Here is a 138147-nt window from a genome sequence, read left to right as displayed (position 1 = left end):
TTTAAAGATGCCTTTGTTCATAGTTCACATGAGATTGTAAAGTTCTAATCAAGAAAATGTCCTTTTTTAAATATCCAAGTATTTTTATTTTGATGTGGGTTGTTTGGGAGAATGAGAAGCTATTTAGAGACGATTTACATCTCTTCGATCCCTTTTTGGAGCAGCCACATAACATCTGATACCACTGTAGGGATGAGTTGGCTTCACTTGGTGACTGGGTGAGCTTGACACAGCAGCACTGAGGGGAGGAAAGGAAGGAAGGCGTCCAGGCCGGGGATCTGGGGAGGTGGTGTAGACGGAAAGGGAGAGGTGAGCTGGACCTGGATCGTGAAGGATACTGGATGTCTGCAAACTTACAGTTTCTGAGTTTCCGTTATACAATCATTTATTTATGTTTAACCCTCAGTAGACAAAGTCTATGTTTGCAGGAAATTAACTACCTGCAACTCACACTGGGTAATCTTATCATTTTTAAATAAAATCTTTATTGACGAACAATTTTTGTAACATACAATTTGCCCATTTATACAGCTCACTTGTTTTTAGTGTAGCGCATTCTGGAGCCGACACCATTTCCACATTTAGAACGTCTGACAACTTGATGGGCACGTGTAATAACCGTGATCATAAGTCACCTCCAGTTACCGTCTTCTCCACACCGCTGCTGACCCCTTCTCTCCAGCCACCCCCTCCATTGTCCTGTGTGTATGTGTCTGCGTGTGTGTGCACGTGTTTTACAAGTTCATGGCCAGCCTGTGCTGTGTAGCATCTCAAATCTAAAAGCCTTGACAATGATATGTCAGGCTGAGTTGAGTGATGAAGGCAGAGACATTGGTGAGATTCTTTGGAATGGGCTGAGAGACAGGCGCAGGTGTGTTGGAGCCATCTAAGATAGAGCTGAGCCAACTGCTAACTAGAGACAGAAATGAGAAGTCAGCCTAGAAGATTCAGGTTTCTGACTGGATTGGCCTAGGTGGTTGATCAACCAAAAACTGAAATGATATAGGAGAGAATTGAGGACATACTGAGTTTGGAATGCCTGGGGAACATTCAAGGAGCTGGGCACAAAAATACTGTTGAACATTCAAGAAAAGAGAATCCCGAGGAGACTGAAAAAGGAAAGGGGATGCTCAGAAACAGAAGTAGGAAGTCGTCCTGAAGAAAAGCGGTGTTCTTGTAGTCTTGCCGCTAATGAGAGGAGGTATGTTATGTCAGAGAAGGCTACTTCGACCTCAGACCCACAACCCACAAGGATTTTTGGCGCCTTTTTCTCTTGTAAAGGTAATGTTAGCAAGAGAACAATGTTGAGGTCCTTTTGTCATTTTAGAAGTGCAACTTACCTTTCCAGTAAATGATTAGGCAAGTCTACATCAAAAGTGTTCATAACTTCAGATCCAACCTATGTCCCCTGACCCCTGTTGGGATCTGCCTTTAAGAGTAAACAGTTTGAAAGCTGAAGAGATGGCTCAGAGGTTATCTTCCAAAGGTCCTGAGTTCAATTCCCAGCAACCACATGGTGGCTCACAACCATCTGTAATGGGGTCTGGTGCCCTCTTCTGGCCTGGAGGCATACACACAGAATATAGTATACATAATAAATAAATAAATAAATATTTTTTTAAAAAAAAGAATTTGAAAGCCTTTGTGGTGGTATGCCTGAAATCCCGGCACTTAGAAGAAGCAGGAAGATCACAATTCAGAACCATCCTGAGCTATATAGCAAGACCCTGGCTATAATTCAGTAAAGTAGAATAATCTCAAACAAAGGCTTGTCTAAACAATGTGTATTGAGCTAGACGTAAGTAGCTAAGCTAAGTAGGGCTAATGAGAAGGCTGAGCAGGTGGAGGAGCTTGCTGCAAAGCCAGATGACCTGCGTTGAGTCCCGAGTACCTGCATGGTAGAAGAGGAGAACCAACTCCTTTGCTTCCGTGAGTTTCACACTTTCAGATTCCACTCCTAACTGGGACCAGGTAGTGTGTGTCTTTCCGTTTCAGATTTGCTTCATTTACTGCAACAGCACATAAACACCACAAATCACAGGACTTCTTTTCAGAGGCTGTTTAATACTGTGTTTTCCTATCCATTGTCGGATGTTGCAAGGCTTTTTCTGGTATGCAAATGCTCCTTCACCCTAGCTAGGGCACGTACCAAAGAAACAGTTCTGCCCAGTCTACCTTAGTGGATCAGGAGCGTGAGAGTACTCCATCACAGAAGCGCCCGTCACGGTTGGGTGAAGACTCATGGGAGCTGCATCCCGGAACTCCCCCCCACAGCTGCAGGCTGCTCACTGGGCTGGAGACGTTAACTGCTTCTGTGGTGAGCAACTTGTGCATCTATGAGGCTTTGTGAGCCTGGGAAGTTGCATGTGCTTCTGTCTTCACCGCAGAGAAGACTTCAGTGGGGAGGAAATGCCCCCAGAATGCCCCAGCAGCTCATTCCTCTGGTCTTAAGTTCTTGTCTTTCACCAAGTTGTCTGAGCTTAGGAGGGGATGCTTATAGACGTGTGATTACTTCTTTCTAGTAATAGCCCTTTGTGCCGCAGTAATAGCCACTGGCTGGCTTGATTTCTCCATATCTGGCAACCATAGGGTGTTCTGTCTTCAGTATGCAATCCACAATTGTGGCAAATAGCCTTTATGGTTTGTGAAGCCTCCCCCGCCAGCAACTCAAAGGGAGACAAACCATCCTTGATACCAGGGATTTCTATTCAATGACCTTATAGCTCCTGGGACTGCCTTTATCATCTCCTTAACTGCTATTTTCACAGTCCTTACAGCTGCTCTTTTTAAATCTTTTAAGTCAGAATCTCAGAAGTTAGTATTATGTAATGAAACCATTCTACAGAAGGTGGCAGGATGTTCATCTAAAGGCCCTTCCATCACCCATGACAAGTCCGTGAGAGTGTCTGAGATGGTTGAGGGGCTGTTTAAGGATCAGTCTACGCGCATGAAACCATCCCATCACCTGTCTCCGTTGTCTCGTCACAGGAGCAGTGTGGGGTGCGTGGACGGCGACTTTACCCTCCAGCCCCTCCATGTCATTTGATGTGAACCGCCCAGCTCACCACGGAGCTCCTGCACATCCCCACTTCCCACCCCGTGCTGGTCTCTCTGTGTTTTTTGTTTGTTTGTTTACTTTTTTTTTGTTTTTCAAGACAGTGTTTCTCCGTGTACCCTTGTCTGTCCTGAAACTCGCTCTGTAGACCAGGCTAGCCTAAGACTCACAGAGATCCGCCTGCCTCTGCCTCCCGAGTGTTGGGATTAAAGGCGTGCGCCACCACTGTGCTTCTGACCCAGCTCAGGGCCAAGGAAAAGCGAAGGTGATCTTTAGCCTGCTGTGCCTGCCCCTGGAGCCAGATCCCTGGTTCTTATAGGCTCCAGGCCAACACCATGACCTTTAATTTTCCATCAGCCATACCCAGCTGCTAAAGGAGCCCCAAGCTGGGCAAGCAGCCTTCCCTCCCCACGTTCTTGCACAGGAGAAACGTAAATGCATTCTCTGGGGCATGGCTGCCCATCCTTGGGTCAGCTTAAACTTTTCACCTTCGCTATTTTAGCACTTAGACTCTGCAAGGAATTCCAACTCAGTACTTAACATGTCACATTTGCCTTCAAGTGACCTGGACAGACTCTTTGCCCTTCTCTCCTATCCCAGGAGCTTTGGTGCTGCACAAAATAAACTTATGTACCAGTCTAAGTCATTTAGGTTCACCAAGGCTTCTCCTGCCTCATAAAGATTGTGCTCTGCCATAAGGGGAGCTCCAGAGATGCAGCTTCCGTCTTCACCCATGCTGTCACGGGCTTGGAGTCCCCAGTTACCTGCTGACTCAGCCTCTCTCGAGCTCGCCTGTGAACATTGTGGCATCCAGACATCTTCTCTCATGCCCAACTGTCTTACTACTCCTATTTCTAGACCGTCTTCCATTTGCTGATAATTATAGAGGCCTCAACCAGTGACAATGAAGTGTGCCTGGGGGCTCCTTTGAGCCTTTCCGCTCACACTGCTTCAGGCTGTGTGCTGTGCTACGACCCACCCCATCTGTCCCATGCGCCCCATAAGCCGTCTTGTGCAAGGCTTTTTATTCTTTAGTTTCCCCCAGCTAAAGGAGCTTAAAAGCAGAATATTTCCTGATGATCATCCTCCCTCTCTGATAAAAGTTGACTGAGGTATCTTCTACCTCACTGCTCCCTCTTGACTGCCTGGTTCCTTCCCTGGGTTCCAGGTTTCCCGGTCTGGAAGCACTCTTCAGATCCAGAGTGTACTGGTTCCCTGGCATCCTGCCAGCGGTAGGAAAGGACAAGAGCACTTCCTCTCCATTCTCCCTCTTCCCACCTTCCTTGCCAAATCAGAGGCCAAGGCAAAAAGGAAAGCAGTCGCTGCTTGCCTGTTGTGATTCCTCCCTTCCACCAGCAAGCTTGTTTGGGTAAACAGCATATCTTCTTCAACTGCACATCTTACTGGCCACGGCAAAGGCCACACAGCAGCCATCATGGCTCGCTCAGAATCCTGTCCTGTGTGTTCAGCCCTGGGCAATGTATTCTCTAATTCCTCAGCTGTTTGGGAGATAGTTGTAAAACAGACTCCTTTCAACACGGATGCATACAGCGCATACCATGTAGGGAAGGCAGCCACCTTGGCATGATCTCAAAGGAAGGTTCACTCTCAGGCAACTCAGCTTTGACGGCATGTTCTATCACCCATTGCGGGAGTACGCAACCACTTGGAGAGCTAGGAGACACACCATGCCATACCACAGGGGTAAGGACTGTATGGGTTACTCCACAGACATCTGCCCTCAGATCAGCCTCAATCACTGGTTATAGGAGCCAAGCAAACCTTTCCCCCAGCTCATCTTTGGTTCTGTCCATCCCTGTCCAGGTACCAATTGTATTGCATGATTTTTTCTGAGGGGAGACCTGAAGAAATTCCTATTTGCCCAGACAGGGTACCAATAGCAAACCAAAGAAACTATTCCACCCAAATCTAGCTGCATCACCAGCAATGCTGCCCCCTACACACACACACACACACACACACACACACACACACACACCAGTGATGATTCACAAAAGCTGCATCCTGGAGCTCCCTCCACATCTTGTTGCAACAAGCCTTGCTCTGTCTGCAGTCTCCTCAGGGGCCTTGTAAGTCTTGTAACTTTCTGAGCTTCTTCCAGGAGAAAATATTTCTCCAAAGGAGTAGACACTTAGGTTGGCTCTACCTTGGCTATTGTGTATTACAATGTAGAGACATGACAAGAGTTCACTACCTTTAGATGCACAAAAGATTTGGGAGGATTTTCATTACTGAGATTGAATTAGGACTATAGTTGTTTTTTGGTTTTGTTTTGTTTTTTAACTCTTACTCTTTGGGGACCCACCACCCAGTTCCAAAACAAACACACAGAGACTTATTCTTACTTATGAATGCCTGGCCTTGGCTTATTTCTAGCCAGCTTTTAAAAATCATACCATCTACCTTTGGCTTCTGGACTTTTACCTTTCTCTATTCTATACCTTTCTTTCCTTCTTATCCGTGGCTGGTTGTGTGGCTGGGTGGCTAACCCCTGGCGTCTTCTCCTTTTCTCACCTTCCTCTTGCCCTTCTTCTGTAGCCTAGAATTCCCCTCCTGTTGTTTGTTCTCTTCCCATCAGCCCCATCTATTTCTCCTGCCTAGCTATTGACCGTTCAGCTCTTTATTAGATCAATTAGGTGTTTTAGGCAGGCAAAGTAACACAGCTTTACAGAGTTAAACAAATGCAATATGTCTTTGCATCATTAAACAAATATTCCACAGCATAAATGAATGTAACACATCTTACACTAATATTCCACAGCATAGGAACTCATGCATGCTAGGCAAGACCTTTATCAAGACCATTATTGCTGTCTGATATCTTTTTATTGTGAGACAGGACCTCACAAAGTTGCTCAGGCTAACCTTGAACTCACCACACAGCACAGGCTAGCCTTGAACTTCTTTAAGTAACTGTAATTATAGGTCTACATCACTAGGCCTGATTTCTAACTTTGATTTCTCTTTATTTTTGAGGCTGGATGTTACTGTTCACCTCAGTCTGACCTGTGATGCTCCATATAGCACAGGCAGGCCTTGAACTCATGTTCCCCTTGCTTCTGCCTCCTAAAGACTAGAGTTATCTGGTGGCATATGCCACCACTGATCTTTTTTGAGGACTATATCTCCTTTTCTTTCCACAATGCCTGTACAGTTTACATAAACAGCAATACTGAATACACTCTCTTCCCCACACCCTATTTAACACTTGCCTTTCATCTTTGATAAGGAGTTGTATCTCGTTTTAATTTGCATTTTCTTCATCATAGTTATTTTGAGCATTTTTTTTATATAAAACCTCCTCTCCCCATGTTGTAGGGTGCTGCTTGTTTATCCCAGTCGCCCAGAACCAAAATAACCACATAGAAACTGTATTAATCAAATCACTACTTGGCCCATTAGCTCTAGCTTCTTATTGGCTGGCTATCTCTTACATCTTAATTAACCCATTTCTATTAATCTGTGTATCGCCACATGGCTGTGGCTTACTGGCTAACGTTCCAGCGTCTGTCTTCAGTGGGCTACATGGCTTCTCTCTGACTCCACCTCTCTTTCTCCCAGCATTCAGTTTAGTTTTTCCCACCTACCTCTATTCTCTACACAGGCCCAAGACAGTTTCTTTATTCATTAACCAATCATATATATATATATATATATATATATATATAGCATACAGAGGGGAATCCCGCATCGCCCCCATTTCTTCTGGTGAGCTCAGAGTTGGACCCAAGGCTTTGTTTGTTCATATTAGGCTAAGAGTCCACCATTAGGGTGCATCCCCATACTTCTTCTATTCCATATTGAGGTATAGCTATTCAGACCTTTTGCACACTTTATAATCAGGTTGTTTTCTTCCCATTTAGCTGAGTTCCTTATGTACTTTGGATTTTCACTTATCGAATATCTGGTTTGCAGATATATCCTTCCACTCCAGAGGTTGACTCTTCAGTGCTCCTTGACAGTCAGCTCTGTTGTTTGCTTTGTTATGCAGAAGCTTTTAGTTAGAAGCAATCCCATGCCTCATTTTTGTTTTGATGCTGGGGGAACTGAATATTAAAAAAAAAACTATTGCCTATGAGCAAGAGAGATGGCTCAGTTCTCAGCAGCCACACTGGAAAGCTTACAATGGCCTACACACACACACACCACACACACACACACAAACTATTGCTTACACCAATAGAAAGAAGCTTTTTTGCCCCATTTTCATCAAGAAGTTTCATATCTTACGTTTAAGACTTTAGCAGACTGTATGTTGATTATTGTGAATGAAATGAAGCTGAGGCCCAATTTCATTCTTCCACATGTGAATAGTCAGTTTCTCGGCACTGTTTATGGAAGAGATTGCCCTGTCCTCATCGTGTGTTCCTGATGACTTTAATGAAGGTTGATGACTATACATGTACAGACATATTTCGGAGCTCTCTGGTTATAAGGTCTATTTTTGTGGTAGTGCCACACTGCTTTGATTATTATAGCTTTGTTGTGTAATTTGTGATGCTCCAGCTATATTGGTTTTGCTCAAGATTACTTTGGCTTTTTGGGATATTTTATAGCCATATGCAAATTTTAGCACTATCTTTTCTACTTCTTGGAAATTTGATAGAAATTGCACTGAATCTGATCTCCCTTTCAAGAACTATGTAAAAATCAGATTGGAGCAATCAATCACTCTGGAGCACTGGAGTCTCTTCCAGGGGACCTAAGTTCAATTCCTAGCACCAAAAAAGAATAAGGGAGGGAGGGAGGGAGGGAGGAGAGAGGAGGAGAGGGGAAGGGAAGAAGGGATGGCTGGTGCAAGGCCATCCTGGACGATATGGTGGAAACTTTTCTCACAGTAAACAGGAGGAGGTTGGAAAAGAAGAAGAGGCAGGAGAAGGCAAGAGCAGGCCAGGGCTACAGGGTTGTCTTCCTTCTCCATCTCGTGAGGTTGTATGGTGTGTGCATTGTGTGTGGAGGCCCCAGGTTGAAGTGACCATCCGCAATCACTTCTCCACCTTATTCACTGAGGCAGGGTCTGTCAATCAAACCCAAAGCTGTAGATGTGGCTACTGGCTGGCCAGATTGTTTTATGGATCCCATCTCTGCCTTCTGAGGTTGGGATTACAATATAAGTTAAACACCAACAAAATATGGAACAGCAGGGGCAGGTAAAGCTGGAAAATGCAGGCTTTTGAATTTGAATATGATGAGTCCCACACAAGGACTAGAGAGAGCCATCTAGGCAAACATTTAAGAGCTTTTAAACAGGCAAACACATCACATGTAGGATTGTTTACGATGCCTCAGCTTCTAGCAGGAAAGTGGGGGACTGGTTATCACTAGTTAAAAACAGTCTTCTTTCCGTTTGAACACGGAAACACGTTTGAGATGTGATTAAACCTGCCTTGGTCAGGCTCTGTGACTCAGGTCTGTAATCCTAGCACTTCAAATCCTGAGGCAGGAGGATTGCTATGAATTCAAGATCATCCTGGACTTCAGAGGAGGACCCTATCTCAAAAGCAAATGATCCTGGAGCCCAGAAAACCATGATCTTCCTTGTGCCCGTTCTATGCTAGTTCGTGCTGCAGGGCTAGAAAGGAATTTGACACAGCTTACCAATGCCTTGAAGGAGCTCTTCTGAAGCTGAGATTATATACAGTCTTCCTGATGATATTTATGTTGGCTTTATATTGCAGGTTCTGATAACAATGACTCACTCCAGCACAGCTCTGTGCAACTTGTGTGTCTATCATTGCACAAACTGCTTTTAATGCCCACACGTTACTGTTCCTCTATATAACAAGGTTTGCCTGTCTTTTTTAAATGTATTTTAATAGCAAACTTACAGGAACAGCACAGAAGACAGACAACATTAAAAACATGTACTTGCATGTAGGACAACTCAGAAAAGTATAGTGAATGATGGAATCTACTGTATGATAAAAATGCTACAAACACCATTTAGTTGCCATCAATAAGAAATTTACTTATTTAAAAAAAAATCCAAATGCTGGCATTGTCCAGAAATTTTTAACAGGTTTATTTATAATTGTTATAAAGTTGAACTGTTGAAATGTGTTCACTGAAACATTTTGCTTGCATTAATGCTTTACATCTTGCATTTATATTAAAAATTCACACAAACAGCTGGGCGGCAGTGGCACACGCCTTTAATCCCAGCACTCGGGAGGCAGAGGCAGGCGGCAGTGGCACACGCCTTTAATCCCAGCACTCGGGAGGCAGAGGCAGGCGGATCTCTGTGAGTTCGACACCAGCCTGGTCTACAAGAGCTAGTTCCAGGACAGGCTCCAAAGCTACAGAGAAACCCTGTCTCAAAAAACCAAAAAAAAAAAAAAAAAAAAAAATTCACACACAAATGAAAATGGAAAAGCTGCCCATATCTGATTTCTGTCCCCTATTTTTCTACTCACAATCATATACTTAGGGACCTTTTGACCCCATGGGGAAAAAAAAAACATCTAACATTCAGAACTGCTGATAACAGGAAGAAGAGGAAAAAAATTTTTTGAGAATGAAAAGTTTCCCCTCATAGTGGAATCTTAAGCACGTTCTCCGCGTATGCGGCATGCTAGCTGGATATCTTTTGGCATAATTGTTACACATTTGGCATGGATAGCACACAGGTTGGTATCTTCAAAAAGGCCAACCAGATAGGCCTCACTTGCCTCCTGCAAAGCAGCAATAGCTGCACTCCGGAAGCGCAGGTCTGTTTTGAAGGGTTTGCCTGTCTTCTTTCACTGCTGGTCTCCCCCGACCCCCAGCAAGAGCTCAATGAAAATAATTGCAATTGAAATGCACCATCATTTAAATGCCGCATGCTTCCTTATAAGTGTCTTCTAAAGCAAGTGATGCAGCTCTGCAAACTATACAAATGATCTCCCTTGTTCTTAACTCAGATTTCCCTGGTAAGATTCAAATGGCAAAAAAAAGTCTCCTTTAACAAATCCTAAGTCAAAATAAAGTCTCTTTGTGCAGTGTCATACTTGGAGTAAGTTATATAAGACACACACTCAAGAAAATAGAATCAAATTAAGCCAAAATAAATCGGAAGGAATTAATGCAGACAGTAGTGGTGCCCAGTCAGTAAGAAGGGTGAGCTGGATGGCTCGGCAGACAAAGGCGCTTGCTCACAAAACAATGGTCTGAGTTCCATCCCAGGACCCATGGTGACAGGAGAGATCAACTCCCTCAAGTTGTCCCCTACCCTCCACAGTATGTTGTGCATGCACACACACAGTATAGCACATCCACAGACACGAGCACACACAGTACAGCACACATACAGACACGAGCATACACAGTACAGCACACATACAGACACGAGCACACACAGTACAGCACACATACAGACATGAGCACACACAGTACAGCACACATATAGTACAGCACACATACAGACACGAGCACACACACAGTAAAGTATACACACAGACATGAGCATACAAAGTACAGCACACACACAGACAAGAGCGCACACACAGTAAAGCACATACACACAGACACGAGCACACACAGAGACACAAGCACACACATATTAAGTGAATATAAATTATAAAAATAACACTATATTAATTATGAAGTCTTAAAAGTAACATAACTAACATCATATGGGAGGGTTTTGCACAACTGATACAAATACAGCTGAAACCCTGGAAGAACAAATGACTTAAATACAAATTAGCAATTTGATTCAGAAAATCTACATAGATTACTAAGCTTGGAGGAAACTGAGAAATATTGCAGTCTTTGTTAGGTAATCTCAACAGGAGCTGTTTCTTTAGAGAGCAGTCTTCAGGTCCTAAATTTCAGTGGGAGAAAGCTATGGAGACATTTTCTGCATATCCTGTCGACACTACGCACAGATTCACTAGGAAGGATCCCTGGGTGGAGGGTGAGGATCTGAGTCATCCCATGAGGCTGAAGTCTGGAGTCCTTGGCATGTGCTTAACTTACCTGAAGGCGATGCATCCTTGTCTGAAAATATCTCATTTTTATATTCCAATTTATTTCATTTTAATTGCCACCATAATTACATCTTTATTCATTCATGATTAACTCTCCAATCCAAGTAAAATATAAAGGTATATATACATTCTTTGACTTAATTATCAGTACTAAAATATTTATAATATGAAAATATAGGAAAGGAAATGAGTAGCATTTCTAAGGGCCAGGACTGTATTTGTATTCTTAATATTTAAGTATCTTCTACATATCAATCAGAAGCATGCTAACAGCTAAATAAGAAATACTAGACCAGAAAATATCAAAATTATCAGAACAAGAAATAGAAATAATCAAAAATACAGTGAGCAGTAGAACAGTTTATGTACTAGTTACTAAAGAAATGTAAAGCAAACATATATTCATTATTGATAAAGATAAAATTATAAAATCTAAGGTTTACAAGAGTTTAGTAAAATTGCCTTCAAATTCATATTATACAAATGTAGACAGCTACACTCTGTCTGAATGCCCTTTGGCAACAGAATGTGGGCCTTAAAACTGTTATGATCAACATGGTAGTCTCACTATAAAAATTTAGTGAACAATTAGAAATGCACTCATGAGCCATACCAAATGTTCGAAGTGCTGGACTGGGATGTGCTGAGGTTGGCAGCGTTGCTGCACACATGGAGGGGCACTTTAATGCTCATTGCCAGTTCTTCTCACGTCTCAACTGGCAGAAAAACAACTTTGAAGAATCATCTCCTGTAATTTAGTGGGGCAACAAAAGAAGCCTGGGTCTAGTTACGATATTTTTGCTCTTTTAGGTAACATCTTTTCTTTCTTTTGTAGGTGTTTGTAGGTCACCTCAAGCAACTTTGTAATTTCAAAGCAGTGTCAGGCCCCATACAGATGTAAGATTCCTGTCATTTATTCTGCCAGAAGTTCCTTTCTGTGTGCACAGGCGGGTCTTTTGCTCGCCTGGAGTGTCCTTTGCTTTGTGAATCTGCTCTTTTCCTTTGTCAGGTCCTCTAGTTCGTGAGCACCGCTATCTCTTCTCTCTCCATTGTGGAGTTCCTCATGTAAATCCTCACTACCAATTTAACCTCCCAGCATCAACTCTTTTCCAATGTCAGTGAGGATGGAATTCTCTGGTATTGTTAAAGTATGTTTTATTTGTAACATTGTATTCTATTTTGGGGTTTCATTTTATAATTGTCATTTGTTACATTGGTATGCATATATGTGTGTGTGCATGTGTGTGCTGCCATGGTGCATAGGGGTGTCAGAGAACAACTTGTGGGAGTCATTTCTTTCCTTCTACCATTTGGGTCCCAGCACCCAGCTCAGCTGTCAGGCTTGGAGGAAGTTGCCTTTTCTTGTTAGGCCATCTTGCATCCTCTAACATTTCTGTAGAAAAATTCCAATTAGTAAATGTTTATAGCACTAACTTACAGATGGACTTTTATTTATTTATCTATTGAGACAGGGTTTCTCTGTGTAGCCCTGGCTGTCCTGAAACTCTCTCTGTAGATCAGGCTGGCCTCAAACTCAGAGATCCACCTGTCTCTGCCTCCTGAATTCTGGGATTAAAGGCGTCACCACCACCACCCAACTCGTTTCTTAATTATTTATTTTTATTCTATGGACATTGGTATTTTGCCTACATGTATGTCTGTGTGAGGATGTACATTGGTATTTTGCCTATAAGTATGTCTGTGTGAGGGTATCGGATCCCCTGGAACTAAAGTTGCTGACAGTTGTGAGCTGCCATGTGGTTGCTAGGAATTGAACGTGGGTTCTCTGGAAGAGCAGCCGGGGCTCTTAACTGCTAAGCCATCCCTCCAGCCCCAAGTTATCGTTATTTTTAACTGCGTGTATATATGTGTGTCTGTGTAGGGGTAGGTGCATGTGTACGGTGTCTGAGAGGCTGGAAGAGGATAGAGTGGTGGTGAGCCATGATGGGTGCCGGGAACTGAACTCTGGTCCTTTGCAGGAGCAGCGTGAGTTCTTAGCTGCTGAGCCGCGTCTCCAGGCCACCCTCTCTTTAGGAATATATATGTGCTTTGAGCGCATTTCCTTCTATAAATACTCCCTTTCTCTCCCTTCCCCTTTTATTAGTTTCCTTGTTCTGATAACAGATTTGTTTCTACTTTCATGTCTACATACATGATTTTATGTGTCTGTATAACATCTAGGAACCATAAATGAGAGAAAACATCCAGTATTTGTCTTTCCGAGCAGACGGCGTCACATGACCATCTTCAGCTGCATCCTTCTTCCTGATGTAACTTAGTTCTTACTATTGGTCAAATATCTAGGTTGACACTATAGCTTAATAGCGAACAGGGATACACAGGTATCTCTGGGATATGTTGACTTGCAATGCTTTGGGAAAATACCCAGGAATGGAACAGCTGTGTCATGTGGAAGATCCACATTAGTGTTCTGAGGATGGCTGGACTAGTTTACATTACCAGTGTGTGTAATGGCTCCTTCTGTCTGCACCCTCACCGACATGTGCTGTTGTTTTCTTGATGACCACCATGCTCACTGCAGTGAGAGGGGATCTCACAGTGGTTCTTCCAGGAGATCTCGTCATGACTGGTAATAAATGCTTAGTATTCGTCCCTGAGAGCCGCCTGCCTCTGCCTCCCAAGTGCTGGGATTAAAGGCCTGTGCCACCACCGCCTAGTGTATAACCTGTTGTCTACCCAGAGGGCTGGGAGCAGAGCTGTTTCATAGTCTAGTGAACTTTGCACTATCTATGTAGCAGAGATCACACTGGATTCTCCACCCACACCCTGATCAGAGCTCATTTTCCTCAGTTAATCTGCAGGACCTATCTTGATGGAAGGTGTCACACATACTTTTATAGAGTTTCAATGAAGTCATTCCGATATTTATTTACATTACTTTGTTCCTCAAAGAGATTTATGTATGCTTTTATTATGCACACGAGATTGAGTTAATTGAGAAAAGGTTTTACCAAACTGCACTGTGTTTATGCCTAAAATAAACTACTTGGGGTCAGACTCCAGAGGCTGAAACACAGACTACTTAGTCATCTTGAAACAAGCTGTCTTCTCGCCTCGAGCCAGCACTGCTGCCAGTGGGGTCTGCAAAGACTGCTGAAAAAGATGGGAGGAGAGAGAACGCAGCGTGGTCCTCTGACGCCCACATGAGCACTGAGGCATGTACACACTCACTCACACACCCTCACACACAGATACACACACATGCACACATACACACACTCACATACAACATACACTCACAAACATATACACACTCACTCCTACACACTCACACACAACATACACTCACACACTCACACACATACACATATGCACACACATACACACACTCACACACACATACACATATGCACATACTCATACATACACACACTCATACACTCACACACACACTCACACATATACACATACGCACAAACTCATACACACATACACACACTAACATACACTCTCTTTCACACACACACACAAACACACACACACACACACCAGCAATAATCTATGTTAAAAAAGAAACTCCTAGCTTAGGTCTGGAGCTTGAAGTATCTTCCCCATTTCAGAGCCCCATGGAGTCCCATTCCTCCATGTGTTGGTGGCTTTTCTTCTTGCACCTTACAGATATGCATCTGTAGGACGTGCATGGCATCTAATGAAACTCACTAAGGTTGTAAGTAGCAAGGTGTATGTGTTGTGGCACATGGCCATTGTCCCAGATACTCAGAAAACTAAGACAAGATGACTGCTTGAGCCTGGGAGCTCAAGATGAGACACACAGTGAGACCGTGTCTCACAATAAGTAAGTAAATTAAAACAGGTCTGGTGTGTGGCTCAGTAGTGGTCACCCCGGACTACTTCTCCAGCTGTAATGATTGTTCTGTCTCTTTAAGAGACAAGCCATGCCCACTCCCTCCCGCATCTGCTGAGGCAGGCAGGTCTTCCTGCTTGCAGCCTGAGTCTCTCTCTTTTCCGACTACCTCTCGGAGAGGCAGCTTAGGTTTCTCTCTCTCTCTCTCCAGCCACCTTCAGAGACCTGCCTCATGTTCTCAAGCGCCGTCCCTGCCTGGGACTGGCTGCTCTCGGGACCCCCTGCCCGCGGCCTGACACCACTTGGGGACCTGCCGCATTCCTGCTGCCTGCCTCCCCCGGGGATCCTGCAGTATTTTTTAATAATCCATTACACCAGCTCCAGTAGAAGGAGCTACTTCACAGGCTCCATGTTAGTTTTTTTTTTTTGTTTTTGTGGGGATTTTTGTCCTTTATTCAGCTTTTCCATAGAGTTTGTCAGCAGAGACTGCCTCCCTCAGTCTGCTCCCTGCCCGCCTGCATGTGCACCAGTCTGCATGTGCACCAGGCACCATACACTGCACTTTTGCTTGACCACATTTGTCTACAAGTTACTGTGAATTAATGAAGCAGGCAGTAAATGATAATTCCCGGTCAGAAACCTACCCTCTGCCTACTCCTACCTAACATCCTACACCACACTTCTCAAAGAACAGTCCCTGCCTTTGGCTCTCATATTTTTCTGGAGCTCACCTATCCACAGAGCCATGGAGTCAGAGAAGAGAGGAAACCCTGATAGAACTCGGGCTGCCTCAGAGCACAGACGACCAGGAAAATGATGATTATAAGGTGTTATTTATAAAAGGGGTGGTGGGGACCGGTCCCATGAGAGGCAAGAGGTGTAGGCGGGTCCCATGGTTGGGGACTGAGGCCTTGGCAGGAGGTAGAGTAGGCATGCAGAGAGAGCTGGGGTACAGAGTTTATTTAGTGGGTTATGAAGGAGGAAGGGAAGGGGAAGGGGAGAAGAGAGAAAGGCAGAAGCTTCCTCTTCGGAAGTAGGGCAGGCAGAAAGAGACATAAATAGATAAATGGGGGGAGGGCAGAAAGGAGGTGGGATATCCACTTGTCTCAGCTGAAGGGGGGGGGTAGGAGTGGGTGGAGCTTGTCTCTTAAACCAGGGTACCCAGGTGACAGCCCAGGCCAGCAGATTACAACATCAGGTTCTAGCTTGCACAGCCCCCTTTTCCAAGGCAGGGGAAAGAGAGACCTTATTTACTTACTCCTTTCCCAGTGGCCAATTCCTACACAAAGCCTGTGACTCTTGAAGGGAGACCCAGGTAGGTTGCTGATCTAGTTCAATGTCCCCCCCCCCCCCATTTCAAAGATTTTGTTGACAGACTTATGTCGATGTGCTGTTTTCATTGTGGTTGTTTTAGTGTGTGACCGGGACTGGCTGAAGGTAGTTTCCTTGTACAAACTTAAGAATCTAGAAGAAATGTCTAAACATTCAGGAACTCACAACTGAATTTATAACTAGCCTCAGTGATCTATTATTCCAACTGAGGCTGAAACAATGGATTCTCCCGAGTCAGCTATAACCAGGAGAGACTTAAGTCAAAGAGGACAAACGACCAGGAAGGTAGGAAAGGGCAGAAAGTCTTCGTGAGCGTTTCAGTGGAAAACTAACTGTTCTGTTTTCTTTGTCCAAGCCATAGTCATACATATTCAAGCTTATAAGAAAACAGAACGGCTGCCAAGGTTAAACAACCAGCTGTTATGAGATAATAACGGCTTCATTTATATACTGATAGAATTTGTATCTCGTATCCTGAAGGCTTGGTCCCTAGGCAATGATGCTACTGTGAGGTGGTGTAATCTTGGAAAGAGTAGGGGCCGAATGGGAGTAGGTTAGGCCATCAAAGGTGCGCCCTTGAGGGGGATTTGGACCCCAGGTTCTTTCCTGTTTCTCTGCTTCTCATATGACGTGTGATATACACACATGTCTACACACACAACCAACACGATGTAACACATTGTCATAGGCCCAAAGCATGAATGTGGACTGAAACTGAGCAAAACAAACTTCCTTCATACAAATCGGCTGTCTTAGGATTTAGCTATAGAGCAGAAAGCTAACACACACACACACACACACACAGAGAGAGAGAGAGAGAGAGAGAGAGAGAGAATGACAGCAACTGTATTTTTAGACAAACAGGTGAGAGATATTTGGAAACAGCTGCAAGGTTTTCCTCAGATTCTTTGCACAGTTGGTTCATCCTTGTGCACGCACACACACGTGTGTGTATGTGTGTTATGCTTCCTTTTGAATTATAACATGAATTTAAAAAACATCAGGCATAGGGGATGGAAGCCCTGGTGGTGCACACCTTTAATCCCAGAATTTGGGAGGCAGAGGCAGGCAGATCTCTGTGGGTTTAAGGCTGCCAGGTCGACATAGTGGGACCCTGCCTCAAAAATAAAACCAAAAAGCCAATCAAAGATGAAGCAGCAAACACACAGAAAAAAAAAAAAAAACATGCAGTGGACCTTCAAAATAAGAGTCCTGCTTATATCTGCAAACGAGCAATAGGATTATCTAGATAAGCACACTATCATAGAGCCACTGAAGCATCAGGTAAGGTAGGGAAGAGAGTCCACTGCTGTTTGTGCAACAGAGGCGTCTCCCAGCACTAAGTTACAGTCTGTCATCCTGGAACTAACGTGAAAGGCTTGTGGAACACACAATCATTTTTACTGATTTTATGCTTTCAAGCTGAAGTATGTATTTTCAATCTGAGACCCTAATTTGCGGAATTTCTCAGTATGAGTGTTCTTACGCTAAGCAGAAATGTAAACCAAACTTATTTCTATTTAGAAATGCTAGGAAATAATGGATCAGAGAGTCAGGCCATTACAGAGTTGCTAAATATATTCTTGTGTTTAATCACAACATATTTGAGGCTGAATTATATAGGCACCTGTAAAAACAACTCAACAACCATGTTCTAGGAACTAGTGAATTGTAATAACACACACACATCCTGGGTAAAAAAGCCTATTTAGAGAAGTTAGCTGTAGAACATTTCTTTCTAAAAAATACTCTCAGACAGACTAATTAGCCTGAACCCAGAAGACCAAAGCTTGAAATAAAGACCAAAGCCTAAAAGTAGTAGAGCTGAGAATTGTAATAAAAATGAAGTCCCGCTGGTACTGTGTGTCCTTCCAGGGGAGGCTCATACACACTGTGTGCAGGAGGATGAGAGGCCCATCACCATTACTTCAGTAATCAGTATATTGTGGGGTCTCTGCAAACACCAGGGCTGGCAGAGGAGCAGTTCGCATGAAGCAGGAAGGAAATCTGATTCAACACGACTTAGTTACCAGTGTCAGTTCCAGAGTCTGACTCTGGGCAGTTTATTTTTTAGGCATGTCAGTACAATTTCAGTTACAACTTTCCTGGTAACAGTTATCTCAATTCCATGTGCACAATAAAGCTTAAGGCATGACTACATTTCGTTCAATTCTGCAAATTACTGGTTACCTCTTCCATAAAAGAAGGGGTTCTATAACTTAAGGGTCTGGTCTAGGGATGGATCTGGTCTGGTCTAGGTGGTTGTAGAGGTCACCGAGATACAAAGTACAAGTGTTGACTGAGGATGCTCAAGACAGAGGTCTACAGAGGAGGAGTCTGGGGGATTCAGGTGTGGCACGGATCACCAGGCTATAACTATATCCACTCCCAGGCTTCCGGGTGGAAAACAGGTATCCATCTCTTCTGTGGAGGAGACAGCCCTGTGTGTTTAGCATCAGGTTTCCTTAGTGCTGTGAGCATAATGACCTTGTGCCCTCTACTGGTGCGTCTAATGCCAGACACCTCCAGAGAGGCCTCAGCAACCCGGCCTGACAGAAGTCCTTGCTCTTGGCGGGCAGGTGGTGGTGCATCCCTTTAATGCCAGCACTCAGGAGGCAGAGGCAGGGGGATCTCTTGAGTTTGAGCTGTTTGTGGAGGTCTGAAAATGTGAGCCTATTTCCACGTTGACCACAGGTCAGAGAGTTGGAACTTACCTCTAGTGCCTTCAAGGTTATTGATGTGCTTCTACCTTTAACAAAGATCCCACTCAGGTGTAGACCAGCGAGTTCTGCGCTCTCAAAATTACTGTCAACAGGTGTGGCTAATAATCAGACCTTGTATTTCAGGAATAGAGAAGTAGGTGTGTTTCTACCTCAGAAGTCTAAGGATCCAGTTCCTTAATGATGTTCCAAATGAAGGAACATTTGATTCCACCTAGGAAGGGGTTTGCCTACAGAATGTTTTGGTCTAGGGTATGAGCGTGACTCGTTTTGTTCTAGAAACCCTGTCTAGAAAAACAAAACAAAAAACCAGAATGCTTAACTATGAATGTAGCCCGTGACCTTCAATTAGTATGTTCATTTCTTTGTATGCTGTTAATGTAGTCTTTTGTCTTACTCCTACATTTTGGGGTCAGGGGTATTTTAAGCAGTTGGAAATTAAATGCAGGTGAATTTCAGTACTAACTGGAATTCCCTCCCGATACTATCCTGTACGTTTCTCTGTTTTATTATTTCCATTCACGTCTTCATATTCTTTACTATATTTCTAAATCCCCATGCCCTTACCCTGGTGAGAGGTATTTTTGTCGAGATTGGCCCCTGACAGTTATTACACAGAGAAACCCTGTCTGGAAAAGCAAAATCATCCTTGCTCTTGGGTGGGCTTTTACCTTCTAGTGAGACGCGCAGAGCTATAAACAGTAAGTAGCACAGATGACTTATGTAGCATGTCAGAAGTGACAGCTGCTAAGGATGAACAGACATGCTAAGAGGGTCGGAGCGCTGTGGTAGGTCTTACTGTAAACAGTATACTTGATCATAAGCTCTGATGCCATCTGGAGAGCGAGCTTTGGACAGAAAAGCTGACGCAGGAGCCCTTCATCAGAACATGCCTGGTGGGTGTAAGCAGGACAAGGGACTGAAGTGGAAATCCGGAATCTATGAGTGGATGGTGACACCTAGACCGCGTTTACACAGTCACTGCAGATGCAAATAATCCGGAGAAGTAATACAATGCTCTTAACCTCTGAACTCTCTCTCCAGCCCCTGGATTATTAATCAAATCCAAATTTTTTCCCTCCTTTTTAAAACACTTATCACTCTGAGCAACAACGATTAAACAACTTGTTAAGCTTCGTTTAGGTCTGAAGACGGGACTCTTAAAAAAGCACGAATATTTTACATAGAGAGCCATCAGTGAACATCTAGGTCTTTTTCACAATTTGGACAAAATGCGGGTCACTTAGATTTGTTGTTGTTGCTAATCAAAGGATACAAACTCCCAGAGCTCTGCCTGCCTCTGCCGTGACTAAAGTCACGGGGTCTGCGGCTGCGCAAAAGCCAAAGCCCAGCATGCCCCGCGGCGGGGCGGCCCTGGAACCTGGAGAAGCTCAGTGTGGCCCGGGAGGAGCGGAGCTGGAGCTTGGTGGTCAGGTGCGCTCAGGAGGGCGCCGGAGACCCAGAGACCCGTCTGTCTGTCTGTCTGTCTGCCCGGCTGTCCCTCCTCGGGCTCCCTCGGGGCTGGCTGGGCGGCAGAGGGCGAACCCGCCCTTCCTTCTCTGGGGTGCTTGCTTCTCGGGCCTGCCTGAGCCCTGCGCATTTATGTTTTATCTTCTTTATCTAAAGAATAGGAGATTCCGTGAGGATCCCGTGGGTCCGAAGAGCAGAGAAGGTGATTTGCCGGAAGTTACTGTGCAACCTAAAACGTGGTTAAATTGAAGAACATTCTCGCAATCTTGGGAAAAACAAAACAGGAGCAGGAAAAGCCCAGGCCCAGGGGACAATGAGTCTACGGTTTTTCGTTTTTTTACCTTGTGTGTGGGGGGAACTCTGCCCTCGTGTATGTGAGCGCCACGTGCTGGGAATTGAAGCCCCCCTCCTCCCCCAGCCTGACGGGTCCAAGTTTCATTTTCAGGAGAGGAAGCAGACCAGCTGGAGGTTAGGTGATTCGGCCAAAGTGAAGTAAGTAGCTCCAGAGCGAATGGGTTCTTGTCTTGCCAGCTAGCCTACTTTTTCCCGTGGAAATACCGAGGAAACGTTGCTTTCCTAGCCCTAGTTTCTGATTTCTAATCCTCAACAGTGCCCCTTTGGGAAAGTACTGACCCCGATTCTTTTCCCGTAGAGTTTGTTTTCAAAACTAAGATAAAGGATGCGAAGGGTTAAGACAGATGTGTCTATTACTGATATACACACATCAATCAGAGCTCAGAATCTATCTACAAACATTGCCGTGTTGTGTGCGCTGTATGGATGTGTTACCAATTAGGGGCCATTGGCCACATTGCATTGTGTGTGGTGCGGGCAGGGAGGTGAATTTCCCTTCTTCACCGTGTATCAAGAGCTGGGTTAGGTACGCCAGAAAATGTCTTTGCTCTCGGAGAGCTAGTTTGTCATTCATTCATTCATGCAATAAATGCGGAAGTAATGGAGCAGCTGGTTTTAGCTCAGCAGGAGGAACTTGCTAATTACTAGAGCTGTTTTAGTAGAAGAGACTGTCTTGGGAGCTGCTAACTCACCATCACCCAAAGTGGCTTTCATTTGCATGAGTCGCTTTCTAAATTTTGCTTTGAACTACTTCCGTATTAGGTAACACGCAGAAGGTAAATTTAGTCGACAGAAGGTAAATTTAGTCGACATTTAGACATGTATGGTTTAGCTGTTGAAATAAAATACACCTCTAAGCAATCTTGTTGAGAAAATACATGTGTTCAATCGAGGAAGGCAAATTCTGAACAGGTCTCATTTTGTTTGGAGGGTTATTTTTTGAGTAGACAGGATTTTTAAGGAGCTTTGAAGAAAAAGCTGACCCTTATTATTCTAAAGATTTATTATTTGGAGGCTAGAGAAATGGCTCAGCAGTTAAGAGCACTGGCCGCTTTTCCAACGAACCTTTCTTCAATCCCAAGCACCCACGTGGCAGTTCACAGCCATCTGTAACTCCAGTTCCAGGAGGTCTGACACCCTCGTCTGGCCTCTGCGGCCACTAGGCACACCTATTGTACATAATCATCCATACAGGCAAAATACCCATACACATAAAACAAGTCTTTTTAAAAGATCATTTTCCATTTTGCATATGGTGTGAGTCTGTGGCAGGTGTGAGCACGTGAAGGCTGGCGCCCAAAAAAGCCAGTGGCATCAATCAGATCCTCTCAGAAACGGAGTCATAATGGGTTTGTAGCCACTGCTGTGACTTTGGTGAATCAAACTTAGGTCCTCTACAAGATTGCTTTCAACTGATGAGCCACCTCTTCAGTCCTGAGCAAGCTATCTTTAGAACATTCAGATTTATGTAAGTTATAAATAATGCAGAGTGTGCCCAGTGTAGTGGTTTGGATGAGAATGGCATGCTTGAACATCCGAGACCTCAAAGCCTGCTCCTGGTGAGCACTTCCTCCAACAAAGCTGCAGGGTACTGTAACAAGGCCACACCTTGCTATGAGCTTATAGGAACCAATTTTATTCAAACCACCACAGTTTGTTTTTCCATTCAAACTGTTCTGGTCATCTTTGTCCATTTCATTGGCCTCCTCTGCCATAAAGCCCGTCAGTGAGGTTTATTTTTGAACATGTCCTTCGGGGCAATACAGAATCCTGGCTCCTCTTAAACATTTCCTGCCTTTGTCCTGCAATCAGCTATTTCTCCAAAGAACCTAGTTTCTTTTATTGTAGAATTCTATAACAACCAGTTTGGTTGCTAGATATGTATATTTCAGAGGAGATGGGATTTGCATGCAGGATAGAATTCAGAATTGCTTATAAAAAGTTCAGAACTCTGTACACTGTCCCCTCCCACCACAAACTGCTGTGTGCTCAGATATCACCTGGCCTAGAAAATGCTAATGCCAAAGATGTTCTGGTGTTAATACTGTGAGTAAAAACTCCTTTTGTCTGAGTTTGCATCTTCTATTTGAATCCTGATATTGGCAGGCTAACTCTTTGGTTTACAAATCGGAAAAAATGGTGACCCGAGTCATCTTCTCTCTAGGTTAGTGCTTTGGAGCAATTGCCTCTAAATATTACATGAACTCTTAAAAGCAGACATGGTGATTCACACCTGTGATCTCTGTACTTGGAAGATCAGTGAGTTTGAGGCCAACCTAGGCTGTGGGGGACCCTAGGATGAGAGAAGCCAAATGTGCAGCCAGACACTTCCTTTTCTGACTTTGATATTTAGTCATCAAACATTTCTTCATTTCCTCCGATTGTGCCGCAGGCAGTCTGGGCTCACCCAGCGGCACGCCAATGGATACAAGTGGAGGAAAGGAAGAGATAAAGTGGACAACCACCATTATTATCAGCTCCTCTCTTAAGGTAAGTGCCTCATTGAAGACGGTATCCACAGTTGGGGAAGAGGAAGTAAATATGCTAAATGTAAGTTACGTATGTCTGCCATCACATTCAGAACGCTGCTTCCTAAATGTGTGAAAGTTGGGAATGTTCTAGTGTCCTTCTTAGGTAGGGTCTCATTAGCTCAGGCCTCAAACTTGCTGTGGAGCTGAAGACACGGGAGTTCTAATCCTGCCTTGGCCTCCCTTCGACTGTGTGCTGTGCAGTGGTTACCGGTGTGTGCTGCCGTCCCAGCCCAGTGCTCTTTTATATTTCCTTAGTGCATCTTTTTAAAAATGTCTGTTTGTTTGTTTGTTTGTTTGTTTGTTTATCTTTACTTTGTGCTTACTTCGTTTATTTTTCTGAGACAGGGTCTCCTGTAATGACACTAACTTCCAGCTGCTGTCGCTGAGATGTCAGCTCCTGATGTTCTGGTCCTCCTGCCGCTACACCCAAAGTGCTGGGCGTACAGGGTGTGCTGCCGTGTCTTGTAGTGTGTTCTGATTCTGAGTTTACCAATACACTAAATACTCACTAGATCAGAGCCCCACGTCTGGTCATCTCATCACATTCAGAGATGTTCAGTGTTTCAAATGCGGTTTTTGACGTTATTTGCCAAAAAGATCCTAGGGAACGGATCTTTGTGGTTCTTTGCTAAAAGAGTTGGTTACTTTTCTTATTAATTTCTTAAAATTTCACTTGCAAACATTTTATTTTTGACTCATTATATACTAAATATTGGGCCACGGTTTTCTCTTTTGTATTTTTTTTTTTTTTTTTTTTTTTGGTTTTTCGAGACAGGGTTTCTCTGCAGCTTTTTTAGAGCCTGTCCTGGAACTAGCTCTTGTAGACCAGGCTGGCCTCGAACTCACAGAGATCTGCCTGCCTCTGCCTCCTGAGTGCTGGGATTAAAGTGTGCACCATCACTGCCTGGCTGATATATTCCCTTTTTAATTTTAAAGATATGATGAGCATCTTAGGCAGTTTGGCTCTTACATACCTACTGCATCCTTCCATATTTTTTTTCAGTCTTTGCTAAAATTTTCAACATATTTCATCTCCTTAAAGCTAGAAAGCAGACCTATTTTAAGATAAGTATCTGTTAGCCCAACTGTCTAGATCCCCTGTGGACCCATTTTTATTAGCTGCTGTTTATGGTAGTTCTCTTTCATGTAAACTTAACTTATATATGCCTGGCTGGTGTGTGTGTCTGTGTATTATAATTTATATTTTTTAAATTGTACAAGTAATTTGAAGTCTTTAATATATTTAGTATGCTCTTCTACAAAGGCCTTAATTCTATAATAAAATTAAATTGATGCTGTTTGTCAGGTAAAACAGAAAACTTCATTTTAGATGAATAATGCATTAATAGAAGTCCTGAATATTACGTAAGACTTTTAAAAATCACCTTACCTAACTGGCCAATGCGGAGCACCTGTGCAAAGCTCCTGATTTATTCCAGCACTGGAAACAAATTTTACGTTTATAATTCAGATTTAACGGAGAGCTGTTTATTTGCTAAGTCTGGCCAACCACGCCGTGTATTAGTAGTTAACCTTCCATGTCTCTAGGAGGGCACAGATTACAGGAGAACTGGGAAGGCCGGCACTCGGTCTCCTTCTGTAATGGGCTTTGGGAAGCCCTGATTGAGAGATGCGTGACCCCGCTCCAGGGACTGCAGTGGTTTGCAGCTGGCTGTGTCCCTGGGAGATCTGCTCTGCTTTTGTCAGCAGCTCTCGTCTGCCCGTCTCGGATTGGCAGGTGCCCTTGGGGAAGAAACGGCCTAGATGCTGGGGTCATATCTTTGAATTTCTGTATAGATCTTGGCCTTATAATTTCTTGCTCTCCTGCTAGCTTTTTGATGCATTTGTACAGATTTGTTTTCAAACTGTCATTTTCAAGTTTCTTCAGCAGGAGAGTTGACCTAAATTACTGAATCTGCTATTGCTGGAAGCAGTACACAATTTAAAAAGCACAAAAGAAAGGGCCATGGTTGAACTCCAGGACAAAGACTCAGTAACATAAAATACTCTATTTAGGAAATACTCTATTTAGGAAAGAAAGTAGCATATATTTTAGACTATGCACTTAAATTATATTTTTCTAAAGGAAAATGTAAAATCAGTTTAGGTAAGGTGCGTGCGCACGTGCATGTGTGTCATGTATGTATACATGTATGTGGGTGCAAATGCTTGTACACACCTTGCAGAGGCCAGAGGAGGATGCCGTGTGTCCTGCTCTACCTTCCTTATCCTCCTAATTCTCTCACTGACTCTGGGCCTAGGCTGGCGGCCAGCAAGTCCAGTACTGGGGTTATAGACATGTAATTTCTAGGGACTTGAACTTGGCGTGGCCAGGACGTGCTCTTGCCCATTGAGTTATCCCCCAGCACGTGGGTAATTTTTTTGATGTAAGGGCTAACAGACTTGAGTTCTAGCCAATTAGGATATATATTAACCACTTAGGTTTTAGCCCTTTGCCTGATATGATCTAGTATTTTAGGTAGATTAGTAAGAAAGGTAATTATTTTTAATGGTAATACTTAAATCATCATACAGTAATGCTGCCTCTCTGTTTCTGGATCACTACAGGAAATGTAAACAGTGAATCAGGAAGCTGGTTGTCACCTAGAGGGTATTCTGTGTGTGTGTGTGTGTGTGTGTGTGTGTGTGTGTGAGAGAGAGAGAGAGAGAGAGAGAGAGACACTAACGCACATAAGAACCCACAGCCACACACTAGTGCACATAAGAACCCACAGCCACACACTAGTGCACATAAGAACCCACTGCCACACACTAGTGCACATAAGAACCCACAGCCACACACTAACGCACATAAGAACCCACAGCTAGACACTAGTGCACATAAGAACCCACAGCCACACACTAACGCATATAAGAACCCACTGCCACACACTAACACACATAAGAACCCACAACCAGATAGTTTCTTAAAAAGAAGTTTCCCCAAAGCTAGTAAGAGTCGGAGACAGCCCCTGTTCCCACTGTTAGGAGTCCACAAGTGGACCAAGCTACACAACTGTTCCATACATGCAGACACCCTAGGTCAGTCCCATGCAGGCTCCCTGGTTGTCAGTTCAGTCTCTGAGCCCTGGTGAGCCCAGTTAGTTGGTTCTGTGGATTTTCTTGTGGTGTCCTTGACCTCTCTGGCTCCTTTCCTGGACAGAGACAGAAGAGGGGTTGAGAGGAAGGGGGAGGTGGGGGAGGTGGACTGGGAGTGGAGGATGGGGTCATGCTGCGGCTGGGATGTAAAATAAATAGATGAATAAAAAACATTTGTCCTTGTTGGGCAGTGGTGGCACATGCCTTTGGTTTGGTTTGGTTTTTTAAATTATTTATTTATTTTCATTTTATGTATATTGGTGTTTTGCCTGCATGCATGTTTGTGTAAGGGTGTTGAATCCCCTGGAACTGGAGTTACAGTTGTGAGCTGCCATGTGGGTGCTGGGACTTGAACCTGAGTCCTCTGGAAGAGCAGCCAGTGCTCCTAACTGCTGAACCATCTCTTCAGCCCCTAGTTTTTGGTTTTTTTTAAGACAGAGTTTCTCTGTGTAACACTCCTTGCTCTCCAGTAACTCACTTTATAGACCACCTGCCTCTGCCTCAAGTGCTGGGATCAAAGGTGTGTACCATCACCCAGCTGGCACAAGCCTTTAATCCCAGCCCTTGAGGGGGGGGGGCAGAGGCAGGCAGCTTTCTGTGGTCAGCCTGGTCTACAGAGTTCCAGGACAGCCACAGCTGTCCTGTTTCTTTCCATACTGTTCCAAAGAAACACTGTCTTGAAAAACAGAAGAAAAAAAAAGAGAGTTTTCTCTGGTTCTCTTAGTTTTTAGCTCTGTAAGACAGCTCCCTGGTTTTATCTCTATCAGGAAGGTCTCACTCCTCTTTGTGTCTGGTGATAAGTCTTTAAGTGGAACAGTGACAAAAACCATTAAACACTTTTAATTTAGTCTTAGTTGTAATAAAAATCATTTAAGGCATGTCTTACGTTTGTGTTTCTGAAAATTCTTTCAAGAGTTATGAAATTGCAACTGCCCTAGAAAATCGAAGCCACAAGGTTCGGTACTCAGATACATTGGAAAGAGGATCGATTGTCTTCTCTCTGTCTGGTATGGTATATTTGCTAGTTGCCTTTACTTCCTTTTAAATATGTGGATGTAAATGTTAATTTTTGAAATTCAGTAGCAATATAAAAGCTTATGTTATCTTTTAGAAGAGTATACGGGCTGCATTTTGCTTTTGCTGCAAAATCACACATATGGCCAACTGTAGGACTTGTTCCGTTGGTTGAGTGGGATCTGGGAGAGGATGGAAAAGTACTTGCTGTGGAACTGAGGCGAAAATGGAAAAGTCCCCTTGTCTCCATGTATATACGTTGTTAACAGAGGCCAGCAGGAGACCTTGGCCAAATTTACATACCCAAACCAATATATGATGTTTTCCCATTAGTTTTATTTGCTGGAAAAAAAATCATTGGAGAACTTTATGGGAACAAATCAGCGTTCTGAAATTCTAAAATTGTGGGTGAGTCATTGGCAGAGTGCAGGACTAAATTAGGCTGAGAAGGTGCAGCTCCAGCTGTGCTTGGGAAGGAAGAGACATGACAAGGGAGGGGGAGGAAGGGAGCTTCTCTGTCTGTGTCTGGCCGCAGTGCAGGCTGTCCAAGGCCAGCCTGGACCACACAGTGAGACCATCTCAAAATAAGAAAAAGAAGATTCTATTAGGAGGTTTACCGCTCTAGCACAGATTTTGGATGGCAGGTACTTTCTGAGTCATCTAGAAAGACCTTCATGCTGAAAATTACCTGGGACCAAAATCATTCCTCTTGGCTGAATAGAAAACACTCCAGAGAGAAAGAAGTCAAGTATTCTCGGTGACGATGTTTTAGTTACCATCTGTATGTTTAGCCCTCTGACAAGCCCCACAGAGAACTACTCTCTCCAAGTCCTGGAGGACAGTGAGGACCAGAGAGGTCACGTGGAGTACACACACGCATTCAGTCACTGTGATCACAGCTGCTGTCTAGAGACTCTTACCTACACTCACGCCACAGCTAGCCCAGGTGAATTGGCCCCGTTCCGGACACCAGGTATCTGCTCGCTGGAGCTGTTTTCATTTACCTGATTCCTGAGCTTCTGGGAAGCTTTCCAACAAAAGTTTTGAAGATTTGCTTTAAACTACCTATCTCGTTGATTTTTAGCTTTTGAAAGTCAACACAGGATCTTCCGAGTTACAGAAGGGTCAGCACATGCAGTGCTTGCACAGTAGTAGGGTGGGGAGGGCATGGCTCCTTCCTGGATGCCTGTCCCTGGCTGTTTATTTGTGTCCTTTGGAATAGCCTTTCTAATAAGACAATAAATGTTTCCAAAAGTACTTTAGCATGAAATATATTTTGAGACAAGTTCTAGCCAGGCAGTGGTAGTGCACGCCTTTATTCCCAGCACTCAGGAGGCAGAGGCAAGTGAATCTCTGTGAGTTCAAGGCCAGCCTGGTCTACAGATTGAGTTTTAGGACAGGCTCCAAAGCTACACAGAGAAACAGTATCTCAAAAAACCGAGAGAGAGACAGAGAAAAGTTCTTATTATATAGTCCTGGCTGTTTCTATAGCGCAGGATGGTTTTGAACTCACAGTTCTCCTGTTTCAACGTTACATATGCTGAGATTTTAGATGTGCACCACCACACCTGGATTGAAGGGTTAACTTTTAAAATAGACTTAATCTTTTAATTAAAATTAGGCATCACTTTTATGTGCCCAGTGCCTTAGGTAGAAAAAAATTACTGGGCAGTGTTTTCCCTTTAAATACTTGGAACAGTCGCTCTGCTATAAAGAGCATGTCAGAGAAAGACCCAAACCACCTTGTTATATAAGGATTATAACAACAAATTTATATGAATATGTAAGTGAGGTTGGGGGTCCCTGATCTTATTGAGCTTATGAAATTCACTTTATGTGACATTATATTCACCTTTTCTAGGAGTTGCATTCTTATTGATGGATGCTAAAGAATGTATATCAACTGAGGAAATATTTCTAACCAAAATTGAGAAGTTTATTAACATTCACCAGAATAGTTTTTTGGTTCTGTTTGCCCCACTGCATGGGCCTGAAGAATGGGATCTCATGTTCAGGATTCACCAGAGGTATGGACGCAAAGCACAGTCCAGGTTTTTTCCGTTCTTGTTTTGTTTACACTCCTTTGTTTACTTCAGTTCTTAATGCTTGTAGGCAGTTGAGTTTTGTTTTGCTAGAAGACAAACTTTATAACCTGCCATTTGTAACCAAACAGGCAGACAGCTGTTCCTTAGGTTGGGGTGACTAGAGTTGATTTGGTGACAGACCTGTTCTACAAAAGCAAGCCAAAGTGAGCTCTGAATTCTGGTCACACAGCCACCTCAGATCCTGTAAGGACAATGCAGGGCGTGACTGGATGAGCACGGGACAGAGTGGAGCGCAGTCCCTCCGCGTCCTGCTGTCGGGACAGCAAACATGACTCCCCCCCCCCTTTCAGGTTCTTGGGCAGTAACTTACGAATACTTCCTGTACACAACACAGTAAATGCCGCTGACCTCATGTGCACCATAGCTAAGGTAAGTCACCTGGGGGAACGGTACTCATACACAAATACACGTTGGCCAGAGATTTTAAGGTTTTGTTTTTAAATAAATTTTTGAGATAATTACTCCATTTCTTCCTTCCCTTGCTTCCTTAAAGCCCTCCCATGCACCCCAATTCTCTTTCAAGTTTATGGCCTTTTTCTTTAGTTGTTACATGGATGTGTTCATAAATAAATATAACCTGTGCAGTCCCCTTAATGTTACTGTATGTGTAGGGTTCCAGGCTGACCACTTGGTACTAGAGAACCAGTGTGGGCTCCCTGGAGCTGTATCTCCTGATGTCAGCACCCGAGCTGCCGCAGTGCTTCGTCTAGACTTGGCTTCTCATGACCTCTCCCCTTCCGTGCTAGCACATCTACTGGTGTCTCTTGTCATGTTTAGGCGTCCATACTGATGAGACTTCGTGGGTATAGCTTCTGACATTTCTAGGAGACACAGTCTCACAGCAAACTCCCCACTGTCTCTTTAAAACTCTTTGGTACCCTTTCTGCAACGACCGAGCCTCAGGTGCAGAAGCCGTCCCTGTGTCACTCGGAACTTGGCCCTCATCGGTTGTTTCCTGTGAGCTCTTGCAAAGAGAAGCTTCCTGGACGAGGGGCAAGGACCAGACTTACCTGTCGATAGGACAAACATTTAAAGTGTAGTTAGGGACTGTGCTGGTTTAGAGAAGTGGTGGTTGTGGGTTCTCCAAGTTCAGACTTCACTAGTCCCAGGGATTGGCTAGGCTCCTAGCAGCATGCATGACTCCCTCTTGTTGACCAGGTCTTGGGTTCCTGCTAAGATATGAGTGCCACTACTGCACCTTACGTTGTCGTGGCTCACAGGCAGCATGGCTGGGGAGGACTGCTGGTTGCTTCCCTCATTTGGAAGCTTGCATGGCATCTTCTGGTACCGTGAAAGCTAGTTCCTCGAAAGCTGTCAGGTCCACTCTAGCTCTGGGCCTCAGTGCCCTGTGTCTGAAGTGTGTAGAGCCTTCAGCAATAGGGACTCACCTTCCACATGTGGAGCAGCCACGGGCAACAGCCACAGCCTGTAACGTTTGGGAGTCTCTTGGACAACCCTGCCCAGCAACTCAAAAGAGGACTTCTCAGGCCGAGTGATGGGGTTTCTGTTAGATCTTGGAAGCATTGGCAGCCCAAGTGAGAGGATCTAAGGCATGCCACCACTCCAGTAGAATGATTTTTTAAATATATGATCCTACAGAAACTGTTTCCATAACTGCTGTTGCGTGTTCATCCCCTTCCAGACTACCTCCAAGGCAGCCTTAGACAGCATCTGCTACAGGATGGTGACAACCAAAGCTTACATCATAGAGCAAAGCCCTGTTTGGAGAACACTCCAAAAGATAAAGCTGAGGACTGACTCAATTAATCCAAATTCAGAGTTTTGATTATAAGTGTTCATTTAGAAAAATATCAAAATAATTAAACTTATTAAATTATAATGTCCAAATGTCTATTTAAGACCATTTATATTTAAAATAATGTGTATTCAATTAAACATGATTTTATTTTGGAAGTTTGGTTGAGTGATTCCTTTAATGTTTTGGAGTGTAGTTGTGTTGGACAGTGCTACTCGGGCATATATAGGCCCTTGCTATAAATAAACATGGAAAAGCAAAGAGAAAGTAATTGGTACAGTATGTGGATGAATAAAGCATTTTGACTACATTTTTTGATGTCATAAAACAAATTAGTTTGTATTGACTCTTCTAAAGAAGTACTTTTAAAAAGTATTATGTGTATGGATGTTTTGCCTCTGTGTGTGTGTGTGTGTGTGTGTATGTGTGTGTATCACATGGGTGCCTGGAAAAGCCTCAAGTGCTCCTAATCACCGCGCCATCTCTCCAGGCTGTGGAAGGTGAAGGCTATGTACTTCTCATCTGTATATCAGAAACTGACAAGCCCCCAACTGTATTTTTTTAGAAGTAAGTTCCTGTGTTCCTGCAAATAATTTTTTGACATTGTAAAACATACTGGAAACATCATATTATTGATTTTTATTTATAAAGCAGAATTTTTACTTTATTCCAATGTTTTCTTCAGAGGTAGACTTTGTTTTGATTTCAATGAGTTCTTCTACTCGAGCTAGAACACTTTCAATCAAGTCAAACGTGAAAAGAGCTGAATGCAGCACCTGAACACCAAGAAAAGAGCGTTACTGTGGTCATTACTAGTCTTTTTGGGAGAGGGTCTTGTGAAGGAGCCCAGACTGGCCCTCTTCCTGTGTCAGCAGGGTTCCAGGCCCACGTACCCACACGAGCAGAAATCTGTGTTATTAACGCGGTTTCTAAAGCAAAGCATAGAACAGACCTCAGACTGGGAGTTACCTTAAGTTGCATTTCAGGAGGCATAGCAGGGATTTCTTCTCCACCTACAGTCACAGAGCAGACGCCTTTGCACGTCGAGGCTGCAAAGGGAAGAAAGAACATTACATGCAGCCACCACAACAGCCCTCGGGAGCCTCGGCACTGGGCAAGTGCTTTACTGCCGAGCTGATCCCCAGCTCCAACTTCCACATTTTATTACATCTATCTATGAATTTTGTGTGTGTATGTGTGGCATGGTACATGTGTGCGTTGGGGTCACAGGACAACTTGGAGGAGTTGGTTCTCTTCTTCCACCGCTTGGGCCCCCAAGATTTAACTGAGGCTTAGGGCGTGGCAGACGGCAAGCATCTGTTGGGCCATCTCTTCACCTTCAGATTTAATAACACTCACGAGCTACTTTAATCATTGATAATTTTAAATTGTGTCAATGAGGAAACACCTCACAGAATATTTGTTACCAACAAATAAAATTAAATACTGGAATTGTGCGATGTGAACGGATTCTTTAGAAAACAGCTTTACAGGCTAAGAATCATTTTAATTGCACAAATAAAGCTTCCATGGCCTCTCACTTTTACATAAAATGAACATGTACTAAAATGTGATAGTTTGGGGGCTGAGAGCACTTAGCACGCTAACAGAAGCAGGGTGTTTCCCAGCACCCGCATGGAGGTTCAGAAGCACCTGCTCCATTTCCAAGTGATCCAACCCCCTCTTCTGACTTCCATGGGCTCATGCACACTTATGATACACATAAATGTACACACACATAAAATATTTTTTAAAATATGATCACTTCAGAATTTGAATTTCAGACTTAGTGGAAAATAAAACATGCTACTAACCTTGGCTGTTTCGTTGGCTGTTTTTAATTTCTGCTTCATAATGTGCTTTTGACATATTAAGTCCTATATGAAGTGGCTTTAAGAAATTATTTTCAATCTTTCCAAGTTCTGTCCATAATCCAGTCTGTTCAGAAGATTTAATGAACAAATTAGTTACTTGTTCAGCATACAGAGGATGCCTTCTGTTAATGCACATGCACTGCTGGGAGGGACGGTGGCTGCATCCCAGGGCTGCTCTTTAAGCCACTATTGCATCAGCGATGGTGCCGGTCTGAAGTGCCCGCTACAACTGCTCACCACTGCGCCGCCTACACAGCCAGTGGTTGTGAGCTCTGTACGAGCGCTCCCTGGTGGCGTCCTGCAGCCCCCACATCCTACTTTCGGCCTCACTGGACTTAGAGTCAGTGTGCTTGGCCACGGGTCACGTTCTAGGGATCTGTTTTCTTTCCTACTGATGGAGACTTTTAAAACCGAAATAATTTGACCAAGGTAGATGGTTACTCTAGCATTGTTTTGTCATATGTCTGAGAAGTTTTCATGTCAAGATCATTTGCAACTGTGGTACAAAAAAGGGCGACAGTAATGAAGTTTTAACTTTAAAGAAAGGACAGAGATAAATACAAGAAAATGGTGGTATGAGACTCCAGGTACTCTTTACACCAGAAAATAGTTTCCAAAGGGAATTCAGTTATCCGTAACCATAACAATGAGATGAACACTTATAGTGAGCTTATGGGAAGCCTGTGTAACAACTGGTGCTGATGACACCACACGTCTTTCCCTGAAGTCTGGAGCATTCATGCATGGCTGGCAGGAATGTTAATCTGTCCAGTCACTATAGAAATTGGTATCAAGGTTCCTCAAAAAACTACAAATAGAACATGAATCAAGCTGCACACGTAGCAATTCTCACACACCCAGGTTACATCCACGCTAGGTGCCCATCAACAGAGGACAGAAAGGAGAATGTCGTGTACACGGCAGAGGATCGGTCACCACTGTCAAAGTGCCTTTCCAGAAGAGTGCATGAAACGGAAGTTAATCTGATGTGAAATAAGATGCTCAGATAGTCCTCATATGCAGAATCCAGCTTTTCTAAAGAAAAAGACATGAAAACAGAAGAGGAACCAGCGGGAGAGCGGGAGGAGGCCAGAGTGTGAAAGGAGTTCACCCGTGAAAGTGTCATAATGAAATGCATTTTTTGGCCAAATAATATATGCTAGTAAAAAGACTTTCAAAAAACCTATCTTGGGGGCTGGAGACATGGCTCAGTGGTTAAGAGCACTGCCTGCTTTTCCAAAGGTCCTGAGTTCAATTCCCCGCAACTACATGGTGGCTCACAACCATCTGTAATGAGGTCTGCTGCCCTCTTCTGGCCTGCAGACATACACACAGACAGAATATTGTATACATAATAAATAAATAAATATTTTAAAACCCATCCTTTTAACAACGTCTCTTATCCTCTGGGAAATGCAGGTCTAAAGAGAAACTAGGAATTCAGACTTACACCTATCAGTGCATTCAACACTTATGGACTTACCCTGGGAAAACAAGCAAGGGTGCATTTTATGATTGCAGTGCAGAGGTGCCTTTAAGAAAACAATGTCCAATGAAGGAGAGTGCAAGAATATGTTTCCTAGCAGGAAAACGGTAAGTTGTGGTATATCCACATAATGGAAAACTACATAGACATTTTTTTCTTGAATAAATACTGAATAGAAGAAACCACTTTAAATAGCATGACTTCATTCTTAAGAAAGAAAAATGTGGCAACCTCACCTCCCAAGGGCTGTAATTACAGGCATGAGCCATGGCATCAAGCTAAGGGCATTAATTTATTTTAATTTGTAATCCATAACATTAAAACATTAACTAATAAAAAACACCTTCAAAATTAGGCTAAAGTAAATTTCTTTCACATGCTGTTTGGCATAATTCCACTCTTTCCTATAATGAACTGTACTGCTTTTGGAAGCATGTAGGCGTAAAGACGCTGTGGAGGTAAAAATATACTCTGTCTTACAGGAAAGTTACCAGATCTTTTTTAAAACACAAAAGAAGAAAGCTTAAGATTTCTTTCATCTTTGATGTTAAAAAAGTAACAAGATTTTTAAAGTGTTTATAAGGATTGAACTTTTGAAATCCTCACGATTGCCTGCCTTTCATTTCATATCCAAGTCACTGACTTAACAGTTCTGAAACCTTTTGAGTTCTGTCCTAACTATGTATTAAAACTTCATTGCAGCCGGGTGGTGGTGGCGTATGCCTTTAATCCCAGCACTTGGGAGGCAGAGGCAGGCGGATTTCTGTGAGTTCGAGGCCAGCCTGGTCTACAAGAGCTAGTTCTAGAACAGGCTCCAAAGCAACAGAGAAACCCAGTCTAGAAACAAACAAACAATTCACTGCAGCCTACCCAACCCCACTAGACATTTTTACAGCACAGTGAGGTAGGTTCTGGAACAGGTAGGAATCTTGCAAAGACAGTCAACCATAATAAAAGAAGAAATGGAGCACGCACCGGGGATGTTTGGTCCTGCAGAACACGCATTGGGGATGCCCCCCCACCCCCGGCAGAGCACGCACGGGGATATTCTCCCCCCCCCCACAGAACACGCATTGGGGATGCCCCCCCCCACCCCCGGCAGAGCACGCACTGGGGATGTTTCTCCCCCACCCCAGGCAGAGCACGCACGGGGATGTTTCTCCCCCACCCCACCCCCGGCAGAGCACGCACGGGGATGTTTCTCCCCCACCCCAGGCAGAGCACGCACGGGGATGTTTCTCCCCCACCCCACCCCCGGCAGAGCACGCACGGGGATGTTTCTCCCCCACCCCAGGCAGAGCACGCACGGGGATGTTTCGCCCCCCCCTCCCCCCCCCCCCCCCCCACAGAACACGCACTGGGGATGTTTCTCCCCCACCCCGGCAGAGCACGCACGGGGATGTTTCTTCTCATCTCGCCTTTTCACTGCGGTGCTAAGGACTGAACCCAGGACCTCACAACAGGCAGTTATTCTGCCACTGAGCTACAGCGCCACTCCTGGCACATTTTAATTTTGAATAAACAGACATTAGAAAGGATTTGAGTGAAGAGAACAGAAGCTAAGCAACAGCACAACTATGGCTCTAGAATGATCTTGCAATTCAAAACAAGTAACCACTATCTGAAGAAACCCAACAGAAGAGAACGTGAGCTATAAAAATTAGAGATGGGAACTATTCGTCTACAAGAGTCTAAAAATGACAGGAAACTAAGTGTGGGAGAAAGCGCTGAAAACGCGCAGGGAGCCCAGAGTGGGAGGACACCGGGCAGAGGACGTAGGAAAGTGGAGGTTGGCTCCAACTCAGGTTGGTCAGAAAAGAGAGATTATCACTCCTCGTGAATCACTTTATGTTGGAATGGATTTCTGTCTCTTCCCGTGTGCCTTTCTGGCCCTTTAGTTTTTCATCTCTTAGCACAACTAAACGGAAAAACTGGAACTGGTAGGGGTCCCTCCAAGTAAAATGCCACGACCCTGCGTCACCACGACCCTGCGTCACCACGACCCTGCGTCACCACGACCCTGCGTCACCACGACCCTGCGTCACCACGACCCTGCGTCACCACGACCCTGCGTCACCACGACCCTGCGTCACCACAGTATCACGGTCACTGTAGAGCGGCCAGAGCTGCACTTTTGCTTTAGACAGGGCCCCGCTCTGCACTGCAGGCTGGCCTGGAACTTGTGATCCTTCCTCAGTCGTCCCTGTCAGTGCCACCATGCTGAGAAATCAAATCACACCTGGACGGAAGCTGTCAGTTACTTGCTAAACACAGTGGCTAAATTTGCTTTTCCTAGTAACTGTTGTTAGGGATGTTTCCATTACAGACAGGCTAGTAAGCACGTATAAGGCATCAATTTGGCAAGTTAGACTAGGATTTCTACTAATAATTCCCTGGTATGGAAATGCTTACGGTGGCATACAGAAAAAACAAAACCCAAACAACAAACAAAACCAGTATTTGGTTCCTAGGGAAAAAGAAACCATTAATAAGGCATCCCTCTCAGTCATATTCTTTCCTTCATTATAAAATGTCCACACTAAGATGTAGCAAGGCATTACCTATGGGTGTCAGGATAGACAGCAGAGACTCTGACCCCGCCTTAGGCTGTACTCTGTGGAGAGTACATCTGTCCTTCCTCATCAGTGAGAATCCCTGTGTCAAGCAAATCCCATCATCTCTTGTGTATGTTCAGCCTTCCTGACTACTAATGCTAAACTCACAGCTTCCCTAAGGACACCTGCTGAGGTCCAAGGCCCAGGGCTGCTCAATTTATATTGTACTTTTTTGTTTGTTTGTTTTTGCCATAGCCCCTTTAGGAGGCAGGGGTTAGTTTAATTTCAAAAGTTCTACAAGGAGTCATAGCTGACTTCTATTACTCTCTAGACATCTACATTTGCACCAATGAGAGAAGGATTAATGAGAAGGGAAACAGAACACTTTTCTTCCAGCATTGTGAAGAATGGCACACAGCACCTGGCCAGGACAGCGGTCACCTCCGTCAGTGAATGGGCGGCCACTGAGAAGGACGTATGGGAACGTCTGTGGTGATGGTAAATTTGATATACGTATCTGTGCACTTCGTTTATGGAAATTTTACTTTCAAGAAAAATGCTGACATATTTAACTCTGCCTAATGAAATATATGCTGAAATATTTGGGACAAAATATATTGATAGCTACAGTTAATGTTGAAATGCACCAAAACTCACAACAATGAGAGCTGGGCAGGGTGGCACACACCTTTGATCCCAACAAGGCAGGCAGACAGGTGGGCGTCTGAGAGCTCAAGGCCAGCCTGGTCTACAAAGCTGGTTCCAGAGCAGCCAAGGCTACACTGAGATACCCAGTCTTGAAAAAAACCAACCCACCCCCTCCAAAAAAAAAAAAAAAAAAACATTGAAAAACTGATAGATAGAGCAGGGAGTGGAGTGGGAGGGTGACCTGGCAAGTGAACGGCTGCTGCAAGGGTCTCTCATCTTGGCTGGATATTTCAACGCTTTTCACAATAAAAAAAAAAAAATCATCTAGTGCAGACGAAGCCAGAGTGAATAACACAGGCCAAGTGTCTGAGTCTGCTAGGTCCACTGAAGGTCCTGCTGCTCCTCGGACTTCTCATCCCAAGGTGTGACTTACCCGAGTAATAAAAACCGCTGGCACTTTTATGTGAAACTTAATTACTTTCATTCTGCCTATCACTTTAAAAAAGTCCAGACTGGCGTGACTCATGTGGCTACAGGTAACAGGAGAGCAGTTATTACGGAGTGGGCAGGAAGGAGCCTAAAAGTAAATGTGATTTTACTGCATGACAAATCTCCCTCAAGTAGCTTTTTATTTATTGAATACTTCTAATGAAGTGCTATTTAAAAAGATCCAACTTCCTACACACCATTCAAAAGCACTGTTAACAAACTCAGTTTTGGGGCTAAATATGTTTCAGTTTGTCATGTCTGATGAAGTGATTTAAGATAATTTTATTCCATATAACTCTGATTAAAATCCTGAGCTATATACAAGCAGAAAAGACTGAACAAGGGGTTCATGTGTTGTGGCGTTCCACAAGGCCAATTAACAGGTGACCAACAGGTTGTGGCGGTTTGACTGTAAATGGCCCCCATAAGCTCATAGGGAGGGGCACATTGGGAGGTGTGACTTTGTTGGAGGAAGTGTGTCACTGTGGAGGCAGGCTTTAAGGTCTCATATATGCTCAAGGCACACCCAGCATCTCAGTTCATTTCCTGTTGCCTGCAAGATGTAGAACTCTCAGCTCCTTCTGCCTGCATGCTGCCATGTTTCCCTCCATGATGATAATGAACTAACCCTCTGAGCTGTAAGCCACCCCATTAAATGTTTTCCTTTATAAGAGTTGCTGTGGTCATGGTGTCTCTTCACAGCAACAGAAACCTTAACTAAGACAAGGGCCTAGCAAGACTTCCTGCAAAAGAGCAAAGACAGAGCAGGAAAAACAGGTTAGATGTGAAAAGCCAAGTGTGCCTGGGAGCCGACAGGAGGTGTCAGGCTTGGTACCCAAGTTTTACAGCGGGGTAAAAATAATAAAGGCAGGCTTAGGACAGTGGTCAAGAAAAGCTCATGCATTCTTAATATACTCACAGGTTCTTTCCCAAATAATTCACTTACTTGATTGTCATTTTCATTATCTTTGATAACCAAATACCTCAATAAATTTAATGAAGCCATAATCCTGTTAATTAAAAAATAATTTGTTATCTTCAGTATAGATTTATGTAATCAACAGCTGAAATATATAAAGCAAGTTAAAAGCTTGGAAACACCGCCGTCAACACAGCTGCCTTTGGACACTCTCCCCAAGCATCTGTGGAGTGGCAGCGGCTTATCGCTGTCCTGATGTGAGCTCACAATACTAGGTGAGCATTATTTCCCCATCGCCCCAGGGACAGCCAGGCTGTCCTGACGTGAGCTCACAGTCCCAGGTGAGCATCATTTCGCCTTCGCCCCCAGCTCACTATCCTCGGCGAGCCTTATTTTCCCTGTCGCCCCAGGGACAACCAGGCTGCCCTCAGGATCATCATCTCTTACTTTCCAGATTTCAAGATTTTCTTTGTTTATAAACACAAGCATTTCTCCACATCCATTCTAATACACCAAAAGTGAACGTTTATACTCTACGTGGGAAAAAAATAGACCTGAAAAACAAAGTCTAAATACTTAATCCCTTTATGCACTGTTTTTGTGAGATTCTTAAATTTTAGTCAGAAATGCTGTGGTTTCAAATCTCTGTGTAACGCTGAGATAGAAAATCAGTCACTGTCCTGGAAAGAAGAGGTTTTGTTTCTATGTAAGTTACTGAGTAACTTAAATAGGAAAGGCTTACTACATACTTTTATAAACTAATTACAGATCCTAAGATCACAGGAAATATTTTTAGTTTAGGAATTTTACTCTCAGAACCCTGGTGACGGCCACCTCACCTCTCTGAGTTCTGCAGTAAGTCTGTTTCAGCACCCTCGGGGAGAGACAGAACCAAGTCCAACAGCGAAATCAGCTGAGGGCCTGTAAACCATTTGTTAGATGTTTTCTGGAAAGCAAAAGAAAGATTATGAAAAGTTCATGTAACAGCATGATAAATGTTGCATACTGTAACAATGGGAACTCAAGAAGTTACAGATTCTCTAACTCTCATTTCTATGTGCCCTTCACTTTCCAGACCTAGGAAGGTCTTGCCAGCCTAAGAACACTTTTTCTATGTAGGGTTATGCATGGCCACATACAGATGAGACTCAAATTTGTATTTTTCTGAAGTATACAGCACAACTTACATTATCAGCCAAAAGAAGTAATACAGTTTAAGTTTATAGTTAACAAAATTCAGGGGGGCAGGGGTGGTGTTTTCTATTTAAACAGGGGATTATACTTTAATATTACAGACAGAAAAATCCTCTGGGTGAACCAACATGGATATATGCCACACATGAATAAACTGGTAACGGACCCTCACCTGGGTCTGTATTCTTACCTTAAAGGACGCATCAATCTGATTTTTGATATTTTGAATTACGAAGCCTTCCACACCGGAGTGATTACTTGTATTTAATAAGCACCTTTAAAGCATAATTATAACACATGAAATTATATTAAATTGCAATATAATAGTGATAAAAAAGTTTACAATTCAATTGGGCCTCATGTAACTTCTAAGAATATAAACTTCACAGTGAGAACAATTATCAGTGTGGCCAGTGACCTATAAAGTTATCCTAACAGCTTTTGCTTTCACTACCTGGTAAATCTTATGTTCAACCGGGTCTTTAAAACAATTTTTTAGTGTGTGTATACACATGTGCATAGGTCAGAGAATGGGTGTGTTGTTCTGTCAGTGTGTGTGTGTCTCTCGTGTGTGTGTGTGTGTGTGTGTGTGTGTGTGTGTAGGCCAGAGAATGGTGAGTGTCCTGCTCTATCTGTCTCCTTACTCTTTTGAGACAGGGTCTCTCACTGAACCTAAAGCCAGGCTGGCACAGCAAACCCCAGCAATCCTCTAACCTCCCACCCAGCACTGGAGTTAAAGGCACATAGAGTCATGATCAGTTTTTTGTTGTTGTTACATGCTCCACCCCCCCCCCCCCCCCCACCCCCCCCCGGTTTCTCTGCATAGCTCTGGCTTTCCTGGAACTCACTTTGAAAACCAGTCTGGTCAAAGACCCTCCGGTCTCCGCCTCCCAAGTGCTAGGACTAAGGGCAGCACCACCAACTGCCTGGCTGTCTGCCCAGTTTTTGTGTTGATTCTGAAGATCTGAACACAGGCCCCCATGCTTGTGAGAAGGTGTTCTTACCACTGGGCCACCTCCTCAGCCCTCAAACAACAAATTTCTATTAAACCAAATTTGCATCTTTTCGTGCATATAATTTAACATGCCAAGAATGAGCACAGGTATAACCTCAAAGCTTCCAGAGGTGTTCCCTGTGAAAGTAGGCTGCTTACTCGCTGAGGGAAACCTGACGGCACTGCTAATGGCTTAGGTCTCCAGTGTCCCCAAAGGTTCATGTGCTGGCTCTCACTCGGTGGTGGTGGCATTTTTAGGAAATGGGGCCTCATGGAAGGAAACTAGGTCCCTAGGGGCATGTGCTTGAAGGGACCGTGACTCTAACCCTTTCTACCCACCTGTGCCTGTGCTCCTGGCCACGACGAGGTGAGGTGGCCCTTCTGCTGCCCTAAAGCAACAGAGCCAACTGCACAGACTGAGGCCCTGAGCTACTACGAGAAAGGGGTCTCTTGGCAGAGTACGGCAGGACAAAGTGAGAAACCTGGATAAGATCTAAGGACTGAGACTGTGTGAGCTGGGCCTGACTCTATTGTCAGAAGACTAGGACAGGCCCTGGGATGCTAGAACTCTCCACTCCCGGCATCCTGACATTGCTTCAATCAGTTTGCACCTCTTTCTTAGTACCCAGCCCAGGGTGAAGTGGGCTAAGATGGTAGGCTACTGTCAGTGTTGCTGGAATACACCGCCTCCTAGTGGAAGAGGAGTGGAATCTCCTGTACACTGTACAACGGACTTATAAAGCCTCTATTTATTACAGAGTTTTCTAACGTTTAACTTATTGCCTAAAACTCTACTAAAAACTCTACTGGTAAGATCTCAGAGTAACGGAGTGACTGGTCTGCCAGTAACAGATCTCTGTGGCTCTCTCGGTTCAGTTATAAACAATGGAGACTACTGAACTCTAAGGTTCTAGCAGGAGCATTATCAATCTCTGTTATTCTTTTAAGACTGCTTGGAGTGTTTTTTATTGTTTTTATTGCACTATACATTTTTTCTCCACTCCCCTCTCTTCCTCCCCTTTCCCCTTCTGCCCTCCCTATGATCCCCACACTCCCAGTTTACTCAGGAGATCTTGTCTGTTTCTCCTTCCTATTCAGGTCCATGTTTGTCTCTCTTAGGGTAAGTTTACAGTATTTCAGCTAAACTAAAAATTATACACTGGTACTCACATAATAGACATTTTATGTTTCTAAAATACTTGATAAGCTGATTCTTTAGCTCTTACAGATATTGAACTATATTGTACAAATATTGTGCCTTTAAATAATTACATGGCAATGGTAGGTTTCAATCAGTCACACGCTAGGTTATTATCCATGGGCTATGTTTTAAAATGTCTCTTAAAAGCTCATGTGTTAAAAGACGTCTGTGAACTGACTGATTAGCTGCTGAGGCTCAAATCAACCAACAGATCAACCCTTGACTGAGTCATAACAGAATGGCGCTGCTGAGAGGTGGGAACAGGAAGCCGAGCCTCAGGCAGGACGTAGGTCTCTGGAGGCAGGCCTGACAGGATGGCTCTTGTCCTTGGCCCTTCCTGTGAGGTGACCAGCTCTGCCCCATCATGGCCTCCATACACCCCCTCCATGAGCTCTGTCTTCCCACAGGCCACAGCACAGGAGCCAGCAGGCCACGGATGACACACTGGACCAAACAAACCTTTCTCCCTAAGCTGTTGTCTCAATTACTTTGTCAGGGCAAGAGAAGTGCCTAGCTCACCAGCTTGATACATACATACCTAAATAATGTGTGCCTGCCTTGATACATACCTAAATAATGTGTGTTTGCCTTGATACATACTTAAATAATATGTGTCTGCCTTGATACATACCTAAATAATGTGTGTTTGCCTTGTGAATCCAACTTGTCGATGTACAGCTGGAGCAAAGCCAAGCCCTTTTTCCTCTGGAATGAAACAAATGATACTATCACACGAAACATTTACATCTAGTTATTTATTAGCATTTCTCACTGTGACTCATAGCTAGTCCCCGATTATACATACCAATGTCTCAATGGGGCAAAGTGTCATTACTTTGACTAAGCCCTAGAAATAAAGAAAAAACATTTCAAATTCATATATACTTTTTGACCACAATGAAAGTTAAAGGAGACACCAGAGCTAAGGAGACGAGCTCCCCTGGCCTCACGGCTACTTCTACGGCAAACTAGCTGCAGTCAGCTCCACACACAGCACAAAGTGAGGTGTGACTAGGTGCGGTTTTAAAGGCAAGGGTGATTTTCAGTTATGTATAGAATAGCAAGAAAAGGAAATCAAATATGCAGAAGTATAATACACTCATTAAATGTAACCAAGCTTATATAGTAGCAAAAGACATTCTATTTAAATACTAAGAATTTTCTACACTCAGAGCTAAAACGACACAGCGAACAAAGATCACAGGCAGGCACACCACAGGTGGAGATGGGATAGAGACGGACGGGGAGTGCAAGCCAGGAGAAGGTCGCCAGTAGCTGTTTAGGTTAATTCTAGGAGCTGGGGGAAACTCAAAAGAATAAAATTATTTTAAAGTATAAATTAAATCAAAATAGAATTTAAAACTCAGTTCAGTAGTCTTGCTAGCCATATAGTCTGGCTTTTGGCACAGAGGGCAGACCATTTCCATCAGCACAAAAACTCAACCGGAAGCAAAAGCAGCACCTGCAGAGGCTGAGAAGGAAAGGAACTGCAGGCATACGTTACCTTGGCAGAGTTCAGAATAGGCAGGGAGCTGTTTTAGAGCTGAATATATATTCTGCTTACCTGAGGCACAGCAAGAAAACTCTTGATTTCTAAGTACCGATGGAGTAGGCTGTTGTCTTCTAATCTCAGTAAGCTGTTCTCCAGAAGTTCCTAGAGATGAAATACACACATACATTCAAGGTGAAGTTGACAGTTGCATTATTTTTAGTATTTATAATATTTATAATGCTAGCAGACCGGCTGGAAAGATGGCTCAACAGAGGAAAGGGACCCAAGCATGATGACCTGAGGTCCCCAGAACACATACAATAGAGAGAATTGGCTCCTGCAGGTTGTCCTCTGACCTCCACAAATGCACGTGCATGCGTTCACACACACACACACACACACACACACAAAATGGTAGCAAATGAATCTTACCAATCCTTTTGAGAAAACAGACTGTTCTGTTCTGAAAGAAAACATTGAAAGTTATCATTATGGTTTTCTAGTTTTTTTTAGAATGGTTCCTTTCTTTAGGAGAAGCAAATGAATACTGAAATACAAGGTCTTTCTACAGCTGTGATGACTGGTGCACGCCTGTAACACCAGCACTCGGGAGGCTGAAGCAAGAGGATCTAACATTAGACACCAATCCATCCTCATCACAAGACTGTTCCAAGATTAACTAATTAAATGATATGTATGTTAAGGAGAAATTCTGTTGCTGTTGCTTTCCGCCCCAAGGTCTCGGGTCACATGCCCTGTTAGCACTGCCTGTTGCTAAGGATGAACTTGAACCCTGTACCCGTTCCCCAGGACTGTTCTGTCTTACCATCCGATCCTGAGATTGCATCTTACCTTTGCAGAAGCACTTCGATGTGTTCCATGTTCAGCTGCAAAAGGTGCAATGGGCTAAAATGGGAAAGAATAAAAAAAAAAAAGATGTTTAGAATAGGCAATTTCCTCTCCTAACCACTGATAGACAAACCCACGAGAGACCACATGCCAGATAAGAACTCAGCACTGACCTCCAATCACAGCCCAAACATCACACACACACACACACACACTTAGAAATTTATATACATACTATTTAGATTCTCCCCAGAAAACACATTGGGGTCATAGCCTCCAGAACTCAGAATACCGGAGTTAAGGTTTTTATAGAGTTAAAATAAAGTGAGGTCTTTGGGTGAGTTCTAATTCAGTGTCTCATCCCTGTAAGAAAGGAAGCTCAGGCTGGAGAAATGGCATGGTGGTTGGGTTATGCTGCCTTTGCAAGGAACCCGAGTTCAGTTCCCAGCACCCATGTCAGGTGACCCACAAATGCCCACGTCAGCCTCCTGCAGGCACAGCACACACTCACATATCCACACACAGACCACACAAACAGACATAATTAAACCTTTTTAAAGAGAATTTAGAGAGTTGCACACAGGGAGGATGATGCAGGAACGAAGGCAAAGACCACTAAAGACCCGCACGCCACAGACAATCTTCCAGGCTGTCCCCTGGGGAAGAGGGAATTTCGCTGAAGAGTGCCCTGGTCAGAGTGGCCTGTGCCTGTGCCTGAGAGATTATTTTGTTTGATATGGAGAGGGCCGTGTCCACTGTGCGGAGCACCAGTCCCTAGGTACATGGGTCTGGGCTGTGTCAGAAAGCTGAGCACGAGCGAGGGAGCGAGCCAGATAGCCTCTAACAAGCAGGGTTCCTGCTTCCCACTCCTGCATTGTGTTCTTGTCCTGACTTCCTTCGAAGATGGATTATGATGGGAAATGTAAGCCAAATAAACCCTTTCTTCTTCAAGTTGCTTTTGCTCATGGTATTTAGCATGGTAACAGAAAGCAAACTAGAACCCAGCCCTCCAAAGGGAGCAGCCTTCTGAGACTTTACCACATACATCTAGAACTGGGTGATGTTTCTTCACTTTGACAGGATTTTGTTATGACACCCTATTGATTTTAAATGCATTTTGTTGAGTACTTCTAGAACCAAACTAAGCAAGGAAACTGGGTTGTTTTCTTACTTTTGTGTCTTTATTCTGTTGTTGTCTCTGGGGATTTTTAAAATGTGTTTGTGTGCAGGCGCACACATCACAAGCGTGTTGTGGCACTGATGTGGACACAAAGGATGGCCTTTTGGAGTCAGTTCTGTTTCTAGGAACTTCAGGTCCTAGGGATGAAACTCAGGAAATCAAGGCCTAGATAACAAGGGCTTTTATCTCCTGAGCCAACTCAGTGAGCCCACCCTGGCTTGCTTTTTGTTTGGGACAGCCCCCCCCCCCCAAAGGGTTTCTCTGTTTAACAGCCCTGGCTGTCCTGGAACTCACTCTATGGGATCTGGTTGGCCATGAACTCACAGAGATCCCCCTGCCTCTGCTTAGGGCTGGGATTAAAGGTGTGCATAGCCACACCCAGCTATTTTGTTGTTTTTAATCTCGACTTTGATATTTAGTTCAGACTTCCTACAGTTTACTGTGTAGCCCAGTCTGACCTACAATTCAAGATCCTCCTGCCTCAGCCTCCTGAATTCTGGGATTAGTGTGTATCGACACACCTAGGCAGTTACCTCTTTCTACAGCACTTACCTGGTTTCGGCATTAGGATATTATCTTGGAAGAATGAATTAGAAGCACTCCTTCCCTTTTATTTATGGGGAGGTTAAGGAAGATTCGTGTTAGTTCTTTGAGCATCGGTAGGATCAGGGTGGATCTGTACAGCCTAGGCTTTTCTTCACGGAGAGATGTTGGTTACTCATCTGTGTGGGTTCTGGGTTGCATCAGTTCAATGTTGGTAGGTCATAGATGTCTAGAAATGTGCTGACATCTAGATTTTTCCGATTTATTAGAATATACATTTTCTGTACATTTGTCTGGGTGCCCACAGAGGCCAGAAGATGACATAAGCTGCCCTAGGGCTGGAATTAAAATCTGCTGGGTGACCTGACAGAGGTGCTGGTCTCAAAGCGCAACTAGAAAGCCAGCTTTCTAGCTCCTACTGTTTTTAAGTTAGGCACCCACAGCTGCAGATTTCTTTTAGAACTGCCCCTGCTGTCTCCCAAAGTTCCTGGCAGGTGTTTTTTGTTTTGTTTTTCAGTTGGCTCCAGAAGTTTTAAATCATTTCCTCAATGATTCATCGATTGGTCAAAAGTGCGCTGTGTAGCCAATCTCCAGGTGTTTGCTATTTTCTGTACTTTGTTCTGATATTGATTTTTAATTTTATCACATTATGATCTGATAAAAGATTCTTGTTTTTTAAATTTGGTTAGACATGTTTTACAACTTAGAATGTGATTTCTCTTTAGAGGAAGTTTCACGCTGCTGAGAATGTGTATTCTGAGATGCTGAGGGAAAGACTCTGCAGCTCTGATCTGTGCTGCAGCCTCACTCACATTCTGCTAGCTGACGGAGCTGCTGCTGACCTGAATTTGGACTTACCTTTGCTTACACCGCCTGTCTGTTTTATGAAATTACGTGTATCAGCATTTGTCACATGTATATTTATAATTATTATATCTTCTTATTGGCTTGTTCATTTATTTTGGCTTAGGGGTCTATGTTGTCAGATACAAGAACAGCTAGTTCAGCTTACCTCCAGATTCCATTTTTTAATAATGAATATCATTTTCCATACTTTAAGTCTCTGTGGGATTCAACAGTTTCTCTTCCTCTGTCTGTCTGTCTCTATTTCTTTGAGACAGGGTTTTACTGTGTAGCCCTCATAAGCCTAGGACTTACTGTGGATGGGCTTGAACTCACAGAGATCTGCCTGTTTCTGCCTCCCAAGTGCTGAGTGTTTCTTAAAGATGGAAAATAGCCTGGTACTGGAGAGATGGCTCAGCAGGTCCCCTGTTGCTCCATCTCTAGGGGGATCTAGTAACTCTGGCCTCCTTGTGCACCACACTCATAAGCCCATACGCACACATATACACAATGGAAAATGATTTAAAATGAGAGAAACTATTTGGATATCATTTTAATCCAATCACTTGATCTGCATATTTTAATAGGAGAATTAAGAGTTTGCATTCAGGGTTATTACTGAGAGGTATGTGGCAAATTCCTGTAGTTTTCCTGACTAAGGTACTGTTTTCTTCTGACTTATTTTTCCCCACGCTGTGTGGCTGTCACTTTCTTCTGTGTCGAGATTGCCTAATGTGCTTGGGAGAAAAAGAACAGGAGTAGAGAGAGCTATAAAAACAAGTAAATGGTTTATAAAAAGAATAAAACAAAGTCTTTAAGGAGACAGAATACAGTAATAGATTAAAGAAGTAAAGATAATAAAATAAATATGAAAAAGGAATAGAATAAAAACAAACGAGCCACGGAAAGATGGAATACACGAGAGTCTGGTATGTATATTATTGTGTTTTCTTTGAATTTTTTTGACTGTGACGGAGCTAAGTACAGAGAGACATTTCATGGTATGGTCTGCTAAGCTAAACTAGCATATATATTTTAAACATATCTTGACTTCAGAATTTGGGTCTAAGGCTGTGTTGCTGTGGAAAAGAGGTTGTTTCTTTTGTTTCCACAGAAGCTGAGAACCCGTGGAATCCTTCCAGACTAATGTGGTTTGATGAACCAAGAACCCCTCCCCCCCCCGAAAGGTTGCTGTGAACATACTCCAAAATACTTTATCCAACAGAAAGCAGAAAGCAGTTTGGAGAGAACTACTTCCATATTCCCAAATATTGTTTATAAGTGTTTGTTTACATTTAAAGGGGAATATGCTATAGAGATTTATATTTGAGTTGGTATGAATTTTTGTCTATTGAAACAAAATTTTGTTATACTGTATATATGTATTTCTGTTCTTAAGGTATTATGTTTGTACAGCTCATTTATAATATAATGTATAATTAAGAATACAGGTTAATAGATAATTATCTATAATAGTCAACTTTGTAGTCATGTTAGTTAGGTTTTCTAGATATATAGAGATATATTTCAGTTAGATAGGTATTCTTCAAACCTTGATGTTATGCTGTGTAAACTGGATATGCAGGACCCACAGAGAAATGACTGCTGAAGTTACCTAAAGAAGGTGAGATAGTCCTTCAGAGTTCCTGCTTCATGAAAGAGTCTTCCAGACATTCAGCAGCACACAGAAAAAGTTACTGACAAACTGCCAATATAGGCAGAACTGTCTTTGCAATTTCCTGCTTCATGAAAAAGTCTGCCAGATACTATAGGCCTGTAGGCTGAAGATTGGATGCCCACAATGTTACAGAAGAACTCTGGGTGACTCTCCAGGCAGAGAGATGCCTTTGTCAATTCTAGAGTTTTTGAAGTTGTTTACAATGTACTTCCTGTTTATTTAGGTAATATTATATCCTTCTGGAGTCTTTGATGGAGTTGAAAAATATATAGTTATAGTTTTCCTTAGTTATGATAAAAGATAAAGTAGATCTTACTTGATACCTGATTTGTTATATGTAATTTTACTACGTTAAAGTTAAATACCTTCCTTTTTATTTAAACAAGAAAAGGGAGGTGATGTGGGATTCCCCTCTGTATGTTCTGAACACCATTGGTTAATAAAGAAACTGTCTTAGGCCTGTGATAGGGTAGAGTAGAGCTAGGCGGGGAAAACTAAATTGACTGCTGGGAGAAGGAAAGTGGAGTTTGGAGAAGCCACGTAACCCTGCCAGTGACAGACGCCCGAACTTTACCTGGTAAGCCACAGCCTCATGGCAATACACAGATTAATAGAAATGGGTTAAATTAATATGTAAGAGTTAGCCAATAAGAAGCAAGAGCTAATGGGCCAAGCAGTGATTTAATTAATACAGTTTCTGTGTGGTTATTTTAGGGCTAAGCAGCCAGTGAGTGGCTGTTCCCTTAGTCAGCAGAGAGGGTAAGCCTTTACCACTAGAGGTTTAGTAACTCTGGGTCTTCTGCTTCCCCCAGCTGAGAAGTCTGCCATCAAGATCACTCAAGGTCCCCTATTGTATCAGTGAGCAAGGTAGGAGGCCTCGCCCCCTTCTCTGGCTGTGTGCTGTATAGACCACAGACCTCCAGATGGAACTGTTACACAGAACACTGTAGCCTGTGCCTATGGGGCTCACAAGGCCCCCTCTTCTCTCTCTTACAGCTCCACTGGGGGAAAGTCTCCCCATCCCAGGCATTTCACCTAGCTCTCAATGTTGAGAGGTTCTGTTTCCTTTATAACCCCAATTTCAGTATGGCTGGATTCCACCTGTCTGTCTCCATGCCTTTCATGCCCCCCACATCTCCCTGCAAGCCACACACTAACTTGTTGTCTTTTCTCACACTGCTGGAGATACCTGAAAATTCCAGGCATCTCTAATCTGCCATCTCTCAGTGTATAGTGTGTTAGTATACATGTACTGGATATTAAGTAAGTCAAGAGTTTGATATTGACTCTTACCTTAAGACCATTGGAAGCTGATCAATACCGATGCCCTGAACAAATACTAGGTATGTCAGAGAGGCCACAGAGTCTGCCAACTGTCTGTCTTCTTCTTCCTCCAACTCAAGGCAACCCCATGTCCTTTTTTTCCTTCCATGATTAAGAATAATTTGGGGGACAGGGTGTCCAATTTCTGATAAAAATCCCTGTGAAATGGGTTTTTAAAAAAAGTAAGCTATTGGCAAATTAACTGTATTATCACCCCTTATTCTATATCCACACCCTGTATAATCCCTTATCTTTTTGAAGGTGTATAGAATTGTGATACTTGCTTTAACGATCAGTCCCACAATCAGACTGTCTCAAACACTGATGGTACTTAAGTGAGTGTGGTGGTTTGAATATGAATGGCCCCCATAGGCTCATATATTTGAATGCTTAGTCACCAAGGAGTGGCACTGCTTGAGAAGGAATAGGAAGCGTGGCCTCGTTTAAGGTGTGGTCTTACTGGAGGGAGTGTGTCAGTGGAGGTTTCCAAACCCCAAAGCAGGTCTAGTAGTGTCTCTCTCTCTTCCTGCTGCCCGTATGTCTGAATGTAAAACTCTCAGCTGTTTTCCAGCACCGTGTATGCCGGCATGTTGCCACGCTCCCCACAATGGGATAATGTACTAAACCTCTAATGCTGTAAGCAAGCCCCCAGTAAACGCTTTCCTCCCTAAGCAGTGCCTTGGTGTCTCTTCACAGCAGTGGGACACGGACTAAGACAGGGAGGAAGTCTGCTGGTCTCAGATGAGTTGATTCTGGGTTATTCAAAAGATTGCCCTGATGGGCCTGACATATTCAGACTGCTTTTTTTTTTTTTTGCTTTGTTTTATTTACTTATTTATATATTTATTTTGAAACATCAAAATAAATTTTGAGACTAAAAATAATTAAAGGTATACACACAAATGAGTTTTGTTGACAGCCAGACTGTCTGACTGCTAGACAGAGGGCTTTGGAGTGAGCTAGAGCAAACCATTCCAGGGGGCCGGAGGGATGGCTTAGCAGTGAAGAGCACTGGCTGCTCTTGCAGCTTGCAACCATCTATAATTCCAGTTCCAAGAGCTCCAATACTCTCTTCTGGCCTCCTTGGCTACTGTACACCTGTGGTGCACATAAAAAAGTCACACACTTTGTAATAAGATAAAATGATGGAGCTGGACATGGTGGCACGCTCCTTTAACCCCAGCGCTTGGAGACAGAGGCAGGTGGGTCTCTGAGTTCAAGGCCAGCCTGGTCTACGGGGAGAATTCTAGTATAGCCAGAGTTATATAGTGAGACCCTGTCTCCAAAAAAACTAAAAATAAAAAGAGATAAAGACAGAAACCATTTCAACATGAAAAAAAAAAAATAAGTGCTTCAGAGGGAGCAGTGGATGCCGGGCAATGATAGAGCCGAGGATGAGAGGGGAAGGCTTCACAAGTGCAGACCTTCAGGGGACAGCCATGTTCCGGAGGTGACGGTGGTGACTGCACAACCTCAACACCACACCGAGATGGGCCCTGGGTGCTCTTCTAAAGGATCCAGTTCAACTCCCGGCACCCACGTGCTGGCTAACAACCAAAACCTGATACCCTGTTCTGGCTTCCACAGGTCCTATATGCATGTGGTACACAGACACATTCAGGTAAACACACATACACACACACACACACACACACACACACATTCAGGCAAACACACACACACAATTTTTAAAAAATACTACTAAATCAATAGCAATGATTTATATTATAATATTAAGAGAAAAAATACACAGGTGTATATATGATATACCCATTCAAGATCTTATGTGTGTGTGTGTGTGTGTATGTATTCCTATTTATTAACATACTAAGTAGAAACATTTGCAAGGCTTTGGATAACGAGTTACTATTTAATTGCCATCTTGTTTATCTGTGTTCTAAAAGAGTTACACATTACCCTGTTAGTAAATTATCAATTTACATGCTCATATGAAATAGATCAGAATATAGAAGGATAAATTTAAGATTACATCAAGTATTATAGCAGATTAGACTGGCTGTACTTACTATTATTTCAGATGCAAAACTCCAAAAAGGGTCCTTTCCAACTTCTTCAGACTGTTCAAGGAATTGAGCTGTCAGCAAAGGGCATTTCAAGCACTTGCAACAGCTAAGGCATAAGAAATAGGTAATTCTGGATCAACATCCCAAACACAGCATTCAAGTCTAGCTTTACATGAAAGATGAGCACTGCTTGACTTACTCATCCCCTAAGCTCAGGCTGAAATCATTGTCATTGTCACAGTGTTAAGAAGTGGGACCTCTAAGAGGTGACCGGGCCGAGGGCTCCCTCTCAGGGGAAGGACCGTGTTGTTTTCAGAAGAGGAGCTCAGCTTGCTGGAATCCGCTGCTCTTCTCCAAGTCCTAGGACCCCGCATTCAACTTCCTAGTCTAGGATTGTGCTACTATTTTATTATAAACCAACTCATGTTTTATTATAGTAGCACAAATGGCCTAAGGCAAGCACCAATAATGATGTGTCTAAAACAAGAATCCTGGGCTGGAGAGATGACTTAGAGGTTAAGAGCACTGGCTGCTTTTCCAAAGGTCCTGAGTTCAATTCCCAATAACCAATTGATGGCTCATCCACCTGTAATGAGACCTGGTGCCCTCTTCTGGCCTTCAGGCATAATGTTGTACATAATGAATAAATCTAATAAAAATAAAATAAAAAATATATCTCTTTTTTAAAAAAGCACGAATCCATTCTCATTAGTAATGGGGAAAACACGAGAATGCCTTGGTAGGCTCCTTATGCTGAGATTCAATTCCTGCCTCTACCTCCCAAATGCTGGGATGAAAAGTATAAGCCTATTACCCAGTTACTTTATTTTTAATCTAACTTTATTCTGTGACTAAGTCTTTTCTAGTTCTTTAAAATAGCCTTTAAAAAAAGTTTCTTAAATGACAAACAAACTGCCTCATAAAAACCAACCTTAAATGTCCTAATCCTGCAAAATAGAAAAGTAACGATAGCACTCATTTCCCAAACTAGAAAAAGATACGACCAAGGTGTGCTTAAATACAAATGCCATGTACAGTTTACAATTTAAAATTTCTTAGGAGTCACATGAGAAAAGTAGTGAGAAACAATTTTCCCAATTAGCCCAATATAACTAAAATATTTTGATAGGTCACAAGTATGCAAAAATTACTTAGGAATTTTATTGCATTTTCTTTCTTCTTATGGTATCTGTTATTTGTTTTGGAGGTTTTGTTTTGATTTGGTTTTTTGAGACAGGTTATTCTGTAACCGCAGCTCTGGCTTTGATCTTGCCATCCTTCTGCCTCAGCTCCTGAGGGCTGGAATGACAGGTGAGCGCCACCTTATCCAGCTATGTCTCCCCTTTTATAACTGCCCATCTTCAAGTCTGGAGGCGATTCTATACTGACAGCACACCCTCATCTGGACCATCCCTATGCCAACTGATGGGAGCTGTTTAGTCAGAACCCATGGTGAGCACATGGCTGAATCTGAGGTCGGGATAGATGCTCAACTGTCTGGTGGTCCTCTGGTGCTTTCAGATACGTTCCCAGACAGAATAAACTCCCTGAGTTTAATATATCCTTACTGTTCCCACTTTCAGCATTTGCTGGCTGTGATGGGTTGAAGTAAATTAAGTGAAAGGTTTGGTTTTATACTGTCAGTCCCTCACTAAACATCCACGATACATCAGGTCAACATTATGTCTGTCTGAAATTCAAAATCCAAAACAAGATTTCTATGTACCAATAAGAAACACAGGGTAACTGAGCTACCAATCACTCACTCCACTGTGAGATGTCCTTCAAAACAGACTTACAATTTTAGTAATTCATCTTTTAACTTTTCATTTTCCTTGTTTTCTTTGTTATCAGTCACTTCTTCCACAAAAGGTCTCATGAACTCTGTTAAGGCCTTGCAGCACTGACAAAGGCCATAATCATCTGTCTGTATTTGTTCCTTAGAGTACGGCACAGGGAGAAGAGACAGTTGACTCCAAAGGGTGGACAATGCCAGTCCAACTGAGTACACCTTGTTGGGGAGCTTCTGAATAACTGCAACAGAAACAAGTGTAAGCAGCTGCACACAGGACAAGAGGAAGTCAGCATTTAGAAGGTTCTGGATCTTTAGCAGGCAGAGCCTTGCTGAAAGAAGTATCACTGGAGGCAGGCTGTGAGGTGGTGTAGCCTGAGCTCACTGCTCTCGTTACTGCGGTATAACCAGGCACTTCTCGCTGCTGCCACTGTGCCTCCCCACCATGATGGACTGTACCCCAACCAGACCAACATTCTTCCTCTCCTGCCACCACACCCTCCACCACCGCGATGGACTGTATCCACCACGCCTCCCCCACCGCGTTGGACTGTATCCACCACGCCTCCCCCACCGCGATGGACTGTATCCACCATGCCTCCCCACCGCGATGGACTGTATCCACCACGCCTCCCGACTGCATCCCTAACCTACATCAACAGTTCTTCCTCAGACTGCCAGGTGCCAGGCACTTGGACACAGCATTAAGAAAATCAACTAACAAAGTGTTTCTATAACTGGTTATTTTTTCTTATTTTGATTATAAGCACAAAATATAAATGGGAAATTACACAGCAGTATAAAACGGATAAAAGTATTACAGAGCCTTTTGTGCCCTTAGAAGATTTTGAATATTTGAGAAGCATAAGGTTGGTTGACATTCAGATTTAAATGAATTTATTCTACTGTCCAGGTCCCTATCACATTCTGAAGTGTGTATGTTTTCTAAAATGGAAATAACTTCTTTCATGGAAAGATGTCCGTCTTGGCTGCCGAGGCATTCATTTCCAATACTAAGCCACAAAGCTCTCGTTCTCCACACCTCATTTCACTCTCTAGACCTTTCCACGCCAACCTCCCAAACCGGAAGCTAGCAACACCTTGCTGCTGTCCCAGATTGCATGCTACAGGTCACAGCTGACCATTAAATATGCTTAGAGGGAAAACCCTAACTATAAACTGTAGAGAAGAGAGCTAGCAAGGGACCTAGAGAGATGGCTCAGTGGTTGAGAGCGCTGGCTGCTCTCCTAGAGGACCTGGGTTCTGTTCCCAGCACCACGTGGTGGCTCACGAGCTACTGGAACTCCAGTTCAAAGGAAGTGATACTCATTTCTGGCCTTAAAGGACACCAGACATGCAAGTAGTGTGCAGATATGCATTCAGACAAACATACATGTAAAAATTTTTTTAATTAAAAAATGAACGCTAACTAACAAGTTATACAACAAAGTATTGACTGAGCAGCACCTTCCAGGCACCTGGCAGCGTTCCCACGGCTCTGCTGGAGTAGCCTAGGCGCAGGGCACTCAGTGACTGTCCACATTTAGGGGCAAACATCAAGGTACATATGCAAATACAATAAGAAATACTTGGATATCAAAATGCTCATTACCTGTCTGTAGTGGTTGAAGTAAAAGAAGAATAGTTTGGGAAATCTGTTTTCCAGAGGGCTCTTCAATGAGTTCAAGCAAACCCAACAACAATTCCTTTGGGTTACATAACTATAAAAATATTCACAATTGAACCTGTTTAATACAAGTTGTATTTAAAGCCACATGATTACTATTTTAAAGAAGACATACTGAGAAAATACAGTTATATTTGCTTAACTGTAAAATGCCCTAGAAATTGTTAAAAGGATCTTCAGAGACCGTGCCTCCTGTTGGCTGCTGTAGACAAAGGGCCCCTTTCGGTTCTTTCTGAACAGGTGATTTGTGGTGCACCCTGACAGCCACCTCACCGCCTTACTTTTGAGAATCCTCGGAACCAATACCCATTATCTGAAAGAAGTGTCTCTTCCCTAACAATCATTTGTGTATGCTCCTCCAGTCTCTATTTCCATATTAGGTTTCATCACAGGATTTTCAAACAAACTTTCTATTGTTGATCCCCACACACCTCCTTCAGCCTCCCCAGACCCCTCCCTCACACCCCTTATAAGCTCCTTTCAGCTTGCATGTCTCAAGCGGCACTAGACTCTGATGCTGGGTCTAATGTGCACAAGGGTCAGCACGGCATCAAACCGGTTCTTTCAAACTTCATCTGTATAATAAGAACACTTGTTTAAATTAGAGGCTTATAGCCCTTTACAGGGGTCTCAGACTGGATAATTCTTACATCCGGAAACTTTGGAAAATGTGAGATGGAACTGCCCACCCATCCAGTCAAGCACGCCTGGGCACTGCAGAAGAGAAGAGAACAGAACCCGACATGCAGGGCACTGCAGTGCGGCTGTGTGCTCTGACGGGCAGAGCCAGGTTTTCCCGACTCACCTTCACTAGTAAATCAAACACCAGCAAACAGTCCTTCGTTTCATCCTCTTCACCATTCCTCAGGAGGCACCGAACAACAGGACCAACAAGATTCCAGCCCATGGACTTGATGACGTTCTGCAAAGCATGGCGGAGTAGAGCAAACACAGTCGTCTAGACAACTCTTGGTTCTGCCTGACTAAGGGAGGTGAGGCTCTCATGTCCACTATCCTCCAGGCTCACAGCAGCCATCACCAGCTCAAACGCTTTTAATGTTTTCACCAAGGGAGACAGAACGACCTCCACTTTCACCCAGCAACTACATCTTCCTGGGACCTAAACAGTTCCATCACTTCTGACAAGATAGTAGATTTGCTCGGGACAAGCAGGTATTTAGCTTCCAGAGAATCTGCTTCTCTTGATTCAAAAGGGAGACCAGACCATCAATGCCTGTAAACTGTTCACAGTTCTTTGGACAATCTCTAAATAAAATTCTCTCTGTCTGTCTGTCTGTCTACTTATCTACTAGATAGATAGATAGATAGATAGATAGATAGATAGATAGATATGTGACTTCATTTTTATTCTCTCCCACACATAACTTTTCTTTCTTTTTTTTTCTTGAGGCAGGGTTTCTCTATGTAGCCCTCTAGCTGTCCTCGAACTCACTCTGTAAACTCGAACTCACAGAAATCTGCCTGCCTCTGCCTCCTGAGTTCTGGGATTAAAAACATGCACCACCACTGCCAGGCAATTTTTTTTCTCTTTTCAAACACATGTCAAATGCTTCTCACACAAAAGTTTATCTTTACAATTAATGATTCACATTCATCTCAAAACCAGATTTTCAAAATTAGCAATATATCCCAGCTCTATTTTCTTTCAAGTCATTAATATATACCATACACATAGCATCTAATACGCTAGGTTCTAACACATCAGAGAAAAATCTCATGTGTGTGTGAGGATCCCTACCAACCAAGGCTCTCAAACAGCAGTATGTGTATGTGAGGATCCCTGAGCCTTAGAGAAATTCAAGGAGCTTTATTAAGCTGTGAAGCCACCTCACAGAAAAGAAGTATCATCAGCTTTGCTTGGATCAGTCAGACACGTGGGTGTTTTGATCAAGCTGCAGCATAAATATTAAAGTTGCCTTTCTGACAATTATCTGCTTTGGTTGTTCTTGCTTTGAGACAAGGTCTTAAGATTCTCCCCAGACTGGTCTTGCATTCTAGACCAGAGTGGTTCTCCCCAGTTGGCTACCATAGCGGCTTGGGCTAAAGGGCCATCCATGCCAATGTGCTTTCATAGGCTCCCAACATTGTAATAGAAATACCCAAATACACTGACTTGGACAAAAGGCCGCTGGTCTATCTTTTACTGTCTTAAGGTCTGAATTGAAGTACATTAGAGATCTATAGTCATGTCAGTTTTAAAAATTCACCTTTCTCTTTTCACTCAATGAAATTGATGCTTAGAATATGATAGAAAATGAAGTACAAATTTTAATGAACAAAATCTAAGAATTCAATTATCATTAAAAACATTCATTATTAGGCCGGGTAGTGGTGGCTCACACCATTAATCCCAGCACTCAGGAGGCAGAGGCAGGCGGATCTCTGTGAGTTTGAGGTCAGCCTGGTCTACAAGAGCTAACTGCTAGTTCCAGGACAGGCTCTAAAGCTGCAGAGAAACCCTGTCTTGAAAAAACAAAAAACAAAAAACCCCAAATACCATACACACACAGACACAGACAGACAGACAGACACACACACACACACACACACACACACCACTTGTACATACACACATTATTATCACTCTCTGTGTGTCTCTGTGTGCTGGTGTATATGATGGGGGGGGGGGGACACACGCCATAGAGCACATGTAGAGCTCCAGGAACAACCCTGTGGAATCTCCTTTGCTTCCACCTTTACATGGGTTCCAGAAATTGAACCCAGGCCATGGTCATCAGGTATGTTTGCCCATGAGCCACCCCCCTGCCCCCGGCTATCTCACTGCATATCCTTCCAGTGCTGGTTATGTCCTCTGCCCAGCACGTGTATCTCAGAGAGCGCTGTAACTCACACCCTGCTTCTTTCAGGTCTCTTCACACAGTCCATCTCCTTCACCGTGGATTTAGCTTCCTCTCTCTCTGTTACACTTCCACTCCATACTCTTCTTAGAGTGTGTGTTAGAATGTCATACTGTAAGCCAGGTGTGGTGGCACATGCCTTTAAACCCATAATTTAGGAGACAAAGGTAGGAGGATCTCTGTGAGTTTGAGGCCAGCTTGATCTACATAGGAGCTCCAGGATGGTAGGACTATACAGAGAAGCCTGTTACAAAAAACAGAACAGAATACTGGAGTTCTTCTGGGCAGAGACTATTTTGTTCATTGCTGCATTTAGTGCCAGCAGCAAGCACAGAACCTGTTACAAAGTAACACAGCAGGTCTTGTTGACCAAGGTAGTGAACAAAGGAGGTATACAATAAAGGTTAGATAATGCCTGTTAGCTTTTAAGTATAGCGAATTATCCTGCTTTGATGTTCTGGTTTCCTCTAGCTTTTTTTTTTTTTTGGCATAGCTTGACTTTTACTAGTTAAGAATTTATGTTATGAATTAGTAACTAAGTTTAAATATTAGTCTAAATACTAAAATACTAAATAATCTTTTCCTTCTTCTTCTTCCTCCTCCTTCTCCTCCTCCTCTTCCTCCTCTTCCTTCTCCTCCTTCCTCTTCTTCTTTTTTTGAGACAGGGTTTCTCTGTTTAACAGCACTGTCTGTCCTGGAACTCATTCTGCAGACTAGGAGAGAAGGCTGGCCTTGAACTCACAGAGATCCACTTGTCTGTGCCTCCCAAGTGCTGGGATTAAAGGCATGTACCACCACTTCCTGACTCTGAATTATTGAATTAGAGTAAATTCACTTTTTAAAATTTGGCTCCTAGATAGGCAGGATAACTATTTCCTTAACGACATCTGACTTTCCGTGCCCAGAACCCCTGGCCCCTGCACAGTCCTCCTTGGAGCTTAACATCTTCCCTCCTCTTTCTTCTGTTTCTTTCCGATGGTGGCCAGAGCCCCGACATACTTTTTCTGGTACTGTGGTTTCTATAGCGCCATTCTCGCCATATGGCTGTCTGCTACCATATGGCTGACCTCTGTGCCAGCTTAGTGTAAGCCCAGGCTTTTGTTTCTTTTCTATTCACTGGGCAGCTGCTGAGATTACAGCTTGCCTGGCCCAGAAAGGGTTTCTCTTAAACTCTAATTCAATTATCCTTAAGCTTAAAAAAACAAAACGGCCGTAGCCTGTATGCAGCACTTTGCCAGCTCCACTTCCTTCACGTGACCCTCTACGATAACCAGCCGAACTCTTAATATGTCTGTTAAGGGACTGTTTGTGTGTGTGTGCGTGTGTGTGTGTGTGTGTGTGTGTGCTTGCACATATGAAGCAGCATGTGTATGGAGGCCAGAGGACAAGTTGAAGGTTGTTGATCTCAGGGATCAAACTCAGATCGCTACACTTGGTGGCAAGAGATTTTACCCATTAGTCATCTTGCCTATCCTAAGAATTTTAGCTAAACACTTTATAAACATCAGCTACAATCTTACCAGGCACTGTAGAATGATGTCTTTTGGAATTTATAGACTCTAGTGTTAACTACTCATGGTCTTTTGTTAGGGAGGGAAAGAATAAATCAGTATACAGGAAGAATTAGATACAGACTCAAAAACCAGGCTGGCATCGAACTCAGACATCCACCCGCCTCTGCCTCCCGAGTGCCACCCCTGATGTACCTTCTGCAATGCTTTGACACTAAGCAGCACAACTGTCCCCTCCTTACATGAGACGGTGGCAGAACCAAAGCTTACACTCTCCAGCTCCAAGCCCATGGCTTATCCACATTCCAGTCGCTTTTCATTGGGGGCAGTTTTGCTCTTAAGTTCCCAGGGGACACTCGCAAGGTCTAAAGACTTCTGAGTGGTGTTGGTAGAGAGGGTGCTATTGGTACAACAGGTAGAGGCCAGTGCTGCTGAACGTCCTACACTGCACAGGACAGTGGCCCTGCCCAGGTTAGGTGTTAAAGTCTACATTACAGGGTCTTAAGACAAGTCCATCTTCGTATGGCTTTTAAAAACACTAACACAGTCAAATTAGTAGTAAATCAGGACCAAACCTGAAACTGTCATCTGGCAAGAAAATCAAACTGTAATCAGTGTTTGATGTGTGAGGTGATTTATGCTGTGAATATGTTTTATTGTCATTGGTTAAAAAAGAAGCTGCTTTCGGCCAATGGCTTAACAGAGTAAAGCCAGGCTGAAAGAGATATATATATAGAGAGAGAAAGTGGAGTCAGAGAGAAGCCATGTATAGCCACCACAGGAGACAGAAGTCTCTGCCAGAGCCCGTTGAAACTTTGCCGGTAGACCACAACCTTACAGTGATGCACAGATTAATAGAGATGGGTTAGTTTAGGATATAAGAGCTAGTTAGAAATACGTTTAAGCTATTGGCCAAACAGTATTGCAAATGATAGTTTTTGTGTGATTATTTCGGGAGTCTGGGTGGCCAGGAAATGTACAAGCAGCCTCCCCCACAAGTGTTCAATGTTGTATTGAAATCAGATTATAGAGTACAAAGGTGATTTTCAAGACACTAAGCCTAAACCTCACTATCTTTAAATCTATCCCATTAACTATTTAGAAACATACTAAAAATAAACCACTCAGCCACAAAATACCAGAGGACCAATATGTCACACTCTCCTTCCTCCTCTGTCTCGCTGGCGTGAGGCTGTCACTCATCCTGACAGTCGCCCAGCTAAGATGGGGCCGCTGAGGGCTGGGACAATGGCTCAGGGGGACAGTGTTTACAAGCAAGCCTGAGGACCTATGTTCCGATTCCTAGAACTTCAGTAAACGCTGGGCACGGCAGCGTGCATCCTGGTGTCACTACTGCAAGATGGGAGCAAAGACGGGAATCTGGGGGCGCTCAAGGGTCAGCTTATACAGCTAGAACAACAAAGGGACCCAAGATGAGTGACACATCTCTGAACTCTGATATGCACCATGGCATGCCTATGCCTACACTCACGTGTACAAACATGGATACACACACATGTGCATCATACCCTTACCATGGCATGCCTATGCCCACACTCACATGTACAAACATGGATACACACACATGCACATCATACTCTTTCTTTCCATGGCATGCCTATGCCCACACTCACGTGTACAAACATGGATACACACACATACACATCATACTCTCACCACGACATACCTATGTCCACACTCACATGGATAAATACGGATACACACACATGCACATCATACTCTTACCCAAACATTTTTAAAAGATGAGATCCTAGGCCTCTTTTCTGTCTGTTGTGAACTCAGAATCTCCCCTGCCCTTTATGCTTTAATGACCTAATCTTAAAGAGTCACATACAAATCTACATCTGAATATATGCTGTCTTAAATGATAAAAATTCTCAAAGGCAACTTCCTTGAATCTTACAAGCTTTCTCTTCAACTTGGGCTACTTTTTTTTTTAAATTGAGATCACATCCTGTATTGCAGATGCAAATACCACACATCCTGTATTGCAGATGCAAATACCAAACAACAAAACACAGAAAAACAAACCATCAAACAAAATAGGCAGCCATCCTTTATGGCTCCCCTGCTCTCATCCCCATAATCAATATCTCTTTCATTCTATCCCAACTTTCTTGTAAGTCTGGGGCCACAGCTCAGGCTGTAGAGTGTTTGCCTAGCATGCACAAAGCTCGGTCCCCAGCACCATGAAAACCAGATGTTGTGGCACACATCTGTGACCCCAGGTAGGGGTAGGAGAATAATGAGTTCAAGGTCATCCTCAACTATGCAGCAAATCTGAGGCCATCCTGTCTCAAAAAAATAAAGAAAGAAAAGAAAAAAGAAAAAGAAAGAAAGAAAGAAAGAAAGAAAGAAAGAAAGAAAGAAAAGAAAGAAAAAAACTTTCTTGTAAGCCCAAATCCAGCACAGGAGTCAAGAGCTCCAAAAATCTGAATTGTGGATGTCACATAAAAGCTGAGGTATTATGTGATTGCTTTTAGTGATTGCTTCTTACCTATATAGTGATTGTTTTTTCTTTTATCATACTGCCCAGGAGGTCGTGAACTTGTGTGTTCAAGTAGTCCTCCCCCTCAGCCTTTTAGTAGCTTAGAGCTGTAGGTGTTACAAGGTGAGTTTAATGGCAGTGCCTATCTGTTGAGATGCTGGAAGGCTCAATGAGGTAGCATATGGAAAACATCTGGCATAAACTTAAAGATTAGTGACTTTAGTATTGATAGCAACTAAAAGTATTGTCAGAAGTTATCCGTTGATGATGTGATTGGGAAAATCAAGAAAACTTAAAAATACAGAGTGAGGGACCAGAGGGATGGCTCAGTCAGTAAAATACTTGCTGCACAAAATGAGAACCTGTGTTCAGATCCCCAGAACCAGCACACAAAGCTAGGGACAACGGGCATGCACTGGTCATCCAAGCACTGGGGAAGTAGAGAGGTAGATCTCTGGAGTTTGTTGGCTACCCAGCCTAGACAAGTCTATGAGCTCCAGGTTCAGTGAGAAACATTGTTTCAAAAGATGGGAAGAGATGGAGAAAGCACGCAATGTCAATTTCTAACATTGACACCCACTCACACAAACATGTACATACACCCCCCCACGACACACACACCACAAACAACAAAAACCACAGTGAGTTAACACTAGGTCAGCACGTGCTAAAGACTGTCTCAAAAACAAAACCTCACGGCCGGGCGGTGGTGGCGCACGCCTTTAATCCCAGCACTCGGGAGGCAGAGGCAGGCGGATCTCTGAGTTCGAGGCCAGCCTGGTCTACAAGAGCTAGCTCCAGGACAGGTTCTAGAAACTACAGGGAAACCCTGTCTCGAAAAACAAAAAACAAAAAACAAAAAAAAAAAAACAAAAACAAAACAAAACAAAACCTCACAAAAGTGTGTTGGGAACTCTAAAACTATGTTATAGTTGAAGCCTCACATGCAGGGGTGTCCTAAGTGCACAGACAGGAAGGACACAGAAGGAAGGTCACAGCTTTTTGCTCCTTGGCCTTGTCCTCCTCTAGCGTGTATGTGGTTAGCTGCTGCTGCTGCTGCTGCTTCCTTCCTACCATCAGAACCCGATTCCCTAAGCTTTCATTGTGACCGAGGACCAGAAGTCCTCTCTGGCTTCTGGGGCCAGACAGGACTGCTGAGGCACGTAGCAGGGGACAGCCACTGTGGGACTAAGCTGACTCCTGAGGCACCCACCCTGTAATCTAAAATGCCTTGCTCAGGGTGTCTCATCACAGCAGAGAAGTAACTAAGAAGCTAAAGATAACTAAGAGGATAAATGAGTAACAACAATGTATCGTTCCCTTTCCAACTAGAGACTGAAAAGTGGACACAAAGTCTTCACCTTGTTCTTTTCGTCTTGAATAATTTCCAGCAGCTGGTCTACATGCCCGTCCTCGATGCATCTTTGGCCTGCTAACTGGAAGAGGCCAAAATCCTCTTCTTTAAAATCATGCTCCTCTAGGATTTGCTGTTAAAAAAGGAAAAAGTACAGATGCAAATATAGATTCGGTATGAACGAGTTCCTGATTTTGTCTCTCTAGGAAGAAAAGGAAGTCTTAAATTCTAGAGAAAGTGCGCATGAATACATAAATATTTTAACAATTGACTTTATTTTGCCCTTGAAACAGGCTCTCATGATGAAGTTTAAGCTGACCTGGAAACTTTAGATCCTCTTGCCCCAGCCTCTGAATACTGGTTATAAGCGTGAGTCAGTATGGCTCAATGAATGATCTTAAACCTACTGTATCAAAGAAACCTATGAAAACAATCATAGGTCTAAAATTAATGGATATTGGGGCTAGAGAAATGGCTTGGTGGCTAAGAGCAGATACTGCTCTTACAGAGGACCTGAGTTCAGTTCCCAGCACCCAGGTCAGGTAGCTGTGAGCCACCTGTAACTACAGCTCCAGGTGGATCTGATACCTTGGGCTTCCATAGGCACCTGCACACACAGAGAGTTGAGGATTTCTTTTTAATGTGTGTGTTTGCCTACACACACACACACACACGCACAGAGTTTAAAATTTCTTTTTTGTTTTACATATATATGAGTGTTTGCCTACAGTAGGTGTGTGCCTGGTGCCCACGGAAGCCAGAAGAGGGTCTGAGTATTGGGTAATAAGCCCAGGTCCTCTGTGAGAACAACTGAGCCACCTATCTAGCCCCCTCTTTTATGTGACAGGATCTCTCTACATAGCCCTGGCTGTCTTGAAAATCACTACGTAGATCAGGCCACCCTCAGATTCACAGAGATCCCCCTGCCTTTGCCTCCTAATTATTAGGATTAAAGGCCACACATGTAAAAATAAAATAATAATAATAATAATAATAAAAATCCAGTCTACCTTCCTGATCTTATGCTGTTTATTTACAAGTCCAAAAAAGCAGGAATTAGATAAGGTAAGTAATATGAATGACCACAACATAATTAAAGATATGCACTTCCCACATTTTTAAAAAGTGTTTCAGGGAATTACTTACACATCTTTTTATTATGCTCTGAAGTTCCTCCACAGCCATTCTGAAATGAACTAATACAAAACACAGTTAATTGTGTGATATCATGAAAACTGTTTCATCAACTGCTTCATTCTGAATATTAGAAAATACAGTGAACACAATGTAAAGTTTTATAGCTTAAATGCTATTACTGAACGTTAGTGTGCTAGCCTAATAAAGCATTTTTAAAGCTCCTATTGTATTGCCTAGAAAGCATAACTCTGAAAGAATGAAAAGAGAATAAAGAAAGAGAACTCTAGAGAGAACTTCCTAGAAGAACCTTTTTTTCAACGGGGGAAAATATTCCTTTCATTAAAAAAAAAAATCCAAACCGTAGACCTGGGACAAAAATTCTATTCATTAGGGAATTTTTTAAATGTCCCATTGACAAAAACTGAAATCCAACACAATTAAGTCACCCAAAGAAGTCAAAGACTGCGATGCCCTCCACCCCTTCTCTAGAGGACCTGCCCTCCCCAGAGTAACCAACCAATCCCAGTCAGTGAGATCACCGAAGCCAAGGCCATCGGTGGTGACCAGGACTCTGTGCCGCAGGGGGCTGGAATCTGCCCCACAGGAGAGGACAGGAAAATCACACCCTACCGCGCCTGTGGGCTGAACCGAGGGGAAGCCATTTGTCCCCGTCTCCCTGTTCCTGCTGGGCAGAGCGTCCAGGCTCCAGCACCTCAAGGGGCCTAGCAGGCGAGCCGCGTGCTGCGCGGATCCTGGCCAGAGAGCCCGGACCAGCCCGACCCAGCGCGTCCACCTACCCGCCAGACCGCGCGCCCTCTCCACCTCCTTCCTCCACCACCTCCGCCAGCGCAGGCCGCACTCCTGGGCCCGCCCGCTCCGGCGCTCGCTCCGCCCCTCGCTCCGCCCCCTCCGGCGTTCGCCCCGCCCTCATCAGATCCGCCCCTCCGGCGCTCGCCCCGCCCCTGGCCCGCCCCCTCTGGCACTCGCCCCGCCCTCCCTAGGCCCGCCCCCTCCGGCGCTCACCCCGCCCTCCCTAGGCCCGCCCCCAGCCCGGTCCGGGCAACGCGTGGAGGCGGAGCCTCGCGTCCGCCGCGCAAACCCTCCCCTTGCCTTCTGACGGCATTTCCCATGGCTGACACAGCTTCTCCTCACTGTTTGGGCCCGAGTGCCCGGGCCTCCAGCACCCACCGGAAGGCTGCAGGTAGGAACGCGAGCCTCTTCAGGTGTGGACCCTGAGGCCCTGGTTTGAGTACTACGCACGCGCGGAGTGCTGGCCGAGGCCGTCCCCGGGAGGGCTGGCTCCGTCCGGGTGGCGGGTGGCTCGCTCCCCACCGCTTCCCTGGTGCGGTCGGAGGAAAGAATCCCGCAAGAATCCCACACTCTTACACAGGTGTTTCAGGATCTCCTTCTGCGTGGGCTGTGCTGGGGACCCCTAGGGAACAAGTGGCCGAGACAGGGGTGTTCAGCCACTTTGAACCTTGGACGTCCTCTTGGACTGCCTTGGTACCGGGTCTCTGAGATTCCAGATTCCTCTTTTTAGGCAAAACTCTCCATTTGGGAGACGAGAAATATTTATCGTAAAAGTACCCAGTTTAGTTTTTTTTTTTTTTTTTGAAGTACTTGGTTAAAGTAGATACGATACATGAAAACAACCAGTCCCCAAAGAGACAGATTTTAGTCAAGAAAAATTGAAATGTAGTTAATTTACAGAAACTGAAATTCCCTTCCTGTTTACCATTTTTTTGCAAGTTGGAGTTGGAAATGTGAGAGAAAAGGAAACGCGGCCCACAGGGTGTTGTTGGGGTAAGACTGCTGCACTACATGTGTGTTCACCCTCACTGGTCTCTTCTGTTGCAGGTACTAAACAGACAAGGGCCCTCAAGCCAGAAGATGCTTCCAGAAGGTAGACCACGTGGACAACCGCATTTTACTCTCTTTTTATCTCACTAATCGAATCAGATATTTTTGGTCCTGATGTTTTATTTTCTGGGCTTGGGAATTGAGCTTCCTTCAGGATTCATACGTGAAAAAAAAAAAAAAAAAGCACTCTGTACTGTGCTGTGTCCGCCCGAACAGTTAAAAACAACCGTGGATACGTGTTTTTGAGAACATACTTACGAGAAGACATAGGAAGCACTATTAATTCTCACAGCTGTTACACCCTCCACCTTTAAGAAAGCAAACTGGAGGCTCAGACTGTAGGGAACATCATTCCTGAATTAACCGAGTAGTCCTTTCCCTTCTCTTCAGGTATAAACCATCTTTATTGTTGGGGGCTTCTAAAACGTCAGGGTCTCTCATGTCCCAGAAGATCTCAGGACAGGAGTAGTCTGTGGAGACATTAAACGTATCTATGGCTCTTCACTCCAGGATTCACTAGTTCTTCTCCCAGATATTTTCCAAATACGAGATGGCCTATATTTGGGTCATGAGAAATAGCCGTATGTCATCACAAATTGCCATGGGTGCTGTGAGAAAAAGGCTGATAATGGAGGAGGGGCCAGTGACTTAGATCATCAGACCTGTGGGGTTTCTAAGTCTTCAGACAGTGTAAAGCAGACATCAGGGATGAGAGACTAACAGCTAGGGGTGACAGTATGGATGAGGACCCTGAGGTGGGATGGTGTATGACATTCCAAGAGGGGAAGAAGGAGGTGGAATTCTGTTCATGTAGTACCCAGCATGTCACAGTGAGAAATCTAGTTTGTAAAGTGCAGAACAGCAAACTTTAATTTTAAGACTATAAAGGAACCCAAGACCAGAATGCCTGAGACCTGCTCCATACCCCACTGACTTAGTTAGGGTTACCATTGCTGGGATAAACACCATTCCCTAAAGCAACGTGGGAGGACAGGGTTTCTGTGGCTTATACTTCCATATCCCTGTGCATCACTGAAGGAAGTCAGGGCAGGAACCCTGAGGCGGGGGCTATGTAGAGGCCATGGAGGGGTGCTACTTAATGGCGTGTTCCCCATGGCTTGCTCAGCTTGCTTTCTTAAAGAACTTAGGACCATAAGCCCAGGGGTGGCGCCACCCACAATGGGCTGGGCTCTTCCTGTCAATCACTAGTTAAGAAAATGCCCTACAGGCCAGCATGCAGCCCAGTCTTACAGAGACACTTTCTTATTTGAGGCTCCTTCTCTCAGGCAACTGTAGCTTATGTCAAGTTGACACAAAACTTCCATCACAACCATACCGATTGTCACCATTCGAGACAGAAGGAACAACATTGACCCATGGGAAGCAGCTGTAGGTATCTGTCAGTTAGGAAGACAATGGCTCAGTCAGTGTGGTTGATAAAAGTCAAGCTGACATGACTTTTATTGACGGGTGGGTGCAAAATGAGAAAAACAGTTTTTCATGAAGCTTTTCATATCTACTATAAAGAACTGTAATCTGTGTTTATATCTTTTGTGTTTGATACGAGAGTGGTCTTTGTATGGAGTTGGAGTTAGTGATTGTACCTCAGTAGTAGAGTGCTTCCTTAGCACAGACGAGACCCTGATCACCATTGTTAGTATCTCAAAATAACAATAAGATGATCTTGAGGAAGTGGTAGGAAAAAATAGTTGTTTAGTTTCAAAATGCCCATTTTAATGTATGCATTTTAAAATATGAATTGTTGGCAAAACTGTCCCAGACTTCCAAGTTACGGTGGGGACACATTGCTCTAGGCAAAATACAGTAGTCTAAAGTCTCAAAAGTTAATGATAGTAGGAAAGGACACATTCCCAGGTCCAGGTGTGAGGGGGAGGGATAAGCACTGGGGACTGCAGAGGTGTCTCCAGGACACTCACGACAGCAGTGACTGTCCATTCTGGGTGCTCCTCCTCTTCTGGCCTATGGAGACTCTGGTGGGACCTGGGCTGTCTTCAAACAGCTCTCACAGTTGTGCTGTGCAGGGGTCGCCTATCGAGATAGCCTTGCCATTACGATCCATGTGTGCGGGGCCACAGAGGACTGGCAGGCTCCCACTGCTCACTGGAGTAAGGCTTCCTCATATCCATGTAGTTACTAAGTAAGACTTTGTAATAAAGGAAGAAACATACTGTCTCTTAAGATACAGGTTCTTTCTACGTAGTCCACGCTAGCCTTGAACCCTGAGTCTTCCTGCCTCCACCTCCCAGGTGCCGTGGTTGTGGACTTGGACCGCCATTCCTGTCCTCCTTCTCTGTAGTTGTCTCTAAGTGCCTTCTTGTGCTCTGAGCCTGGGATTGATCCTCACGGCCAGCTTCCGTCTGCACACTGTAATGGATAGTTTGCTTACTTTTTGGAAGGTATTGGATCAGAAGTGGCAGGGTTAAAAACTACAGACTTTATTGGCAAAATAATAGGTTAGTGGTGACTTTAAAGCATGGAGTGCTGCAGAGAGGAGTCTTCTGAGGGGACTAACTTTCTCACTGACATCTCAGGCTAGCGGAACTCGAAGCCGCAGTGCAGAGGAAGGTGGAGTGTGAGAGGAAGGCTGTGCGCATCGTCGAGCAGCTTCTGGAAGAAAATATCACAGAGGAATTCCTAAAGGAGTGTGTACGTATGAAGTTGACAGATTACCAGATTTTAAATACGACATCTATCTTTAAGGACTTATCTGAGTGTATGAGTGTCTTGTACATATGTTCATGTATGTGTGTGCACTTTGAGTGTATAGTGCCCAGAGTCCAGAAGTGGTTGTCAGATTCCCTGGAACTGGTGTTGTAGGTGATTGTGATCTACCCAGCACAGAACCAAACTCAAAACCTCAGCAAGGGCAACAAATGCTCTCAACCACTGAACTGTCTCTCCAGCACCATCATTTTAAAAAAAAAAAAATGTGTACATGTGTGTGAATGCATTCCACGTATGTTTAGTTACCTGTGGAGTCTAAAAGAGGGCATCAGTTCCTCTGGAACCGGAATCACCAGCATTTATGAACAACCTGACACCAAACTCAGGTCCTCTGGCAGAGCGATAAGCGTTTCTAACCACTGAGCCATCTCCAGTCCCCAAGTCTAGCGTGTCTCAGTCTGTGAGACTTCCCTGCACTATTGGAACCTTTAAATTTTATTTCAGTCCTTAGATCCAGAATGTGTGATCTGTCTTTTAAAACTATCAACTCTGATAATAGTTCTTGCTTTATAATGACTTTAAAATGAATTAATAAAAAGCGCATAGTAAGATGGCTGTAGTTACAGTGTATGATAAATACATACAACGTATGTAGTCACAATGTATGATGAAATACATACAACGTATGTAGTCATAATGTATGATGAAATACAACGTATGTAGTCATAATGTATGATAAATACATACAACGTATGTAGTCATAATGTATGATAAATACATACAACGTATGTAGTCATAATGTATGATGAAATACATACAACGTATGTAGTCATAATGTATGATTAAATTTCCTTTATTACTAGTGGGGTGGGTACACATGCCATGACCCGGACATGCCACAGCATGCGTGTGCATTCAGTTCTGTCCTGCCATGTGGGTCCCGGAGGAGAAACTCAGGCTGTCATGCTTGGCAGCAGAAACCTTTTCCCTCTGGGTCATCTCATCCGCCCAGACGTATTATAACAGCCTTCCTCTTGAGAGTCACCGTGTGTCCAGCGGACGCTCATGGGAGCACTTTTCCTTCATGTGCTCCTCCAATTCTGACTTCACGGTCATTCCGTAATGTTGGGGAACACTCTTTCTTTCTGTTCCAGGGGATGTTTATCACACCAGCTCACTACAGCGACGTCGTGGACGAGAGGGCCATTATCAAACTCTGTGGCTATCCTTTATGTCAGAAGAAGTTAGGAGCTGTAAGTGGTCTTCTCCTAAGTGTGTTTATTAGTCTCTGCAAACATGTTGTGGAAAGAACGGGAAGAAAGCCTGAGGCCAGGCACTAGTAACGTGGACTGACCGAAAGTATTAACAGAGACAACCTAATTCTCTGTGACATGAAGTCTGTGTTCCTCACTTAAACTCTTTAGTAAATTATACTTTGTTTTTCTTTAGATACCGAAACAGAAATATAAAATTTCTACTAAAACCAATAAAGTCTACGATATTACTGAAAGGAAGGTAAGTTCAAAAGCTGTTTAACTTAATTTTTAAATGACATTAAATAAAATTCTAAATTTTACTTTAAAATTTGTCTGTTAGACAATAACTACAGTAACAGATTGTTTCTATCTAAAATTAAGGTACTAAGAAAATTTCTTGCTTGAGCTTTAGCTAAGAACGGGATCTGGGGAGTCAGGAGTTCAGTCATTCTCAGCTGTGCAGCAAGTTTGAGGCTTCTCTGGGCCACCTCCCCCCCCCCCAAAAAAGGTCTGAACATTTAAAAACAGAAAGTGCATGGTAGTATAAGCACGGGCAAGTAAACCAGGGTAAGAATTCATCACATCTGTGAGCCCTCAGTGCATGGTGGCCGGAGTCTTGTAGGTGAGCAGAGAGAGGGTGGGTCTTTCAGGAGCTGGAGGTGGCACAGTTGTCCAAACGTGAGAACTGACTCATCCCAGTCCATATACAAAGTGGGTGGATAGACGTGTGTCCAGAAAGCAGGCCTCTCTCGAGACAGGATGGGAGAATATAAACTTGGACAGAAAATTAGGAAAGAATGTGTTCATTAAAAAGTGAGAAAACAAAGCCAGATGTGGTAGCTTACACCTTTAATCCCAGGGAAGCAGAGGCAGGTGAATCTCTGTGAGTTCGAGCCACCCTGGTCTACAGAGTGAGTTCCAGAACAGCCGGGGCTCTGCAAAGAAACCCTGTCTTGAAAAGCCACTAATAATAATAATAATAATAATAATAATAATAATAATAATAATAATAATGAGAAAGAGAGGAGAAAGCAAGTGAAAAGTGTGAGGTTATATTTCCTACGGATCATGGCCAGAACATGTAGTCTAAGAGAAAGGAAGGCAAACGAAAGGGAGACTTACATGTGCCAAGTGTAAATGGCTAATGAACGTATGAGAACACACTAAAAGCCAGTGTAAACACGGTGAGTTGGTTGGACAACTCCCAAAGGAGCTGGTGGGAATAGATGATGTTACAGCCATTTTGAGAGCCCATTTTGGAATCTCAGTTTTGCACCAGGAAGTGGGGAAGGCTGAGGCTCAGAACCAGAACCTCTTACATGTTAGAGAGGCTTCTTAACGCTAAGTAAAGCTACAAGCCCAGAAGCGTCTCACATTCTTTGTGACCAAGCCTTTTTATTCTGTTATATGCCGTGAAGAAATTCCTGGGCCGTGTGTACCGGGGTATATGTATAAAAGTATTCATAGCTATATAATATAGTATAGACATATAGTGGAATAATATTCTAATTTTAAGAAGAAAGTAAATGACATAGGAACTTTGAAGACATTAAGTGAAATAAAGCAACACAAAAGGACAAATACAGTATAACCCATTTATATGGTCCTTTGCTCTCAGTGTTTCCTTTTATCCTTTGATCTTCTCATTCATGTTCTCTGTAGGCTGTGTTTGTAAGTAGAAACATAATGAGCTAATTTTAAATGTTCCTTTCCAGTCTTTCTGCAGCAATTTTTGTTACAGAGCATCTAAGTTTTTTGAAACACAAATTCCGAAAACTCCAGTATGGGTTCGAGAAGAAGAGAGGTAATTGAATCTTTTTGTCTTGTTTGCTCCAGCGGTCAGGTAACCTTCCTGCTTTTGACGCTGTTGGAGGGCAGGCTGAGTTCTCAGCAGAGGGTCACCGTTCACACAGCTTAGCTCTGGGAAATGGCTGTATCTTAAGCATAGTTACTAAGGATTTTTAAGTGGGAAACCTTACCTGCAAATGTTTTTCTCTAATGTTGTAATTTTAATCACAAAACTGGAGATTGCATTCTGGCCCTTGCTTTGCCCAGGGTGAATCCTGCTCCTGTAACAATCCTGAATTAAAATAGTAACTTTTTTCAGAAGACACTAGCTCTTGGGAATCTGGCTGAACTCACTTTACTGCTAAGATATCGGGCTTTGTTACAATGACTGCAGTACCCTGAGCTTTAAAAAAGCCAATATAAAATGACCTTTTTGCTAAAAAGTTTGAAGGCTTTTGCTTCGGGAAATAATTAAACACTTGCAGTATTTTACTGATGCAGAATTTAAAGAAATTTATTACTAAAAGCAACAGTTGTTATCATTATCCAACTAAACTGTATAGAAACTCCGGACAAATACTTGGTGACATTAGTAACCTCCTAAATGACACGTGTTTGAAGAGCCGGCACAGCCCTGTTGTTGTGGACAGACAGGGAAGAGGGATGCTAAGGAAATACAACTCAGCTGTAAAGACATGCAGTAGTGCGAGAGCTTTGCTTTAAGACAGACAGACGACACCTTAAATTCTGTCCCTGAGAAAGATGGAAAGATACCTCTCTACGTTCTGCTAGTTCCTTGGCAGCAGTGGCAGACCTTTGGCTGCATGTTCCTCTGTAATCCCTTCCTATGCAAAGCCTGCCCATCACCCTATGGCCTTAAATCGAACGTCATAAAGACAAAATCGGTCATTTCATCACTAGCTGCAAGCTTTCTTGTTAGAGCGCTAAGGGCACCATCATCCAAGGCACCTGGGCACCCGCACTTCATCTCGCCACGGCTTTGCTCTTGACCTGTCTGTCCAGCACTGCCACGGTCGATGGTTGATCCAGCACCAACAGCGCTCCACCCTCCCTGAACAACACCAGTTGGCTTAAGTTATCTTTGTCTTTTATTTCCAAAGACATATTCTCTGCTTGTTAAATTAGCCCTCTGTCACATCCTTATACCTACTTCAAAACCATTTACCAAGCCAGACATGACTGTACGTGCCTGGAATCCCCAAATTCTGAGGAGGCAGGATGACCCAGAGCTAAGGCCCTCCTTATCTACATAGTAAACCCCAGGCCAGCCTGGCCCACATGAGACACTGTGGGAAGGAAGGAAGGGAAGAGAAGGCATTACCAAACAAGTTTTCCTAGCAGCTGTTTTCCTCTGCCTTAGTAACTCTTCGCTGACCTTTCCCTCAGTCTCATCCTCTCTCTTCAGAATGTCTACTTTTCCTTGTAACTTGAAGCCTTGATCTAAGCCACTTTTGGTTATTGAGCTTCATCTGTTTTATATAACCTTTCTTACATTTTAGTGGAGGAAAAAAGATGAAAATAGCCTTTTAGTCCCCTAATCTAGACAAATGCCCTTAATTTCCATAGTATTCACTGCACACTTAGTGCCTGACAAGACACATGCACATGGCAAGGCACATACATGCACATGGTAAGGCACATACATGCTCATGGCAAGGCACATACATGCTCATGGCAAGGCACATACATGCACATTCATATCCATGTGTATCATAAATCTCAGCCTTGAATTTAATGGTAATTAAGATAACAGAATAAATACGTGAGTGAAATTATTTAATAACTTTGCTGAGTATGTATGATATAAATTTCGTGACATCACCTAACGACAAACTGTAAACGGAAGAGAAAAGCTCAGGGGAGTAGGTTGGGGATTGGACATTGGCTGCCTGCAGGGACCCTCTCTTGGCCAGTGGTCTACTCTCCATCTTTTCAGTTACCAGCATTAACTATATCTAAAAATATTAGATGGACGATTCCAGAAATACTTTATAAATTCTTAATTATAAATCATTCTGAATAGCACAGTAAAAATCTCACATCATGTTCCTCCTTGCCCACAGCATGCATGCTTTTCCCAGTGTGTAGAGTATATGTCAGGCCATGATTTTAGGCCTCATGGGTTAGCGGGCGCTACTGTATGCCCTGGAAAAACATATCACTATAGGAAGAAGAGCCAGGTAGAGTCTGGTGCATTTTTAGGTGCTGGGGAGGGTCAGGTGTCTGGGGTTGAGCCTGGGGCCTTTCACATGCTAATCAAGAGCCCAACAAATATACCCAGTACACAAGATCTTTTGAGCAGACCTTGCTCTGGTATTGGTCTACAAGATGAATTGAAAAAGAAAGATTCTCAAAAGCCTAAAAGATCCATAGAGTCAATCCAGTTTCTTTGTTGAGCATCCTTTCAAAAATAGAGCCTATTCCATGAGCTAATGATAGACCCTGTCTGAAGTCAGGCTCCTCCCTGCTGTGCTCCGCTGACTGACGGGCATTAGTGGCGGCTCGCTCTAACCCTAAATCTTCCCGTTGCCCGTTGTCTAACCAGAGCCCCCACTGTGTTTAGCGCTTGTCTGTGGTACAGTCATATCCTAGTTTCTCACGCTAGGAGCTTCACTGTGAGTTTAATCTCTGAACTCAGGCCTGTGGCCGTGTTGTAGTTTAACAAATCCACTAGAGGTCACTGTTGTCACTGAGAATGGTTTTTCAATGTGTTGCTGCATTTTAGAATAGCTGTCCTTATTGTTTAATGCAGAGATTTTTATTTTAAGTAATAAATGTAAATTTTACTATAGCAATTTAATGGTAAATTTAAAATACAAATTTTAAATCCATTCAAGTAATTAATATGCAATTATAAACTTTTTAATTAATGCATCTTGCATTATAGTCTAATACATGCATATGCCTTTAAGAACAGTCATTAAATGTCTCGTTTTTTTCTGCCACTTTTATGACATGCCGATTACCTGTGTGGTTTGTCACCCGCAATTTGAAGAGCTCTGTTTTGTTCACTCTAGTCTGGGTTTTTAGTAGTTTTAGTGCCACACAGCCGCATCCTCCCTTGTGGAAGCAGAAGTCTACATCTGTGTTCGCCCGTTCTGATGTTCGGTCAGAATGAAACCGGACAGACTTGAGCTGCCTTGTACAGGCCCTGTCTGATAGGCATTTAGGTGAACCAGCTTGCTGTTCTTCGTAAGAGGAAGGCTGAGCGAAGATTGGGTCAGAGTTTAGATGAGAAGGAAGGCCGGGGTGTTTTAGAATGTGTTTGAGCCCTGGCATGTGAGGGGGAAACAGAATAATAAATTTGACCCAATCCAGTCTCTTGTGCATCGCTGTGAATACTAGGATGAATATGTTATATAATTCCCTAACTTTGTGCCTCAGTAAGTTTACTACTTCTCTGATCAACGTGTTAGAGTTAGGAAGTCATTAATTATAGAGAAAAATATCTAAAATTAAAACGCATCCTGAAGTCCTGGGGAACGGTGCATCTCACAGGCTTCTCCCCGTAGTCTGCCCGAGACAAACCACGAGGTCGTGCTGTGTTCATCTGCGTGATGTCTCACGGTGTGACTGAGGAGTTGCTCACCCAGCTCGTGCTCAGAAACAGACCACATACAGTGCTGACGCCGAAACGGTGTGCTTCTATAGTCTGCGCTTGAGTTTATAAATCCTGTATGGTTTTATACAAGTAGAGTTTGGCAGAGCTTGGAGCAGGACTTTCTAGAATTATGAGTTAAAATCTTAAAAAGGAAGGACAAGTGTTGAACAGCCGATTTTGTCTTTAAATATCGCATCTGAGTGAATGGTTAATGCTGACAGAGCTAAACGCATCATGTGGCCTAGAGCTGGGGATTTTTACATATCAGTTCTCAGCAATAAACATGCATAATCTGAGGGGAGGAAGCCAAAAACCTCTGCAGAGCAACTTTTATAGCCTCTTCCTGAGCAGCCACCTCTGCTCAGAGATCAGAATAAACTCCTGAAAAGATTTCACTGTGTCTGAGGAGCTTTGAGTCCCCCACAGGGAGGACTGTTGGCAACCAGCTGTAAGTGTGTATATACACGTGTGTGTATGTATGTATGTATGTGTGTGTGTATATATATATACTATGAACATATCTTTTCACAGAGGTCACATATCACATATCCTTCATACCAGATATTTACATTATGACTTATAACAGTGGAAAAATTACAGTTATCAAGTAGCAGTGAAAATAATTTTATGGTGGGGGTCACCACAACGTGAGGAACTGCACTGAAGGGTTGCAGTATTAGGAAGGCTGAGAACCACGGCACTAGAGCCAGGTGCAGTGACATACACCTGTGAGTCCAGCATTTCTAGGGTTTCGGCAGAGGGATCAGAAATTGAAGGTCATTCTCCACTACTTGAGTTTAAGGCTAAATCATGTCTCAAGGAAAAAAAAAAGAAAATAATTAGTCACCTAGCTTGACTTTAATGAAAATAGGATAAATTATTTATTTTTAAAATTTTTATTTTCTCATACATTACATCCCGACTGCAGGTCAACCCCTCCCCTACCTCCTCTCTCCTCCAGTTCCACCCCTTCATTTCCCTTAAAAAAAAAAAAAAAAAAAAAAGAGCAGCCTCCCACAGATATCAACCAAACACAGCATAACAAGTTACCATAAGTCTAGATCCAAGCCCTCATGTCAAGGCTGGACGAGGCAGCCCAGTAGGGGGAAAAGGGTCCCAGGAGCAGGGAAAAGAGTCCCAGGAGCAGGCAAAAGAGCTAGAGACATCCCCTACTCCCGCTCTTAGGAGCCCCACAAAACATCAAGCTCAGACACATGCAGGGTCTGTAATAGTCACTTCAGCCCCTGTGATTCCCCCAGGAACCCTGCTTAGTTGACTCTGTAGGCTGTGTTCTCCACCCCTCTGGCTCCCACCGTCTTTCCTCCCTCTCTTGTGCAGGGTTTGCCTGGCTCTGCCTAGTGCTTGGCTGTGGGTCTCTGCATCTGTTTCCATCGGTTGCTGGATGATGCTTCTCTTCTGATGAGTTGGGCTGGACGTCCATCTATGAGTATAGCAGAGTATCATTAGGAATCATTTCATTGACTTTTTTTCCCCAGTCCTATTTGTTCTTATCCTGGGTCTCTGAGCTGTCCAGCCTCTGGTTCTGGCCCTTCAGCAGTGTCAGGGGTGGGCTGCTTCTCAGGGCATGGGTCTCAGGTGGGACCAGTTCCAGTCATTAGTTGGCCACTCCCACAGGTCCTGTGCCAATATTACCTCAGCATATCTTGCAGGCAGCCCCCCTGCTGGAAACTTTGCCTGGTTATGGGAGATGGCCAGTTCAGTCTCCATGACCACGAGACTTCTCTGGGGTCACTCTCGTAGAGTCCAGGGAGTTTCCACTGCATTGGGTTTCTGTATCAGCCCCCTCCATGCCCCAGATTCCAGTCATCTCTCCAGTACTCTCTCCCACACCCCACCCCTACCTGATCTCTCTCATTCCCATCCCCACCTGCCCCTTCTAAGGGAGATCTGTGTCCTCTCTTGAGCCCTCCTTGTTACTTAGCTTCTCTGGGTCTCTGGATTATAGCGTAATTATCCCCTATTTAATAGCTAATGTCCATATATAAGTGAGTACATACCATGCTTTTCTTTATAGGTCTGGGTTACCTCACTCAGGATGATTTTTTTTTCTAGCTCCACCCATTTGCCTGCACATTTCATGATGGCATCGTTTTTAACATCTGAGCAGTACTCCATTGTGTAAAGGAACCCCATTTTCTTTATCCGTTCTTCAGTTAAGGAGCATCTAGGTTGCTTCCAGGTTCTGACTGCTATGAGTAAACCTGCAGGGAACATGACTGAGCAGGTGTGCCTGAGGTAGGATGCAGTGCCCTTTGGTCTGTGCCCAGGAGTGGAAAGCTGGATCTTGGTAGATTGAGTCCAGTTTTCTGAGAAACTGTCATAGTGATTTCCATAGTGGCTGTACAAGTTTGCACTCCCACCAGCAATGGAGCAGTGTTCCCTTTGCTCCAGCATGAGCTGTTGCTTGTGTTTTTGATCTCAGCCATTCTAACAGGTGTGAGACTGAATCTCGGAGTCGTTTTGCTTTGCATTTCCCTGATGGCTAAGGGGGTTGAACATTTCTTTAAGTGCTTCTCAGCCATTTGAGATTCCTCTGCTGAGAATTCTCTGATTAGATTTGTACCCCATTTTTAAATTTAATTATTTGAATTGTTGATATCCAGTTTTATGAGTTCTTTATATTATATATTAACTCTTTGTTGGATGTAGAATTGGTGAAAATCTTTTCCCATTCTGTAGGCTGCTTTTTGTCCTATTGACAATGTCCTTTGCCTTACAGAAGCTTTTCAGTTTCATGGGATCCCATTTATTGATGTTCTCAGTGCCTGTGTTATTGATGTTCTGTGCAGGAAGTTCTATGCAGTGCCAGTGCATTCAAGGATATTCGTGTGTTTAGTTTTATGTCTTTGATACCTCTGGATGTTCTTTTACTGTACATGATTGTTTCTGCTATTCTGTGTCTTTTTTTTTTCTCATATGAAGATAAGAATTGGCCTTTCATGATCTGTAAAGAATTGTGTTGGAATTTTGATGGGACTTGCATTTTGATCTGTAGATTGCTTTTGGTACGGTGGCCATTTTCGCTATGTTAATCCTATCAATCCATGAGCATAGGAGATCTTTCCATCTTCTGATATGAGTTGTGGGCTGGAATATGGTACTGAGGAGAGAGGGAGCTATTGGGTAGGCTGGGCAGGCTCTGAGGAAGTGTTGGCGGTCTATAAGGTGGCCTTAACCTGGGTATTGGGTGTCAGCATGGCCTTTCAAGATAAAAAAATTATAATCATTTTGAAAACATGTCTTAAGTAGAGTAGTTTTACTATTTTTGTGTTTTCTGACTGAGCTTCCAGAACTATCACCAGGGCAACATAAACTATGAAGAAAATACTTAGCATGAAGAGAAATAGTAATTTTAACAAGCACAAAGAATTTTAACTTCATCTAAGAAAGGATAGAAAAGGCAGTGTATCCTGTCTTATTCTCTGGAAAGGTGCACATAACAAAAGTAAACATCTTGTTGGTCGTTGTGTGGGACCATTACTCATTTCATAGGTTAGGGACCAACAAAGGCGTTAAAGTCACTTAAAATACTACCTGGTAAACCCAGCGTGGTGGTGCACGCCTACAATCCCAGCATTCAAGGCCAGCCAGGTCTACAGAGAGAGTTCCAGGACAGCCAGAGCTATTACACAAAGAAACCCTATCTTGAAAAACCAAACCAAATCAAAAAACAATCTCCTAGTAACAAGGTTGACTGAGTTTCTCTGTAAAGTCAGAGGGAACAGAAGCAAGGACAGTAAGATTTGTAAAACACAGTCAAGAGGAGCAAACCAAGTTTTCCTCAGGTATTTTTGGGGGGCGGGGCAGGGGGCTTGTTGTTTTCCTGACACTAGAGCCGCAAGCCATGGAAGGAGCTGAACTTGAAGACCTAAATTCTAATCTCTATTGACTGTCGGATCTGTGATCCAAGGTTCCCCTTTCCTCACCTGTGAGAACAGCTGGCAGTTGGAGGATCATTTGAAATAGTGTGTGAACCGTGGAGCCAGTCTGTAACCGTGACAGGCTACAGCCATGAGCCGTGGAGCCGGTCTGTAATAGTGACAGGCTACAGCCGTGAGCCGTGGAGCCGGTCTGTAATAGTGACAGGCTACAGCCGTGAGCCGTGGAGCCAGTCTGTGATGGTGACAGGCTACAGCCGTGAGCCGTGGAGCCAGTCTGTGACGGTGACAGGCTACAGCCGTGAGCCGTGGAGCCAGTCTGTGATGGTGACAGGCTACAGCCATGAGCCGTGGAGCCAGTCTGTGACGGTGACAGGCTACAGCCATGAGCCATGGAGCCAGTCTGTGACGGTGACAGGCTACAGCCATGAGCCGTGGAGCCGGTCTGTAACCGTGACAGACTACAGCCATGAGCCGTGGAGCCGGTCTGTAACAGTGACAGGCTACAGCCGTGAACCGTGGAGCCGGTCTGTAACAGTGACAGGCTACAGCCGTGAACCGTGGAGCCGGTCTGTGACGGTGACAGGCTACAGCCACAGCAGTGGTAACAGCTGAGCTGCAGTAGAAATGCACACAGAACACTATTAAATGATGACCTCATGTTCTGCGCATCCGACTGGTCGTCCCTTCATGATTCACTGCTACCCTTTAAGCCCAAGGCCTGGCATTTCTAAATGGTTCCACCTCCAAGCTGAATCATCAGCCCCTTTACCACAGTTTTAAAAACCTGTTGTGATGCTTAGTGTTAACTCATCTTAGGAGAATCTAGAATCACCTGGGAGGGGGCTTCTCCGCATGCCCCCCCTTAGGGGCGGAGATTAGTTTATCTTAATAGAGGTGGTGAGACCCACCCACTGTGAACTGCACCTGCACCTTCCCTGGTTGGGATGATGGAGAAGGCAAGCTGTAGTCTGCAGCAGGCATCCATCGCTCTCTGCTTCTGACTAGACACAGTGGCACTGACTGACTGGAGCTTTGCCTCTCTGACCTCCCTACAGTGATTCCTGGAACCGAACCGTGGGCCAAAGTGTTGTTACTTATTATGTGCTAATGTCCCTCCTGCTATCAGAAGCAGAGATTTTATTTCTTTAAAAAAACAAACAGACACCGCCAGGTGAGCCTGTGGTACCAGCTGCTGAAGAGGCTAGGGCAGGAGATCAGCTGAGTCCTGAACTTAAAAGACTGGTGTGATTAACATAGTGTAATCCCATTTCAAAAAAATAAATCTACAAAATGAAATTCAAACTAGCTTAAATTGTATTGATGATATGAAATGTTTCAGTTAGATTGGCCCTTGATTCAGCAGCATTTGGACCCCTGCTGCCATCAGGACTGTAAGTTAGTTTCCTTTCTGACCACAGCTTTGATCTTGTCTGCAGCCCTCAGCAGGCTGCGACCTCCTCCTGACCCTCTCCAGCGCTGCTCTTCTGGGTCTGGGCTGACAGACTCTTAGCATATTTGATCTCAGACTCTGCATTCGGCGGCCACAGCCTTGCCCTTGAAGACGACTCCACATTTTTGTTTAACTTTCTGCCCTTTCCACTTCTCAAGGTCCAGCCATTTTCCCCCTGTACTTGGATTGCTGGACGTTATGGAGAAAGTTTTTAAGACCAATAACATTTTGGGTTTGGTTGTCTGGGGTTGTTAAACTACGTATTTTAGGGACTGTGGAACTTAAGCGTGTAGTAATAGGCACAAGATGCTTGGCTTGTGTGAGGGGTTGGGGTTGAAATGCAGGTGGTGAGGAGGCCTGCTGGCTCGCATCTGGGATGCTAGCGTTTGAGAGGCTGAGTTAGGAGAAGGGTAGGTTTAAGGCTAGCTGAACTTTGTAATGGTTCCAGGTCAGCCTGAAATGTAGCGAAACTCAAAACAGATAGATACATAATCCCACCCACCGTGTCCATCTGGCACCAGAGCCGAATCTCCGGCTTTCCATTGGCCCTGATCACAGCTGCCCCTCGTTTTCCCATTTGTGTTCTCTAATCCACTCAGGTCTGCTCGCTTCCAGCATCGATCCCAGCCTCCAGCCTCCAGTGTGTTTTAACCCACTGTGCTGGAACACGTGGGCATTGGTTTCTTCCCGTGCTCTCGGTTCTCTCTTCACTGCAAATGCAATGGTCTGCTCTTTGTTATAATTTTTCTTGCTTTCTCCCTGCCTGCTCTATGGTTTAGTCCATTCTTCTTGCTTTTAGAATGCTTCTCCTCCCTCTACTTTAAAAAAGAAAAAGAACAATAAAAAAAAATGGTTGCCACCAAAATAGTTATTGATCTCAGCAAGAGCCATTTAAGACAAGTAATAGCTGTGGATCCATTACTGTGGAGACAGAGGTTGGTGACTAGTCGACAGATATGGAGCTGAAAAAGAGTGCAGACTTTGTTTGGGTGTTCTGTCTACATGTATGTGTATGTACCATGTGCATGCGGTGCCCGTCAAGTCCAGACGAGCACACAGGTTCCTTGGGTCTAGAGTTACAGATGGCTGTGAGCCCTCACACCAGTGCTGGCGTCCCACCCAGGTCCTCTGGAAGGGCAGTCAGTGCTCTTACCTCAAAGCCATCTCTCCAGCTCAAGTACAGACTTCTTTAAAGGAAGCTTACAACAAAGATGTTAGCGAAGTAGACTCCTGAAGGACACGTGCTTGCATGTTAAGAGGGTGGGGTTAACATTATCTGTTTTAGAAAAGAAAGGCGGGCATAAAGAGTGAGGTTCATAGGTTTAACTTCAGATGTCTTCAGCTATAAACTGTGTACATAAGACCAGATGAGATCATGCCTTGCAATCTTTTCTTGATTGGCTCAGCATCATTTCTGATTTCCTGTTCATGTATCTCTCATGCACTTAACATGTTCTTTTGAATTATGATGAGTCTGATTTTTTTATAACAAAAATCTGTTTGGCAAAAAATTACTATGAAATTTGTGCATGATATTTATGTGTGAGTGATATTTCATGTGTGTGATATGTGCGTGTGTGATAATAAATATGTATGATATGTATATATGTGTGATATGCCTTTGAGAATGATATATTGGTATATTAGTATGATACATTATTTGTGTGATACATGTATTAGAGTGATATATCTATATTTGTATACAGAGAGTGATATATTGATATTTCAGCCACGATTGGTCTAATGAGAAGCTGAATGGACAGTACTGAGAGAGGAGATACAGGCAGGGCTCCCAGGCAGGGAGAGTGAGGAGGAGGAGGAATTTAGGCTTGGGGGAAGAAAGAAGAAGAGATGCCAGCGCCATGTGTGCTGGGTATCTTGCTCTATCGCTGTTTGCCTCATCCCCTTGAACAGGATCGGAACATGAAGCTAGGCTGACAGCCAGCCTGTCCCTCTCCCCTCAGTGGGTCACATTCAAGTCCATAGCTGACCCAGCCTTTCACATGACCGCCAGGGACCTGTACCCGCCGAGGCGTCCCCAGCCCTAGGAGGACAGCGTGTGTGCAGTGGAGTGTGCAATGGCGTGTGCAGTGGCGCGTGGACTCTGTGGCCCACGCGGCAGCGTCTTCCCGGGCTTGGAATCATGGACTGTGTGAGAGTAGAGAGAGCGTTAGCTGAGTGCTGGCTAGAAATGAGCAAGCAGGGACCCATGTGTTTATTCTCTTCCTGCTCTTGACTGGATGTGGTGTCTCCAGTTCCTCAGTGGTGGACTGTAGCCTGGAATTATGAGCCAGTAAGTTCTTTCTTCCCTAAATTACCTTTCTCGGTACTGTATCACTGCCAGCAGAAATGAAACTGGATGCCACATGTGTCTGGCAACCCGAGTTTGATTCTCAGAGTCCATGTAAAGGCAGAAAGAGAAAACTGACTCCACAGAGTTGCCTGTGTGTTGACCGAGTTTTCTGTCCCGACTGATTCCACAGTCGTTCAGCCCCAGAGAAACACACAGAGTTCTACATTGATTATGAACTGATTGGCCTAGTAGCTCAAGCGTCTTATTAATTAATTCTTACATCTTAAACTAGGCCATTATTCTTGTCTATGTTAGCCATATGGCTTGGTACCTTTATCCATGAGGCATTCTCATATGGCTTCCTCTGTGGCTGGGTCACAGCTGTAGACTGAATCGTTCTCTTCCCAGAATTCTCCTGTTCTCCTTGCCCCACCTCTACTTCCTGCCTGGCTACTGATCAATCTTTTATTAAACCAATACAAGTGACGGATCTTTACAGGGTACAAGAGCATTGTCCCACAGCACGCCCCTCCTCTCTGATTGCTCTAGCTGTGTCGAGGGTACACGGGGATGAGTGAGGGCATAGGTCAGGAGAGTAGGAGAGGGTAGAGACACAGCCAGCAGCAATGGAGCAGTCTGTCTGTAGCTGGGGAGTTATGAAAAACATGCGAGGAGGACCACTAAAGTGGCAGCCGTGACGATTTCATGAGCAGAAGGCAATGGGGAGCTGGAAGCGTTGAGACACTGGGGAGTGGCCTGCTTCAGTTGGCTGAGGTACGAAAGGGAGAACCGCCTTCAAAAAGCTCACTCATTTTTAAAATTTAGGAATTACTCAGCTGCAGGTGGTGGCAGATAGCAGACGCCAGTTTTACCCCATGTACCTTCTGATGAGAACTCCGGATGTGATGGGAAGACTGCTATAGTCCGCAGTGAGCGCTCCAACAGTGAGCGTTCCGCACAGAGCCAAGGGTGGCAGCCGCTTGTCAGTGCTGTGATCACTGCCGAGGGAAACACTTAGGCCTGGCATTTTAAATTGGCAGCCTTGAAATGCCAAAATTCAAATAAGTTCTAGTTTTATACGTGCATTTAGCTTGTCTTCATTGAAAGGTTGGGTTAGTATTTTTGTTGTTGCTGTTGTTGGTTTTATTATTTTGTGATGATTTTGTAGTTTTACAGTCCTCCCAGGGCACCCTTGTTGGGGACTTTAAGTCCTAAATGGTGCCTCAGTGTCTCCATTTGCTTCACCTGTCTTCTCGGCATTTAAAAGCTAGTTCTTACCAGGTTTGGAAGGAGCTCAGTAGTGCAGCATTTGCCCAGTGTGCCCGCAGCCCTAGTTCAAGCTTACACTACAAAATTCTCTGGAAAAGGCACCTTTTTAGTCACTTCAGAGGTGCTATGGATTTTTTCTGTCCTCATGGATTTGCTGACTGTCATGTTTGTGCATCTTTGTATTTGCCTTCTTTTTTCTTTGAAGCTGGCCTTGAACTTGCTGCGTCACCAAAGCTGACCTTGAACTTTTGTTCTATGATGATACATTCTGGGGAGACACAATACACATGTCTACTCACCTCCAGTTAGGGCGCCCACGACAGACCAGAATACTCATGATGGTCAAATGTGATTTCTGACATTATGTACCAAATTGTTCATGAAATTAAGTTTAACTTACTTAATTTGTACAGGGACTGGAGAGATGGCTCATTGGGGAAGAGCATTTAGCTGCTCTCACAGAGGACCTGTTCCCAACAACTACTCGGCAGCTCACGACTGTCTCTAACTCCACCTCTAACTTTCCTGACACCCTCTTTTGCCTCTCCAGGCACTGCACACACAGGTTGCACCAACACTCAGGTCTGGTATGGTGGCACCGTTAATCCCAGCTGTGGGATATGGAGTAAGACCCCCCCCCCAAAAAAAGCTATAGTACAACAATATGATTGCTATCTCAGAAGTTAGGTTGATTGGATAAGAATTGCAACATAGTCTCTGCCTTCAAGGACCTGGTGGATTAGTGTAATTTAAACATATGCTCAGAAAACATTTACGTAACAGTTCTGACAATAAGAAACAAAATAATTGACTAACTAGATCTGACAGTTTTAGGGATTTAGAGAGGAGAGTGGTCTGCTTATACTGGGTGCATGGAATTTGACCTTAATTCTGCAAATGGCTTTTAAAAAACAAAACACTAGATCCAGATTTTTTTTGTGTGTATTTTTAGTAGTTTGCCCTTTAATTGTTTTCTTAAAGAAAAAAAAATACTCATTCAAATTACTTCTTCAATTATATTTCCTGTGCAGTACGGTTACAGTAAACCCTTGACTGTGTTTGATGTGTTACCTTCAGTCTCCTCTCTCTGGTTTGTTCCAGGCCCCCCGACTTCCAGCTGCTGAAGGAAGGACAAAGGTTCGTTCGCATCAGCTTCGCCGCCCTGAGTGGCCAGGTGGCGTGAGCTCCTGGACTTCCCGTGTTGACATGGGACGTGTTCAGGTCTTCCTTTGTGAGGGAAACACGATTTGTTTGATCTGTCTGATTTATTACCCAGCTGTCCCCCTGAAGACGTCTAATTGAACCTGTTGAAACAGACACAAATACAGCCTCCCTCTCAGATACGGTTCCTTTGTTGGTGAGGTGGTGCACATTGTATTTGAGAAAGGGTTTTGTGATCTTACAGGATTTTAAGATATTAATGTGTTGCTTAGTTATTTGAAAGGATATCTAGAGCATCCGTCTAAACACATGCTGTGGGTTTGTTTTTCCTACCCCACCGCAAAGCTCATAGTGTGGTTTGCTCAACAGCAGCCATGGCTCAGAGCGGATCCTTCCAGCTCTCAGTTAAACCTCCCTGGTTCTCAGTCACTGCCTCAGTCACAGGTGTTTAGCACAGAGGAGAGACTCTTGTTTATTGGTGGACACCTTTATAGTTTTAACCCCGTGTAAGGTGGACACCGTAAAACCTCAAGAGAAATAACAAGACATAAACTACCAGTTTTATTCTAACTTTTTTTTTATTTGTTTCATTTTTTTTGGTATTTATGTGTTTGCCCAGGAAGGTCAGAAGAGGGCATTGGATTTCCTAGAACAGAAGTTCTGGGCAGTTGTGAGCCACCGTGGGTCCTGGGTCTCAAACCCAGGTCCAGCACAAGTGGTCTTAACCGCTGAGGCCACGTCTCAGCCGGCAGTCTTGTTTCCTGAAGTTACTCTTGCTTTCTTCTCACCCAGTGGTGCCGGTTAGAGATGCTGGGAGTTTTGGCCATGTTTCTGATTCCCAGTAGGACCTCGCTTTCAGCTCTTTGTCTCCTCCTCCCCACACTGTGCCCTAGCTTCTCCCCAACACACGCTCACCCACAGGAGAGCTCCGACGTGTGCTTGAGAACAGCCGCTCACACTCTCGTTTGGCCCCGTGTGGACTGCAGGAGCTCCTATTTGCCTTCACTCCTTCAGAATTCTTAATCCTATTTCAATTGAATCTGAAAAGTGAAAGATAGAATCAGAGGTGTTATCCATAATTGACAGGTGTTATCCATAATTGTTTGCATTCTGCTGTTACTCCTGAGTTTTCAAATTTAAATATCTTTCATTGAATAATGTTGATGTTCCAACTTCATTTTCTGTTTTGACCTTTGTGTTTTTTATTCCATGGAACTTTCTGTATAATGGTCAGCCAGAACTAGAAAATATTTTTTGTTTTTTCAAGCAAAAATCAAAATCATTGGACAGGATAATGTCCTTAAAATGTTATAGTGTTTGTTTGCTGCGCTGCTTTTAAGAATTGTAAAACAGGGGCTGGGTGGTGGTTGCGGCACAAGCTTGTAATCTCAGCACTGAGAGAGGCAGAGGCAGGTGGATCTATGTGATTCGAGGTCAGCCTGGTCTACAGAGCAAGTTCCAGGATTGCTAGGGTTATATAGAGAAACCCTATCTTGAAAAACAAACAAACAAAAGAATGTAAAAATGGTTAGCAGCAGACAAAGAAAAGCTGGAAAAGAATTGTATCACACATGTATTGGGTTGGAGAAATTACAGCGTCTGGGGTTTGTGTGAGAGGGCATGAGTAAGGCTGTGTCTAAGGGATGGAGATCCCAGAATGTAACTGGGAAATGCCTGGTGTTGCTTGTCTTTCCTTGTTCAGTGGCCGCTCTGGGGAAGTCGTCCAGTTCTTCAGTGACGCCGTCACAGCAGCAGACATTGATGGTCCTGGTGCCCGTGGGGCCCAGAGTGAAGCCACAGCTCCCAGCGCTTGGTGTGATCACACCACAGATGATGAGCAAGACTTCGTCTCTTCGCTTCTCCCCGGACACGGACCAAGGGCAGCAGACACGAGGCCACAGCCGCACAGAGAGAGCAGCATAAGCAAGAAGAAAGCTGGTCAGAGAGTGACCTCCAGGCGCAGAGAGCAGACAGTGGCAGATGTCACGGAGCGGCTGGGTAACTGTAGACTGGGGGGTCAGGAGGAAGTGTCTGCCTGTGAGCTTCCTTCCGAGAGAGAAAGTACGCAGATTTCCTCACCTGGCCCTTCAGCAGCTTCCGACAGTAGACACAGTGTGTCAGAAGTCTCTCTGGTAGGGATAAGCAAGAAAAGTGCTGAGCATTTCAGGGTCAAATTTGCCAAGTCTAACCAAGGGTCTGGGCCAGCCTCTGCCAAGGCAAGGTTACTTCGAGTTCTGAAGGACACCTTGACCGAATGGAAGACAGAAGAAACGTTGAAGTTTTTGTATGGCCCAGATCATGCCTCCGTGTGCCCGATACCGCCTTCAGCCCCTGTACCCCATGAAGAGCTCGATGAAGATGACCTGAGTTGTGGTCCTGCCGTGAGCCAACCCCAGAACAGCTTAGATGAGACACTCCCCTTCAGAGGCTCAGACACGGCCATGAAGCCACTGCCAAGTTACGAGAGCTTGAAAAAAGAAACGGAAATGCTGAATCTGAGGGTCAGGGAGTTCTACAGAGGACACTATGTTTTAAATGAGGAAACCACCAAGTCGCAGGACCCAGGAGAGGTATGTCTTCTGATCTATATTTGTAGGCTGCTCACATTTGGAGAACTCAGCAAAGCAAATCTGGGTGCATGGCTCACGCTATTTGCCGTAGGGTAGATTGATTGCTTAGGTAGTCAAATGCTCTCTGAGGTACTGTTCGGTTAGCGTGTCCGTGTGAAATGTTACAGACGTGACTGGGGAGCTGGCTCATGGGAGAAGGTGCTTGCTACCCAAGCCTCAGGAGCTGAGTTCAGACCCCAGGCACTCATGACTCTGGGCACAGTGGTGTGCTACCCACTGCCAGGCAAGCGCAGGGACGGAGGCAGGGGGACTCCAGGTGCCCATGAATGCACACATACAAATGTATAAAACACACCTCACAAACACACAGATGGAATGTCGCAGATGAGAATGCTGTGTAAAGGGACTTACTGGGAAGTAGTGGATGTAGAGATCCACTCGGCCATCTGCTGCTTCTTAAAGCGCAGTTCTTTGCGTCTGCTGCTCTGTAAATGGGACTTTGCATAGCTTCTGTTGGCATTTGTTCAGAGTGTGTGACACAGCATAGCTGTGTACAAAGTCGTTATCCATGGAGGCTGAGTGTAGGGAGGACCTTGTAACGTTCCCATTGCATAGTTGTGATTCATATGTGCTATCTGGGATGTCACATAGCGTGGAGAGAAGAGTGGATAACAGTCTTAATTTAGCATAAAACTCTTATTGAAACAGGTGTCAGTGATTTTGCCCTAAGATTGAAAACACACTTAGAGATTTGGGGAGGGAAGGTAGAAATAGAATAATATAGAAATTTCTCAGATCTTTACAAAACTTGTGCCAAACCCTTCCCCATACTTGCAATCACAGTATCAATACTAGACAGCATCCAAAACTTACATTAAGCTCAGAGGAACACTGGTCTCCTCCAGAGACTGCATAGACGCTACCATCTCTTCAGCTCAGAGGAACACTGTTTCCTCCAGAGACTGCATAGACGTTACCATTGCTTCAGCTCAGAGGAAAACTGTTTCCTCCAGAGACTGTATAGACCTTACCATTGCTTCAGCTCAGAGGAACACTGTTTCCTCCAGAGACTATATAGACGTTACCATTGCTTCAGCTCAGAGGAACACTGTTTCCTCCAGAGACTGTATAGACGCTACCATTGCTTCAGTTTTGCCCTGAGAAGCCTTACGAAGGAAAAAAACCAATGTCCGAAGTCTGGCTCCATTGCGGAACACTTTACAGCGTTCTCATTGGCATTCAGCAGCAAGTGTACAGATGGTTAATGTTTACAGTGAGCACCCCATGACATCGCTACCCAGACCAGGAAGTGCTTCCTTACAAGGAAACTAGATGCCATTAGTGTCTGCTCCCATCACTGCCTCTTCTGAATTACTGTTAAATAAGAGATTCCTTTTGCCAGATTTCCAGGTTCTTGCTATGACAAACAAAGCTGCTCTGAACATAGTTGAGCACATGTCCTTGTGGCACGATTGAGCATCCTTTGAACATATACTCAAAAGTAGTATTACTGGGTCTTGAGGAAGGTTGTTTCCTAATTTTCGGAGAAATCGCCACACTGACATCCAAAGGGGTTGTACCAGCTTGCATTCCCACCAGCAAAGCAGAAGTGTTCCCTTTACCATACATCCTCTCCAGCATAAGTTGTCATCAGTGTTTTTGATCTTGGCCATTCTTACAGGTGTAAGATGGAATCTCAGAGTTGTTTTGATTTGCATTTCTCTGATGACTAAGGATGTTGAACATTTCCTTAAGTGTCTTTTAGCCATTTTAGATTCCTCTGTTGAAAGTTCTCTGTTTAGGTCTGTACTCCATATTTTTTATTGAATTATGTGTTCTTTTGGTGACCAATTTCTTGAGTTCTTTGTATATTTTGGAGATCAGTCTTCTGTCTGATGTAGGGTTAGTGAAGATCTTTTCCCATTCTGTAGGCTGTTGTTTTGTCTTGTTGACCGTGTCCTTTGCTTTACTGAAGCTTTTCAGTTTCAGGAGGTCCCATTTATTAATTGTTTCTCTCAGTGTCTGTGCTCCTGGGGTTATATTTAGGAAGTGGTTCCCTGTGCTGATGCATTCAAGTGTACTTCTCACTTTCTCTTCTATAAGGCTCAGTGTGGCTGGCTTTATGTTGAGGTCTTTGATTTGAACTTGAGTTTTGTGTACTCAAGATAGATATGGATCTATTTTCATTCTTCTACATGTTGATATCCAGTTATGCCAGCTTGTTAAATATGCTTTCTTTTTTCCATTTAATATTTTTTTGCTTCTTTATCAAAGATCAGCTGTTCAAAGATGTGTGGATTGATATCCGGGTCTTCAATTCAGTTCCGTTGTTCCTTCTGTCTGTTCTTATGCCAATACTAGGCTGTTTTCAGTACTGTAGCTCTGTAGTAGAGTTTGAAGTCAGAGATTGTGGTGTCTCCAGAAGTTCTTTTATTGTACAGGATTGTTTTGGCTATCCTGGGTTTTTTGCTTTTCCATATGAAGTTGAGTACTGTTCTTTCAAGGTCTTTGAAGAATTTTGCTGGGATTTTGATTGGCATTGTGTTGAATCTGTAAATGTTTTAATTCTTAAGTCTGTTCTATATTAGAGGAGTCAACTTTTATGCTTAATGTTATTGCTCTACTTATAAAAAGAAAACAATACCAGGTTATTTTTCTCTTGGTTTTGTTTAAGAATGGTTTTCAGCGTGATACCAGCTTCCCACTGATTGATTCAAGTTCCCAGAACCAGATTAGAAGACGGATTGTTCTTGAGAAATTGAGCAAAGTGTAAGTATGGTTGTGTCATTCCGGCTTGGTAAGAGATTTAAATTAACTGAATGTTTTCATGAATTTATAATTTTTTTAAAGATGATGTGAAAAACTTCCATGAGTTTCCTCACTTGGAAATTCCCATTTTAAGATTGTGTCTTCCCAGATATTTTTCGGTACTAAATTGTTTTTGTAGATGACACAGGACTATCATAAAGGGTTTGGAAACTGAGACTGTAGAGTAGAAAGATGAAATTCCCCACTCCTTCCTAAGCCAGCAAAGAGTGAGAGCTGTTGAAGACAGCCTAGGAACCTCAGCTCCGTGGTGAGCAGCCAGTAGCTATGTGTTGCCCCAGCCCTGCTGCACGTTGCCCCAGCACGTCTGCACATTCATAGGCTCCCTTCACACTCAAGTACATGAGTTCAGAGCCAGGCGGTGGTGGCGCACGCCTTTAATCCCAGCACTCGGGAGGCAGAGGCAGGCGGATCTCTGTGAGTTTGAGACCAGCCTGGTCTACAAGAGCTAGTTCCAGGACAGGCTCCAAAGCTACAGAGAAACCCTGTCTCAAAAAACAAAAAAAAAAAAAAAAAAAAGAACATGAATTCAGTCAGTTCAACCTGCACTTTGGCTTGAAGCATCTTGTGAAGGAAAGGATTGTTCTTAAATTAGCCCAGTCACAGATAACACTTAAAAGCTGCTCTTGTTTTTGTTTTGTTTTGTTTTGTTTTTTTAAAGATTTATTTATTTATTATGTATACAACACTCTGCTTCAATGTATGCCCGCACGCCAGAGGAGGGCGCCAGATCTCAGTATAGATGGTTGTGAGCCACCATGTGGTTGCTGGGAATTGAACTCAGGACCTCTGGAAGAGCAGCCAGTGCTCCTAACCTCTGAACCATCTCTCCAGCCCCTTGTTTTTGTTTTTTAAAACAAAAAAGTAGCCAGGCAGTGGCGACACCCTCCTTTAATCCCAGCACTCGGGAGGCAGAGGCAGGCGGATCTCTGTGAACTTGAGCCCAGCCTGGTCTAGAGTGAGTTCCAGGATGGGCTCCAAAGCTACAGAGAAACCTTGTACCAAAAAACATAAATAAATAAATCAGTGAATCAGACAATCAATCAAAGACTTTCCAGGTCTTTTTTCCAGAGGTAGAAGGTCCACCTTGGACTTTTAAGCCTGCATTTTCTTCTTGTAGCAAGAAAACATGGCCTGTTTCAACCACTGTTTAAGGAGTTGTATACAGAGAAGTCTCACTTTTCTAGTATTTTGAAAAGAGGAAAAACATTTTCTGGAAGCATATTTTTGAGCAGCCAAGATATAGAGCACCATTGGTGATAAAATGGAAGTACTTTAAGATACATATCTCTATGCTACGCCTGCAATCCTTTCTGATTAGCATTGGGATTTTAGTTGGCCGGTTTGTTGGTTTGGTTCATGGTCTTGGAGACAGTCTCACTACCATTGGCCTGAAACTCACTGTGTGTACCAGGCAACCACTTAACTCACAGAGATCTGCTTATCTCTGTCTCTGCCCCCAAGTGCTGGGATTGAGGGTGTGCCGCCGTGCCTCATGTGGCATTGTATCTTGATTTGGTTCAATCTAAAAATATTGACCACGAAGAAGAACTACTGTTAAGTTTACATTTTGAATAAATGTTTAAGTTAATATAGATTGAACATGTCCATATGGTAGGCTCTGCATGTATGCCTTATTCTGCCTCGTGTGTGTGTGTGTATGTACAGAATCTGTGTCTGTGTTCATGTCCATGCAGGTTCATATATGTGAGCATGGAGGCCAGAAGCCAACCTTGAGTATTATTGAACCATTAACCTTGTTTCTTGAGCCGGGATCTCAGTGGGACCTGCGGCTTACTGACCAGGCCACAGTCGCTGAGCGCTGAGCCCAAGGAGAGACCTGTCTCCTCCCAACGTCCTCATGCTTGTATAGGAAACATGTTACTTACTGAGCCATCTCCCCAGCCCTGTTGTTTGGTTTTTAAAAAAACTAATCTTTATTCTTGTCTGTTTGTGAAGTAATTCATTATCTTACCACCTATCTGATACAATGCAAGACAATATCAAACCTGGCTTTGGTTATGCGTGTTTTGAATGCTGGGATGGGTTATCATTTTAGATGCATACATAGAAGATGTGGGTTTTGCTGGAAATAATTTTCTAGCTGTTTTAGCGGAAGTGATGGTTGAGTGTCAAACCCTAAACAAGACCTCAGGATATGTGAAAGAGGAGGCAGAAAGACTCTCAGAGGCAGAAGATTGGGAGAAGGGCTTTGAAATGCCGTTTTTCTGGGCTAACCTTCCTCTCCCCCATCAAAGCTAAGAACTGAACTCAGGGCTTGCTAGGCAAGCGTTCTACCCCAACCCTTCCCCCTTTTAACACCAGAAAAAGTAAATGATTAGGTATAGTGATGTTATTATGGTTGTATTTTTTTTAAAAAAAGAAAAAAAAACACTTTATATTTAGAAACATGAGTGAAAATAAGGGTCCAATGACATAATGTCGAGAATTTGCTTTAAAGTACTTCCATACTTCCTGGGGTAGGGCAAGGGACAGAAAAATGAAGAAAACCTAACAGAATATTAAATGTTGGATCTGAGCCAGGGGTCCTGAACACCTGTAACCCTACCACTTGGGAAGTGGAAGCAGCAGGATGAGGGGTTAAGGGCTGTATTTAACTACATAGAAAGTTTGAGAGCAAGCGAGGCTACATCTCCATATGCTATACATGGGGTGTGTGTGTATGTGTGTGTGTTCCTTTGCTTTCTTGTTATAATAAAAAACTCTAGAAGGAATTAAATATATTTTATGTATAATAAGCATTATGTACTTTTATTTCAAATGTAATACATGGTATATGTATATCATTTTACATTTTCAAAAACAATCTGTGCTATTTTAAAGGTTTTTTAAAAGGGGTTTCTAAATGTATCTATCATATAAATCACCTACTGATATGTCTATCTCCAAGTTTCCACTAAAATGTGTCCACAGCCATCTTCCCATGTTTGCTGGAATAGTGTTTATATGATTATTCAGAGGGTAATGCTTTAGTAGTAAAACCATGGAACTAAAGGTGAGGACAGGTTGGTACAGGCGGTGGTGTTCAGGCATCTGTACTGGCCTGCCCTTGGGGTCCTTAGCTGCAGCCAGAGTGGGTTTGCGTGTTAGGGCTTTGCACGCTTTAGCACAGACAGTGTGGCGTAACCCTTGCTTCTACCTGAGTGTCGCTAGTGGTCATGGAAACACCAGAGGCAGGACTGCCCACCGAGATGTGCTCTGGCTTTTTATGATGTATAATTATTTTGTTTTTTGTTTCAGATTGCCTGGACTTTTGGGTCCTCTTCAGGTCACAATAGGTGATATTTACTCTGAACTTAAAAGCCTTGTCCAGACTTTCAGGTTAGTGTTAATATTATAATTTTCCCTTCTCTGTTATTTTAGCTGTATTGACTCCGGCACAGTTCATGGGGAGGCTAAGGCAGGAGGGTCTGTGCTCTGCCTTTGTGGACCCACGTCTGCCCCAGAAGAGCACCCAGTGCTATTCTCTTCTCCTCTGGACAGTACTTGTGTTTCCTGTTGAATACAGCTCCATATTGGCTCAGTTTTGACAATTTTTCTCTGGCTAGCTTGTTGTAAGGTAAACTGCATTGAGGAGGACTTACAGGATGAGAGCTGCTGCTGTCATGGAGTGCTGGCCTTGGAAGCACAGGCCGCAGGCAGCTCTACAAAGGCTCACAGTTCAGAGGTTTAGTCTGTAATGTCATGGCGGTCATCATGGCGGCATGACCACAAGGCCACCTCCACAGTGACACACTTCCTTTAACAAGGCCACACCTCCTAATAATGTCATTCCCTGTGGTCCAAGCCTTCAAACACATTGAGTCTATGAAGGTCATTCCTATTCAAACCATAACAAGTCCCCAAAAGTCAATTTTGTTTTTGTTTTTGTTTTTGTTTTTCGAGACAGAGTTTCTCTATGGCTTTGGAGCCTGTCCTGGAACTAGCTCTTGTAGACCAGGCTGGCCTCGAGCTCAGAGATCTGCCTGCCTCTGCCTCCCGAGTGCTGGGATTAAAGGCGTGCGCCACCACCGCCCGGCCAAATTTTTTTAAACATGGAAAAGCTAGCATAGCATATGTGTGTGAATAATCTCTGCACTGAGGAGGTGGAGACAGGCCCTGTGGCAGCCGGCAGCCGGCCCATGGTACTTGGCGAGTTCTCGGCCAGAGGAAGACCCTGCCTTAGAAATGGCGGGTGACACATGAAACACTGAACCCAGTTGTCTTCTGACCCCCCCCCCCCACACACACACATACACACATACACACACACACACACCAACACACACACACACACACACCAACACACACACACATACACACACACACATACACACACACACACATACACACACACACCAACACATACACACATACACACACATACACACACACATACACACACACATACACACATACACACACACACATACACACACACATACACACACACACCAACACACACACACACCAACACACACACACACACACATACACACACACACATACACACACACACACACATACACACACACACCAAAGGAAAGTTGTGTCTGGACACAAAGCAGCTGGCAGCAAATTTCGTGAAAGCGTAAGTGTGCCCCAGATGAGCATCGCGGCGGTGAGGGTGAGCCGTGGGTGCACGGGGCAGGCGGTGAGCCGTGGGTGCACGGGGCAGGCTGATCCTCAGGGAGGCTGATCCTCAGGGAGGCTGATCCTCAGGGAGGCTGATCCTCAGGGAGGCTGATCCTCAGGGAGGCTCGCCTGCGAGCACACGCTGCGGTGCCGGTAGTGTATGATTTACTGGATCGTGGGGGACGCTTGGAGCACTGAGAGCTACAGAGGGAACAGAGATTTTCTCCGTAGAAAGAGGAGTAGTTGAGAGTTTCCTGATTGATAAAAACATGTACATGAGACAGTCTCCCTGGGATGTCCATATGTGAATGTCTAAAAATAAACCTGAATAATGTGATTTTTCTAATTACTGATGGTAATGATTGTCATTGTCTCAGAGACAATACAACTTAGAGATCATTGATCGCAAAACTTCAGGGATACGAGAATAGTCTTAAGATTGGCACAGACCTTTTGAATAAGTGCTTTGTGAAAAAGAGGGTCCAGGCCAAATATCATAAAACTCAGGGGTGTTATTTTTTTTTTGATCCCTGTTCATGATGGAAACATACACTTTGCATCTTATGTCTCTAATAGAACCATACATCCAAGAGGAGAAACAGAACTTTATGTAGGGTGGTGAGTCTGGATACAAGTCCGCGGTGTGTGATTTGTTCCGGCCTCTCAGGGCGTTCTCATAGTAACAGTCTCGCTGGTCCGAAAGGATTTGCCGTGCATGTTCCTCAGGCGGTGGGCATCTTATCACTGTTCTGAGCAAACTGGTGATGTCACTTGAGAGAGCTCTAGGAACATGCCCCCTCGGGGACCTTGTAGCGCGCACCCAGCGTAAATGAGGCACTGGGTTCCAACTCGAGCACTACCAAACACCGCTTTTCCCTCTGCGTCTAAGGTTGGCATTTCAGTTAAATAATGAAACGTGGTGACTTTAGTCACACTGTGCTGTCGGACAGGTAGCATTTCTTACTCCTGCGGGACTACTGATGTCATTCAGCTTGTAATTTTAAAGTAACTGTAGGATCACTCTGTAACTACTGTATATCCATGGATGTTATGATGGGAGCAGCAGGCCGCTTTCTGCCACCCGACTAGCTTTACCCGAAAAAAATTACACGGAAACTGTATTCTTTTAAACAATGCCTGGCCCATTAGTTTCAGCCTCTTACTGGCTAATTCTCATGTCTTGCTTTAACCCATATTTAGTAATCTGTGTAGCACCACGAGGTGGTGGCTTACCAGGAAGGATCTTAGCCTGCATCCATCTCGGAGAGGAGAGCTATGGCATCTGCCTGAGGCGTCTGCCTGCCTCTGCTTTCTCTCTCCCACAATTCTGTTCTGTCTTCTCCACCTACCTAATTTTCTGTCCTATTAAAGGTCCAAGGCAGTTTCTTTATTAACCAGTGAAAGTAACACATAGACGGATGACCCTCCTCCGTCACATGGAAACGTGGGTGTTTGGTGTTGGAAACCACTGCTGGTCTCGGGAAGCAGCACTGGTAATAATGTCTGGCTGATGTCGACCCATGAACTCAGTTTTCATCGCACGCCAGGCTTTACCAAGTGACATAACTTCTGAAAGCAGTGGTACTGTCATTTCTCGATTGCAGGTAAGAAGTAAGACAGCCTCTCAGCTCATAACTAGCCATTGGGTTGCAGGTAAGAAGTAAGACAGCCTCTCAGCTCATAACTAGCCATTGGGTTGCAGGTAAGAAGTAAGACAGCCTCTCAGCTCATAACTAGCCATTGGGTTGCAGGTAAGAAGTAAGACAGCCTCTCAGCTCATAACTAGCCTTTGGGTTGCGGGTAAGAAGTAAGACAGCCTCTCAGCTCATAACTAGCCATTGGGTTGCGGGTAAGAAGTAAGACAGCCTCTCAGCTCATAACTAGCCATTGGGTTGCAGGTAAGAAGTAAGACAGCCTCTCAGCTCATAACTAGCCATTGGGTTTTGATCTCAAACCCCTCAGCAGAGGGAAGGTCATGGATCATAAAGGGCAGGGCCCACGGGTTTTAAGGCAGTTTGTCCATGGTTCTGACAACCATGTTTGCTTTAGGTCAGTGACCTTAGTACTTGATTTTCTGTCTGGCCCTTTACTTCTGAATTAGACAGTGAAACTTTTTTTAGGGGCTGGGGTGTAGCTCAGGGTTATAGCGCCTATCTAGTGTATTCAAAGCCGTGGGTTCAATCCCCATGCCAAGAAATTGGCACCACAGAGTCATCAGTGCCATACTGGGGTCCGCACTGTGGTGTCAGGGTCCACACTGCCGCATCAGGGTCCTCACTGCCGGGTCGGGGTCCTCACCCTCTCTATTCTGCCGTTCTACCATATCTTAAATGTTGTGATATGTGTCTATTTTCCATAAACATGAATTGGCTCTCAGCAAATCTTAACAAAGGCAGAGGAACAAGGCAGCTTGATTTAGTTGCGCTTGAGGGACTAATGCGGTGATGTCACACTGTATCCGATTGATTGACCAGATGGAGCTAGCCTGTGAGCTCCCTAATGGAGCTTAAGAGTTAGGCCCGGTCTGTTCAGATACTTTACTCCACAATCTCTGTCTTTTCTGTGTTTAGGCCTGAACAGGCATTCAGATGCATAAGCACTTCGTGGGCTCAGAGTTTGCTAAGAGTAGATCCTGTTACTGCTATGCACACACAAAGGAAACTGTACAAGGTGAGGGTGAGCTGATCACCCAGATTTCTTCTGGTAAATATATGTAGTCACTTACATATAATTTTACCCGCCATCCTTCCGCGATGCTGGAAATCATTACACATGTAGTAAACCTAAGGAAAGGACCGCAGAGATCATTCTGCAGGTGTGGGAGAAGATGCTGTCTCAGGAACACCCTCATATCTCAGGAACACCCTCATGAAGAGTTGATTAAAGCTGAAATAGAGATAGGAGTCTGCCTTGTGGACTGGGGCAGTGGTTCAATGGTAGACTGTGTGGTTGGTATGCATGGGGCCCAGGTTTGACTTCTAAGAACACACACACACACACAAAAGCCCTTAAGTCATTTGACTTGTATTACAGCTTCCATCCCCAGAACTGACAGCTTTCCTGGTATTCTGTCCAAGTCAGTCTGGTTTCCTCACACTCATATTGAAGGAGCAGGTGGGCTATACTTGAGTGCTTCCAAAGGTATTCGGTTTAGAACCAGTAAAGAGCCCAGCAGGATTACTGAGGATTTGGCATGGAATCTACCATGTAACTTGCTTACCCATCGAGCCCCGTTCTTCCGACACCTGAGCTAGCAGGATGAGAAACGCATGGTTCTTCAGTCCTAGCGAACAGGCTGCAGGCATGCGGAGCCTTTGAATTGTCCCTTTATTGTACAAACTTACTTTGTCACTTTCTCTCTGTCATCCCTATTTTGCAACCAGATCCCACCCAGTTCCTTTTTTCCTTATTCACATAAGTTAAAGATGTGAGGAACTGATGCTGTTGACTTCAGAATTACCCGGTTAGTAGGGTGGTAGTAGATGTGAAGCCGTGAAAGTGAAACCTAGCTGGTCAGGAGGTGGCCGTTGTGTCAGAAAAAGAAGTGGTGTACAATGCTTTGTTTTTGCTTTCTCTGCTTTTACAGATGCTTGAAATTTAATAACATCTGTGAAAAACAAGCCCCAAAGTAAACATTGTCTTGGTAGAATTCTGTAGCATTCTGCTTCCAAGACAAACTTGATGTCAATAAGTTATTTCTAGTAGTCTGCCCTCTAAAGCCTGAGGGTCGGAGTCTGTCACTTCAAGGAAATGTCAGGGGCTCCAGGGAGAACGTGCGACTCTGTAGTCTGATTTCTTCTGTGAAGATGCCCTGTTGCTGTCAGTGGAGCGTGGGGGTCCTCTCAGTGAACACCAGCAGTGGGGAAAGGTGACAGGTGACGCCCGTGGTAGGAACCTGCAGCACAGGCGTTCTGCAGCCTTTATCAGCTACAAATGTACGGCGTGGTCCTTGGAGGCCAGTCCTCCGATTAGTTAGGGTTCTGCTCAGACGGCAGGACAGCTTAAAAGCCCCCTAGGTGATTCCAGCGTGCAGAGCTGAGAGCCTTTCGTGCCTGAGTAGAGAGCTGTCCACCACTCCACCTGCTCTGTGACCCGAGTTGGGCTGTGTCTGTCACAACACAGAAAGGCTCCAACCAAGCTGGTCAAGATGCCTGTCTGAGCAGCTATGAATTAAAATCCTATTCTATTCTGCCTTTAAAATCCTCTTTAAATTTTATCTGTGATGAATCAAGACTTTTTTCTAAATGTGAATAAATTTAAATTAACATGTGCTTAATACCCAGGGCCAGAAGAGGGCATTGATCCCCTGGAACTGGAGTTACATACAGATGGTTGTGGATCCGCAATAGGAAAGCAAGTAGTTAGAACTTTGCTGGCCTGCTCGTGTGATGGAAATACTGCGAGATAAAAGCAGAATTTCTGGTGGTTTGAATGAGAATGACCCACAGGCTCATATGTCAGAGTATTGGTCTCTAGTTGGTGGAACTGTTTAGGAAGAATGAGGAAGTGTGGCCTTGCTGGAGGAGGTGTGTCACTAGGGTGAGCTCTGGCCGTTCTGGGTTGATGCCCTCTCTCCCCACTTGGGGATCAGATGTCGCTCTCAGCTCTCAGCTACCGCTCCGGTGCCATGGGTGCCTACTGCCTGCTCGCTGCCATGGTGGCCTCGCCCTCGCCCTCTGAAATCGTGAGCCCCCATGAACTGGTCACGGCAGTTTGTGGTGGCAATAGGAAAGTGACTAAGGCAGCCTCTTCCTGTGCTTCCCTGGTACCTGGGGCAGTGTTATAAATCACACACGGGCTACGTTTGCTTTTCCTGAATGACAAAAGGAACTCATGAAATCGTAACTGTATGTTAACTGAGAGGTTTAACAACAACAAAAAATAGAATTTAGGCCTGATGGTGCACATCTTAATCCAAGTACTGAGAGGCAGAGGCAGTGGCCTGCTAATTATGTAAGCTCCAGGCTAGCTCAGGGCTGCATAGTGAGACCCATCCAAAGGAATAGCCGTATCGCACTGTTCCCGCCATTTCAGCTCTTCGTGGTTATGCGCTGAGCTGAGTTCCATTTTATTTCGTGCAGGATGACAGTGAACAGAAAAGCCCGTATCTCATGGACATTCATCCTGCCTGAGGGCCGTATGCATGTCTTGGTGTGATGTATCAGTGGGTAGCTGCACACTCTTCTCAGTTTCCAGTATGTTCTCCATTTCTTCCAAGAAGTGGGAGTGGAGTGGGAGAGAAGAGTGAGAAAGTTTCCATTTTAGTTCATGGGGGGTGGACACACAGTGAGAAGCGCATCGGAGTGAGGTCAGGAGCTGTTACTATAGGAATCGCCCGGCAGAGCTCAGCCGGTAGAAGGACTTGCTGCGCAGGCCTCTGAACCCTCTGAACATGAGTCTGATCCCCGAAACCCACACACAGCTGGAAGAAGTGAACCAACTCCAGGGAGTTGTACTCCGACCTCTATATGTGCGCCGTGGCACACTCAACACACACTAAAAAATAAAAAATTAAGAAACCTGGAAATGGAGCTGGAGAGTTGGCTCAGTGGTTAAGAGCACCAACTGCCCTTCTGGAGGACCTGAGTTCAATTCCTAATGCCCGTGTAGTGCCTCACAACTGTCCATAGCTCCAGTTCCTAGGGATCTGAAGCCCCCTTCTTGCCTCTGTGGGCACTGCATGCACATGGTGCACAGACACACATGCAGAAAACACCGCACATGCTTATAAAGTAAAATTAAAAGCAAAACCTGTGAACATACAGCCTGACATAGTTGTTGAACGTTTAGGATGCTGGTGGCAAGAGGAGAAAAATCTGTGTGAAGAGCCGAGAAACTGGGGGTTGGGACTAGGGAAGCCTACCCCTGCCAGAACGTGAGGAATGTATGTGCGTGCGTGTCACGTGTGCTGAGTAGACCAGAAGCAGAAACAGGAAGGCAGGGACAAGGTCCAGGCTAGAGCATAAGGTTGGAACCCTAGTTGTCTTGGTGCTGTAAGAGGGGATAGAATCACCAGAAGGAAGTGTCTGCGGAGAAGAGCCCAGGGTATCCAGGGCTCAGAGGTTTGGGGTGATGCGGGGAGGGAAGGGGAAACTGTTCACAGAGGGACCGCTCTGCTCAGCTGTGTGGGAACCCGCTGATGGGTGAAGGGAGAGGGGTCTGCCGGCCTTTTGTACACTTGATCTTTGTAGAAACCTATGAGGAAAGTTCTGTGGAGCTTTCTGTACCAGTTCTTCAAAGTTTGGTTCAGTTTGCTTTTGTTGTTTTTGAGATAAGGACTATGTGTGTATATATATTCCTACTGGACTTGTAATGGCTCTATAGATCAGGCTAGCCCCAAACATACAGAGATTCCCTGGACTCCGCCCCTCCAGTGTTGGTATCAGAGGTGTGCACTACCACACCCCGCTTAACATTTTATATTATTAGCAGGTATTGGAGTCTGAAACACCGTTAAGTGACAGAGCTGGCCTAATATCCACACTAGCAGACTGTTATACTGTACTGCCTTTTTATAGCTAGACTTTTTATTAATTTTGAGAAACATTCTAAACTATAGAGAAAATCCAGATTGACAAAACAAACTGATAGGTTTTAAATTCTCTAAAGTTTCACTCACAGTAAAGACTGTGAGCCACTTGTTCTGGCACCTGGCATAAATGGGTGGAGAGCGCTGAGATCTCTTCTCGGGCAAGGGAAGGGGGTGCTATGGGTGTGGAAAAGAAAGGAAGTCAGCTGAGCAGAGGGGGGCAGGAACATTCGTCTGCGGAGAGGCACTTTGAGGAAGACCGCATGAGCACCTGTACTCAGAAGTGCGTGTATCCATCTGGTCTTTGGTTTTCACTTCTGTGCCGTGTGCCGTGTCCACATGATGATTAGTCTTGCCCATTCTTGACTGATGCAAATGATGCCACGCTGTATTTGGTTTCAGAGTGATTATCCAGCGTATGTAAGTCTAGGCCATTCATAGTAATGGTTGTTCAATACTCTAAGTATGCTACAATTTATTTCCCTCTATTATAAGCAATGTTTTGTTAAAGGTTTCCATAGGTCATCATACATAAATGAAAGTACTTTAAGCCTTTATATCTAGATAGAAGTACTCATATATATATATATATATATATATATATATATTCCAGATTTGTTATATATAAATGCAAGTACTTTAGAAGCCTTTATATCTAGATAGAAGGTACTCATATATATATATTCCAGATTTGAATCTGGTGAGCTGGCATTTATTTTCTATAATTATGGCATCCCTTGTTGTCCACTGCCGATCAAGCTTCCCTTGTTAGCTTCAGCGGGTGCTGATGTGGGCCAGGGCATCTGTGTCTGTCTGCACAAATGTGGTCTCACTTTCCTCGTGAGTCTCATGCTCCTGTTCTAATAACACCTTCGTTGTAATGTGTAAGAGCACGGCTAAGTGCTTCCTGTGGAGACTGCTGCTCTCTGTGGCTGGACTCTCAGAGCCGGGATGGTCCGGGACTGTCAGTACCAAGCCCTGAATGATAGCACATTATTACACCACTGCCTGCCCTGTGGAACAGAGCAGGTGTTTAGACCTGCCTCTTAGCAGGCAGTGGTGGTGCACACCTCTGATCCCAGCTGTGGGGAGGCAGAGGCAGGTGGATCTCTGAGTTCCAGTCCAGCCTGGTCTACAGAGCGAGTTCTAGGACAGCCAGGACTGTTACACTGAGAAACCCTGTCTTGAAAAACCAAAATAAAATAAAGAACTACCTCTCTGACACATTAAATCATAATTCTTATCAAGAACTAAAACTTGATGGTAAATCTTGATGTTTTTCAGATTATCAAACCGAAACATTATCCACAAGCCCGTGGAATGGACTTTGATCGCTGTGGTATTGCTGACATTGTAAGTAACTCTTTCGGATTCTATCTCTGCATGAATAGTTTGGTCAGGGAGAATAGTCACAGGTTTGCACACTGTCCTGGAGAATGTCCTTGCCATGTTTTTGGATGCTGTGTTTATTTCTTTGTATCTCTACCATCTTAAGAACACCGCCCTCATAAATGTTATTTATCTTTTGTTAGAGAACGTCCCACACGTGGGTTATGCCACAGTCCCATATGTTTCATTGTTCATGTCTGTTCTAAAGCCGAGTGAGCACCGCTGTCTCATGTCTGTGTTTTTACGTATATTCATGTATCTCATTTATTGACAGTTTGTCTTTAATGGTAGTGGATACATTTTATCTTCTAAATGTACATTTTAGAATCTAACAGTTAAAGAAGCTAAAGTAAACACTTGCTACACAAGTATATATAAGACACTTCAACCCCACTCACCTCTTAAGACCCCACTGGTGGTTTCTAGGCTCCTTCTCAAAAGGGTTAAAGGCATTAGGTGTAGTGCTTTTCAACATGAATTGGAAGAAATTTTTGAGATCATTATGATTGCAGTTCTGTCGCTGCTGGTGCGTGTGAGGTCCCTGAAGCCCAAGGCAGTTGACTTAGGGATGCTCACAGCTCAGCTCAGGGCGTCTCTGGCCCCACATTCTCCCCCTGCTTTGACTTTGGTCTGCCATGTGCTTTTCCCGTCCCCAGGTGTGTGGGAAGGATTAGGTAGGCTTCAGTGAGCCCGAATCCGCGTCACCCAACCAGATACAACTCATATGATTCATTAAATCAGAACACAGAAAATAACTTTACTTGAATGCTCTGATATAAATTTTTAATCAGCCCTAAGAACAAATCTTTTGTTATTTCTACTATTCAGTGTTCCAGTTGAATTGGCAGTTCGTGAAAAATATCTTATTAATTTTTAAAACGTTTTCTACTTTATTAAATGTGTAAATACCTTGGTCACTGACAGAGAAAATATCAGTAACGGTGCTTACCGACAGTATCATATGCCTGGCAATAAACGCTCATAGACAATTAACTGTACTTTTGTAATTTATTACGCCAAGAGGGAAGAGGATGAACATTAATCTCAGAACCTCGCTTCTACAGCTGAAGACATAGTAGGTCCTATACTACTGCCACATCTCCAAAGTGTTTAGCAAGGAATAAAAAGAAGCATGAGAAATACAATAATAAAATCTACTATTAAAATTCATATAATTATTCCAGGTAAAAGCAAAGCTCCGGGCTGGAAAGCTGCTTCAGTCAGCCAAATGCCCACTGAGCAAGCATAAGGACCTGGGTTTAGACCCCAGCACCCATGGAGAAGCCAGTGTGACAGCATCTGTCCCTCCAATGTGTGAGTGGGGGGAGACGAGCAGACCCCAACCTCACTGATGCACGTGTGAGTGGGGGGAGACGAGCAGACCCCGAGCTCACTGATGCATGTGTGAGTGGGGGGAGACGAGCAGACCCCGAGCTCACTGATGCACCCACTTGCCTGCATTGACGAGCTCCAGGTTCAACGAGAGACCCTGCCTCAAGAAATAAAGTGGAGAGCAGTTAAGGAAGGCAGCTAAAATCAAGTTCTGACTTCTACACACATATATGTGCATGCTCACTAGCATGAACATGTACATGCCTCCAAACAAGACTATACACCTTAAATATACACACACAAAAATTTAAAACCTAAATTTTTTTAAGGAAACCTATGTTTGTTTTTAATATAGGCACCATGTGACAAAAAAAATATCGATAACATTAGCTCATTCTTTTTTGCACTGTTTGACCTCTGTCTGGGCTTAGGTATAACAACCCTTTGGAAAAGTGAGTTCAGTGGATTCAGTTGTACACTTTTTATGTGTGTTAAGTTTCCCATATGCAATCTTAAAATGGTAGCTAGAAGCACTAGTTTGGGTCCTCTGTCACTGTTCTCATGCCCCGATCTCTGCAGCTTGACCCAGCCCTCCCCACCCCCCGCAGCCACTGGTTCTTTCAGTGTGTGGACAGCTTGACCATTTCTAGAGCAAGTCCTTCCGTGTGTGGACAGCTTGACCGTTTCTAGAGCGAGTCCCTCGGTGTGTGGGCAGCTTGACCGTTTCTAGAGCGAGTCCTTCGGTGTGTGGACAGCTTGACCATTTCTAGAGCAAGTCCTTCGGTGTGTGGACAGCTTGACTGTTTCTAGAGCAAGTCCTCTGGCTTCTTTCAAAGTCATTGGCCACTGTAGATGCCATGTCACAAGGTACCTGGTAGTTTTGTTTTTGCCAAGGTCTCCTTGACAGTTCCAGCCATTCCGCCTGCTCTCTGCAGAGTCAGGGGCCGGGGGCCTCTCTGTCCTCATCACTAGCTCCGAAGACTTCCATCTCGGTAGATGTTTCTTTCTTTCTTACTTCTTTTTTCAGAAGCCCCCTTGACTTTAACATTTCCTCCTGCGGAGCCCATGCTTAGCTGGGTCCTTTCGTTTACAGCTCGGTCTTAGCACTGCTGGAATAAATATTACTAAGCATATTAGGAATAAAATTCAAATATGTCTTTGCATTTTTACTTAATATGTGTTAAAGATTCTCAAAAACTCAAATGCTCATAGTTGATTGACCTATTTTAATAAGAACTGATTGAAAATGCAGTAAAATAACTGAGTAATTGCTGATATTTATTATCTGAACCCTTAGTAATAATTTTGTCCAGTTAAACATAACCAAACTTTATTCTCACATTAGATTCTGTTCTGGAAAAGTCTGCATATTGGAATAATGCAGCTTGGATTTTCCCAAATAAATAAGCCTGGATAAGATACCATCTTTTATGTATGTCTTTAACCAAAATGTGTATAATTTAGCTTTTCTGCATTTTAGAACCTATATATTCTATTAGATAAAACCTATTAATGTATTTATATAGTTTTGTTTGTCAATCAAATTAGGAAACAGTTTGCATCAATGCATCTTCTAGCACACAGCTCCCTACACTTCTTTTCCTTCCTTCTTGACCCAACTCACCCAGAGCAGAGGCTGACAGTCATCTTCCTCATCCGCTGCCCACCACTGCTGCGCTCGATTGGACCACTGTCATTAAATTCTAGTTTGTGACGCAGAATAAGACCGAGCCAGTGCTGGTGAGAAATCTAGAAGGTCCCGACCAAAACTGGCAGCCAAAGGAAAGGCGTCCAGAACAAATCCACTGGGCCGAGTCTCTGTACCGTGAGTGGGGATTGAGTTTCCTCAAGGAAAGTCTGCCAGGTTCCTTGAGGCTTGGGCTGCCCAGGGAGGAGGCGACTGCTCACTCTCTCAGAGAGAAGACACAGGCACGCGGTTTCTCTAATGGAAAGCTTTCAAGGCATCTCCAGAAGTGTCTGCTTTCATTTTATTTATCCGAACTGGCTGTTTCCAGTGAACTGTGGTCTGTTTGTAGTCAGAGTCCATTCGGTAGTTTATCCCTCTAAAAGCTTTGAGTATTCCCATCGTTTGGGGAGCAGCATGTAAGTCCTGGAAAATGGTATTTTAAACAAGCTCCGCTTGACCATGGTCTCTAAAGGAAAGCCATCAGGACACGCAGTCGCTTTAAGGAGTCCTCTGGAGAACCACTTCCTGGGGCTGCGGGGCACGCGTGGAGAGAGGTGACTGAAGCTTTTTACCCTTGCCCACCATTCCGTTTCCTCTTAAGCTCTGTGCGTGCACCTTGAAAACAGAGCTGGTTCATTCGCCATGTGTCGGTTCTTAGAAATGTTCCTCAGTCCCGATCTCCCTCACCATTCCAGATCAACTTTGGTATTGGAGGCCATAGTTAAAGACTGCTGGAAATATTTTTCTATATTTTATAATTATGGAATTTTGTAATTGACTTTCTTGAGATAAAATGCACAAATGAAATTCCCATTTTAATGTTTATATAGTTCTGCGTGTTAGTTTATTTGCTATATTAGGCCATGGTCAGTACTGTCTAATAACAGAACAGTCTGTCAGCCCAGACAGAAACCTCACATGACGTCAGCCTTGACTTCTCCTTCCGACACCCTCTTATCTCTTGCTATCAAATGGCCACTTACCTATTTACCTGTTGTGAATATTTCAAATCAGTGAAGTCATACAAGACACGGTTGTATCTGGCTTCTTTCATTTAATGTAGTAGCATATAACGGCCTTTGTGTGTGGCCAGATAACGTGCCATGCTGCAGATGTACTGCGTGCCTCTGCTGCGCCTTTGCTGCGGATGTACTGCACGCCTCTGCTGCGCCTTTACTGTGCATGTACTGCACGCCTTTGCTGCGCCTTTGCTGCAGATGTACTGCACGCCTCTGCTGCGCCTTTACTGTGCATGTACTGCACGCCTTTGCTGCGCCTTTGCTGCAGATGTTCTGTGCACCTCTGCTGTGCCTTTGCTGTGGATGTACTGCACGCCTCTGCTGCGCCTTTACTGTGCATGTACTGCACGCCTTTGCTGCGCCTTTGCTGCAGATGTACTGCGCACCTCTGCTGCGCCTTTGCTGTGGATGTACTGCACGCCTTTGCTGCGCCTTTGCTGTGCATGTACTGCACGCCTCTGCTGCGCCTTTGCTGCGGATGTACTGCACGCCTCTGCTGCGCCTTTACTGTGCATGTACTGCACGCCCCTGCTTGGTTGTATGGTGATAGTAGTCATCACTCTTGTGCCATAAACATCCATGAGCATGCTCTCCTGTGGACATGTTCTCAGTTCGTTGGTTGGATTCATTGTACACATTGCAGTTGAATTGCTAGATTTTGTTTAACCTTCTGAGAAACTGCCAGACTGTTTTCTGCGGCAGCTGCACTGGTCCTTGCTGTCACTGGCAGTGTGCAGGCATTTCAGAGCTGATCTGAGTTCTCACCCTCGCAGCCAGTCAACATCATGTGTGGTGCCCGCAGCCTTCTATGGCATATGCTTGTCCCCAGCTGAAGATGCTATTTGGGGGGGGGAAGGAAGCTTAAGGAATGGCTAACGGACAGTAGGTCAGCAAGGGTGGAGAGACTCAGAGCTGTCTTGTCCCTAGCCCCTTCTGTCTCCTGCTTCCCAGCCACCAGAACTCTATTGCTCTGTCATAATGGAATCAACTCTCTAAAACCATGAGGAAAAAAGTAATCCCTCCATTTAATTGTCCTGTCAGGCATTTTTGTAGCAACTGCATAGGAGAAAATAACACAGAACGCTGACCCCGGAGAAGTGGGGCTGTTGCCTACCCTGCCGAGTGGCTCTTATGCTGTTTGAGCTGGTTTGCAGAAGCAGTGTGGAAAAGATCTGAGAAGCAGCGTGGAGGAGCTGCTAGAACGGAGTAAGCAAAGCTTAATAAGCAGGCATGGTTTCCCTCAGAGGGGCAGGGTGGAAGGAGTGTGGACAGTAGAGTCCAGTACATTATGTCCTTGCAAAGGGTCTGTCTGCATCTGCACTGAGTCAGTACCCTGGGGCTGACCTGAAAATAATGGTCCAAGGTCATAGGGAAGTTTTATTAAGATGCATGACATTCAGGGTGTGGGTAGTTATTTGGTGACTTTTAGCCAAGTTTAACAGTAAGAATCAGGAGCAAGAAGCTTGGGAACAGAAGGATTTCAAAACACAGTTTAGTCTGAGAAGGAGGGAGATTGAAGTTTTTAGAGAGATTAAGTCCATTGGAAAGAGCCAGGCACCCAGGCAAGACAGAGAGAAAGGATGCCTTTGGGGCATCTTGGGAATGGGTGAACCCCACCCATTGGCAGGTCCAGGGTTCGAATTTCTCAGGAGAGAGCCAGCAGGTGCCATAACTGTACCTAGGGAACTGTTTTCCCAAGCTCAGCCATGCCGCACCAAGGCTGCCGCCGCCTCCTCTCCGAGGGACCTGGCACTGCCTGAGCTCACGGTGGACCTTCCCACTGGTGCTGAGGCATTGAGGACACAAGCATTTGGAGGTTCTGGATATTCCCACTGTGTTTTCATAGGAAGACAGGAAACCCAGCAAGGTGTAGCCTGCCCAGACTCTGTACGTGGAGCCCCTGTGAACCTAAGACACGGGGAAGACCCCAGGATGCTTCGGCTGCCAGGGATGTGGGATGTCACTCTGATCTTGCTTCTGGGTCAGAATGATACACCCTTAAGTAAAAACAGACAACGTTTATTAGAGGATACCAGGAGATACTGCCAAGGGCAAGAGCAGAGGGGGCAGTAACCTAAGGGCCCATTGTTTGGTGGACTTCCTGCTGTTTCCTGGCTTCTCTGGAATACACAGCTTTCCTGGGGCCTTTTCCTGTGTAGGTAACTGTCAAGTCTGCTTGAACTTAATTATAGCTCTGTTCTTAAACAGAAATCCACCTTAAGTAGTTACCTTGGGCTTTTTTGGGTAATTTAGATGTCACGTCTCTGCTAGGACCAGAGGTAGAACTCAGATGTCATTGTTTTAAGCAAAAATTAGTATGAGAGCAAATTAAAAAAGAATTAAAGAAATTAATCTATAAAAATAGCTTTACTTTACCAGGAGAAAGTAGCCTTTTTGTGGTGGGCTCCCTCCACTCTGCCTTTGGTCTAATCTGTAGCTGCCCTTTCATTTGGTGCTCAAGACTTTAAGAGGGGCCGGTGCTTCCCTACCCCTGTACTCAGCATGGCTTTTCACTTGCAAAATTAGTGGGGGGCTGGATGGTGGTGACTCACTCCTTTAATCCCAGCACTCAGGAGGCAGAGGCAGGTGGATCTCTGTGAGTTCGAGGCCAGCCTGGTCTACAGGAGCTAGTTCCAGGACAGGCTCCAAAACTATAGAGAAACCAATTTGTGGCACTTCCATTTTTAACTGAAGTGCCTCCTCTTAGCCAGCGTAGCGGCACACAGAAGTCACGGGTGCCGGAAGGCAGGACAACTGGAAGCCACTCCACATTCCACCATGTTTCTGCCGCTGTGCTCCGACCTGCAGGCCTGGAGCGGGCCATCGCCTGTCTCTGCCACCGTCTCGAGTAGAAGTGCCAGGATTACAGGCGGGCACTTCTGCACCCGTGTCCTGCTGTGGGCTCTGTGGACTTGACGCAGACATCGGGCTTGAGCATGGGAATTCTACCCACTCAGCTCTTTCCTTAACCCCAAAATTCAGGTACTGTCCAAAAGAAAACAACACTTTTTTAAAATTCCTGATCAAAGCCTACTTTCTACAAAGAGTTTTTTCTTAGGATTGTCTATATCTCTAGCAATTTTATAACTTAGTCTTTTGTTCATCCATAATCTGCTGAGCATCCCCAAACCGGATGTCTTAATCCATGATAAAAATTACCTGTGTTTGAGGTCCTTGTGTTCTCTCCCTGGCACCACAAAAAACCAAAACAAAGATTCCTCAGTAAAACAAGCTAAAAAAATAGGTTCTCCAGATTCCCATCCCAGGCACCCGCAGCTTCAAGGGAGGCAGTGGTTAAGGCTGTTGGTCCTGACCAATCACAGCCTCAGCTTCAGCAGCCAGTCTGCATATCTGACCAAGCTCCCTGAGTATGCTGGTAGTGTTACCCCAGCCTTGGTGCTCACCCCTAGAAAGAAGAGTGTGGTAATCACTGTGTGGGTGCCCTGCTTGATTTCACTGAGTCACACAGCCTCAGAAAGGAGAGCATTGCCCGGGAGTAGGCATTATGAAGAAAGCTGTCTATGGCTCACCTGCAGCTGCTATATAGACCTACCACAAACAGGATTTAGATATAAAGTTTTAAAGTTACTCCACCCCAGCCCCTTAAACAAACACACGTATACTATATCACTCCACAGTGATTTACAAAGGACTTGTTTCTTTTGAATTAGAAATATCAGTGGAAAGCATCCCTGCTTCCTTATTAATAGGTAATCCTAAACCCTTAAATGCAAACATCATCAGGGCAGGAGCCATCTGTTAGAAGAAAAACATTTTATTTTATTTGGCTGCCATGGTCTTCTATAATCAAAGCTTTTATCTCTGTTTCCCAGATAATGGCCCTGAAGTGGAGAAGCCCATGAAGGCATGCCCCTGTGTGGTGCGCTTTCTTATCTGCCGTCTCTGGTCTCCCAGCACGCCGTCACAAGACTGGCCTTACATGCCTACTAGTTTCTAACATTTGGTGACTATCGTTTTACCTAAGGTCAATTTTTGTGTGCATTTTGGTTTTTGAGATAACCTCCTTGTGGCCCAGGCTTCCTTGCTGACCACTACTGACAGCGGTCCTCCTGCCTCAGTCTCCCAGGTACTAGGATTACATGAGGGCACAACAACATCCAGCTTACCTACGATAGAATTCGTAGTATTTTAATTTACATGATTAGCTTTTAGTGAGCCTTATATCTAGAGACAAAACTTGAACAAGAGTCTCTTGAAGCCCTGGAATGAGCTTTGCACAGACGACTCTGTCTCATTGGGTGTGATTTTCTTCACTGGAAGTGTGAGGAGTTAACTGAATTCAGGTTTTAGTTGAGGTGGCACTTGACTCAGCAGCGGCGGGGACATGCCCTGGCATCCAACCAGAAGCGAGGAGAGGGAGGGTTGGGGTGAGCAGAATTCTGTGTCGGTGGTGTTCACTAGAGTAAAGCCATACTTTGCAAAGATGGCTGACATGTCCGAGAGGAATGTCACAAAGGTCTATTTGCCTTTCTCCTTTCCTCTTCATCCCTTAGCCGCCTCCTTGCCAGTCTCTCCCTCACACTTTTCTCTGACTGAACTCACTGTCACTTGGTAAAGGTTTACTCATCCTCTTCATTTCAGAAATGAAGAACTAGGATTGGTGGAGTCGGGTGTTGGTCTTGGATACACAACGCTGGGTTTGGGTGTAGTAGTGCACATCACACACACACACGCACTCTCACACAGACATACACGCACACACACATACTCACACACATACTCATACACTCACACATACATATTCACACACACACATTCAATTAAAAATATGATAAACTGTACTCTGCTTCCACACACTGTTTTACGCTTACTTCTTTAGAGGTTCTGCTCCAGACCAGTGATTTGCCATAAGGAGAATTAAGGCAGCAATCTGAGGCTGGGCCTGTGCAGCTGTTTGTATTTATACCTAGTGACTCTTCTCTCATAGTTATGATTTTTACCTTCCATGTTCTTCTGTTTCCATGGCCTATAAATCAATCTCCAGGACATAAACATATAGTTCACCCCTCCCCCCAAAATGTATATATATAAACATAAGTCTCCGTAACAATAAGAGGGTTTCCACTTAAATATTGTGTTTGGACAATGCGTAAATAGTGCTGAATCGGGAAAAATGTCTACAGTCAGTGCTGTGAGTTTGAAACCGTGTTCTTAAAAACACGCGAGTCTGTGGAGTTGCCATGTGGGTGCTACTGTCTCATCTCCGGTGTCTCCCATGACTAACTCAGGGAATGAACCAGATGAGCAGATAGAACTGCAGCTGTGGGACCTCCACAGGTGTGGCCAGGCCAAATACGCCCCACACCCCAACACAATTTAAAAACTAAAGACACATCCCCATCTAGAGGTTTTGTTTGTCTTTATGAACCATGCCATAAATTGCTGAGCAGCTAAAGCTGTTGCAGAGACCTGCGGTGCCCAGGCAGCTCGGGAGCCCGTTCTACATGTGGGTGCCAGGGCCTGGCTCAGGTCATCAGGCCCGGCAGGCAGCAAGCTCCTTTCCAACACTGAGCCATCGGTCTCACCAGCCCTGGTCTTTGTTTGTGCTCATGATTCTAGAGAACTGTTTGTTTTTATGCAGCCCAGGCTGGCCTCAAGCAGGCGCAGGACGACTGGCATGAAGGTCCTGGTAGAAATGTTCATTTTAGCACAAAAGCTTCCTTTAGCTAGTTTTGTGAAATCCATTTTATTCAGTAGTCTTACAAATTTAAATGAAGCTATAAAAAGAAAGATTATTCCTAAATGTAGACTGCTTGCCAAGGTTTTCCTTTGTTGACTTTAAAATCTATTTGTTTTGTGATTGTGGAGACTTAACACTTTATCTAGGTGACAGTAAAATCTTAACTTTTCTTGGACCTGAAATATGAATATCCCATTCTGTTCCTCTTTATAGATGTCCACAGAATTTTAGAGCTTATAAGAGCCAGAGGGAGGCCAGGACTGAGAATCCTTTGCTATTCTCTCTTCTGTTAGTACCATCTCACTGACTGTCTTTTTTTTTTATTATGTATACAATATCCTTTCTGCGTGTATGCCTGAAGGCCAGAAGAGGGCACCAGACCTCATTATAGATGGTTGTGAGCCACCATGTGGTTGCTGGGAATTGAACTCAGGACCTTTGGAAGAGCAGGCAATGCTCTTAACCACTGAGCCATCTCTCCAGCCCCCACTGACTGTCTTAAATGCAAGTTTGGGAGTTGGCTGCTGTCATTTTGGAATGGAAATGCACACATGTACACACACAAACACACGCACGCACCTAATAAATACATTTATACTAAAAGGCAGAGTAGGAGAGACTTAATAGTAACAGTTTTAGGAAGACTTAGATTAATTTTGTTAATTAAGGGCATGGGGAAAGGAACCATTAAAAGTCATTTGAAGCTGAGAGCAGGTATACATGGTGGACGATCATCTCAAAGATACAAAGAAATGGATCATGGCCATAAGCAGAGAGGGCAGTTTGAGTAGAGAGCAGCACCAGCTGCTCTAGTCAGGGAGGAACCAGTGGAGAGCAGTGTGACACACAGGTCCCTACACGGAAGAGAGAGATTTTCAGAAGGACATCTGCTTTCAGTGAGGTGGGGTGAGAGGGGGCAGGCACTCTATAGCTGTTGAGGTGGAGTCTGGTCCTCACGGTCCAGAAAAGGAGCTGACCACGAACAACAGAAGGTTAACATATTATCCTGATGAGACCAAAGGTCATGGATATGTAGTGCTATCAACCAGAGTTTCTTTCTCCCCCACTCTCACTCCTGAACCCTTCCGCAGGAGTTTACTGTCTCCCTGTGGTGTGGGGGAGACAGCATTGACCTTGGATTGCAGTTCCCTGGGTAGGATAGGTAAGATATGGGGACAGAGATTCAGAAAGGAATATCAAGAGATTGGGACCAGAAAGAGACCAAGGAACTGGGGAGATGACTTCATGGGTAAAAGCATTTCTGTGCAAGCATTAGGACCTGAGTTTGATTCTAGCACCCACATAAAAAGCTGGATTTAAAATGTGTCTGTAATACCAATGTTCCTACAAAGATATGGGGGGTGGAGACAGAATTTCTGGGAACTCACAGGCCAGCATACTCGGTGAGAGAACAAAGAAACACTGTCTCAAAGCAAGATGGGAAGTGAGGACCAGCTCCTGGGGTTGCCCTTAGACACTTCGTGAGCACTGCATTCACACACACACACATTGTACATGCACACTCACACACATGCATACACACATGCACACACAAAGAAGCTGCAGCAAATATTTGGGGGTGGAGTTACGTCAGGGGCAAAACTGGTCTTCTCAGCCACATATTTCAATGTCCTCTTCCCGGACTCTGTCTCCTGCTGCTCTCCCAGAGGAGATTCCTTTTGTTGATCAGATCCAGCATATCTTCCCTTTCGGATGAGTCCTGTTCCTTTGCTGTCTTCCTCGTTACTCAGCATTGAAAACTGACTTTGTTAGCCTAAGAACAGTGGTCTCGGTTTAACCCTAGAACTAGAGAGGCCGAGGCAGAAGAATTGCCAAGAGTGCAAAGCCTGCCTGACAACAGTGAGCTCTTACCTAAAAAGCCTGGGGAGGTGGGTGTTCTTTTCTCTTGCTATGTTAGCTTTTCTTGGCCAACAATTTGACTACGTCTGGAATGAACTAAAACCCAACCCAAGTGACTGGATACACTGTAAAGTATTTTTCTTAGTTAAATCATTTGAAGTATGAAGACTCATCCTGTTTGTTGTTGTTTTTCAAGACAGGGTTTCTTTGTATAGCCTTGGCTATCCTGAAACTCACTCTGTATAACAGGCTGGCCTTAAACTCAAGAGATCTGCCTGCCTCTGCCTCCCCAGTTCTGGGCTCAAAGGCGTGTGCCACCACCTCCCAGCTGGGAAGATACACCTTTAATCTGGATTTTAGGAGGTGGAAAGATCTAGCATTAATCTGGGCTACACCTTCTGCTAGCAGCCTCTGTAAAGACGTGGAAGAAGGAGGTTCTCACATTTTCGCCTGCTTGCCCTCACTCTCTCCAGCAACTCCCTCTATTCACTGGCATCAGGTTCCAAAGTATACTGGAGACCGGGTGAGACATCCAGCCTCGCAAACTGAAAAATTACTGGGTTCTTGGGCCTTATGTTGGTAGACAGCCATTGTTGGACTAGCTGGACTAGCCCATATGTAGCACAAATAATAAAAACCCAGAGACAGAAATTGGGGATCAACCTGAGGCTCAAAAAAGCAAAGCAGCCAGCCACTGGCTCTCACCTCTACCTCAGACTGAAATGGTGATCCTGCCTCCAGGAATCTCAGAATGAGACTGTGCCTGAGAGCTGTCTCCTCCCATTTTATATTCCTCTCTAGTGTTGGGATTAAAGGCATGTACCACTACCACCCAGCCTCTATAGCTAACTAGTGTGGCTACTGGGATTAAAGGTATGTGCCACCACTGCCTAGTCTGTATGGCTTACCAGTGTGGCTGTTTTACTCTCTGATCTTCAGGCAAGCTTTATTTTTTAAAATACAAATGAAATATCTACACCTGTAAGCCATTCCAATAAATCCCATAGATAGATAGATAGATAGATAGATAGATAGATAGATAGATAGATAGATTGATTCTATAAGTTCTGTTCCTCCCAATAACCCTGACTAATACACTTGCCCTTTACTTCCCATAGTTGATTACTCTGCCTTTCAGTTTTGGTTTGAGTCAGCGTGTCACTGTGCAACCCTGGTTGATATGGAACTTGCTGTACAGACCAAGCTGGCCTCAGACTCACAAGATAGCCACTTCATCTGCCTCCCAAATGCTGGGGTTAAAAGGTATGCACTCCCACACCCAGCTAGTTTGTTTTCTGTGTGTTTCTCCATTCCCACTGTTACTGAAGTGCACCAGCCTAGACTGCCTTCCTAAACAGATTACTTCCATGAACATGAGAGGGGCTATGGGAAGGATGGGGGAGGCGGGGTAGTCGGGAGGTGGGGATGAGAGGGAGCAGCGTGCACTGTGTATATGCGCAAAATTTTCTAAGAACAAATTAATTTTTTAAAAGTAGTGAGATCCCAGCTTCCCATGTGAGGTTGCCTCGGATAACATTTCTCTCCTGGGGCTGTCAACGTGTCTCTCCTTGCAAGCCCCTGGCGGCACTGTGGCCTATGATGGAACCTGTCAGTGAAAACTGTGTCTGTGTCACTACCATCGCCTATGAAAAGACCTGCCAAAAGATTGTCTTTGCTAGTCAGTTTATCTCAGCAGCTAGGATATCTAGAATGTGGTGACCCTTAGCCTGCAGCTTCACTGTGACTGCATTTAACCTGCTTATTCAGTTCAGAAATGTAGGATCTGAATGTATGTGCCTACAGTTCCAGCTACTTAGGCCAAGACCAGAGAACCACACGAGCCTGGGAGTTCAAGGCCAGCCTAGGCAACACCACAGGATCCAGTTTTTATAAACTAGGGGAACTCTGAATTGTTTCTCTATCTTGGCTGTCCATTAGATTCACATCAGGAACTTTAAAAATTTTATTTACTAATGACTGATTCACAAGTTTTGATTCGCTGGTCTTTGTAAGACCTACATAGAAGCTTTGTTTTTAGTTTCCTAAGTGGCTAATTGTACATAGAGAACCAAGAACTAAAACTCAGGGTTTATCGGGGTGCTGAGTAGAAAGATACCTCCTCGGTTACCTGAGCGGTGTCCAACAGGCTCGCTTAGGCACAGGCACACAGAAGAAGGGGGTTCACAGCAGACTTGCCCACTTGTGTTGGCCTGTTTACTCTGTAATGGCAGACCTCCTTCATGCTGTACTTGAAGAGCACACACAGTGGCCTCTGAAAATCATGAGACCTGCTCGGTTCTTAAAATGAATCAGATGTGTGAGCTGCTGTGGTCTCGCGGTTAGGAGTGCAGACTGTGGGTGCTCCTGGGGCTGTTTGCACGTCTGTTACTGACTTACGTGACCATCGTAGAGTCGCTTGGCCTCATCTTGGAGTTAACACCTGCTGCAACCTCACAGAAAGACCAACAAGTTGTCTCATAAAAAAATCTTTGTAGAAAGTTGTAAATCACTGACTTGTGTTTGGAACCCCCCACAAGGGGGCCAAGCAGGCTCAAGGGCTGGGGTGTCTGAATGTGAAACTCAGCTCCCGTCTCTCGGCATCTGCTTTCCTGTCAGGCCAACAAAACGGAAAAAAAGCATAAAGTCGTCCCACAGCACATGGCCTAGCCTGTGCTATCTTATAGAAAGAGAAGGCTCTGCAGCATGCTGACTTTCTGAACTTTTAGCTCAACTGATTATTGTTTTATTGTGGGTAAGAAATCAGATCCATAAGCTAGACGAATGTTCATAGCTGCCCCTTACAGTTGGACTTTTTGCCTTCTGTCTAAGAAACCATGGGGTAAAGAAAGTTCATTTTAAATACGAAACTTGAAATTTGAAATTCTATTTGCATCCTGAAGAGCCCTTAAATATACAGGCAGAAGTCCTTTTGAAAATATATACCCTTTTACTCATTTCTGAAAAAGAGATTTCACATAATATCTAGGGTGTGGTGAGCCCTCAACTTTCTGACAGCACCGTGAGCTTTTGTGTTACAGTCACAGGCTGCCAGTGTCTCATTCCTGAGTGTGAGCATAGGGCAGTAGAGAGAGAGGATTTCTGGTTTAATCCTCGGTCATTTAGTTCTTCTGGAAAGAAGGGTAAATCCTAGCTCAGTATATAGAACAGCAAGATAGCCTGATACTGGGGCTGGAGAGATGGCTCAGCAGTTAAGAGCACTGGCTGTCCTTCCAGAGGACCCGGGTTCAAGTACCGGCACCCACATGGCAGCTCACAACTGTCTGTGACTCAGTTCCAGGGAATCTGACAGTCTCACACTAATGCATATAGAATTAAATACATGTAAGACTGATACTGAATCCCACTGAGAAAATTAGGTGGTATAACCTCATAAAATACTACAGTTAATTTTCACCTGCACCATTCTTAATGAAGTGCTTCAGCCGAGTGTGATGGTGCATGCCTACAACCCCAGCACGCAAGAGACTGAAGCAAGAGAAGGGGCTTCATAGTGAGACCCTATCTCATCTTAAAATTTATATAAACCTATAAAAAACAGAATTGTCTCGTCTGTTCCAGCAGGTTTTGCTCTTGTTTGACTCTAATCCCATAGACGTCAGGTATTATATTTGTTATTTGGTACTTTAAAATAGGGCCCCATCCCATAGCCCAGGCTAGCTTAGAACTTGTGGTTGTCCTCAGAAGTGCTGGGATTATGGCTGTGAGCCTCCGCTCCAGGCTCCGCTGTCTTTTACATTGCTAATATGATAAGCACAGTGTATGCAAACCCTGACAGTGTTTCTTTTTGGTAGGAAATTCCCTCGTCCCTCTCCTTCCTGGCTCTGACTTACAGAGAATAAGAGGGGCGAGGGTTTGGAGTTTTTTCTTGAAAAAGGCCAGTGTTATCTTTTAACAGTCACTGCATCCATGGCCTTTATGCATAGTGAGCCGCAGCGTGGGCTCCCTCCCTGCAGCAGAACTCTGTATGAACTCAGTAATTTCTCAAATCTGATAGGTAAAACTGTGTGGCTTTTGCTTCCTGTCCCTTCCTCCACCCCTAAACCATACAGCGTCGTGTTCTCTGGTGACATTTACTCACACAGAGGGTGATGTGCTGTCCAGTACCATTTAGAACATTTTAGAACAGCCTGCCTGCCTCAGAGCCCACGGAGAGTGCTCCTGCTGCAGCTTAGTGCTGAGGGTGTGGTCCTGGGAAATCCACGACGCAGGTGCTAATTCAGAATGCTGGATGCTTGGTGCCCTCGGAGCTCTTGAGTGCAGGTCCCAGTGCTTCAGCCTGGCACAGCGGCTGAGGCAAGAGGGACCAGAATGGGGAAAGTACTGAAAACTCCAAGTTCATTGCCCTACAGATGGATTATACAGCATTAAATCTGTTATCTAGTTCTAATTGTCAGATAAACCAAGATTTGAACTCTGTGCATGGCTCTCTCTGCTGACAGGATACAAACCCAGGACCTGTGGGTAACTTCTGAGGCTTGATCAGCAGTTTTCAGAGCTCCGGTCCTTGAGTTTGTTTTATTAAAAGCCCTCCCTTGTCGAGCTCAGACTGGAAGCCCTTCCTCCTCCTCAGAGTCCCTGTTAACCAGATGCTGTCCTAAAAGCGGAGAGCGCTGTTCCAGCCTGGCGTGTGCTCTCCTTTTGATGTGACAGATGTGGAGCAGTGGGCTAGGGCTTATCAATAAGATGCTGTTTGACACTTGGCTTTGCCTTTGTTGTCACTGTGGAGAACTGGCTGCCGGGGCCTCTGTGTGCTCAGAACTGAGACTTGAGTCCCTGGGGTTCCCATGGGAAGTTTCTCCTCCTTTATGAGCTTATGTCACAAGTTTTTATTACCTGCTTTTGCAGACTGTTGCCCTCTAGGATAGTATGTGCAAAGCGGACCTCTGCCCTCACTCATGCTTAGACAGATTTAAGCATTAATTTTTAAAATATCCACTACCATCCACATTGTCTACCAATGATTTTAAAGATATTTCCTAGAGAAACACATTGTCAAATGTTGCTATTTTTTAATTAAGTAGAAGTGATTCGGTCGTTGTTTTCCTTGATAGTCACTATTGAAAATAAGGAGTAGAATAGAGACTTGTCCCTTTCGGTGTCCAGTGGGTTATTTTTAATAAAAAGGTCGAACAGGATAATATAACTGAGGATAGGGCGCATGCCTGTAATCTCGCTCTTGGGAGGCTGACAGAGGAAGATCATGAGTTCTGGGTTCAAAACCAGCCTGGGCAACAGAGCCGATAGCAAAGTTTCTGTCCGTCGGGTTTTACCAAAGGGGCTAAAGATCCTGCAGGTGTACCTCGGAGATAACTTAGAAGTGAAAGATCTCATTTCATAGTAGAGTCTTTGGGTTTGTTAGGCTTTTGCAGTGATAGATTTAGACAGTGTTTGTTCTGAGGCGCTCTGTGTCCCTACAGTAAGAAACTGGATGGGAGCACAGGAAAGAGCATGGGTTATAACGAGTAGTTACAAGGTGGAGCTCTGTGAGTTCAAGGCCAGCCTGGGCTACAGAGTGACTTCCAGGGCAGCCAGGGCTACATGGTGAAATCCTGCATTGAAAAAGGAAGGGAGTCGGGAGCAAAAGGGTCTGGGCTAGGGATAGATAATGGTAGAGTGTTTGTCTAGGGTAAGTGAAGTCCTGTGCTTAACTCCAAACCCACAAAAGCAAGAGTATCTGGTACCCTCGAATGTCAGAAGAAGACACCAGCGCTCTGGAACTAGAGTGACGTGTCTGTGAATCACCATGCGGGCTCCAGGGAACAAACCCCGGGCCCTCTGCAGAAACACGTGCTTTTAGCCATTGAGCCATCTCTCTAGCACCCAAAAGAGTGTTTCTGAAAAGTGTTTGGAAGGAAGGAAGGAAGGAAGGAAGGAAGGAAGGAAGGAAGGAAGGAAGGAAGGAAGGAAGGAATTCTAGCACAATGGTAGTCATATATGCCCCGAAGTCCCAGCTCAGTTGTAGAGGCAAGAGAATCACTTGAGCCTGGGAATTTGAGTCTAACCTGAGCAATATAGTCAGTTCATGGCTATTGTTCTTGTTGGAGCCAGCTGTTGCGTGGTTGACTGGTTTTAGGACAGGAAATAGTGACACTTGGCACTGTTTCCTCTTGGCAGAATCCATTCTTCCCATGTAACTGTCCTGGCAGGAACAAAGGTATTGGAGAGACAGTTGTCCCCCTCCCTTTGTTTGCCAAGAACTCTACGCTGGGAAAAGTAAAAGGCTTAACCCTAGTGCCAACCAGAGGAGGGTCTCCTGGAAAGAGATCTCACGTAGTTCTGACAACTTTTGCTAGACCATTTTGCAGGAAATACTGGAGCCCAGGACATGGGTAATGGTGGGTTACACCAGGCCTAGTTGTGCATACTTCTTGCCTTGTATTCAAATTTAAGCTTCGTGTCAGGACTTAGGGGACAGAATGTAACTAGATTTGTCTGTTCCTCTTCCCGGCGGCCACACTGAGTAGAATGTCCTTTCCCCCATTCCATGAATCTTTGTTTAAGCAGCCGGTGGAAGATGGGAGGAGAGCCACCCCTGCAGGGCTGCCGGGGCCCAGGCTCTGACCCCGACAACTCTCATATCACAGAATTAATCCCAAGAGGACCAGACTTGAGAGGGGACGTGCGGGAGTAGCTGGAAGTTCCTGTGTAGTACTTGGTTTGCCTGATGTATTTAAAGCTCGTTAAAATCCCTGGCTGTTGCTCTGGAATATTCTGGCAGGAAGATGCAACTGAATGCAAGCAAAAAGGAAAGATCAAAATATTTCCCTCCATCTTTTCCTCTAAAAAAAGGGTAATGTGATAAAGAGAAAAATATTGCAGCAATACAACAAAATGGCCTGGTGAGCCACCTTCCCCTGTAGTTATTGGTCAGCAACAGTGTGACAGATGCCGAAGACACGGTGAAGATAAAGGTCACCACCCAGGGATGCTGCTGGGAATGGAGATGGACAGGTAAGCGGGTAACAGAAGGAAGAGAAGCAGGAAGGACAGCGGAGGAGATAAAGCAGAGTAAAGAGGTGGGATGAAGGTGGGGATTGATTGCAAGGAGGGAGGCATTTAAACCGAACGGAGTCACAGGAAAGGGCCCACATTGCAGAGATCTGGGAGAAGAATCCCCCAAGATGAGACCATCTTGGTGCAGAGGCAGGATTGGTCAGTACAGACTCCAAACAACCTGAAGCCAGATGGCTTACCTGGATCTCTCCTGTTGCAGGCACCATAATCGTAGACCATAAGCAGTATATGAATAATAGAGTTACTTGTTTTAATTAGCATAGGGGCTGACTGTAGTGGTTCATGTTTGTAATCCCAGCATTCCAGAGGTGGAGGCAGGAAGAGCAGAAGCTCAAAGACGCCTCAGCTACATGGTGAGTCGCAGGCCAGCTGGGCTACCTGAGAAAAGTGAAGACTGACCAATATTTGTGCAGGGCCAGATGGTAAATATTTTTGTCTTTACTGTAGTCCCAGCTGCTCAACTTTACCGTCGTAACACAAAAGTAGCCATTTGCTGTAAATCCATAGACTAATAAAACTTCATTTACAAAAATAAGTAGGGAGGTGAAACAAACCCATGGGTCCCAGTTTGTCCCTGGGCCTCTCTTAGCATATCGAGAAGTGATAACGTGAGGGGCAGCAATTTCAGTTCTGAAATGCTCATTGCCCTTTTTTAAGACAAGGTTTCTCTTTGTAGCCCTGGGTGTCCTGGAACTCACTCTGTAGACCAGGCTGGCCTCAGACTCACAGAGATCCACCTGCCTCTGCCTCCTAAGTGCTGGGATTAAAGGTGTGAGCTTACCACCGCCCAGCAATAATTGCCAAATTAAGAGAACAAGGCTGTGGAGAATGAGAAGGTGGCTGAGAAAAATGGGATGTTTGCTTTTCCCTGGCCTGGTGACTTAGCAAACTTCATAGCTAATAGCACATTCTTCCACATAAGTTGATATATATTCATGTGGTAAAACAATGGAAAAGGGTCCAAAGAAGTTAGAATCCTAGTATAGTTGCTGCTGAAGGGAGTGGTGCGTCAGACCTGAGAGGGCTGTGCCCACGGGTGTGGGAGTGGCTGACTGAGAGGGATGCAGCAGTAGCCCAGACGGGGGCTCCTGCCTGAAGTGAGCTGAAACGGTGAGGGGGATGGATGGAGCTGACCTAAGAACACTGCAGCTCCACCGGATGGCATCTCATTGGACCTAGGCTGTTGAGGGTGAGAGCTGGGGGTAGCTGAGGAGGGAGGAGAGTGCGGCTCAGTCTTAGGGCGCCTGTCTAGCGCACATGATGCCCTGGGTTCGGTCCCCAGCACTGCAAAGGCAGCAGTCAGGATGGCTGTAGTCGGTGTGCACAGAGCCCTGAGGTCAGTGCCCTGGCCCCTCTCTCCCTTCAAAAAGAGGACTGGGTTTTCTGGTACCAGAATGTTGTGGTGGAAGAAATGAGAGGTTCTGGTTTGAACATGATGCATTTGTGTACTCTAGGGCAGCCTCCAGGAGAAAAATCCCGGGTTTTAATGATGGGTAGTCAGAGCCATGTGACTCAGTGTGGTAGAGAAAAGGACCAGGATGAGAACTGAGCTTATGACTAATGAGCTGCTGAGAAAAGAAAAATCAACAGGAGAGAGTAAAGAATCAGAGGGTCTCAAAAACCCAAAGGAGAATTCTAGAGAAAAAGAAAATGCCGTCACTACAGCACGCTCAGCCAGAACGAGACTGAGGAAGACAATTGTTGCCTGGGAACTCAACAGCTCCAGTCAGCCTTTGTCCAGAGCCTGGTTAGCCATACGCACCCAGGTTCTGTGTTCCTCAGTCCTTGTTGTTTACAAAAGACGACCCTGGGTAGAACCGTGTCTCGGCCCCAGCACGGTATCCCCCCACATAGGTTCTCCAGTCCAGTCTGAGAACCCACAGCTTCTCGGCACTTCTCACCCTTATCATTTTGCTAAGACCCAATCCTGACCGATTCATCCAAAGAGCAGACAGCCTCTTGCTAAAGATAACTGGAGAACTGGACTGTGCCTGGCACACTGGAGGTGTGAGTGCTGCTGTTTAATAACACATGTTCAAGGTAATAAGAGAAGGAATTGTTAACACATGTAAATTCAATCATCGGTCCATTTGCCTTCTAGATGTGAGTTACTTTGGAAAGACGAGTCATAGTTCTCTTGACTCACGTATAAAATTATACATTTAAGTCAAATTTTCAGGGTTGGCATCTTTATTACTGTATAACTTGTCAAAACCATCCTGTGCTTTTTGCCTTCAAATGCGTGTTCTCTAGAGAGGATCTTATCAAAGACCGGGGTGCAGTCTCCATTTTTGTATAGTCAGCTCTGGGGTCTTCTTAGCTGGTTTCAGGTAGTTGGCTGCTGTTGGGTGTGCTTTGTTCTTACTCAGTGAGCTCTTCATTAGTCAGATCTCCATTTCCAAAATTTGATTTTTTTTCCCAAAATTTCTTTTTGCAGTGTTTCTAGTGCATATCCTGTACTGTCTTCCACATGCATGCATGGAACATGCTCCCAAACATACATACCATGTATATGCATGTACACACAATAAGAATAATACAAAATTTTAAATTAAAAAGTTACAAAAAAGTTCTTTTGGAGCCATTGTATCACCTTGGGGTATGTGCCTTTTTTTTGGTTTTGGTTTTTTGTTTGTTTGGTTTTGGTTTTTAGAGACAGGGTTTCTCTGTAGCTTTGAGGCCTGTCATGGAACTCGTTCTGTAGTTCAGGCTGACCTCAAACTCACAGAGATCCACCTGCCTCTACCTCCCAAGTGCTTGGATTAAAGGCGTGCACCTGCACCACCACCACCCAGCTCTCTATCACTTTTATAAAGTGCTTAAGAAGCTGTCTCTTGAAAGCTGTCTTAGGGGTCTCTATCGGTGGTGGTTTTGCGTCTGGCTGGACCCCATACTGTCATAGTGCCTTTAACTGTGGCCAGTGACTTTGGGCACAGGGTATACTGTCACAGAGCTGAAAGACCATTGTCTGTCCAGGCCGCGTGTACAGAACACTGGGTGTGAGCCATCCAGCGTGTCACTACTCCCAGTGGGCATAATGCCCTCTACCCAGCAGTGATGTCTGAAACAGTCAATCGCCAACCAACACCGAAGAGAGAAGCACTTAGAGGGTTCAGTTCTTCCTGGCCCTCTTAGAGCTGGACAGCAGCACAGATAAGACGGAGAGTAGGGTGGCGGAGAGAGCTGCCGAGAAGGTAGGGCGGCGGAGAGAGCTGCCGAGAAGGTAGGGCAGCGGAGAGAGCTGCCGAGAAGGTAGGGCGGCGGAGAGAGCTGCCGAGAAGGTAGGGCAGCGGAGAGAGCTGCCGAGAAGGTAGGGCAGCGGAGAGAGCTGCCAAGAAGGTAGGGCAGCGGAGAGAGCTGCGGAGAAGGCAGCTACACATCTGTGTTTGCTTCCTGCTCCTGCTGTGCAGTGTCTGAGAGCAGGGCTGAGAGTCAGAGCTGGGCAGTGTTCTCTCAGTTCCCATGCTGAGCCAAGATGAATGGTCCAGGCAACTAAACCCTATACAGTGCAACAGAAAATCTGTGGAAGCCCAGACACGAGAAGAGCAGGCATCTGTGAAACCCAAACTCCTATCTCGCTTCTCAGAATGGCCCTTGGCATGGCACCATGAAGGCTTCTGGGGGAGGTGGTACAAGACTACCGTGCATATTTTGGATTACTCATCCAGGTGGGTTGCCTAGAAACGTGGGAAACTTCCCAGTAGCTAGGACTGCCAGCATCCTCATGGCTGGTTTGCTGGGACACCTTGGCCCTTAGCTGTGGTAGCAGGTAGAAGGGAACTTATATGTGCCCTCACTGTGCTCTTCTTGCTCCAGGTATCTGGATCCTCTGAGTCCCATAATCCTTCACTTCAATATATACATATACCTGTTACATTGGTTCTCTGTGTGGAGAGAGGTTGAAGGCCAGCAGTGGTCTGCTCAGTGATCTTGGGTTTTTTGTATTGCATACTTTATTAAAATCTTAGTGCCTGGAATGTAGCTTGTCTTGCATGTGCAAAGCTCTGAGTTCAGTCCACAGCACATTAAAAAGGAAACAGTTCTCTAATAAAAGGCTTGCTTATTGATTACATTTCATTGAGAACATTACATGTAGTCAGTCTTTAGAGATTTATCAGAAGTAGTTTGAAGAAGAAACATAGATTTGGTATTAAATGCCTTATGGTATATTAATGTTTTAAAAATTAAAATGTAAGAGATTCATCCCAATAGGTATCTTGCTTTTTGTTATCTTTGGGGGGGATATAAGCCAAATATTTTATATAGATTGTTTCCAAAGCTCCCCTATCTCCTCCATTCTACAAATGAAAATTTTATGCATTTTTTTGCTTTTATCCAAAGAATTTTTTGGCTTACTGGGCATGTTAATAGGTACAGCAGACATCTTTCCTTATTGAACAGTGTTTGTTGGTCTTTTAGTCTTCTGAGACTTCCAACTTAGTAAAAACCTTTCTCTATGAATTTTGTTACTTCGGAGAAAGTTTTTCCTCCGCAGAAGACCCACCATGGAAAACTAAAGATGTGTCCTCTGGTTCTTCTCATTTCCTCAATTTACTATTGTTGATTTCAGATTGACACCGATTCTTGGCATTCAGAAGCATTCTCCAAAAAATGTGGTATTTACACAGTTTATAGCCACCCTGCTGACAGAACTGCATTTAAAATGTGAAGATCTTGAAAATTTAACCACTGTATTTAGAACCAGCTGCTAAGAAGCGTGGTGAGTTGGATTCTATTTGTTACCTGTGTGAGCTTCTGAAAGTGCTTGGCCAGTGTTCTCTCGCTATAACGACGCTTAAAAATCAGGCGCAGATCTCAAGCTCACTGCAGCTGGCTAAAGACTCAGCTGCCCCCAGCCCTCAGAAATCTTCCTGTGAAGACAGCGGTTCTGGTCGGACATCCAGGATAGCCCCAGGCCATTCCGCTGTCCCGCCCGATCGAGTTTCTTCCCATAATGCACCAGTTCACTGCAGTGGCCCTTCGTGAGCCTTCCCACTCTGCTGCCCCGAGAGTGGAGCTGACCTCTTTCTAGCCAGCATCTTAATTACCTCAGTGCAGACAAGCAGGTAAATTTGCATGCCTGGCTTTGTTGAATTTTATACCTGCTTCTAGAGACACAGCTCAAGTCTGTCGTACGGATTATAAAAACCCAGAGACAGATGTTGGGGTTCAAGCCGAAGATCAGAAAAGCAAAGCAGCCACTAGAGAGTTCTTACCTCTACCAAGGCTCAGACAAAGGGGCAATCCTGTCCTCACGTGGTGACTGCAGACTGCATGCTCTCCTCCAAACCTCAGACTGCACGGGACTCCTCTCTGGTGCTGGGATTAGTGTGAGCTCTGTTTCTCTTTAGACAGATTCGCTCTCCTGGAGCCCAGGGCAGCCTTGAGTCCCTGGATTAAAGGTGTGTGCCTCTAGTGGCTTAGTTCTGCACTGTGATCTTCAGGCAAGCTTTATTTATTAAAACACAAATAAAAGTCTTTGCCTCTTGCAAGCTGACCATCAGAATGTCCCTTAACTACATCTTTTTCTGCCTTCTCATTTAATATGAAAATCAAAAAACTTCTTGGGAAGTATTCTTTTTTTTTTTTTTTTTTGGTTTTTCGAGACAGGGTTTCTCTGTGGCTTTGGAGCCTGTCCTGGAACTAGCTCTTTTTTTTTTTATTTTTTTTTAAATATTTATTTATTATGTGTACAATATTCTGTCTGTGTGTATTTCTGCAGGCCAGAAGAGGGCACCAGACCCCATTACAGATGGTTGTGAGCCACCATGTGGTTGCTGGGAGTTGAACTCAGAACCTTTGGAAGAGCAGGCAATGCTCTTAACCTCTGAGCCATCTCTCCAGCCCCCTGGAACTAGCTCTTGTAGACCAGGCTGGTCTCGAACTCACAGAGATCCGCCTGCCTCTGCCTCCCGAGTGCTGGGATTAAAGGCGTGCGCCACCACCGCCCAGCTTGGGAAGTATTCTTAATTCAAGATTCTCTTTAGTATAAAAGCCAAGCAGTGTAGAAATAAGCTTTAGATAAGAAAGTCTTCCTTACCTCTGCTTTGGCTATTGGAGGTGAGGAAAACTAATTCAGTCTCTCTGTCTCTCTGTCTCTGCCTCTCTCTCTGTCTCTCTCTGTCTCTCTCTCTCCCCTTTGTTCTTTGTCTAGAGGTGGGACCCCATGCAGTATTTCCCCTTCCATGTTGGCATGTCTCTTGTTCTGGCCGCCATATTGTTGAGGTGCAATGGGTAAAGCTTCTGTCTCATTTCCCTCCTGGTCCTCCAGCTCTTACAGTCTTCTCATGCCCTCTTCCAAGATGTTGCCTGAGCCTTAGTGCATGAGTTGTATTGTAGGTCTATCTGTTGGGGCTGGACACCCCATGATCCGCTGCTTACTGTAATTTGAGCAGTTGTGATTTTCTGTGATAGTCTGTGTCTACAGCTAAGAAAAGTTTCTTAGGTGAGGAATGAGAAGCTAACTTACCTGTGAGTAGAAGTATTTAGAATGTGTTTAAGGATTGTATTGGTTTAAAAATAGCAGTAATAGATTCTCCTTTTAAGATTCACTAACCCTGGGTTGTTGGCTGGGTTTCATGTACGAGGCATGATTTTGATTTCCCTCCTGCTGAATGAACCTTAAATCTCATTAGACAGCTGATGGCTACTTCTAAAATAAGAGTGCCACTATCAGCCAGGCGATGGTGGCGCACGCCTTTAATCCCAGCACTCAGGAGGCACAGGCAGGTGCTCTATAAGTTTGAGGCCAGTCTGCTCTACAGTGCGAGTTTCAGACAGGCTCTAAGCTATTTCCATTGCCCCCTTAGGGACAACCTGGCCTGCGAGTGGTTGTTGTAGATCGTAGTAGGCTTCACAGCTGAGCAACACGGGATGGCTTCCCTCCCAGCACCATGAGAGCTATTCAGTTTCATCAAGTCTCTCTTGTCAGTTTGGGGCCTTAATCCCTGGGCAGACGGAGCCCTGGTCAGGAAGGCTTTCCACACCTGAATCATTTCGGGTGCTGCCTGTGTTTTCTCAGCAGTTTCAGGTTTCATGCTTAGGTCCTTAATTCATTTGGAATTTTTTTTTTGTATGAGGTGATAGATATGTGCCTAATTTTATCCTTGTATGTGTGGACATCCAGTTTGCCCAGCACCCTCTGTTGAAGATGCTTTTGTTTCCAGTGTCTTTTTGGCATCTCTGCCAACTACTAAACGGCTGGAGATCCATGTACTCACAATTTTTGTTGCACTGGTCTACACGGGTTTCGTGCCTATACCATATTATCACCATGGCTCTAAAATATATCTTGAAATCTGGAATGGTCATCCATCCAGTATTGTTCTTTATGATCACGACTGTTTTAACTATCCAGGGTCTTGTGTGGTTCCATATGAATTTTAGGATTTTTTTTTTCCTATTACTGTGAAGAATGAGATGGGGGCTTTGATTGGGATTGCACTGAATCAGTAAACAGCGTTTGACAGCCGTGTACAGTGGGTCTGGTGCAGTTTTACACCTGCATACAATCCTAGGTGTTTGACCAGATTCTTTTGTTTCCCAGATATAATTCAAGAAGACGGAAGATGGATTCTCCTCACCATACCTGGAATGTTAGCCACTGGGGGCCATGAGTGACTGCAGACTAAGTGCTTAACTTCCTCAGGCACAGAAGAGCCGCGAGCCCTCACTACCAGAACTTCAAAACACAGGATCTTTACTTGAAAAGGAAAAAATAAATTGAAACTTGAATGAATATTCAAGAATATGCAATTACCTTTATCTTCTTCTGGTTGATTACAGCCAGAAAATTTTAATTTTGGCTGGTTATAAACTCTATCATACAGATAACAGCAAAAGTTAGGTCAATAAAATGTGCTCTAAATGTGACCTTCAATGGAGTCCTTGACAATTCTGGTCACTTTTTCAAAAGCTGACCGTGCTGACCACCCCACCTGTCCTACAACCAAGCTCCCACCAGAACCCTCCTGCGATGCCTCTACACCCCACTTAGTACTGAAACGTGCCATGTTCCCCTCCATGGTTAGCCTGGTGAGTACCCCATAGCTCCCAGTTTGTACCTTTTCCCCAACCTGCCATATCTGGTCAGAGTCCCACAACCAGTGCCCAGCCCAATGTGACCACCCCACCTGCACATAAGCTAATCTCTTGGTTTCCACAGGGTTCCACGTGTGTTGCAGCCAGGGCTTGCACTACAACCTGCCCCACCTGCAACCACCCACAGATCCAAGCTGCATAGCTTCCAGCCACTCTACTTGGTAACCAGACTCCTCACATTTCCTCCAAGGACTAGCCTAGGTCCCACATCCCTTGCCCTGTTTGTGCCATAGCCAACTTTTAGACTTGTCCCAACCTGTAACCACCCACAGAACCTTCAGCACAACTGACTTGGTACCCAGACTTCCCACATTCTTCTCCCAGGTCCTAACCAGGTGACTTCCCCTGACTCCCATCTATTCTTTTTCTACAGCTGGCCAAATCTAGCCTGGCTCCCACAACCATTGTGCCAGCCTAGTCCGATCTTCCCTGCCTACACTGCAAAGGAGCACTGAGCTTGGGCTAGGACCTTCCTTACCTATCCCTCAAACCACAGGACTTTCCCAGGTCATTTCCAACCTTTCGACACAGCCAAATCTAACGCCTAGCCTCCATGCTTAGAAAAGGAAACACACCCTGTATGCCAGCCCAAAACCCTCTCCCCACCTGATTTCACCCATTTTCAACCTAGAGACCCAACCCACTCGCACTTCCTCCTTTCTGCCCCAACCTGCTCTGTCCATAATGAAATAAGAACAAAAGAAATCCACATGCCAGATCTCATCCCAAGAATATAAACAATCTGAAAAATTAAGCCAGTATCATCTCTCCAACTCCTACTAGTCCTGTACAAATGTTTGCCCATAAGAATTACTCCAATGAACAATAGGACACAGACATTTAAAAAAAAAAAAAAAAGAAAACCATAACCTTTTTCAAAGTATTCAGGAGTTTAAAGAAGACAAAAAGAAACAGCTCAGTGAAATTAAGGAGAATAAATGCAGAGTGATGCCCAAGAAAACACAAACATAAGGCTAATGGAAATGACAAAGACAATCCAAGACTTGAGAATGAAATTCAATCAGGAGATAAAAATATTGGCGAGGACTCAAGGTTCAATGAAGGTGGCATTGAAAAACCCAGGGGCTCAACTAGGAAACTCAAAGGAAAGCCTCACAAGCAGGATGAACCAAGCAGAAGATCAACTATCAGGACTCAACGTAGAAAATCTAGACTAAATAAGCAAGGCATATAAAAAAATTAAACACACAATATGTGGGACACTATGACAAAACAAACCTTCAAAATACAGCCACAGAAGAGGGAGAAGAATCCCAAGTCAATGGCATAGACCAGACCTTAACATTATAGAAGAAAATTTCCCCAAACTAAGCAAAGACATACAAAAAGCACACAGAACACCAAATAAGACTAAAAAAAGAAAATCTTTACAAGCAAATTATAATTAAAACATTAAATATACAAAACAAAGTATTGAAAGCTACAAGAAAAAAATGTCAAGTTACATATAAAGGAAAATGCATCAGAATAACAGCTAATTCTCAGTGGAAACTCTGAGAGCCAGAAGAGACATGTAGCAATGCATTCCATGGAGCAATGCATTCCAAGTCCAAAAGACTAGGATGGCCAAACTGGACTAATATACCCAGCAAAACTAGCTGCCATGATGGAAGGAGAAAGAAACCCTTCCATAATGTAAACTGCCTAAAATAGTTTATGTTCAACAAACCAAATCTAAGGAAAATACAGGGATTGTTATTTCATGCTGAAGAAAGGGGACTGAGCATAACAGAGAGACCATAGAAAGAAATACAGAGCTGTGATTATTAAAAGACAAATTACCACTGAGAATACAAGAAGAAGCAAGATTTATCCATCTGTTGCCTACAAGAAACATTTCTTTTCGAAGCTAGGCACTGCCTTGGAGTAAAAGGACGGACAAAAGTACTCCGACCAGAGGAGACCAGGACGCATCAGGCATGGCTGTCCTAGTACATGATGAAATGAGGCTTCAGCTGAACCCAGCAGAAGACACTACCACCCTAAACATGTATGCACCAGACAGTGGTGCTCCCAATTTTTTTTAGAAAAAAAATCTAATACTGGATTTAAAGATTGATTTCAATCCATAATAGCAGGTGATTTCAATACCCTGCTTTCTCCAATAGACAGGTCACCTGGACAAAACGATAATCAGAGGAACATCAGAATTAATTGACATCATACATTAAATTAATATAGCTACAGAACAATCCACACAAACCAAAAAATACACATTCTACTCAGTAGCACATGGAAGGTTTTTCTTAAATGAACCACAGCCTTAGACACAAATATTTAGGAATTCAAAAAGACTGAAAACACTTGAGGTATCCTATCTAACCATGATACAATAAAACTTAAAATTGACAGCAGAAACATTTCTATTAAATATACAAGTTCATGGAGATTTAAGAACTTGTTGCCGAATAGGAGATACAGATCCTGAGCCATCCTTCTGTAACCTGGCAAGACTCCCAGGGGAGGTACTGGACACCAACCCAGTCACACAACCTTCAATGTACAATCTGTCCTGCCTACAAGATGTGCTGGGGTAAAGGCACAGAAATTGTGGGAGTGGCCGATTAGTCCAGGCTGAGATTCATGCCACGGGTGGGAGCCCACACCTGACACTCCCTGGAATGCCAGAACACAGATGCTAAACAACCCAGAGACCGAGAATAGAACAGGACTGGAAAAGAAAGTCAATGTAATGATATTCTGCTATGCTCAGATTGGTGCCTGTCACAGTTGTCATCAGAGAGGCTTCGTCCAGCAACTGATGGAAACAGATGCAGGCCCACAGCCAAACACTACACAAAACTTGGGGAGAAGAGGAGGAGAAAAGATTGTAGAAGCCAGAGAGGTCAAGGGCACCACAAGCAAACACAGAATCCCCTTAACCGGGCTCATAGGGGGTCACAGAGACTGAACCACCAAGCAGGGAACCTCATAGGGCCATCTGCATATATGTTACGGCTGTGTAGGCTGGTTCCTGTGGAACTAACAGTAGGAGCAGGGGCTATCTCTGACTCTTTTCTGGCTTTTGGGACCTTGCTCCTCTGTTGGGACCATTTGGAGTCCTGGCCTCCAGCTTCTCTTCCCTGCTAGATATCTTTACTTTCCTTCTGATTTCTGAATTACTAAAAGCTGTGTCAAAGTTGTTTACCAGCTCTGCTTCACAAGCACGTGTTGCCTTGGCCTTGAGGATCAGAGGATGGGGTTTTCACCTGTTGGCCCACCTAACTGTTGGGTATATGAGCCTCCATGGTGCTATTGCATAAAGGGCTTCTTACCAGTGACTAGAGGTCCGTGCCCCTGTCTCTCTGTCTGTGTTTGTGTGTTTGCTGGAAGCTCGCGAACTGTATGGTAGCGCATAGAGCGCAGGCGTTGTGCGCTGCACTCCTCATACTGAATTGCCTTGCCCAGCCTTACTGCAACTTGATATGTCAGGTTTGTTTGATATCCATGGGAGGCCTACCCTTTTCTGAGGAGAAATGGAGGTGCAATGGGGCACAGGACAGGGCTGGGAGGAGAGGAGGGAGGGGAAACTGTGGTTAGGATGTAAAAAATAATAGTTTTTAAAAATCATTTTAAAAAATCTCATTGCTGGCTGGGCGGTGATGGTGCATGCCTTTAATCCCAGCACTCGGTAGGCAGAGGCAGGTGGATCTCTGAGTTTTGGTCTACAGAGCGAGGACAAGCTCAAACTACAAACACTGTACTGAAAAACACAAATAAACAAATAAATAAATAAACAAATAAACAAATACTCATTGCTGGGTGATGAATGAAACAAAGAAGAAATCAAGAATTTTTTTTAAAGCTTCCTGGAACTAAATGAAAACACAAGAACAAAAACCTTTGGGACACATTGTCCTATGGTGAAAATGTATAAGCTCTAAATGCCTACATTAAAGAAATCAGGAAGAAAAATATATTTTTAGAAATCAAAGACCACAGGGCTGGAGAGATGGCTCAGAGGTTAAGAGCACTGACTGTTCTTCCAGAGGTCCTGAGTTCAATTCCCAGCAACCACATGGTGGCTCACAGCCATCTTTAATGAGATCTGGTGCCCTCTTCTGGCATGCAAGCATACAGGGAAGGAATGTTGTATACATAATAAATAAATAAAATATAAAAAAAAAGAAATCAAAGACCACAAATAAGTGGCCTAATGATACAACTCAAGAATTTGGAAAAACAAAAACAAATCCAAACCCCATTGAGGCAAGAAATAATAAAAATCGGAGCAGAAACCTATGAGTAGAGGCGGAAAAGGCCTTTGACAAAATTCAACACAATTCAAGATGATAAAAGTCCTAAATGTATTTGGAATACAAGGGAAATACCTCAACATAATTAAGGTGATTTACAGCAGACTCATAACCAAGTAAATTTAAACGGGGAGAAACTCAAAGCAAATCCACTAAAATCATGAACAAGACAAGTTTGTCCATTCTTTCCATAGTTCTTAAATGCAGCACTTGAAGTCTTGGTGTAATAAGACAATCTAAGGAGATCAAGGGGATATGAATTGGAAAGGAAGAAGTCAAAGTATCATTATTTGTAGATATGATAGTATACATAAATGATCCTAAAAATTCCACCAGGGCACTCCTGCAGCTTTTAACACTTTGAGCAAACCAGCAGGATACAAAATTAACTCACAAAACATCAATAGCCCTCCTATTTACAAAGGACAAATGATTTTAGTGTTACCAGATCACTCCCGAGAGCATTCCGTTTGGACACTTGCCCGTATAGTCACATCATTTAAAAGGCACGGCTCTGGTGATAAGAGATGGCATGGGACTTTTTCAAAGGCCAGAGTGGTTAGGTTAAGGGTCATGAGATGGGAGTCAGGACAGGGAGGGGTCAGCCCAGGCACAAGTACTCTCCGGAGTCACCAGAATTTGTTCTTTTCTAGATATAAGAGTCTGGAGTCGAGGAGAACTACAACAGCAGTAACCACAATTAAGAAGACAGGGCCAGTTAGTGGTGGGAGCTGGCTAAAGGGTAGAGTTGTCTGGGTGGCAAGGCATTTTCAAGTAGATGGTAGGAGAGGGTACTGTAAGAAACTACAAATTATAAAGCCTGGGTAATGAGCTTTCTTGGTTCCCCCCAGACCCACCCTGCCTTCTAAATTTTCTCCCTAAGTTTCCTGGTTTCCTAGAACTTTGATTCGCACTCCGGCTCAGCCAGCCTACAACTCCCAAAGGAATTACGAGATCCCATGAAACACTGAGTCTGCCGCTGCTAAGACCTCAACTGTGGCGAAGTTTGAGCAGCCAGCTCCTGAGTCCTGGGTGGGTGACCCAGAGTCATTCGGCCATGTAGACTTGGAGCCTGTGCCGTCTCCTCTCCACACCCGGATCCCAGTGTGGCATTCTCACTGCTAAAGCATTGTGGCCTTCAACAAGCATAACCTCTAGGTTTTCTTGTGAATTCAAGATTGCAGAGAGCAGGGAAAAATGCTTCAGGAAAACCCCATGCTCTTCAGAGAAGAAGTCTTGAATTCTGGGTAGTTTTGGCAGTGATTTTCACTTTCTTTCTAAACGCTTTAGGAACTAACTGTACACACTGCTAATATCCAGACAGTGAGGTTTTTTGAAGAAATCTTGAATATTTCCCATTCCTGTGATAGTCTCAAATTTAAAAACTCTACTAGGAGCCAAGATTACACGCCTGTAATCCCAGGACTCCAGCGAATGAGGTAGGGGAGCTTAAGTGTAGTTATATAAACAGCAAGACGCGGGCTGGAGCTCAGGAGTTCTTCCCTGGGACGCAAAGTCCATGGACTCAATCCCCAGCACCAAGGAAAGGGGCCCAAAACTAACACGCGCGACCCTTTCTTAAACAGAACAATGCTCCCAGGCCCAACCAACTCAGTGGAAAGTCCTCCACGAGTTTGAACATCTTGGGGTGAACCATGGCCAAGTACAGCTGCTATTCTCATCAGGGCAGAGCTACTTCTCTAACAATTCACCCATGCCCAAGGAAAGGGACACCTTCCTGACTCTTAGCTTTGCCTCATGATATAAACCCTGTTTTTAAAAAGAAGAAGATTATGGGTGTCTAGAAGCCCACATCTCTACTAGGCCAGCAGTTCTCAACTTGTGGGTCACGACCTTTTGGGGGGACTCCTATCAGATATCCTGTATGTCAGATACTTACATTACAATTCATAACAGTAACAAAATTACAGTTATGAGGTGGCAACAAAATAATTTTATGGTGGGGGGGGGTCCCCATAACATGAGGAACTGTATTAAAGGGTCACAGTGTCAGGAAAGTTGAGAATCACTGTACTAGCCTGAGGGTGGGTGGAGGGGCAGAAGTGACTTTGCTCTAAAACGTATGTAGAGGCCTAAGTCTGAGATCAGTATGAAAACTGCCAACCAGGCTGGAAAACAGAGGCCATAGGCAAGGGTCCTGGTCATTCTCATGCAGAACAGCCTGGGGACAGAGAATGATTCCCCAAGAAATGTCCTGGTTTGGGGGTGGGGGTGGGGGTGGGATGGGGGTAAGGGGAGATGGGGAGAGAGAAGTGAGAAGGGGAGGATGGGGAGAGCTTGGGGGAATGGGATGGCTGGGATGGAGGAAGGGTGGATATGGGAAGCAGGGAAGTATATATCTTAATTAAGGGAGCCATTTGAGAGTTGGCAAGAGACTGGACGCTAGAGGGGTTCCCAGGTGTCCAAGGAGATGCTCCCAGCTTGTTCCTTGAGCAGCAGAGGAGAGGGGGCCTGAACTGGCCCTATCCT

At 44.4% G+C, this 138147-nt stretch overlaps 3 protein-coding genes across 10 annotated transcripts; 2 read left to right on the top strand and 1 right to left on the bottom strand.

The window, feature by feature from the left end:
* The first annotated feature begins 23166 nt into the window (after nt 1-23166).
* C1H1orf146 (chromosome 1 C1orf146 homolog) lies at nt 23167-31280 on the top strand. The gene is made up of 5 exons (XM_038341248.1): nt 23167-23235; nt 27289-27382; nt 29251-29416; nt 29785-29863; nt 31137-31280. The coding sequence occupies exons 1-5, from the start codon at nt 23167-23169 to the stop codon at nt 31278-31280; spliced, it is 552 nt and encodes a 183-aa protein (XP_038197176.1).
* Nucleotides 31281-31863: 583 nt separating this feature from the next.
* Glmn (glomulin, FKBP associated protein) lies at nt 31864-66277 on the bottom strand. 2 transcript variants are annotated; one of them, XM_038349083.1, is made up of 19 exons: nt 66209-66277; nt 65421-65470; nt 64282-64407; nt 56827-56943; nt 55947-56055; nt 54342-54576; nt 52546-52648; nt 50489-50676; nt 44955-45008; nt 44535-44565; nt 44175-44264; nt 43416-43457; nt 43242-43315; nt 40606-40690; nt 40061-40167; nt 39249-39312; nt 33065-33188; nt 32220-32299; nt 31864-32026 (listed from the first exon to the last, which is right to left on the bottom strand). In XM_038349083.1, exons 2-19 carry the CDS (start codon nt 65457-65459, stop codon nt 31910-31912), a joined length of 1785 nt encoding a protein of 594 aa, XP_038205011.1. In that variant the 5' UTR covers nt 65460-65470; nt 66209-66277; the 3' UTR covers nt 31864-31909. The 2 variants fall into 2 exon arrangements, with proteins under 2 accessions (XP_038205011.1, XP_038205003.1); XM_038349075.2 differs by having other exon boundaries at nt 31864-32299.
* A 198-nt stretch (nt 66278-66475) lies between these two features.
* Nucleotides 66476-131018, top strand: Rpap2 (RNA polymerase II associated protein 2). Of its 7 annotated transcripts, XR_006020753.1 has the most exons (16): nt 66476-66612; nt 67269-67314; nt 69824-69938; nt 71111-71209; nt 71406-71471; nt 72928-73016; nt 86638-86673; nt 88400-89267; nt 91942-92036; nt 95355-95435; nt 104542-104610; nt 109726-109890; nt 111392-111666; nt 112518-112771; nt 117364-117508; nt 127851-127986. XR_006020753.1 is itself a non-coding variant. In XM_038321117.2 (13 exons), the coding sequence occupies exons 1-12, from the start codon at nt 66540-66542 to the stop codon at nt 127990-127992; spliced, it is 1779 nt and encodes a 592-aa protein (XP_038177045.1). In that variant the 5' UTR covers nt 66476-66539; the 3' UTR covers nt 127993-128000; nt 130827-131018. The 7 variants fall into 7 exon arrangements, 3 of the variants coding, with proteins under 3 accessions (XP_038177045.1, XP_038177052.1, XP_038177093.1); XR_006020754.1 differs by having other exon boundaries at nt 111392-112648; XR_006020752.1 differs by having other exon boundaries at nt 111392-112771.
* Nucleotides 131019-138147: the final 7129 nt, after the last annotated feature.

This window comes from Arvicola amphibius, chromosome 1 (assembly GCF_903992535.2).
Source record: "Arvicola amphibius chromosome 1, mArvAmp1.2, whole genome shotgun sequence".
Classification (NCBI taxonomy): Eukaryota; Metazoa; Chordata; class Mammalia; order Rodentia; family Cricetidae; genus Arvicola; species Arvicola amphibius.
This window is presented reverse-complemented; position numbering and strand designations above follow the sequence as displayed.

Excerpts from the sequence above, each read along its gene's own strand:
- C1H1orf146 (XM_038341248.1), top strand. The coding sequence starts at position 23,167 with ATGGATACAAGTGGAGGAAAGGAAGAGATAAAGTGGACAACCACCATT. Across the intron at positions 27,383-29,250 it reads GATTGTCTTCTCTCTGTCTG|GAGTTGCATTCTTATTGATG; the intron begins GTATGGTATATT and ends CACCTTTTCTAG. Across the intron at positions 29,864-31,136 it reads TCATGTGCACCATAGCTAAG|ACTACCTCCAAGGCAGCCTT; the intron begins GTAAGTCACCTG and ends ATCCCCTTCCAG.
- Glmn (XM_038349075.2), bottom strand. The coding sequence starts at position 65,459 with ATGGCTGTGGAGGAACTTCAGAGCATAATAAAAAGATGT. Across the intron at positions 54,577-55,946 it reads ACTTCAACCACTACAGACAG|TTATTCAGAAGCTCCCCAAC; the intron begins GTAATGAGCATT and ends TTTCTGTTGCAG. Across the intron at positions 50,677-52,545 it reads GTTTTGCATCTGAAATAATA|GGATTTTTATCAGAAATTGG; the intron begins GTAAGTACAGCC and ends CCCATTTCACAG.
- Rpap2 (XM_038321117.2), top strand. The coding sequence starts at position 66,540 with ATGGCTGACACAGCTTCTCCTCACTGTTTGGGCCCGAGTGCCCGGGCC. Across the intron at positions 92,037-95,354 it reads CTTGAGAAATTGAGCAAAGT|ATTGCCTGGACTTTTGGGTC; the intron begins GTAAGTATGGTT and ends TTTTTGTTTCAG. Across the intron at positions 95,436-104,541 it reads AGCCTTGTCCAGACTTTCAG|ATTATCAAACCGAAACATTA; the intron begins GTTAGTGTTAAT and ends GATGTTTTTCAG.